At 51.3% G+C, this 139,200-nt stretch overlaps 4 protein-coding genes across 5 annotated transcripts; 2 read left to right on the top strand and 2 right to left on the bottom strand.

Annotated features, from left to right (window-relative positions):
• Positions 1 to 29,066: 29,066 nt before the first annotated feature.
• RAB11FIP1 (RAB11 family interacting protein 1) lies at positions 29,067 to 61,852 on the top strand. Of its 2 annotated transcripts, XM_027529842.1 has the most exons (6): positions 29,067 to 29,524; positions 46,737 to 47,176; positions 48,372 to 49,161; positions 50,441 to 52,168; positions 52,751 to 52,859; positions 60,795 to 61,852. In XM_027529842.1, the coding sequence occupies exons 1-6, from the start codon at positions 29,148 to 29,150 to the stop codon at positions 61,011 to 61,013; spliced, it is 3,663 nt and encodes a 1,220-aa protein (XP_027385643.1). In that variant the 5' UTR covers positions 29,067 to 29,147; the 3' UTR covers positions 61,014 to 61,852. The 2 variants fall into 2 exon arrangements, with proteins under 2 accessions (XP_027385643.1, XP_027385644.1); XM_027529843.1 differs by lacking the exon at positions 50,441 to 52,168 and having other exon boundaries at positions 29,070 to 29,524.
• Positions 61,853 to 69,231: 7,379 nt separating this feature from the next.
• On the top strand, positions 69,232 to 74,232 carry BRF2 (BRF2, RNA polymerase III transcription initiation factor subunit). The gene is made up of 4 exons (XM_027530258.1): positions 69,232 to 69,945; positions 70,663 to 70,722; positions 71,642 to 71,963; positions 72,772 to 74,232. Exons 1-4 carry the CDS (start codon positions 69,792 to 69,794, stop codon positions 73,499 to 73,501), a joined length of 1,266 nt encoding a protein of 421 aa, XP_027386059.1. The 5' UTR covers positions 69,232 to 69,791; the 3' UTR covers positions 73,502 to 74,232.
• Positions 73,987 to 110,764, bottom strand: ADGRA2 (adhesion G protein-coupled receptor A2). The gene is made up of 20 exons (XM_027530257.1): positions 110,499 to 110,764; positions 98,248 to 98,319; positions 86,530 to 86,601; positions 86,210 to 86,281; positions 85,986 to 86,057; positions 85,568 to 85,731; positions 85,014 to 85,227; positions 84,050 to 84,214; positions 83,238 to 83,436; positions 82,607 to 82,756; positions 82,326 to 82,487; positions 81,139 to 81,363; positions 80,741 to 80,957; positions 79,946 to 80,154; positions 78,824 to 78,951; positions 78,431 to 78,554; positions 77,858 to 78,003; positions 77,122 to 77,211; positions 75,674 to 76,935; positions 73,987 to 74,442 (listed from the first exon to the last, which is right to left on the bottom strand). Exons 1-19 carry the CDS (start codon positions 110,762 to 110,764, stop codon positions 75,675 to 75,677), a joined length of 4,008 nt encoding a protein of 1,335 aa, XP_027386058.1. The 3' UTR covers positions 73,987 to 74,442; position 75,674.
• Positions 110,765 to 129,040: 18,276 nt separating this feature from the next.
• Positions 129,041 to 138,457, bottom strand: PLPBP (pyridoxal phosphate binding protein). Its single transcript, XM_027529977.1, has 8 exons — positions 138,295 to 138,457; positions 136,228 to 136,335; positions 136,102 to 136,137; positions 135,543 to 135,618; positions 134,880 to 135,014; positions 132,500 to 132,642; positions 131,975 to 132,073; positions 129,041 to 130,393 (listed from the first exon to the last, which is right to left on the bottom strand). The coding sequence occupies exons 1-8, from the start codon at positions 138,391 to 138,393 to the stop codon at positions 130,268 to 130,270; spliced, it is 822 nt and encodes a 273-aa protein (XP_027385778.1). The 5' UTR covers positions 138,394 to 138,457; the 3' UTR covers positions 129,041 to 130,267.
• Positions 138,458 to 139,200: the final 743 nt, after the last annotated feature.

Here is a 139,200-nt window from a genome sequence, read left to right as displayed (position 1 = left end):
ACCTGGCATACCATATATTGGGCTTCCCTTGTAGCTCAGTTGGTAAAGAATCTGCAATGCTGGAGACCTGGGTTCAATCCCTGGATTGGGAAGCTCCTCTGGAGAAGGGAAATACCCACTCCAGTACTCTGGTCTGGAGAATTCCAAGGACATGTATAGTCCATGGGGTTGCAAAGAGTTGGACATGACTGAGTGACTTTCACATACCATACTGAGGCCTGATCTGGTGTCTTAGTCCATTTGGGCTGCTGCAACAAAATATCATAGACTGGGTGTCTTATTAACAACAGAAATTCATTAAGATTCTTAGATTTCTGGAAGCTGAGAAGTCCGGGATCAAGTTATACCAACAGATTTGGTGCCTACTGAAAGCCTATCTCCTGGTTCATAAGCAGCTCTGGCTGCAGCCTCACATGGTGGGAGGAGTGAGGGATCCCAGGGGCCTCTTTTATGAGGGCACTAACCCTGTTCACGAGGGCCCCACCTTCATGACCTAATGACATCCCAATGCCATCACGTCTGAGATTAGGTTCCAACATTTTTATTTATGCTTTTTATTTATTTGTTTATTTTGGCTGCACATGGGCTTTCTCTAGTTGCAGTGAGCAGGGGCTGTTCTCTAGTTGTGGTCCCCAGGCTTCTCATTGCAATGGCTTCTCTTGTGGAGCACAGACTCTAGAACACAGCTCAGTAGCTGTGGCACATGGGCTTAATTGCTCTGAGGCATGTGGAATCTTCCTGGACCAGGAATCAAACCTTTGTCCCGTACATTGGCCCGCAGACTCTTAACCACTGGCCCACCAGAGAAGTCCCAGCATATGCATTTTGAGGGGATACAAATATGCAGACCATAGCATACAGGCATCAAAAGCTATGTAAAAAGCAGACAGTCCAGTTCATTTCCTCTGGAAGTTTACAATCTAGTTGGAGAATCAGCCTTGCATGTAGGCATGCGAAGTCGCTTCTGTCGTGTCCGACTCTTTGCCACCCTATGGACTATGGCCACTAACGTGACTATTGGGAGTCTGTTAATACATAGAACTCTGCAAACCCCCAGCATGTATGACACCCTCCACCCCAGCTGGGGAAAAACAACTCACTCGGTAAAAATGGAGCTAATCGTAAAAGGTGGCATGTAAACAAGTAAGTCTCAGGGAAAGGTTAACCCAGCAGGACTTAAGTGCCCAAACTTCATATATTCTAAGGGACTTCGGAAATGGCCCTTGACCAGTGGCTGAGAAATGAAGTCTGAGCTCTTAGAGTTTCCTGCCTGACAAGAGTAGCTTTATGTGATGAAGCCCTTGGGTCATTCTGTGCCAGTTGGGTGTCTGGGGCTGGAGACTAAGGAGTTCAGTTATACAGACCCTGCATGCCCACGTGATTGAGCCCCCCATAAAAACTTGGGATACCAAAATCTTGGTGTGCCTCACTGGCAACACCTCACACATACTGTCACATGTTGGTGCTGGGAGAATTGAGCACTGTCTGTACAACGGGAACAGGACAGCTGGACAGGAAACTGGAAGCTTCTGCCTGGTATCTCCCAGATTCCATCCTTTCTACCCTTTGCCTTTGCTAATTTCAGCCTGTATCCTTTCACTATAATAAACTGTAACTATGAGTGTAACAGCACAAGGATTTCAGCAAGTCCATTTTTAGCTTCTTTGAATTCCCTGAAGATTGTTCTCACAGGGAGTGCAGACAAAGTGAACAGCCTCATGGGGTTGGGCTTAAGATCCCCAAAGCTATCTGTAAAGGCTGGGGGGCTCCTGCCTGGAAAATAAATAGTTCCTTTCCCCTAAATTGTAAGTCTTGTGAGAGGAAGCAGAGATTCTGTCTAGATATCTCATAAGTGAGCAGGATTGCAAGCAAGTTCATAGAGCAAGTGGGGTCATCTCCTTTGGTTTCCTGGTGCTTAAAGATGAATTTTTCTTGAGTCGGTGTTTATCCACAGATGAAGATTATTCTCTCAGGTCTTTTGAAGATTCCTATGTCCCAGGTTCTAAGGGCTTCTAACCTGAATGCCAGAAGATCTCTAGAAAAACCCTTAGTGCCTGTGGATCGCGTTTTTAACCATCCTCAAAGCATAAAGATAGAATTTATTCAGCCAGGCTCTCCCCAACCTCCTGAGCCTAATAAAATAATCCTAGTGACTTTCAGGTTATATATCGATATATATTTATATTCAAAAAAGTTTGGAAGGATATGCTTCTAAGGCATCTCTGACTGATGGGATTACAAATAACGTTCATATTTGTGTATTTTAACTTTTATATGAAAAACTACTTTTATATATATATATATATATATATGAGGTGAGTCTTGGTGATTGGATTTGCATGGCTTTTGGAGAAATAAACTTTAAAATATTAAAATAATAATAATTATTACTTTTGGCTGCTCCACCTGGTTTTCAGGACCTCAATTTCCCCTACCAGGGATTGAACCTGGGCCATGTCAGTGAAAGCCTGGAATCCTAACCACTAGCCCACCAGTGCGTAGAGTGTGGGCATGCATGCTTGGTCATGTCTGACTCTTTGCAACCCCATGGACTTTAGCCCGTCAGGCTCCTCTGTCCATGGGATTTCCCAGACAAGAATACTGGAGTGGGTTGCTATTTCCTACTCCAGGGGATCTTCCCAACCCAGGTATCGAAGCTGTGTCTCCTGCATCTCCTGCGTTGGTAGTCAGATTTTTTTTATCACTGAGCCAGCCACCTGGGAAGCCCTACTAGCCTACCAGGGAACTCCCTAAAATAAGTTAAACTTTTACTTTAAAAGTTTTATTAACAAAGATTACATAGCAGCATTACTAATGAAAGTTTGTGAACATCTTAAGAGATGAACAATAAGGATATAGTGTAGCAACCATATCAACTTAGTGGAATATTATGCATTCATTAAAATGATCATTATTAATACCAGGCAGTACACTTACATGCAACCAGGGAAATACTTATATAATAAGTAACAAGAATACAAAATTCCATGCATATAAGCCAGGAGTAATATGAAAGACTGAAAATAACGATTTGTTAGGAACAGTAGGAGGTGGGTGATTTTTCCATTTGGATTTCTTCATACTGGGGTGGTGATAACATGGGAAGAAATATTTTTTCGCTTTTTATTCTTGGGAGCCAGTCTTTCTTTGAAACACAGCGTAGGACACTGGAGACATGGGAGCTTGGGTTGAGTAAACTGTCAGTGAAATGCATCTGATTCTTCCAAGGAGTCCAGACTGTAACAATGACCTTTACTATCATAGCTGATGGTTGTGGAATGCTACCTGGAGCTGCATTATTTAAGCACTTTAGGTCCATCTTCTCAATTTTCATTACATTTCAAGCAGGTTAATATTATTATTATCATCCTTGTTTGCAGTGTTAGTGAGCACCAGTAACCTGTCCAGATTGGGTCACACAGCTGACAAGAGCTGCAGACCAGCCTTGGTGCCTTGACCCCCCTGCTTTGGGGTGCTGCCTTCCCCCAGGCAGGCTGCTTCCATCACCCTTTCATTCTTGCCCCCCAACCCCCAGGAGGTAATAAGCACCCAGAGTAGAGCCTGGAGGGAGACTGCTAGGGCCTAGAGGAGCCTCCAGGGTCCACGAGCCCAGAGCCAGGTGTACCGCCTGCCTTGCAGAGAATTAAGAGCTGCAGAACTACTTTCCCCCCAAGCCCCCACCCTCCCCTCCCCTGCCTTCCCTGCCCAGCAGATACAGCCCTCTAAGCAGAGGGCTGATCAGGACAAGGAGATGAAGGAACCGTAAGAGGGAGGGATGGGGTCCACAGGCTTTCTTAGGACCGGAAAACCCTGCTGGAGAAGGTGGCCACCACCAACCGCTCTAGGGTAGCGGGTTGGAACTTCTCTGACTGCCCAGTGGTTAGGGCTCCAGGTTCCCAACGCAGGAGGCACGGGTTTGATCCTTGGTGGGAGAACTAAGATCCCACATGCTGCACTGCACATAAAATAAAATGAACAGTCTGTGGCTGGCAAGACTGCAGGGAGGCCAAGTTTCAGGCTCTGGGTCTGGCGATTCTGCACCGACACTGCGGTTCCGCTTTTCCTGGTGCCAGGCAGGTTCCTCCCGGGGACACCACTGGCCCAGGCATCTTCAATTGTCTGATGTGTGAGTATTGGGGAGCAGGGCGCCAGGGAGGAAGTATTCCATGGTGGACTCATCTTTTCCCCCTACATCTCCCGTCGGGAGGGTCTTGGTCTTCAAGTGAATCCACCTCTGTCAGTGCCCTGAGACTCCAAGGTTATCCCCGCCAGGGTGTGCCAGGATTCCAGAAGATTCCAAAGGATCCAGGGACGAGTGTCCCCCAGGCTCTACTCACGCTTGCAGGCGCCGAGTCCAGCAGTTTGTGATTGCGTGCCCTAAGCTTTCCCAGCATTTCTGGGGCTGCCTTCTCCCTTTTTCCATCGGCTGTAGGCCCCAGCAAGACCTTCCACCGAAAGAAAACCTGAGGTTGTTCCTAATTTTCATTGGTCGGCGAGTGGCTGCAAATGTACCAGGAGAAGCCTGAACAGGGTGCTGCTTCTAGGAAACCCAGTTCTCTGTAGGTAGAGATGGCCCCAGGCTCGCCTCCAAATCCCGGATGTCTGTGTGTGTGTTGGAGGGAGGCAGGGTTGGGAGGATGCCCGACTTGGGCTGAGGAAAGTGGAGGATGGGGTTCTGTGATGGGGCAAGCAAGGAGGCCCCAGGACAGAGAGGACCCTGGAAGAACTGGAAGGTACCCCGGGGCAGAGCATCCGACTGCAGGTGGCAGGGTTACCGGGCCAACCACCCGCTGGCGAGTAGAAGGGAGCCAAGGGCTGGGAGAAAGGCGTTTTCTACTTAGGAATAGGTCTGGGACCCTGTTCGAAGGCTGGGGCTCGTGTCTCCGGACGAGGCTGAAGGGCTGATCAGCGGTGCTGTGGGGGTAGGTGCCCTGGTGGAGGACGGGCTCAGGACTGCTCGTGAGTGCCCCCAGCAGGCTTCGCCTTCACTTGCGGTTCTCCTCCTGCCTGGGCACTAGGGTCTTCCCGGGCAGCCTACTCCTCTCTCGTGGACGTGGACATGTTAACAACGACCCTCATCCAATCCCGTGATTTGAGATCTAACCGCCATTCTCTAGCTTTCTCACCACTGTCCAGCCACACCAGTCTTTTTCCATTTCCTCCAGTATAAACAAGCCTTCCTTTCTCAGGGCCTTGGCACAGTCTCTCCTGCTTTCTCTTTTTGAAAGGTCTGTTCTTTCTCATCATATGGGCTCCAGCTCTCAGCTTAAATGTTGCCCCCCCCCCACTCCTCTCCCTCAACACACTCAAGGGTTTTTATGTAACCAGCCTATAAAGTATGGGTTTCCTTGGTGTCTCAGATGGTAAAGATCAGCCTGCAATGCTGGGGACCAGGGTTCCATCCCTGGTTCAAGAAGATCCCCTGGAGACGGGAATGTCAACCCACTCCAGTATTCTTGCCTGGAGAAGCCCACGGACAGAGGAGCCTGACGGGCTACAATCTATGGGGTAGCAAAAAGTCAGACAGGGCGGAGCGACTAACACTCACAACCTACAGAGCAAGGTCTCCCCTCCTCTGCAGACACCTCATTTCCTTTCCTTCTTGCTGCCTTTATACTTCTTGCTGCAGTTTGTATTTATTTTGCTTTATTCTCTGACTTTGCCAATTTAATGTATCATAACGCAAGGAACATATTTGTGCTGTCAAGCCTGTGACTGGCACATAAGATTGTCTTTCCAGTACTTGTGATAGCATTTTTATTAACTAATGGCCTCCTTGCTCCCTAGAACATTAGGACTAGAAGATGCCTCCTGGGATAGGGCTGCTGCTGCTACTAATAAGTCACTTCAGTCGTGTCCGACTCTGTGTGACCCCATAGACGGAAGCCCACCAGCCTTTCCTGTCCCTGGGATTCTCCAGGCAAGAACACTGGAGTGGGTTGCCATGTCCTTCTCCAATGCAGGAAAGTGAAAAGTGAAAATGAAGTCGTTCAGTCGTGTCTGACTCTTTGCGACCCCATGGAATGCAGCCCACCAGGCTCCTCCATCCATGGGATTTTCCAGGCAAGAGTACTGGAGTGGGGTGCCATTGCCTTCTCCTTGAGATAGGGCAGTTCTGCAGAAACCTGTGCTGTCTGCAGCAGCTCCAATCTACTGGGGTATTGGGTTGGTACCTAAGTGTGGTCTTTATTTCCTGAATCCTCCCTTAGAGACAAAGTCAGCTACCTCTGAGGGGCAGGATTCCTGGGCCCTTGCATGGGGATTCATAGCATCAATTTAAAAAAAAAATGTGGGGACTTCCCTGGGGGTCCAGTGGCTAGTACACTGCCAAAGCAGGGGGCCTGGTTCAATCTCTAATCACGGAACTAGATCCCACGTGCAGCAGCAAAGACCCGGGGCAGCCAAATAAATGAATAAACAATATTTAAAAAATCTGAAGATCATATATTTTTTTTCAGAATCAAGAGGAACTTGAGCTATGAGACAGGGAATAGAGGTTAGACCTAGAAGGAGAATGATATTAAAAATGATACCAGGGTAGAGATGTAAAAGAGTTCTGGAGTCTGGTTGCACAAGAATGTGAATGTCCTTAACACTACTGGACTTGCTTGCTGGTACTCAGTTGTGCCTGCTTCTTTGTGATCTCATGGACTGTAGCTCCCCAGGCTCCCCTGTCCGTGGAATTTTCCAGGGAAGAATACTGGAATGGGCTGCCATTTCCTCCTCCAGGGAATCTTCCTGATTCAGGGATTGAACTGGAGTCTCCTGCATTGGCAGAAGGATTCTTTACCACTACTCCACTTGGGAAGTACAACTTAAAACATGTGAATTTTATACTGTATATAGCACAGTGAACTCTTCTCCATACTCTGTAATGGCCTATATGGGAAAAGAATCTAAAAACTAGTGGATATATATAGATGCATAGCTGATTCACCTTTCTGTACAGCAGAAACTAACACAGCATTGTAAATCAACTATACTCCAATAAAATTTTTTTAAAAAAATGTAAATTTAGTATTATGAGTGTTTTACGACTACCGAAAAAAAAAAGTTACTGGGCAACAACACATCTTCCATGAGAACTTTTAGGCGGTCTACCCTACGAGTCCCTTCGCTGCTAACCACCCCTTCCAACCAGGAAGTGCAGAAGTTCAATGACAGAATTTGGGTTTAGGACCTGTCTTATCAACAGTATATCGGGTATCGCTGATGTGGTTGGTGTGGGGATGGGGTGAGCATTCAGTTCAGTTCAGTTCAGTCACTCAGTTGTGTCCAACCCTTTGTGACCCCACAGACTGCAGCATGCCAGGCTTCCTTGTCCATTGCCAACTCCCAGAGTTTACTCAAACTCATGTCCATTGAGTCGATGATGCCATCCAACCATCTCATCCTCTGTCATCCCCTTCTCCTCCTGCCTTCAATCTTTCCCAGCATCAGGGTCTTTTCAGATGAGTCAGCTCTTCACATCAGGTGGCCAAAACTTGGAGTTTCAGCTTCAGCATCAGTCCTTCCAATGAATATTCAGGACTGATCTCCTTTAGGATGGACTGATCGGATCTCCTTGCAGTCCAAGGGATTCTCAAGAGTCTTCTCCAACAGTACAGTTGAGGTGAGCATCAAGCCTTGAGAAATGAGTGGGTTTTGATGGAGGAGGGGTTGGAGTGGAGTAGGCAGGGGACACAAAGCTATCTCCATGGCCTGTCCGGTTGTCCTGCTCAATCTTAGCTTCTTCCAAGAGGCTCATGGGTGCAGTGGGAGGGAAACTCATTCCTCTCTAAACGGGACTCTTCCAGGCTCACACACATCGGCTCTCTCCCATTTCCTGACTTTTGAGACAGTAGGTGGTGCTGTTTAGCAAACTTAGGAACCGGGAAGAAGAACCCTGAATTCTCAACTTGAGAAGTGGGGGAGCTCTAGCCTCTCTCCTTCCACCGGCCAGGCAGAGGGTGGGGGAGACAGGAACCTCCTTCCTCTTCAACCTCTAAACAACTCCTTAGCTGGCCCCAGGGAGGGGGAGGACTGGATCTGCTCTCAGGTGTCCTTCCCACGTGTGTTGGCATCTCTGATGTCTTTGGAATGCAGTTCAGGTGAAGTCCTGGGTGGTGGCCACCTGCAGCTTGTTTAGGAGGGGTCAGGAAATTTGGAGGTGTTTTCTCACCGCCCTCCACCTGCCAGGCTGACTCATTCTCCATCCAGCTTGGAGGTGGCCTCAATGACTTTGCCTGCTTCCCCTGGTGCTAGGAGTCTCCCTTCTCGCCGAAAGCTCAAACTGCTCTGAGGCATCTTCGATGCCACAGTAAAACACCTGAAAGCTATCTCCTCAAGCTTATTTTAAAAAATTATTTATTTGTGTTTGGCTGTACTGGGTCTTTGTTGCTGCATGCAGGCTTTCTCTATTGCATTGAGCGGGGGCTACTATTTATTGCGGTGCGTGGTCTTCGCGTTGCGATGGCTTCTCTTGTTGCAGCGCACAGGCTCTAGGGTGCTGGTACACTCTGTAGCTGTGGCTCAGCAGCTTAGTTGTCCCCTCTGTTGGCAGGCGGATTCTTAACCAGTGGACCACCAGGGAAGTCCCTCCTTAAACGTATTTTTAATTTTTAGGCTTCAGTCCAGTGATTGCAGGTTCCGGAAAGCCTGTGCAGGGACTGGTCGGTGAACTTGGCTGTGCTCTCCCCATGGGTTAGGGCACCGGGTTAGGTAGGAGGTCTGCTTCTGTCCTGGGAATCTGGATTTGATTGTTTCACTGGGCTTTGTCCCCAACAATGACAGGATTCTGGGGAATGAAAACAACACTGGTTTGACAGCTTCAGCAAGTTTTTAAGAGCCCAGAGCCCAGCGTGACTTTGGGGCTCCATGGGCTGTTGTTCACTCTTAGCACAGTTTCACGCCCCTACTCGTGTTTTCTCTCTGCTTCGCCTTTCTCTAGTACTGATCTAATTTATGTGCTTTAACTTCGTTATGTGGTTTTGTAAGCAGCCTTAAGTCCTTTTTGAAACAGGACAGGGTAAATAAATAGACAGAAAAACAGGGCTCTGAAAGGTTAGATGCTCTGATATTGGCTGAACTTTGTGCTAATATAAGAAAATGACTCCATTCCTCAGCTATCATGACATCCAGAATCTTCCATGGCTGACGACAGAGAGAGGATCTGCTTATGGGAAAAGGTGACAGAACAGCACAGCCTTGACTTTGACCTCCACCCTGGCACTTCTGGGGCTTCCCCCAGCATCTTTCTAAGCTTGCTGCTGTTACCACCAAACCTTAGGGTGGGGTGGGGGGGCCAGGGATGCTGTGTCCCTTTAACTGTTTTGCTGTGGTGGACTGGTGACCTTTCCTTTAAAACTCCCTGCAGAGCTTCTCAAGCTCTAAACCCAGAAGGTCAGAACATGTGAAATGATTTCTAAAGAGATAAGCCAAATGGAGGCAGAACAGGGAACTAGGTCATCCAAGTGACAGTTTAGGAATTTTTATTTCATTTTCCATTAGAGGGGTGCCTCTTCCCTAGTCTTTAGCCCACCTTAAGACAGTGCTACCATCTTAGGATACATGCACACATCTCTTCCAAATCTAGAGAGCTGGCGAGCAAGGCCTAGACAGAAAGAGGGAATGTCCTTATCTGCCAATCCTTTCCTGGTTTCATTTTCTATCTGTGCATCTGCCTCTCTTTACACTTGGAATGACGCCTTTCAGGGCTGTTCCTGTCAAAACAATGCACTGCACGATGACTTCAACTTTCACCCAAAATTTGATCAGGGCAGTGGTCATTTTCTTAATACTAGTTACAAACAATAACCTCAGATATGCAGATGACACCACCCTTATGGCAGAAAGCAAAGAAGAACTAAAAAGCCTCTTGATGAAAGTGAAAGAGGAGAGTGAAAAAGTTGGCTTAAAACTCAACATTCAGAAAACTAAGATCATGGCATCTGGTCCCATCACTTCATGGCAAATAGATGGGGAAACAATGGAAACTGAAAAACTTTATATTTTGGGGCTCCAAAATCACTGCAGATGGTGAGTGCAGCCATGAAATTAAAAGGCGCTTGCTCCTTGGGAAGAAAAGCTATGACCAACCTAGACAGCATATTAAAAAGCAGAGACATTCAGTTCAGTTCAGTTCAGTAGTTCAGTCGTGTCCGACTCTTTGCGACCCATGGACTGTAGCATGCCAGGCCTCCCTGTCCATCACCAACTCCTGGAATTTACTCAAACTCATGTCCATTGAGTCGGTGGTGCAATCCAAGCATCTCATCCTCTGTCATCCCCTTCTCCTCCTGCCTTCAATCTTTCCCAGAGTCAGGATCTTTTCCAATGAGTCAGTTCTTCACATCAGGTGGACAAAGTATTAGAGTTTCAACTTCAGCATTAGTTCTTCCAATGAATATTCAGGACTGATTTCCTTTGGGATTGACTAGTTGGCTTTCCTTGCAGTCCAAGGGACTCTCAAGAGTCTTTTCCAACACCACAGTTCAAAAGCATCAATTCTTCGGTGCTCAGTTTTCTTTATAGTCCAACTTTCACATCCTTACATGACTACTGGAAAAACCATAGCTTTGACTAGATGGACCTTTGTCGGCAAAGTAATGTCTCTGCTTTTTAATGTGCTATCTAGGTTGGTTATAACTTTTCTTCCAAGGAGCAAGAGCCTTTTAATTTCATGGTTGCAGTCACCATCTGCAGTGATTTTGGAGCCCAAGAAAATAAAGTCTGTCACTGTTTCCACTGTTTCCTCATCTGTTTGCCATGAAGTGATGGGACCAGATGCCATGATCTTAGTTTTCTGAATTGTGAGTTTTAAGCCAACTTTTTCACTTTCCTCTTTCACTTTCATCAAGAGGCTCTTTAGTTCTTCTTCACTTTTTGCCATAAGCGTGGTGTCATCTGCATATCTGAGGTTACTGATATTTCTCCCAGCAATCTTGATTCCAGCTTGTGCTTCATCCAGCCCAGCATTTCACATGATGTACTCTGCATATAAGTTAAATAAGCAGGGCGACAATATATAGCCTTGACGTACTCCTTTTCCTATTTGGAACCAGTCTGTTCCATGTCCAGTTGTAACTGCTGCTTCCTAACCTTCATACAGATTTCTCAAGAGGCAAGTCAGGTGGTCTGGTATTCCCATCATTTAAAAAATTTTCCACAGTTTGTTGTGATCCGCACAGTCAAAGGCTTTGGCATAGTGAATAAAGCAGAAATAGGTATTTTTTCTGGAACACTCTTGCTTTTTCTATGATCCAGTGGATGTTGGCAATTTGATCTCTGGTTCCTCTGCCTTTTCTAAACCCAGCTTGAACATCTGGAAGTTCACAGTTCATGTACTGTTGAAGTCTGGCTTGGAGAATTTTGAGCATTACTTTGCTAGCGTGTGAGATGAGTGCAACTGTGCGTTAGTTTGAGCATTCTTTAGCATTGCCTTTCTTAGGGATTGGAATGAAAACTGACCTTTTCCAGTCCCGTGGCCACTGCTGAGTTTTCCAAATTTGCTGGCATATTGAGTGCAGCACTTTCACAGCATCATCTTTCAGGATTTGAAACAGCTCAACTGGAATTCCATCACCTCCACTAACTTTGTTCATCGTGATGCTTCCTAAGGTCCACTTGAATTCCCATTCCAGGATGTCTGGCTCTAGGTCAATGATCACACCATCGTGATTATCTGGGTCATGAAGATGTTTTTTGTATAGTTCTTTAGTGTATTCTTGCCATCTCTTGTTAGTATCTTCTGCTTCTGTTAGGTCCCTACCATTTCTGTCTTTTATTGAGTCCATCTTTGCATGAAATGTTCCCTTGGTATCTCTAATTTTCTTGAAGAGATCTCTGCTGCTGCTGCTGCTAAGTCGCTTCAGTCATGTCCGACTCTGTGTGACCCCAGAGATGGCAGCCCACCAGGCTCCCCCGTCCCTGGGATTCTCCAGGCAAGAATACTGGAGTGGGTTGCCATAGAGATCTCTAGTCATTCCCATTCTATTATTTTCCTCTATTTCCTTGCACTGATCTCTGAGGAAGTCTTTCTTATCTCTCCTTGCTATTCTTTGGTACTCTGCATTCAAATGGGTATATTGTTCCTTTTCTCCTTTGCTTTTCTCTTCTCTTCTTTTCTCAGCTATTTGTAAGGCCTCCTCAGACAGCCATTTTGCTTTTTTGCATTTCTTTTTCTTGGGGATGGTCTTGATCCCTGTCTCTTGTACAATGTCACGAACCTCTGTCTATAGTTCATCAGGCACTCTGTCTGTCAGATCTAGTCCCTTAAATCTATTTCTCACTGCCACTGTATAATCATAAGGGATTTGATTTAGGTCATACCTGAATGGTCTAGTGGTTTTCCCTACTTTCCTCAATTTAAATCTGAATTTGGCAATAAGGAGTTCATGATCTGAGCCACAGTCAGCTCCCAGCTGACTGTTTTTGTTTTTGCTGACTGTATAGAGCTTCTCCATCTTTGGAGAAGATTGAATATAATAAATATATATCAGATTGAATGTAATCAATCTGATTTCAGTATTGACCATCTGGTGATGTCCACGTGTAGAGTCTTCTCTTGTGTTGTTGGAAGAGGGTGTTTGCTATGACCAGTGCATTCTCTTGGCAAAACTCTATTAGCCTTTGCCCTGCTTCATTCTGTACTCCAAGGCCAAATTTGCCTGTTGCTTTAGGTGTTTCTTGACTTCCTACTTTTGCATTCCAGTCCCCTATAATGAAAAGGACATCTTTTTTGGGGTGTTATTTCTAGAAGGTCTTGTAGTCTTCATAGAACTGTTCAATTTCAGCTTCTTCAGCATTACTGGTCGGGGCATAGACTTGGATTACTGTGATATTGAATGATTTGCCTTGGAAACGAACAGATATCATTTTGTTGTTTCTGAGATTGCATCCAAGTACTGCATTTCGGACTCTTTTGTTGACTATGATGGTTACTCCATTTCCTCTAAGTGATTCTTGCCCACAGTATTAGATATAATGGTCAGCTGAGTTAAATTCACCCATTCCAGTCCATTTTAGTCAGCTGATTCCTAGAATGTCAACGTTCACTCTTGCCATCTCCTGTTTGACCACTTCCAATTTGCCTTGATTCATGGACCTAACATTCCAGGTTCCTATGCAATATTGTTCTTTACAGCATTGGACTTTGTTTCTATCACCAGTCACATCCACAACTGGGTGTTGTTTTTGCTTTGGCTCCATCTCTTCATTCTTTCTGGAGTTATTTCTTCACTGATCTCCAGTAGCGTATTGGGCACCTACCGACCTGGGGAGTTCATCTTTCAGTGTTCTACCTTTTTGCCTTTTCATACTGTTCATGGAAAGAAAGCTGAGCACTGAAGAATTGATGCTTTTGAATTGTGGTATTGGAAAAGACTCTTGAGAGTCCCTTGGACTGCAAGGAGATCTAACAAGTCCATCCTAAAGGAAATCATTTCTGAATATTCATTGGAAGGCCTGATGTTGAAGCTGAAACTCCAATACTGTGGCCAACTGTTGTGAAGAACTGACTCATTGGGAAAGACCTTGATGCTGGGAAAGATTGAAGGCAGGAGGAGAAGGGGACGACAGAGGATGAGATGGTTGCATCACTGACTCAATGGACATGAGTTTGAGTAAACTCCAGGAGTTGGTGATGGACAGGGAGGCCTGGCATGCTGCAGTCCATGGGGTCACAAAGAGTCAGACATGACTGAGCGACTGAACTGAACTGATATGAACAAACCTGCTGCTGCTGCTGCTAAATCACTTCAGTCATGTCCGACTCTGTGCGACCCAATGGACGGCAGCCCACGAGGCTCCCCCGTCCCTGGGATTCTCCAGGCAAGAACACTGGAGTGGGTTGCCATTTCCTTCTCCAATGCATGAAAGTGAAGTCGCTCAGTCGTGTCTGACTCTTTGCGACCCCATGGACTGCAGCCCACCAGGCTCCTCCGTCCATGGGATTTTCCAGGCAAGAGTACTGGAGTGGGGTGCCATTGCCTTCTCTGGAACAAACCTGAGCTATTCTCAAACTGTAAGACCACCCATCCCCTTCCCCCACAGGTGGTCTTTCCTTTCCTAGAATCACTTTCAAACCAGATGATGCTTCACAGCCTCCAGCACCAGCCCTGGTTTTCAGTTTTAACTCACAATTTTCCCTTCCAGTCTTTTTTTTTATTCTTCACAAGAGATTTTTCTTCATTCATTCAAGCACCTTCTTTTCCATGTGGTCCAAATGGTAGAGGTTATAATCTATTACTACTAGTACAAAATGGAATCAATCAACATTCTTATGATATTGAAAGACTAGGATCATTCCTAACACTACTTTGCTTTACTTCTGACTCCTAAATTTTAAGTCATCCATTCCTTCAATATGCAATATCTCAGCATTATTGAAACAATGTTTTATATCTAGAGATTTTCTAAACTTTGTAGGGAACTAGATCTGTAAACTCATTCCAAATAGGAAAAGGAGTACGTCAAGGCTGTATATTGTCACCCTGCTTATTTAACTTATATGCAGAGTACATCATGAGAAATGCTGGACTGGAAGAAACACAAGCTGGAATTAAGATTGCTGGGAGAAATATCAATAACCTCAGATATGCAGATGACACCACCCTTATGGCAGAAAGTGAAGAGGAACTAAAAAGCCTCTTGATGAAAGTGAAAGTGGAGAGTGAAAAAGTTGGCTTAAAGCTCAACATTCAGAAAATGAAGATCATGGCATCTGGTCCCATCACTTCATGGCAAATAGATGGGGAAACAGTGTCAGACTTTATTTTTGGGGGCTCCAAAATCACTGCAGATGGTGACTGCAGCCATGAAATTAAAAGACGCTTACTCCTTGGAAGGAAAGTTATGACCAACCTAGATAGCATATTCAAAAGCAGAGACATTACTTTGCCAACAAAGGTCTGTCTAGTCAAGGCTATGGTTTTTCCAGTGGTCATGTACGGATGTGAGAGTTGGACTGTGAAGAAGGCTGAGCGCCGAAGAATTGATGCTTTTGAACTGTGGTGTTGGAGAAGACTCTTGAGAGTCCCTTGGACTGCAAGGAGATTCAACCAGTCCATTCTGAAGGAGATCAGCCCTGGGATTTCTTTGGAAGGAATGATGCTAAAGCTGAAACTCCAGTACTTTGGCCACCTCATGTGAAGAGTTGACTCATTGGAAAAGACTCTGATGCTGGGAGGGATTGGGGGCAGGAGGAGAAGGGGATGACAGAGGATGAGATGGCTGGATGGCATCACTGACTTGATGGACGTGAGTCTGAGTGAACTCCGGGAGTTGGTGATGGACAGGGAGGCCTGGAATGCTGCGATTCATGGGGTTGCAAAGAGTCGGACACGACTGAGTGACTGAACTGAACTGAACTGAGATCTATAAACTGGAAGATTTTTTTGTTGTTGTTTATTAATATGAAAAAACGATTATTTATGAGGTTTACAAGTTAATTATTGTCTGCAAAACTGAGTATTCTTCCTCTATACAAAGGTAACCAACTTAACTTCTCATTAGAAAAGAAAATAACCAAACAACAAACACAAAATAAGAAATTAGCCAGAAAGCTATGGCTTGTTTCCCACTCAGAAAAAATTTTAACTGGTGACAAATAGGTACAATTTCCATAAGTGGATATTTTTTTTAAACTTGTAAGGTTTCCATTTCTTTTTTTTTTTTTTTTGGTTTCCATTTCTAAAACAAGAGTTGAGACACTTTTCTAAGCAGCTTAATCTGTCAGAAGATTTCATATCAATCTTTACACCCTCAGTACTTTCTATTTTGCTTTTCCAGTCTTAAAAGATGAATAGCCATATCAAATACTTAGAAGTAATTCCCTGCCTTCAGTGAGGTACTTCAACCAAAGACCTGTGGTCAGAGACATCTCAATGTTGAAAAGTCATTTTTGCCATACAACTGGATTTCAAAGAATTTTTGAGACTACGATCATAGAGGGGCTTCCCAGGTGGCTTTAGTGGTAAAGAACCTGCCTACAAATGCAGGAGACATAAGAGACGAAGATTTGATCCCTGGGTCTGGGAAGATCCCCTGGAGGTGGGTATGGCAACCCACTCCAGTATTCTTGCCTGGAGAATCCCACGGACAGAGGAATCTGGCGGGCTGCAGTCTATAGGGTTGTAGTAGTCGGACATGACTGAGCGACTGAGCACGCACAGACTCAAGATCATAGAGATCTTTGGATACCATCCTTGCAGAATATTGAGGCTGGAAACAATTAAAGGGCCTGCTGAAGTTTCCAGAGCTAAAGTGTCTACATTAAGATTGATGGCTGTTGATTCACAGGCCACTCCTTTTCTCACCTCACTGCCCATATTGGTTTCTTTAACGCCTAAATAGAAGTGTATCTGCGCCTGGAATTTTCTTTACAGAAGTAGATGATATATATACACAAACACTTAATACATAACATATATATACACACATGCAAGATAATAGAATTAGGAATTAAAGTATTCAAGGAATGACTCTGTGTTATGTACACAATTTTAACTGCTTGTCTCAGGTGTCTTAAGATATGCACAGAAGCAAATCCGGACCACTAACAGATGGAATGAATGAATGTGTCTGAGGGAGAAGAAAACTAAATGCAGAATTAGGGAAAACAATGAAATTTAGATGTGGTCCTACCCTTTATTTATCTTTTCTTTGGCCATGCCCGAAGGCTTGTGGGATCTTTGTTCCCCACCCAGGGATCAAACCCTGGCCCCTGGCAGAGAGAGAGCAGCATCCTGACCATTGGGCCATCAGAGAATCCTTGGTCCTTTTATAAGTTCATGAAGGATAGACATGCTTAAATAATTCTAACATAATGCAGATTTTGATGAACATTGTTACTGCTGACAAAGGGGTTCAGGACCCCTGGATGTGAAAAAACAATAGCAACACAAACAGGGAAAGTTATCAGTAAATACAAACAATGACATGTGTGTGAGTATGTAGTGGCTGTGTCGTTACATGTGTAGAGATAAGCAGTAGCTGACCATTCATATATATTGAATTTTTTCACTGCATTCCAAGTATCCAGTAGGCAAGGATGGTGTCATCTGAGATGAATCCTTGTGTCACTTTCAGCTTTTATATATATTATATATATATATATGTATATACTGCAAACAAATGGAGATTATTCCAGTGATGTAGGGCTTGATCAATATTTGAAAATTCATTGAAGATAATCTGTCATATTAACAGAGTAAAAAAAACCACATTGTATTAATTGTATCAATTGTTATGTATTTCAGGTAGAATTTCAAGGAGATACAGAGGGTTCATGACAGCATTTGTGTGTGTGTGTGGGCGCTCAGTTGCTCAGTGGTGTCTCATTCTTTGTGACCTCATGGCCTGTAGTCCACCAGGCTCCTCTGTCCATGGAATTTTCCAGGGAAAATTACTGGAGGGGATTGCCATTTCCTCCTCCAGCCATTTCCTCCTTCAGGGGATCTTCCAGATCCAGGGATTGAACTCAAGTCTCCTGCAGCTTCTGCATTGCAGGGAGATGCTTTACTGCTGAGCCCCTGGAGAAACCCTATGACAATGTTTACAGATAGCAAAGGGTTCAAAGAGTTATAAAGGGCCTGTGCTGTGCGTAGTTGCTCATTTGTGTCTGACTCTGCAACCCCATGAACTGTAACCTGCCAGGCTCCTCTGTCCATGGGGATTCTCCAGGCCAGAATACTGGAGTAGGTAGCCTTTCCATTCTCCAGGGAGTCTTCCCAACCCAGGGATCGAACCCAGGTCTCCCACATTGCAGGTGGTTTCTTCACCATCTGAGCCACTAGGGAAGCCCAGTATAAAGGGCTTGCTGCTGCTGCTGCTGCTGCTAAGTCGCTTCAGTCGTGTCCGACTCTGTGTGACCCCATAGATGGCAGCCCACCAGGCTCCGCTGTCCCTGGGATTCTCCAGGCAAGAACACTGGAGTGGGTTGCCATTTCCTTCTCCAATGCGTGAAAGTGAAGTTAGTCATGTCTGACTCTTTGCGACCCCATGGACTGCAGCCCACCAGGCCCCTCCATCCATGGGATTTTCCAGGCAACAGTACTGGAGAGGGGTGCCATTGCCTTCTTTGATATAAAGGGCTTAGGGGAGGGAAAATCAATTATATGGTGCTGTCACGAAAATGTGGCCTCAGGGTAAAGATGGAGCCAACTTTCACCCTTTCTGCGAAAAAGCCAGGCTTATAAAAACTTTAAAGTCAGTTTTTTAACAGTAACCTCATAAGGAATATTTGGTTTTATTCTATTTACATCTGATGAAGGAAATGCATTTCTAGTCCAGACCTCTCCTCTCCACCAGTCTGTTTACCATCCTCTTGGATGTCTCAAAGGTACCCAAAACTCAACGTGTCCAAAATGGAAACTGGTTCCTCTTCCCGTGTTCCCTAGCTTAGTAATGGCACCGTCGCCCACACAGTTATGCAAGCCAGCAGCCTGGAGCCAGATTATAACCTCCTGGAGGGTGGGGACCTGGGCCTGTCTTATTTTCTGCTGTTTTTTCAAGACCTAAAACAGTGCACGGAACAGAGTGGGTTTTAATTACTGCCTGCAGTCTGTAGATTGCATTCACTTCCCTCCTTCTCCACCATTGCTACTCAATCCACCTCCCACAACTTCTTACTGGACCTGTTGCAGTAGCCTCCTAACTCACCTCCCTTGACCTCTGTCTTCCACTCTAGCCAGTGACCTTTTCAAAACACAAATCTGATCCTAAGACAAGTATTCTTGCCATGGCCTCTGAGCACTCTTCCAGCCTCCTTGCAGGCTACGATTGTTCTTGTTCTTTAGATCCAGTCAATTAGCCCCTTTTTACAATGCCTCCTGTCGCTGCTCTCTCCTGCCACGGGGCCTTTGCACATATTGCTTTCTCTGCTTGGACCATTCTTCATCCGTTTAACTTCTATTCATCCTCTGGATGTTACTTTCAGAGAAGTTTACAGTACTAAGTCCTATAGGTCCTGAGGAGACTGTATTTTATAGAAGTGCTAGTCAAAACATCTTGAAAGATGCTGACAAGAGATATCTCATAGAACTTATTGTGGTTTCATTTTAACGTTTGTGTGTAAATTATTTTCTGCCTAAAGTTTTTTCAACTTGTAAATTTTTGTTTGTCTTCCTACATGAGACCAAAGATCTAATCAAGGACCATCGATGCTGTAACCATTTCTCCCTTTCTTTATGAAATTTTGGAAAGTATCATCAAATATGTTTCCCTCTGTTTTTTTTTTTTTTTTCTATTAGACATAAATTCTGAGAAGAATTTACTCTTACTCTGTTTTTGGATTAACCCTTATAAAGATCATTCCCCGTACAATATGAATGTTTAATGATGCTTAATTAAAATATCTCAAGATGGTAGACTGTGAGGTCCTCCTTCCTTTATGTTTATTTATTTGTTTATTTTTGTCTGTGCTGGGTCTTCGTTGCTGCATGTGGGCTTTTCTCTGGTTGCAGAAAGTGGGGGCTACTCTTAGTTGCATGGGCTTAGTGGCTTCCTGGCGTGTTGCTCCGTGGCATGTGGGATCATCCTGGACCAGGGATCGAACCTGTGTTTCCTGCGTTGGCAGGTGGATTCTTTACCACCGAGCCACCAGAGAAGCCCTGTCCTCACTTTATAAATGCTCTATAGGATGGTTTAAGTATAGTTCAACCTGTTCATTATTTGGAAGATTCAATATTGTAAACATGTCAAATTTCCCCAAAATGAATCTATCAACTCAATGCAACTTCAATAAAAATTTTTTTCAAAGAATTGAAACATGGATTCCAAAATGTATATGAAAATGCAAATGGCCAAGAATAACCAAGAAATCTAACCAAAGGAAGGACAAAGCTGAAGATTTTATGTGACTAGATACCTAGATATCTAGGTATCTATACATCTAGATGTATTAAAAAAAGCTATGATAATTAAGACAGTGTGGCATTGGTTCAAGAGTAGACTAATAATGCCCTCCAAGTCCATCCATGTTGGTGCAAATGGCATTATGCTGAGTGAAATAGGTCAGACAGAGAGAGATAAACACCATAAGATATCATTTATATACGGAATCTAAAATTTTCAACAAATTAGTCAATACAACAAAAAAGAAGCAGACTCAAAGAGAGTGAACCAGTAGTTACTAGTCCAGAGAGGGAAGCACAGAGGGGCCATATAAGGGTAGAGCTTTTGTGTTTTGTGCCCTTAGTCGCTCAGTCTTGTCCGACTCTTTCGATCCCACAGACGGAGGCCTGCCAGGCTCCTCTGTCCATTGGATTTTCCAGGCAAGAATACCAGAGTAGGTTGTCATTTCTTTCTCCAGGGAATCTTCCCAACCCAGGGATCGAACCCAGGTCTCCTGCATTGCAGTCAGTCTCTTTACCGACTGAGCTACAAGATAGAGGGTTAAAAAAAGGTTTATCGTGGGACTATATGAAATCATGTGTGTGAAACTTTTAAAAATTATAAAGCACTATAGAATTTAAATAATCTTTCATTCAATAAAATAAATAAATATATAAAAATACCTCCCCCCACCAATAGACTAATAGACCAATGGAAGATTGACCTCTATCTGATACAATCTGGTAGGGAAAATTTTGTGCTTCAGGGAAAACTGCATTTTCTGTAACATCTTCTCTGGGTTATCTGATTTTGATTTTATGGTGGCTGTTTTAGAACTCTGAGGGAGTTCTTTGGTGATCTAGTGGTTAAGACTGGACAATTCCTCTCCATGGGAACTGGCTTGATCCTTGGCTGGGGAACTAAGATCCTGCATGCTGTGTTGCTTGGCCAAGTAAAAACCCTCTTCAAACAAACAGAAACTCTGCAACTTGTAGATTACTGATAGAAATACAAAACTCGTGAAAATGAATTCTGTCTGATGGAGGGACACACCCTCAATCTTAAAAAAACTGGTTTTGCTTCAGTTTTGCACATTTATTAAAGTATTCCTGATGTGTGCACGTGTCTATTCTTGATTCACCTCGGAACACGCTGAAATACCTTGCCACTTTTCCTTCTTAATTCATTAAGTAAACCTTTAACATTTGTTCATTTTTATATCTGTATGAGTCATTTTTTATTTTGAAAAATTATGTTTACAATAAAGTTAATCTCAGACGGACTGCTAACTTAAAAGTGAAAGTAAAGCAATAAAGCTTCTAGAGGACTATAAAGGAGCTGATATTTCTGACTCTGAGGCAGCAAAGATTTCTTAAATAGGATACAAAAGCACCAACTATAAAAGATTGATAACTCAGATTTCATTAAATGTAAGAATCGCTTTTCACCAAAAACACCACTAGGAGAATGAAAAGGGAAACCGTTGAGTGGGAGGGAATATTTGCACTAGATTTTTTTTTTACAAAAGTATAATATACACATATATATTATATATATTCTACAAATCAATAAGACAGACAACTGAAAAGAAAAATGGACGAAAGAAATAAACAGGCAGGGCTTCCTTGGTGGCTCAGTGGTAAAGAATCCGCCTGCCAATGCAGGAGACATGGGTTCGATCCCTGATCTGGGAAGATCCCACATGCCACAGAGTAACTAAGCTCGTGTGCCACAACTATTGAGCCTCTGCTCTAGAGCCTGCGAGCCACAACTACTGAGCCCGCATTCCAGAGCCCCTGCCCTGCAACAAGAGAAGCCACTGCCGTGAGAAGCCAGCACACCACATCGAGAGAGTAGCCCCCCTTGCTGCAACTAGAGAAAAGCCCAAGCAGCAACTAAGACCCAGCACAGCCAAAAATGAATAAAATTAAAAAAATTTACACACACACACACATATATATATATATAAAGAAATCAACAGGCATATCACAAAAGACCATATCCAAATGGTCAATAAACAAGCTCACAACCCTCTTAGTCATCAGGAAAGTACAAATGAAAACCACTTCACACCCACCAGAATGACAAAGTAGGAAAGACTGACGGTACAAAGGTTGACAAAGAGGCAGGGAAACTGGGTCTCTCAGACATTGTGGCTGGGAGTATACACTGGTATCACTACTTTGGAAAATGATTTGGCAATCTCTCTTAGCGCTAAACATACATCCACCCTGTGACCCAGCAATTTCATTCTTAGGTGTGTGGGTGTGTTTACGCATATGTACCAAAAGACATACAAGAATGTCCAGCGAATTTATTCCTACTAGAGGTGGTGACTCAGTGGTAAAGAATCTACCTGACCAGGCAGGAGCTGCAGGTTTGATGCCTGGGTTGGGAAGATCCCCTGGAGAAGGAAATGACAGCTTGCTCCAGTACTCTTGCCTGGAGAATCCCAGGGACAGGAGAGCCTGGTGGGCTATAGCCCATGGGGTTGCATAGTGCTGGACATGACTAAACAACGGCAACAAAGCCTGTGTTAGTTTCCAGTGGCTGCACCCTTGGTGGCTTAAAGCACTAGTAATTTATTCTCTGGCTGTCAGTTCTGGAAGCCAGACGTTCAACTGTAGAATGAAAAACTGTGCTATAGTCGCACCGTGGAATACTACAAAACGATAAAGATGAACCCATGACGGCTATATGAACGCCGTTGGCGAATTTCTTAAACATAGTACTGACTGAAAGAAGCCAGGCCCCAAATAAATACCTAATGTATGACTCATTTACGTCATGTTCAGAAAATAACAAGACTGATCTGTGGGACAGAAGTCTGGGTAATGCTTACATTTGGAAGAAGGACACCAACTGACTGGGGGTGAGCCAAGAGGACATTCCACAGGGGCTGACCCTGTTCTGCATCTTGAGCTGGGTGGTGAAATTCACCAGGCTGGACACCTTTTTTGTATGTTTCTCCATATAACATTTACAGTACATTTCCCTCTTCACAGTACATTTCTCTCTTCTTTCCTTGATTATAGCTTGGTTGTAATGTTATAATAAAGTTTATTTTCAAAAATCTGTTCCTAGGACTTACCTGGCAGTTCAGTGGTTAAGAGTTTACTTCCAATGCAGGGGGCCCAGGTTCAATCCCTGGGTGAGGAATTAAGATCCCAGGTGTGGCTAAAATAAAATAAATCTGTTCTTGCCTGGATGGGAGGAGAAGAACGCATTCAGGTATATGTATGGCTGAGTCTCTTCACTGTTCCCCTGGAATTATCACAACATTGTTTGTTAACTGGCTATACCCCAATACAAAATAAAAAGTTAAAAAAAAAAAAAGAAAACAAGCAAGCAAAAAAAAAAAAAAATCTGTTCTTATGTTATATAAGCATCTTTCTTTCATTTCCTGAATATTGTTGTTGAAAGTCGCTTAGTTGTGTCCAACTCTTTGCGACCCCATGGACTAGCCATGGAATTCTCCAGGCCAGAATACTGGAGTGGGTAGCCTTTCCTTTCTCCAGGGGAATCTTTCCAACCCAGGAATTGAACCGGGGTCTCCTGCATTGCAGGCAAATTCTTTACTGACTGAGTTATCAGGGAAGCCCTTCCTGAATATATTAGATTTCAATACATATGTGTATTAAAATTATGAATGATTATGACAATATTTTCATTCTCATTATGGGTTTAGGTGGTACCCTCTCTCAGGAATGTCTGTTTAAGGGACATGTGTATGTATTTCTGGTCCAAAAGGTTTTGAAGAAAACTTGAAGTGGAGGACCTGATTGTGCCATGGAACAGACTCTTGTAATTTGTTTCCCCAACTGTTCTCTAAGAGTTTAGTGTCACTATGCTTCCTGGCTAAAGGCATTCCCAAACCTGGAGTGTGGATAGTTGGGGTAGGAAGGCTACTCCAGAGTGAATGATTCAGACTTAGGAGTGGTGTTACGCATTTTAGGATGGGTAAGGAATAGGATTTCCCAAAGAGGCTCAGAGCTTCGTAAGAGGTATGACGAAGGCCAGGAAGCAGGGGGCTTTTAAGGAAAGAAACTCATTGGAACCTGGTGCTGTACTCAGAGGGAAGCCTGGAAGTAAGCTAGAGAGAATTCCCTGGTGATCCAGTAGTTAAGACTCCACGCCTTCACTGCAGGGGGCATGGGTTCAATCCCTGGTTGGGAACCAAGATCCTGCACGCCTTCCTGTGGCCAGAAAAGGCAGGAGGAAAAGCTTTGTGCAGAAAGGGGGAGGGGGAGGGCTGCACATTCCTTGTAGCCTTTCAGCGGTGGGATCTGGGGGCCTTTTCTGACCTGAGTTGGAAAGGCTATACGTTTGCTTTATCGGTGAGGCAAGCTTTGTTAAACCAAGTACCACTGTTGTGGAGACTGGAGGGAAGTGGTACTTTGGCCGTGGTTTCAACCTCCTCCCAGCCCCCTGGGCACAGCAAAAAGAGCCTGAGTGTGGTGCTCACTGACTCCAGGAAGGGTGCTTGCTTCTCTGAAGGAAACTCTGTCCACCGAGTGGGCAGGAGAAGCCAGAGGCTGTTTGGGCTGCGCCCAATGCATGAGTCATGTGTGTGGATGGCTGTCGCCACACCCCAGAGACTGAGGCGAAGGAGAAAGACACACAGCCCTGCCAGCCCCTGTCTCATCCTCCGTGGGGGGCAAGCACCTTGGCACATCCAGGGTCCCCAGGACGACTCCTGAGGTCATGCTCCTGCTGCTGGGGGATGCCGAGGGGACAGGAGTTGGGGGGTGAGGGTGAGGCCGAAGTTAACAGGGCAGTGATGACTGTGGTTCCCAAGCCCTGCCTCCCACCTGGCCCGGACCTGCACAATGTCTTACAAAGGGAGAGCTTTCCAGCCGAGCGGAAGAGCAGATCCGTGCTGGAGACCCATTGCAAAGCCTGGCGCTGCCCAGGGAGAGGCCCCAGGCCTCTGCTCTGCTCTGCTGCTCTGGGAACACAGGCGGCTGACCCGGCCAGTTCAACCTGCCAGGCACCTTGTCTGCTGAACCGCCTTCCTCTCCCCGTCAGAGCGCCCGGCAGGGCGGGGTGAGAGGGAAGAGCAGCCAACCCTTCTCTGCACCCGGGGCGGGCATGGGAGGTGTTTACAAACACTCGGGGAATCCAGTGAGCTGGCCAGGGGTCAGCAGGCCTGGGGATTGGGGGAGCACAGGCCTGACACTGGCCTTGCTCTTGTCGCTGGGGCCCTCGCCTCCACACCTGGACTCTGGGTCTATAAAGCTGGAGGAAGACAGCCTTTTGGACTCCGGGCGGCCTTGATCGACAAATGTACTCAGCCTGGAGGAGGGGAGTAAGTCACCCAGAGGCGCGTGGAGGGCAGGAAGCCAGCTCCCAAGCACACCCTGGGCTGGACCTCTTGACATCTCTCCTCTGACGGGTTTCCAACTCCAGCCTCCCTTGAGGCCCCCTTCTCTGAGTTAACCCCTGCCCGTGTCCGGCGTCTAGAGAGAAGGATCTGGAGGGGAGTTTTAGGGGGTGGTGAGGCTGCCCTCTTCTCCCCCAGCCTCCTGCTTCTGTTTAACCACAGAGACTATTTGTGTCTGACAGAAACCCAAACACATGAGGTCACCAGGTTTCTCCTCCCCTCCCCCATCTCCCTCTCTCTGTCCTCGACTCTTTTCCCTGAAGGGAAGTGATGCTTCCGAGTCCTATTCAGCCTGTGGGGCTGTCCTGCTGGGTTTCATTCCAAATCTGTCTCCTGTGGGGGCGGCTGTAACCGCCTGAGGGTGGAGGGGGAGGGGAGGCCGGAGATGAAAACCTTGACTCCCAGGGTCAGTTTTGAGTTCAAATCTCTTTGTCCAGCTGCGGTGTAGGGGAGCAGGGGATAGGCAGGGCAACCAGAGGGGAGTGTGGTATGAGTTATTTAATCAGTACAACCAGCTTCCCAGGTAGCTCAGTGGTAAAGAATCCATCTGCCAATGCAGGAAACAGGGGTTCGATCCCTGAGTCGGCAAGAGCTCCCGGAGGAGGAAATGGCAGCCCACTCCAATAGTCTTGCCATGGAAAATCCCATGGACAGAGGAGCCTCGTGGGCTGCAGTCCATGGGGTTGCAGAGTAGACACGTCTCTGTGACTGAGCATGCGCCCACAACTTAGAATCGTCACCATGGATGGATCAGAGGTGGGGTGGAATAGAGCCAGAGGCAGGCAGTCCCCAGGTGAAACTGAAGGCAGGTATCTGGCTGTGACCTGCTCTGCTATTGGCTGCTGGGCTGCTTCTGCTCAAATAACTGCCTTACGGGCTGATCACGCCACTGCTCAAAGTCCCCTGGAGGCCAGCTCACCTGGTCTGGCACTCTGTGCACACTCCTTAGCCTGGTGTCCACGGTCTGCACGATCTGGGCTGGTCTACCAGGGCTGTCTTATCTCCCCCACCCACCCCCAGGGTGCTCCTAAAGTATCCCACAGTCCAGCCCCACTGGGGTACCCTGGCCCCCACACTTTTGCTTTGACTGTCTGTTCTCTCCTGAAAAGCCCTCCTCCACACTCCCTTCTCTGCCGTCTCCTTTAGGGCCCAGCTCAATGTCACTTCCTTCATAAAAATCCACTGACTATATACATGTTAGCTATTATATCTAGAATGGTTAAACAACAAGGTCCTGCTGTGTAGCATGAGGAACTATGTTCAATATTCTATGATAAACCATAACAGAAAGAATATTTAGAAAGAATGTGTGTATAACTGAATTACTTCCCAGTACAATAGAACTTAACACATTGTAAAAAACTATGATTTTTAAAAAATGCACTAGCTTAGAGAAATCACGATCTTCTCAAAATACCCTAAGCATTTTATGGATACGGGACTCCCTTTACAGCATTTCTCAGGGTGTGCCGAGGGACCAGGACTCATTCAAAGGACTATGCGCTCTCAAGTCTGTAGCACCCAGTACGTGTTGGGCGCCAAGTAAGTTCTCAATAAATCTTTAAAAGTAATGAATGGAGCCACGAGGTTGAATGAGGTTAACAGGTTGTCAAACAGGGGAAATGGCACTAAAACAACAGAGTTCTGCTACGTTTTCCTGCCTCTTAGATGGCTGGCACCTCCTTTCCTTTCCCCTTCCGATCACTGTTAAACATTTACAATGTACTAAATAGGTCTTTCCCACACTGTAGCACCTCTCAGGAGGAAACCTGAGGCAAAATGTCTGTCTTCTAATTTCTCTCTCTCTTTTTTTTTAAATTTTATTTATTTGGCTGCACCAGGTCTTAGTTGCAGCAAGCAGGATCTTTGATCTTTAGTTGTGGCATGCAGGATTTAGTTCCCTGACCGGGGATCAAACCCAGGCCACCAGCCTTTGCAGCAAGAGCCTTAGCCCCTGGACCACCAGGGAAGTCCTCATCTTTTAATTTCTTACATGGTTAAAAGCAAGCACACATGGTTGACTGGCATAACTTGCCAACTCTTCAATTCTGTAGCACTTCCTGAATACCTACTGTGTGTCCAGGTTTCTGCTGGAGGAGACAAGTCACCACCTGGTCCTGCCCTGAAGAGGACTGTTGGAAGCCAAAGCTTGGAGAAATCTGAGTGAAGCCTTGCAGTGGATAGGATGTAGGTTGGCCAGAGAGAGAGGTGGGCAGGGCAGCCACGGGCCAGCCTAGCGATTAAATGGCTGAAGTGGGAAGTTTATCTGGGCTACAGTTTGTTCAAGAGATAGAGGAGAGGGAATCAGGGTGGGGCCCACATAGGAATGCCTTGGAAGCTCTGTTAAGTCTCAGGTTAATGCAGTTGATGGAGAGGTAATGTTGCAGAATTCCCAGCAGGCAATGTGCAGTGTGGCTCAAGAGGAAGGGAGCCTACAGACCAGGTGGGAAACTAACAGCAATCCAAGATCCGGGTTCTGAGGATCTGGGAGAAGCAAGGGATGCAGCAGACACACTGGATGAGAGTCAGACACCCTGGGCTGGCGCTCTAGTCAGACACCCTGGCCTTGAACAAATCACTTCTCTGCTCCTCTGGGCCTTTCCTTAACTCTAAAATCTAAAAACCTTCCTCGACCTCTGCAATCTGATGCTCAATAGATACTTGAGCCCCCAGGATATTGGAAATGAAGGGAATCGCCAGTCTAAAGGAAACTGCGAACCAGGAAGTGCCTGATGGAGAGCCCAGAGTTAAAGAGGGAGGAGAGATTGCAGAGGGTCCAGCGAGGAGAAATGGGGAACTCCGAGGGTGGGGGTGGGGGGAGGGCCTCTGCTCCCGAGGAGGTCCGTTTGGCAATCCCATTTCCAGTTCCTCCTTTAGTCCCCTTCCCTGACTTAGCCTCTCAGCCTCACCTTATTTGGTGAGGGTGGGGCAAAGTAGAAAGCTCCCAAGCCACCACAGGTGCCCCCTGCTTGTGCCTTCACCTTTTCTGGCCTTCAAAACATCCTCTTCAATTGCCACCTACCTGGCACCTTCCCCGAACCGACTTTCCTCCGGAGTAACGGCCCCAGCGGCCAAAGTAGGAAGAGCAACGAATTTGGGATCGCCTTCGCAGTCACTCGCATTGTTTTTGTTCTTTAGTCGCTAAGTCGTGTCCGACTCTTTTGCGACCCCTTGGACTGTATGTAGCCCACCAGTCTCCTCTGTCCATAGGATTTCCCAGGCAGGAATACTGAGTGGGTTGCCATTTCCTTCTCCAGGGGATCTTCCCTACCCAGGGATCGAACCTGGTCTCCTGCATTGCACGCGGATACTTTACCACTCATCCTCATAGCTACCATTTATTGAGAACGCACCCTGTGCCAGGTAACATGACATTTTTTTTTTTACAGCAGTCTCTGAGGTGGTTGCTCTCTCATTTTACATATAAAGAAACTGAGACCTAAAGGTAACTAAGGAATCTGTACAAAGCCAAACACCTGCCAGAGGGCAAGACCAGTCTGGAAATGAGGTCTGACTCCCCTAATCGCTGCTCCGGCCAGATCCGGTTGGGCTGGGCGACCTTTGGCCGTTGGGGACATCTTCCACCATTTAGCATCACCTCTTGGCATCACCGACTGCATGGACATGAGTTGAGCAAGCTCCGGGAGTTGGTGATAGACAGGGAAGCCCGGGCTGCTGCAGTCCATGGGGTCGCAGAATCGGACACGACTGAGAGAGTGAACTGAACAGAACTGACCACCCCTTAGGGTAGAAGTCTCCAAGGCCCGCCCCCTAAGGGGCGGAGTCGGACAGGTCCTGCAGGTGGGGGCGGTGGGCGGGGACTGTCTGGGGGCGGGGCACAGAGGGGCGTGACCGGAAGCCTTAAAGAGGCTGCGGAGACTGGGGCGGGCGGTAGGGGCCGCCGGTCGCGGCGATCACCTCTACTTTTCGTTTGGGTAGTAGAACCGCCACCATGTCCCTGGCAGCCTCGGCGGGCCGGGGCCCCGGGGCCGTGTGGTCCCCGACGCACGTGCAGGTGACGGTACTGCAGGCGCGAGGCTTGAGGGCCAAGGGTCCCGGGGGCACGAGCGACGCGTATGCGGTGATCCAGGTGGGCAAGGAGAAGTACGCCACCTCGGTGTCGGAGCGCAGCCTGGGCGCGCCCGTGTGGCGCGAAGAGGCCACCTTCGAGCTGCCGCCGCTGCTGTCGGCCGAGGCCGCGCCCGCCGCCGCCGCCACCCTGCAGCTCACCGTGCTGCACCGCGCGCTGCTCGGCCTCGACAAGTTCCTCGGCCGCGCGGAGGTGGACCTGCGGGGGCTGCACCAGAATCAGGGCCGCCGGAGGACCCAGTGAGTGTGCGGACGGGTGGCGAGCGCGGGGAGACGGGCGGTGCGAGCACGAAGCCTGGCAGGAGCGCCGAGACCCTTGGAGAATGTGTCTCTCCAAGGGGACGGCCGGGGCCACGCCTTTGCGGAGGGGGACCCTCCTCAATCCCCCCCTCGCTCGGCCGGTTCTAGTATTCTCGCCTAGCTTCTCCTTGGGCTGTACCGCCCCGGCTCTCCCAGTAGGTGGGTTCCGGTACCTGGGGATTTTTTTTTTTTTTTAATCTACGGGACGGCGCTCAGCGCCTGGCATTTAGTAATCACTTCATGAATTTTTGATGAATTGAAACTATGTGTGGGCTGATGAATTCCTCTTATTCGCTGAGTAGCTGTGTATATTTGATGTAGGGTTCAGCTTACGTGTAAAGCCTCCTGGGTATTTCATTGTACTGGACATCGAGCTGTGAATGGCTGGGCCGGAGCGCTGGGAAAACCAACTGGAGCAGTTAGATCCACTGACACCAAAGCCCTAGAGGCTCGCTCAGGGGCCGAGCTAGGGGTGGGTGTGGGTGTGGGGTGGGGAAAGGGGAACGCGGGCTGCTCAGCGAGGGCTATCCCCTACCCCCATCTCACCAACGCCTTAGGGGTTGATCGGGAGAATTTGCCCCTCCCTCCTTCCTTTCCTCCTCTAGGAATGCTAGAACAGTTTGGTCTTAACTTTCAGACCAAAATACCCTAACCATGTTTGCCCTCGGCCCCAAATTACTGAGGATTTCCCAGTGATGGCTGGAACCAGGGCCTGCGGTTAGCCAGGCTAAACTGAAAAGTAGGCCCTGTTTCGCTCTGGAGTTTGCAAAGTTCTCTCTGGTCCTACTGAGTCGGGGGTTGGGAGGGGCAGGATGGCTGCCCACCTGTAGCTCCCCTCCCTCCTTAAGATGTTTCTCTTAGGGTAACACACTCCTGCAGGGAAAGCAAAGCAAACTCCTGTGCATTCTGAAGTGTTACCGGTTTGTTTTCTCTCAGTGTTTGGAATGGAACATTTGATTATGCTCATCTGTTATACCCAGAGCTAGCCTCCTTTAGGGCTTCCTCTCTGGTTCAGCAGTAAAGAATTCACCTGCCAATGCAGGAGACGCAGGTTCCATCCCTGGGTGGGGAAGATCCCTAGAGAAGGAAATGGTAACCCACTCCAGTATTCTTGCCCAGAAATCCATGGACAGAGGAGCCTGGTGGGCTACAGTCCGTGGGGTCCCACAAGAGTTGGACATGACTGAGCAGGTACACACACACAGCCTCGCTTAGCTTAATTGGTTACTTTGCTGGACGTTAAATATGCTAGTCATGTTATCACCTAACTCCTGTGGTTTATGAAGCACTCTGATTCACGCTGTATGTTTTAGATATACATGGTATTTTAACTTTCCCTTGGGAAGGAAGCAGGAAGAGCCAGAGGATTTGATGTTACCAGACTCTCTTTTCTGTAGGTTCTTGCAAATGTTATAACTGCTTCCTTTATCCAGCCAAAGATGAACAGGCATTTCTGAGCTCGAATCAGATAAAAAGGGAGAGCCTAGAGGTGAGGATGGATGGGGTATCTTTGTGGCATCAGCTTACAAGCTGTAAGGTGAGCAGCAGCATCTTTGCTGACCAGGGGCTGGAGCAGTCCTAACTTTCTGCTTGATTAAATGACATTTGGGGCCTTGGATGTACTGTCCTTTGCCTTGTCCCGTCCAAGATGTGTGGATATCATGTCTGACTCTACCATCTGTTTCTTCTTATTCCCTTGAAAAGTAGATTGGATCTCCCTGCTAGAGATAGGGATTCCAGATCTCTGGGTCTGGTGCCCACTCTGGCCCTGGCTCACTGTTGGGCTTCAGGATGCTCCGTCTCTAAATACCCAAGTTTCCCCATGTACCGATGGAGCTTGTGGCCAGATTTGGCTGATATTTATAAGATGTTTCCGGGTTCCTGGATTAATGGAGCCCCATGTATTGATTCAAAAGGTCCTGTTACTGGTTTGGGAGGAACAAAAACCTCCTCAAGTTCCCCTATTTCAGGAAAGGTTCAGTCTCTGCACCTTCATTTTTCCCATCCTCTCTGATGTAATTCTAAACCTTGGTAATTACTCCTGTCTCTATTATATAAGCTTGTGACCACTTAGTTACAATATCAGCTTGTAGGAAAACCATGCTTAGTTGATTTTTTAATAACTACAAAGGAAGCCTTCTTCACTCCTCCAGCAGTAGGCAAAATCTCAAGCTTTCCATCTGTCACTTCCTGGGACTTTCCAAGATGCTAGGGGAACTCAGTTAAACCAGGCCTGTCTGATGTCCTGGTACTTCACTTGGGTGCCCAAGATAGCTGTAATTTGCAGCATGAGACATACACTTTTAGGTGGAAGTTTAACAGAAAGAATCTGGTTGGGCTAGGAGGATCATTTGAACTGGTTATTAAGGGTTTGACTCCACCTTAGACATTAAAACCAAAATCAAAAGAAAAGCTCACATCTTGGCCTATAGTTTAATGTGTGTGTGCGTGCATGTATGTTAATCTTTACAGAAAATAGTTGTGGTCCAGAAGTTAAAACTCAAAGTGTTAAGAGATAAATTTGCTGATATTTTCATTTGTTCTCTTAATAAGACCCCACATATCAAACATTTGGAATCAAGAGAATATGCTTTTTGTAAGGACTCAGATTTTGCCGACCTTAGATTAGGGTGATGATCAGTTCAGTTCAGTTCAGTCTCTCAGTTGTGTCTGACTCTTTGCGACCCCATGGACTGCAGCACGCCAGGCTTCCCTGACTGTCACCAACTCCCAGAGCTTACTCAAACTCATGTCCACAGAGTCGGTGATGCCATCCAACCATCTCATCCTCTGTCATCCCCTTCTCCTCCTGCCTTCAATCTTTCCCAGCATCAGGGTCTTTCCATTGAGTCAGTTCTTCGCATGAGGTGGCCAAAGTATTGGAGTTTCAGCTTCAGCATCAGTCCTTCCAATGAATATTTAGGACTGATTTCCTTTAGGATGGACTGGTTGGATCTCCTTGCAGTCCAAGGGACTCTCAAGAGTCTTCTCCAACACCACAGTTTAAAAACATCAATTCTTTGGCGCTCAGCTTTTTTATAGTCCAGCTCTCACATCCATACATGACTACTGGAAAAACCATAGCTTTGACTAGACGGATCTTTGTTGACAAAATAATGTCTCTGCTTTTTAATATGCTGTCTAGGTTGGTCATAGCTTTTCTTCCAAGGAGCAAGTGTCTTTTAATTTCATGGCTGCAGTGTGGTGATACATATCTTTAAAACACTAAACAGAGACGGACGTATAGATAGGATCCATTTAATAGGGAAGAGTGTGTGGCCCCTTTAGGTAAGAAGAAATTGAAAGGACCTGATTTTGCACTGATATTAATGCAATTGTCCCTCATATCCAAGGGTGATTGGTTCCAGCTTCCCTCCCCCCTCAATGCCACAATCTGCGGATGCTGAAGCCCCTTATATAAAATGGCTTCATCTTTGTGTATAACCTTTGTACATCCTTGGAGAAGGAAATGGCACCCCACTCCAGTATCCTTGCCTGGAAAATCTCATGGACAGAGGAGTCTGGTGGGCTGCAGTCCATGGGGTCGCAAAGAGTCGGGCACGACTGAGTGACTAACACTTTTTGTACATCCTCCTGTATACTTTAAATCATCTCTAGATTACTTATAATACCTAATATGATATATATGCCACATTGTTGTTCTGTGGCTCAGTTGTGTCTAACTCTTTACGAACCTATGGACTGCAGCATGCCAGGCTTCTTGTAAGTAGTTGTAAATACCATGGAAATGCTATATAAATAGTTGCCCGTGCATGAATCCAAGTTTTGCTTTTTGGAGTTTTCTGGAGGTTTTTTTTTTTCTTGAATATTTTTGAGATATTTATATTTTGGTTGAATCTGAGGACCTGTGGATACAGAGGGCAGACTCATCCATACTTCTCTGTGGTCTCAGCTGAGCTTTGGTTAAATGGAAGTCAGTTAAGTCCCGTGATCATGAAACAGACGTGAATCTGAGAGGCAGAGTAAGGGGACCAACATGCGGGCTTCTCTGCTGTCTAGTCTTGAGTAGCTAGGGGTCCTAGATTGGACAAAAAAAACCAAACTCAAAACCAAGCATCTTTTAAGAATACCAACAGCAATAAAAATGGGGGCAGTAATTGCTTAAAGACAGATTAAAATAAATATTCAGGCTGGTGACTGGAAGGCCATTGTGTAACCAGATAGGATGAAATTTGATACAATAGCCTTTCAGATATGGAGAGAGAGTGAATGATGGAGGGTCATTTTCTCATCTTTCTTGAAGATTCAAGAGAGCATTTGGCTGCATAGAAAGGATTTGGATGCTGGTAAAGGTTAGACATTTTGAAGAACTGTAAGTGTAGTAAGATGGTGTAATATGTTGCCAAAGGAAATTCAGGTGATTAAGAAGAAGGGTGAGACCATTGTTTTTCTGGGAGAGTGGGAGGCAGAGAAGTCACAGATGAGCACAGAGATCTCAACTTCACAAATCTGAGCCGTCGGCATTTGCGCTTGTAGAACACCTCTGGGTTTCCTAAGCACTTCTCGGCTTTTTGTAACGGACTGGAAAATTTGAGCAATGCTGTTACTGGTTAAGTATTTGTGTTTTTTTGAGATTCCTCTTAAAGATGACATTGAGGCTTTACTGGAAACCCTCCCATCTCCAAACTGGCAGAGGCCCCCTCCACCCAGTATAGGAAACTGATGGCTCAGTGTCCAGGATTGGTGATCTATGGGCTCTGGAAGAAGTAACCCCAGCCTGTTCACAGTCGGGGAATGGAGTGATTCAGAGGGGAGGGTGCATCAAAGTCACGGTTCCTGTGATGTGAAAGGTGTGCTTTATGTGATATGATTTGATGGTGATTTCATTTACAAGGCATTCAGTTAGCAATGCAGAAAGTTCTCACTGCCTTTCCCCCCGCTTGTTTTTAAAGTTCATCCATACTTTTAGTAATTATTTTTTAACACCTACTATTTTTGAGGCACTGGGTAGACAGCATAAACAATGATCCCTGCTTTCAGGAAGCCCAGAGCCTTGTGGGGAGATAGACAGTAAACACCATGAATATTCATTGGAAGGACTGATGCTGAAGCTGAAGCTTTAATACTTTGGCCACCTGATGCGACAAGCTGACTCATTGGAAAAGACCCTGATGCAGGGAAAGATTGAGAGCAAGAAGGTAGGGGGTGACAGAGGATGAGATGGTTGGATGGCATCACCGATTCAATGGACATGAATCGGAGCAAACTCTGGGAGATAGTGAAAGACAGAGGAGTCTGGTGTGCTGCAGTCCACAGGGTCTCAAAGAGTCGGACACAGCTTAGCGACTGAACACAGATGAACACAAAGATGAGTAATCTTGTGCTGCGATGAGTGTGGTGGAGGAAGAGAACAGGGTATCATAAGAGAAAGAGCAAAGATTGCAGATGGCCTCTCTGAGGCAGAGGCCTGGAAGATAAAGAGGAATTTTTCCAGTGAAAAGTAGAGGAAGGGGAGCAGCCTGTGCAAGGCCCTGAGGCAGGAAGACCTGGGAAGCTGGAGAGGTTGCCTAGATTGAGGCTGAAGAGGAAGGCCGGGCTTCCTTCAAGAGCAATGGAAACTGCTGAGTGTTGAAAGCAGAGGGGTGACGTGATCCAGTTTGTGAAAGTCTGGCTGTCTGATGGAGAGCAGATTTGGAGCAGGTTTAGCCTGGAACCCGACAGGTGGGCTGGGAGGCTCTGGCAGGAGGAGGGTGACAGGCGTGGGCATGGACAGTGGTGGGTGGGTTTCAGAAATATTTCCAAGGTTCATTTGGCCTTACTGGTGGTGGATTGGGTGTGGGTGGGGGAGAGCGAGAGGAAGTGATAAGAATGAACAAATAAAATAAGGAGAACTTGCTGTTGAATGTGAACCAGGAAACGGTGATGGCTTGCTTTCCCCAGCAGTCACTGTGATACAAGAGTGAGGTCAACATGTCTTGGCAAAGACAACATGGGCCATGATGCCTGTGTGTCGAGTCTTCTGTTGGAGCAAATGAGTAGGAAACACCATCGAAACCAGGGCGTGTACCTGTGCGTCCCCAAGTGTTTGCACTTTTAGCACAGGCCAAGTCTTTGTTCTGTAATAGCGTAACTGATGTGACCTCACCGGTTGCGCCAACACGGCAGGTGGAGTCACTGCCACAAGGAACACAGGACCGAGAAAAGGAAAAATGATACACAACACGAGGGGAAGTAAACCCGTCAGTGAAAAACACAACTCTGGAGGCAAGTCAGTCAACCATTCCAACCATGTAAAGGTTTTTCGCATCAGGGGAAGGTGAACGTACAAAAGAGCCTTGTTTGGCTCAACTTCCCTTTGGTTACAAAGACCTCTGTTGTATTTCTACAACCACCATCAGAGGAAGGCTTTTATAAATAGTATCTCTGTCATTTTAATTGTAGTTATTAATTTAAAAATGTTATGATTGCATTAAAAACAATACATGTGCTTATTAAACTGTCATTAGCTCTAACCTGTATTTGCTGACATCATCCTTCCGTCCCCCTGGACAATAATCTTTGGTCTCCTTTTCCCTGCTCTGGTTTTTAATTGCTCTATGTCTGAGGAAGCTGCTTCTCACCCTGTACATTGGGAAGGATGCTGGCCGTGGTTTAGCTCTAGAGGGTTCGGATGTCCTCCGTGAACGGAGGGAGTGATTCGAAGGCATTTAAGGCCTTATTTCATCTCACAGCCAGGCCCTGGGTGGCCTTTGGTTCACAGCCTACTTGGATCTCTAAGCCTCAGAGCCTTTGAATTCCAACAGAATTAACAACCAGAACCTTGATCAGCCTTTGAAGAAAACCGGCATCGGTGTGGAAAGACTCGGTGAGCGGGTTGTGCTTCCCTGAAGGTGTCCTAGGTCGGACCTTGTGCCGCAGCTGGAGACCAGGCCAGCTGACACTCTTTCCCCTTGTCCAGGGCCCACTTCCGTCTCTTCATTTGCTGTGTGACCTAGCCCAGGTGTTCCAACATCTCTGAATGGGCAAGTAAGTGGTTACAGTCCCTGGAGACATAGGGCAGGCGGTCATTTGCCAGTGGGATGTGGAGAACTGTTTAATCTTTGTTAAACACTTCTACCCCACAGACTGGAGCCCCGCCAGGCTCCTCCGTCCATGGGATTCTCCAGGCAAGAATACTGGAGTGGGTTGCCATTCCCTTCTCCAGGGGATCTTCCCGACCCAGGGATTGAACCTGGGTCTCCCGCATTGCAGGCAGAATCTTTACTGTCTGAGCCACCAGGGAAGACTCTGCTTCTTGGTGGGGAAGCAGAGCATCTGACTCATCTGGTTATCAAGGTGAGTCCCAAGGAGGAAAAAAGAAAACCCACATACCGAGAGCATTTCAAAATCCTATTCTAACAACAAACTTCAGTAAGAATGAAGAGTTCCTTTCATGTAAGAGGAAACCCCACAGCCTGATGCTGTGGGAGGCGGCACTCTTGAAGAAACGGCCTGTCCCTCACACAGAACACGGTACTCTGGATCACAAGAGGCCTTTTCAGACCAGGCCTTCTGGAGGCCGTGGTGGTTCTCCCTGGGGTAGCCACGTCTCTTTTCATAAACAAGAAGTTTAAAATTAGTGTTCTAATTTCAAAAATTTGTTGTTGTTGTTCAGTCACTCAGTCATGCCTGACTCGTTGCAACCCCATGGACTGCAGCACCCTGGGCCTCCCTGTCCATCGTCAACTCCCGGACTTTGCTCAGTTGCATGTCCATTCAGTTGGTGATGCCATCCAACCATCTCATCCTCTGTCTCCTTCTCCTCCCGCCTTCAATCTTTCCCAGCATCAGGGTCTTTTCCAATGAGTCAGCTCTTCACATCAGATGGCCAGAGTATTGGAGTTTCACCTTTAGCATCAATCCTTTCAATGAATATTCAGGGTTGATTTCCTTTAGGATTGACAAGTTTGATCTCCTTGCAGTTCAAAGGGACTCTCAAGAGTCTTCTCCAACACCACAGTTTGAAAGCATCAATTCTTTGGCCCTCATCCTTCTTTATGGTCCAACTCTCATGTCCATCCATACATGACTACTGGAAAATCCATAGCTTTAGCTATTCGGACCTTTGTTGGCAAAGTGATATCTCTGCTTTGTAATATGCTGTCTGGGTTTCTCATAACTTTTCTTCCAGGGAGCAAGCATCTTTTAATTTCATGGCTGCAGTCACCATCTGCAGTGATTCTGGAACCCAAGAAAATAAAATCTGTCACTGTTTCCACTTTTTCCCCTTCTGTTTTGCCATGAAGTGATGGAACCAGATGCCATGATCTTAGGTTTTTGAAAGTTGAGTTTTAAGCCATCTTACATTTAGCCGAGTGGATTAGAGAGGAAGGGTGGCCTCGGTGTGAACTTGGGGTCTGGCTTGCCCATCAGCACTGCTGCTCAGCACCGGAGAAGCAGGTCACCTGCCGCTCGGGGGCTCGCTGTTGCCTTTGGCAAAGGAGCCGCTTTTAGGCACTAATGAGATGAGAAATTCCTTTCCTGCAGAGAGAGGCGTGTAGATAATCTGTTAGAGAGAAATCAAGGGCTTTCATCTCCAGGGTGTCCCTGAGGGACACATTTAGGAATGTGCCCATGGGGAGAAAAAGGGCAGCTGGAATTAAGTGTCTTTTCCTGAATGCTGCCCTCCCTAGTGGAGCCAAAGGAAAACGTTTTATAAGAAATGCCAGAAAAACTTTATAGAGGTGCGACGGCTGCACGCTTCATTTTTAAACTTCTTGTTTATTAAAAGAGATGTGGCTAGCCCAGGGAGAGCCACCACAGCCTCCAGAAGGCCTGGTCTGAAAAGGCCTCTTGTGATCTGGAGTACCATGTCCTGTGTGAGGGACAGGCGGGCCCCAGGGCTGTTTCTTCAAGGGTACCGCCTCCCACAGCACTGGGCTGTGGGGTCTCTTCTTATACCAAAGGAGCTCTTCATTCTTACTAAAGTTTGTTGTTAGAACAGGATTTTGAAATGCTCTCAGTCTGTGGTTTTTTTTTTCCCTCTTCCTTGGGACTCACCTTGATAACCAGATGAGTCAGATGCTCTGCTTCCCCACCAAGAAGCAGTCTTCCCTGGTGGCTCAGACGGTAAAGATTCTGCCTGCAATGTGGGAGACCCAGGTTCAATCCCTGGGTCGGGAAGATCCCCTGGAGAAGGGAATGGCAACCCACTCCAGTATTCTTGCCTGGAGAATCCCGTGGACGGAGGGGCCTGGAAAGGCCCCAGTCCGTGGGGTCACAAAGAGTCGTTGGACACAACTGAGTGACTAACACACACCCCCCACCAGGGGTTCCCGAAGAAAGAAGTGTGAGTCTGTCTGGGGGGCTGAGAGAGGACCGAAAGCGCTGTGATGTCTACCGGGCTGGTTTGTTTCCTTTGTCCTGGCCAGGAGGTGGTGAACCAGACCATCTCATTTCCTTTCTCCATCCTTAAGATCTCTGTGCCTGAGTGACAAAGGACCCCACGGAGACCCTTCTTTGGCAGATCACATAAAATACATTACCTTGAGGCAAAAGGCAAGATACCGGATCTGGTGTTAGAATATTAATTTTTGTGGCTTTTTGAGATATGGTCAAATAAAACATTGGTAACTAGATGATAGGAAGAGTGGCAGACTTCCATGTTTATAAATGTGTTAATATTTCTAATTCTTAGCAAATCTTAAAATACTGATGCTTGGTTATTTCCTGTAGTCTTTACCTACACGGAGTTGAGTATTGCTTTCAACTTAGAAAATATGCCTTGATCCTTACACTTCAGCCAGTTATGTCATCTTGGCGTGTGCCTGAAATCATTTGGGGACCCTCTGTTTCTTGTCTCTCCCACCTCTGTAGAAGTTCTGAAGAGTTCTGAGGGTCATTACATCTCATGATAAATTACAGAATTACATACTGATCACTTCACTTCACGAAGGACAGGGAAGCCTGGCATGCTGCAGAGTCCATGGGCTTGCAAAGAGTAGAACCCGACTGAGCGACTGAACAACAACATGATATTTCAAAATATCGTATCTGCTTTTTAATTTTGGAAATTGTATCATACAAACTAATTTTATAATTGAGTTTTTTCCCCACTCCCTTCAAATGCAAATCATTGTTATTTGTGTTTGATGGTGTCAGTTTGGATCCCTAGGAATACCGTCAGTCTGAACTGTTGGTATCTTACATTCCCTTCTGAGAACGACATGCATGGCTGAACAATGGTATAAATGCACTCACTGAATATCATGCAGCCATTAAAAATAGTGGATATGGGGACTGTACGACAGCTATATTTAACACACTACAAAGAGAATTGCATGTGTTCTCTGGTTATTACCAAGTCATGATCAGAGCTAACACCAAGTGTTTATTAAGTGCCAGGCACTGTTCTAAGCTCTCTACATATATTAAGCCATTTAAGCTCAGGTGGTAAAGAATCCACCTGCAATGTGGGAGACCTGGGTTCGATCCCTGGGTTGGGAAGATCCCCTGGAGGAGGGCATGGCAACCCACTCCAGTATTATTCCCTGGAGAATCCCCATGGCCCGAGGAGCCTGGTGGGCTACAGTCCCTGGGGTTGCAAGCAACTTCTGAGTGGTTCTGAGCGACTAAGCACGCACAATCTTTGTAACATCCTTTGTAAGCACCTTATCATAGGTGCTTTTAACCTTGTTTCAGAGGAGGAGCCAGAGAAGTCAAGTAACTTGTCTGAAGTCTCTCAGTTAAAACATGCAGGAAAAATACTTCAAGAAAATACATCAAAAGGGAGTGGTTGAATTAGCATTAGAGAGAGTCAGTTAAAACTTTTTTCCTATAACCTGCTTTAATTACTTTCTAAGGGACTTTCTATAGAGCAAATAGTATGGGAAGATCAAAAGCATTTTCAACCTGCTTTTTATACGATCTTTCCTTTCCCGTATCATTTTCTAACTTTTTAGGATTGAATTTGATGGCTACAGACAGCCTTTCAGTGGTGCAGAATGGCTGTTTCAGGGATTAGGGTCAAAAAGGAACCATTTGCAATCTTCATAATTTACCACCAAGTAGCTGGTGATGGGCAGATGGGAAAGTCCACCTGGGGAGGGGAGTGGGGCGGCAAGAATGGCTGATCGGTGACTCTGTATTCAGAGTTAGGTAACGAGGACCAGTTACCTTGGTCAGTAACAAAACCTGTTAAACCACTTAGCTTCTGCCGGGTATACCCCACAAGCGTTTTATAGGTCTTAAACGTCTTTGTCCCTGTTTGCTATGCATTGCCTCTATACTGCCAAGAAAAGAATCTAGACACTTCACCCACGTGGAGTCACTCCTTCTCACAACCCCTTTTAGATAGCCTCCTCTGCTGACCCTGTGAGATTCTCAGCCTTATTTTTCTTCCCCGGGGAAGACAGTGAAGGAACTGATTTTTAAAATTTTTCCATCAAGCGCATCCTCATCTCAAACACATGAAACTCAGGTGCTGTTCTGTCCTTCCTGCTTCTCCCCTCACCGGAGGCCATGATCCCCTGTGTCTTGAAGTTCAGTTCCCATGGGGATAACTCACGCTACAAGTCAGGGTGGAGACTTTGCACCGGAAGGGAACTAGGCAGTCCGTCCTTGACCCTGGAGCCCATGTAGACAGCATCCCTTGAAATGAACACTAACACATTAAAACAAGGAGCTAGTGGTCGTCCTTACCTTTGTGTTTCCTGGAGCTTCGTGTGTCTGATGGGAGGGTAGAGCCTTAATTCATTTTTCTGGGTCCTCAAGTAGGTGGTTCTTATAGCCCCATGGGATTTCACTTAGCTGAGAAACTTTTTTGTGTATAAGTAAGTGTAAGTGTTAGTCGCCCAGCCATGCCCGACTCTTTGCGACCCCATGGACTGCAGCCCACCAGGCTCTTCTGTCCATGAGATTTTCCAGGCAAGGATACTGGAGTGGATTGCCATTTCCTTCTCTTTGTGTATGACAGTCCTTACTTGTGGGATTCCCTGGTAGTTCAAAGGGTCAAGAGTCTGCCGGCAATGCAGGAGACCCGGGTTCAAACCCTGGGCCAGGAAGATTCCCTGGAGAAGGAAATGGCACCCCACTCCAGTATTCTTGCCTGGAAAATCCCATGGACAGAGGAGTCTGGCAGGCTACAGTCCATGGGGTCACAAAGAGTCAGACACAACTGAGTGATTTCACACATGTCCTTATCTGTGATGAAATTGTATATGCTAGCAGGAATTTCTTTTCGTGTTAAATTATTTTCTCATGCTTCATAATCAGAAAGAAAAAACAGCCGTTGATTCAGTGTAACAGACACTCCGTGATCGTTGGGTGAGCCGGTCCCGTCTCCCACTGTCTGGCCTCTTGGTTCTGTGTTTCCAGCGCCCGCTGTGCCAGAGCGGGCACGGACCACATCTTTGTAGCCATTATTTCCCTGTCTCCGCCTTGAATCTCTGAAGCTGTCATTTTTTTTTTTCTTCGTCTACCCTGTGGAATGTTTTAAAGGAAAAAACATGTCTGCTTCAGCTACAGACAGATTATTTTGGAGGCGTACCGGCCTGTCCTTTACACAACCGTAAGCCCGCACGTCTGCTGGGATGCACTGCGAGACCTTTCATTTCCCCAGAGCAGGAACCACACTGCCCACATTCCGATGGAGGGCCCCTGGGATCAGCTTTCCTTGTCCTGAGAAACCTACATGCTGAGGGAAACCAGCCCTGGGAATTGCGCGTGGTTGGGTTGTTTTAGCTGTTTCAAAACTTGAGTGTTTAAAAACCCAGGAGATTTGACAATGTGTATCTGGACTCTAGTCCCCCAGTCAGGCCCCTCGGGAGGCAGACCCTGTGTCCTGCATTCTGTACCCTGTTCATTCTCTTCTTTTACATTCCCTTGTTGCTTTCTTCATAAGACATCTTTTTGAAAGGGTAAAAGCCTTAAATGAACTTTTCTGTATTTTTAGCTGTTTAGCTTTGTCTTATGTTTGACCAAGAAGACCCCAAACCAAAAAATCCCCAAACAGTTGGGCAGCCTGTTTGGATAATAGGCATTTTTTGCTTGAATGTTTATTCCCAAAACCCTCGCCTGACTGAGGGACATGGAGATTAAAGTTTTCATTTTAGACCATTTTGTATGATTGGAATTTTTACCCTATGCCTGTTATTATTTTTTCATTTGTTTGTTTACAGAGGTATACTTTTTCGATTTGTTGTAGGTCATAGCATAGGAGAAAAGGTTTTTCTGCGAAACAAAGATTAAAGTTAGTATAGTTTCCACAAAGTCATAAAGTTGTAAACCACACTCATCAGTTCGTTCAGTTCCATGTAATTGATTCCTATTGATCTGGATGAAGTAAACAGGTTTTTCAGTTGAGTTTTGTCATTTATTGGGCTTCCCAGGTGGTACAGTGATAAAAAATCTGCCTGCCAATGTAGGAGACGAGAATTTGATCCCTAGGTCAGGAAGATCCCCTGGAGTAGGAAATGGCAACCCATTCCAGTATTCTTGCCTGGAAAATTCCAGGGACAGAGGAGCCTGGAGGGCCACAGTCTGTGGTGTTGCAAAGAGTCAGACATGACTGAGCACAGCACAGCAAAATTTTTGTCATTTGTTATTTGGTTTAGTGGTATTATCTAAAGGCTATCAGAAACTTACATTTGTTAAGAAAAGTTCTTTTTACGAGTCTTCTTGAAAATCTTCATTTTGTAAAAGCATCATTGTAAAATAACAGTTGCTGTTATTACTTTACAATATAGTTTATGTACGTGTCCTGTCTCTTGCTGTATATTCAAAGATCCTCTTAACTTTGGAAGAACTAAATTTTAATTATAAGTAAAGATGACTGTTTATAGAGGGGATCCTTTTACTTTTCACTTTTTTGATGGGTTGCAGGATTTTTTTAAGAATAGAGGCTTAAAAATAAACCTTCTGCATTAGAATTATGGCTTTCTGTCTGTACTCTGCCCTTTGTACTGGGAAAACCCAGCCCTAATTTCTGAGATAACTCAAACTTTCTGGGCTGATGTGAAGGGTGGTGCTGGGTCCTACCCAGGCTGACATCACATGCTGTGTGGCCACGCTGGGACCTGATTATTTATGAACTACTTCCGTGACATGCTGGAATTAAGTACACTGGACATCAAACTCACAGAAACACTGAAAAACTGAACCAATGCTTCAGTGTTGAAACCCACAAATATGTCCTGGTTTGAAATTTTTTAGGGTGAGACATTTCTGGATCATGGTTTTCATGAACTATCAAATTATGCTTGTGTCAAAGCTCCCTTGCTTCAGCTGTGTGGATTTAATGATCAGGGTAATGTTGCTGAAACAGTTCCTGTCTTCCCTTCCAGCTTTGATGAATCCAGCACAGACTGAGAGGGGGCTGCCTCCCTGCCTGGGATTCAGCCTGCCTTTCCCATCCTTAAATATCCCAGTGGTTGTTCTTGGCTACCTGGCCTTTGGTTTGGGGTTTGCTGGTGAAAATAAGCGACAGGAACAGTCGGAGTGCATGTTCACACCTCCTGGTGGCGTTGGAAATTTCCAAAACAAATCCCACTCTTGTGCCCAGGGACTGAACCCATGCATCAGGTGGTAATAGGCCCTCGGGGAGGATCCTGGGGTTGGCTGCAGCTTCACTCAGAATAAACAGGCTTTGATGTTGATACTTTGGGGAAGGCAGCCCCATCCGGGGGAAAGGGCAAGTGGTATTCTTTGAAGGTCAGGAGTCTTTGCATCCCCTGGGAGGGTGAGCAGAGAGGCTGTGAAAGAGCTGGGAGGAGGCCCTGGTGGAGAGGTGAGGTCTCCCCTTGTGGTCTGTGTTGTCATTTGAGCCTCCAAGTTCAGCTCTCAGCAACTTCCCCTTTTCAGGTGCCTACCCTTGGTATTTACTAAGGCTAGCCACTCCTCATCACCAAGGCTACCACGTCAGCACATGACTGTCAGGAGAGAAAGATACAAATAATCCTCTCAACATCTAAATGACAGATATGCAAACTGTTCTCCGTGAGGCCCTGGAGGTGTAATGGAAAGATACCAGGCTGGCAGGCGAGGCTGTCTGTAAAGACCATGCATCTCCCTTCTCCTCCAGCTGTGAACTATAGTTTTGAAGATCCTAAATGCTTTCTTCTAAAGATCCAAAACTGCAGCTCCCACCATGTTCTCAGGCCTTGGTTGTATTTTGCCAACCCAGTGTAAGTCTGGACTTTCCGTACAGCCTTGAGACTTAAGGCTGAGGTCAGCGATAGGGGCTTTCCCCCTTCTCGTCTTTTGACTTAGAACATTTAAATTGGAAGCTTAAGCCTCCTTCATAAAGAATGTTAATTCCAGCCCTTTTTTTCCTGTATATCATAAGAGATGGCCCATCCAGGATGAGTTCAGAAAGAGAGTGCTAAGTTGGAATCTTGGTGTAGAGAAAGGAGCTTTAGGGAAACTGCAGAGCTGGTTCAGAGTCCTGGCTGTGCCTTTTAACAATTGCAAGACCTTGTACAAGTTACCTAACTTGTGAGCCTCAATTTTCCTTATCTGTAAAGTGGGTATACTGTCTACTTCATGCCATTCTCATGAGACTTAGAGGACATTTCTCAGTATGTTTCTGCTTCCCTCTGCCCCTTTAAGTGCAGAATGAGCTAAGACAGTGGGGGCAGCAATACGCCGGGTGAGTAAGACAAGCTGAAGGTGAAAGAGGAAATTGTGTTTATTTGGGCAAAACCATCATTTCCTTAAAGTCCATAGCCCTCAGCTCTTAAATAGGTCACCGAGAAGAACATGAGAGTGTGGTTCTCAGTATGTGAACGTGACCCCGGGGGTGGCTGTGGGGAGGCCCTGTATTTGGAGTTGTTTGTTCAGTGGAAGTCGTGCCACTCACCGGGCTCACATTTTTGCAATTCACCCGATGGAACATGCCAAGGAGAGGTTTCCTTTCTCTGCAGTTTGTCTTTCCTGGGCTGATAGGATGTCATTTGCCGTATCGTGAGGTTGTTTGCAAAGGACCAAGTGAAATACTTGAATCATGCTTGAAACATTCCTTTTTCTGATCGTTAAGCTGGAGATGGGCGTCTCCTCTCAGTTTCTTGTTTTTCCCCTTGTGGTAAAATACATGTAACAGAAGTGACCATTTTAACTGTGTTTCTTGTTCTGTGGCATTACTTACTTTTACACTGTTGTGCAACTGTCCCCACCACCCAGGTCCCAAACTTTTTATCCTCCAGCTGATGCTCTGTACCCGTTAAACGCTAACTCCTCATTCACCCCCACCCCCAGCGCCTGGCACCCACCATTCTCTTTCCTGTCTCTGAATTTGACTCGTCTAGGGGCCTTAAGCTACCCTGGTGTCTCAGACGGTAAAGAATCTGCTTGTAATGCAGGAGACCCGGGTTCGATCCCTGGGTTGGGAAGATCCCCTGGAGAAGGGAATGGCAACCCACTCCAGTATTCTTGCCTGGAGAATCCCATGGACAGAGGAGCCTGACAGGGTGTAGACCACGGAATCGCAAAGAGTCAGACACAACGGAGCGAGGAACACTTTCATGCAGGGAAAGCCTCACATCCCTGGAATCATACAGTATTTGTCACTTTGTTTCTGGCTTATTTCACTCTTTTTTTTTTTTTAAATAGATATTTTTTACTCTGTTTTGCAGTTTCCATTACTCCCTGGAAGGGACTGTTCTACAAACCCTTGCTTTTCTCTGAGATACTCTTGTAAATTTGCACTTTATCTTTGTAGCTGTTTTACCCCTTTGAAGGAAAAAACCAGTCAGAGCCAGTCATAGGAAATGATTTGATGGAATGTGTATATTATTCTTAAAAATAACTCTCTACTGAATCAGGATTTTAGGTGACTATACACTAAGTACCGCTGGAGAAGGAAATGGCAGCCCTCTCCAGTATTCTTGCCTGGAGAATTCCGTGGACAAAGGAGCCTGGCAGGCTACAGTCTGTGGGGTTGTAAAGAGTCGGACGTGACTGAGTGACTATGACTTGTACACTAAGCACAGAATCAGATCCTGTACTGCCTAGTGGGTGTCTTCCCAGAAATAAAACTATGAGTTCTGCCCTCCCCTCCCCTCCCCTCCCCTCTCCCCACGTTCCCCAAAGAAGGGAGCATAGGATGTGTTTCTATATGAGGCTGGCAGTAGCAGAGAGGAGGCGCCAGATAAAGGACTGTGAGCATTGTTTTAGGCTCTTAAATTCAAAGTTAACCTCTCAGCCTTTCTCCTCCTAGGTGGTACACCTTGAAATCCAAACCCGGGAAGAAGGATAAAGAGCGAGGAGAAATTGAGGTTGACATCCAGTTTATGAGAAACAACATGACTGCGAGCATGTTTGACCTTTCCATGAAAGACAAGTCTCGGAACCCGTTTGGGAAACTGAAGGACAAGATCAAGGGCAAGAATAAGGACAGCGCGTCCGATACGGTGTCAGCCATCGTCCCCCACGTGACGCCCTCGGCTGACAGCGATGACGAAGCTCCTTCCAAAGACAAGAAGAAGAAGTCAAAGATCAAGACCTTGTTTTCCAAGTCCAACCTGCAGAGAACGCCGCTTTCCCAGTCCATGTCCGTCCTGCCAACCTCAAAGTCAGACAAAGTGATGCTTCGTCCTGGAGACTTCGAGTCCCGGTGGGAGGATGATGACGAGGACGAGTCCTCCTCTGCCTCGGATGGTGAGTCTCCTCCTCCTTCTCACTTGGCTTCTCCCCCTCCTTTGCTTTGGAAGAGAAGAAACGAACAAATCTTGGTGGTGGGGGTGGGGATGGTGTAGATGGTGGTGGTTACAGTAATGGTGATGGGGATGGTGTTGGGGGATGGTGTTGATGGCAGTGGTTACTGTAGTGGTGATGATGGTGGGGATGGTGTAGATGGTGGTGGTTATAGTAGTAGTGATGATGATGATGGTGGTGGTGCTTTTACTGATGGTGCTGGAAATGCTGGTGCCAGTGGTCATCGTAATGGTGATGACGGTGGGTACTTAAGAGTACTAACTAAGGTTAGGAAGTCTTCTCTATTTCTAAGTCCTCTAGTTTCTGCTGCTGCTGCTGCTAAGTCACTTCAGTCGTGTCCAACTCTGTGCTACCCCATAGTCAGCAGCCCACCAGGCTCCCCTGTCCCTGGGATTCTCCAGGCAAGAACACTGGAGTGGGTTGCCATTTCCTTCTCCAGTGGATGAAAGTGAAAAGCGAAAGTGAATTCACTCAGTCGTGTCCGACTCTTAGCGACCCCATGGACTGCAGCCTACCAGCCTCCTTCATCTATGGGATTCTCCTGGCAAGAGTACTGGAGTGGGTTGCCATTGCCTTCTCCCCTCTAGTTTCTAGGAATGTGTAAATTCCTTTCTCATAATGTCTGGCTCTAAAACTGATGAGCATTCGTACAAGCTTTTGGGGCTAGCATGCAAGGTTTTTGTTTGCTTTTTTGTTTTTAGATTAAGGATAAAACCATAGAACCTTACAATAATTCTGATAGTTCATTAATTCATCAGGTATTATATTGAGTTCCCTTGAAATACGTTCCTAATGAAAGCTGAGGAATCCAATTCCCTTAACTCTGAATTAACTGGGTATTTTGAAATTCAGTGACCAGTTCCCTACCACTGGCCAGATTCTGCAACCCAGCCAAGAGCACTGCCCTTCTCCCTGGTCCTTGCAGAGTTTCTTGACCTCGACACCATTGACATTTGGGGTGGGTAGCTCTTTGTTACGGGAGCCTTCCTGTATTCTGTGGCATCTCTAGCAACATCCTGGCCTCCGCCTGCTGGATGCCAGTAAACACCCCGCTCAGCTGTGACAACCAAAATAAGGACTCAGATGCTGCTTTCTCTTAATTTCTAACCCCCTTGGTTCTTGGGTCTTCTCCCCGCAGTCTTGTCTCACAAGAGGACAGCAAGCGCAGATCCTAAGCAGCTGAACCAGGTCAACTTCAGTCTCCCCAAGAAGGAAGGCCTCTCCTTCCTGGGCGGCCTCCGGTCTAAGAACGATGCCCTCTCCCGCTCAAACGTCTGTATCAATGGGAACCACGTCTACGTGGAGCCGCCCGAGGCCAAGACCGAGACCAAGGATGTCTCCCCGTCCCCCTCCCCATCCCCCCAAGACCTCAGGAAGAAGCGGTGGTTCTCATCTACGGAAAACCTGGCCTCTCGGCCTTGGAGGGAGCCTGGGGAAGCAGGCGCGGTGCCTCCCGAGTCTTCCACAAAGGACGCCCTCAAGTCTATGTCCCTGCCGTCCTACCAGCCGCAGGTCAGCAGGGACCTTCGGGAGAACGCGGCCCCGGCGACCTTGGAGGCTGCAAAGGAAACCAAAGAGAGCAAGAAACAGGAGAACAAGAAGCCAGCTCTGCCCTTCTTAGTGCCGGGAAAGAAGGACACGGCCAAGGGCAGCGAGGGTGAAAGCCCTCCTGCTGCCGCCTCAGGGAAGGAGAGGGAGGGAGCGCCCACCGCGCTCAGGGCCGGGGAGCACCAGCCGGGGCCTGCCGACGACCTTGTGAAGAAATCGGACAAAGAGGCTGCGCCTGTTGCCGCTGGACCGGGCCGAGCACTGAACCCCTTTGAAGATGAGCAGCTCCCAGAACCAGAAGCTGACCCAGAGCCCAAGGCTGCGCCTGTCCCACCTGTTTTCTCGCCCAGGGCTCCCCAGACCAGAGCCGTGAAACCCCGGTGAGTCTCGGCCCTCCCTGCGGGGACCCTGGCAGTCAGGCCTACTGTAGAGCGGGCCTTGCTTGTTGGTCTATGATGGTCCCTGTAGCAGCCGGGGTTTACTAGTCTAAGTCGCTCTTAGCCAGCCCCTCCGTGTCCCAGCCCAGGGCCTCTGCCAGCAGGCGTGGTCTGTCCCTTGTCCGGCATATCCCCAGTAAGTATCTTTGCCCCAGATATCTTAGCCACAAATGTTTCCCCTGCAAATATTTTTTGCTTCTGGCAAAAGTAGGCAGGACTGGTCTGTCCATCTCAGTGAGATAAGCAGAGCATAGTGGAGCGCCCAGGTTTTGTAGCAGATTCTGAGTGTCAGGGTCTGGGAAAAACAACAGGTTTGCATGGTGGTGGTACGTGCAGAACTGGGGATCAGTCTGTTCTTCCTGCGTATTTCGTTGGAGGCAGATGTATTCTCTCCTTGCACTTTGGTGTGGGTTTGCTGACACAAGAGCCCCTTGGTCCCCTGTTGAGTGTGCCTGGGCGGTCCTCTGTGTGTTCACTCTGCACCTTGTTGCAAGAGCCTCGGGGGTTCTGCTTTTTGGCATGACTCATATTCACCGTCATGGTATTCCTACTGGCTGGGGTGGGAGAGACTTTTTTTTGAGATTCTGCCTATTTTGATTTCACAGACACAGACACACACAGACAGAGACACACACACACACAGAGTTCCGCTTCAAAATCTGCCTCTTGCCCTGTGGTGTGCCTTGAATGGCTCTGAGTTTTTTCAGATGGTTTTTTTATCACCAGAAGAGACTGCAGGCTGTTGCTTTCCCGGGACCTTTCTGTTTCTATTGCAACAGACCTTTCTGTAGCAGATGTGCTTGATGATAAAAGCATGCCTTTTATGGGTTAAGTATTGGTGTTCCTTCTTTAACTTCTGAAGGTACTGCCCCAATATATAGTTAAAAAAATATATTGGTGTTGCTTCTTTAACTTCTGAAGGTACTGCCCCAATATATATTAAAAAAAATATATTGGTGTTCCTTCTTTAACTTCTGAAGGTACTGCCCCAATATATATTAAAAAAATATATTGGTGTTCCTTCTTTAACTTCTGAAGGTACTGCCCCAATATATATTAAAAAAAATATATTGGTGTAACTTCTGAAGGTACTGCCCCAATATATATTTAAAAAAAAAAAAAAAGAGTTCTCATCTTTGGAAAGACTATAGTTTTACATATCTCTTGCCTCTCATGTTGCATCTGCAACTGACCTGCAGGTTTTATTTTGTCCTTTTTGCAGGCCGGAAGTGTCTCCAGAGGCTCGGCCCGCACCCAGGCCCCCTCCTTCCACTAACTCCCCCCTCTTTCTTTCCACTCTCGCTTCCGGCTCTGGGCAGGTACCTGTCTCTTCTAAAACGGGGCATGACTCAGAGACACCATCCTCTGAGTCCCCTTCGGGCTCCTCCTCTATCTCCTCTCCCATAGCGGCCCCCATCTCCACATCCACCCCAATTAAGAACTGGCCCTCTGCAGACCCGGGCCAAGCCAGCTCCGAAGAACCGCCTTCGCTCCTGGAACTAGAGTTGGAAAAGGAGACTCAGACCCGAGTTCCAAATATTGATCTCCACGCTGTGGGCTTGCTTTCCAAGCAGACACCCGTTCCGCTGACTGGAGGGAGGGAAGACTATTCACCAGAGAAGACCAGTACTAACGACCTGGCACAGTCTCTCCGGACACAGCCTGAAGAGGGACAAGAAGGAGGGCTTCTGGGGTCTCCCTGGCAGGAACAACAAAGTGATATCGCTTCATCGGACGAGGCCCGAGAAGTAGCATCTGCCCTTGCGCCCGGGAGAGGCAGGAGGGGCAGCCCCGCTGGAAAGCCCCCAAGCAGGGAGGACCCAGACTCTGCGAAGGATGCAGGTGGGGGTGGCAGGCTGAGTCCTGCAGTTAAAGAAATGGCGCCCCGCCTCCACACGGGGGAGTCGGCCCCCACACCCGACTCCGCGATGACGCAGGGACATGAAGAGATGGATCCGGATGCCCGTGGTGGCGGAAAGGATACCAAGAAGCAGGCGCTGTTTTCCAAGAAGCTCTCCACAGAAGAGGCTGGGGAGGAGAACCCCAGGCTGGTTCATGGGGACAGAGGGGTCCCACAGGAGCCAACGCCACCAGAGGCCACTCCCAGAAACGCGATGGACATGGGAGACTCCCAGGAGGGGGCGGCCGTGACCGGACCGCGGCTCCCGGCCCTGGCGACTCACACTCCCTGCCCCTCCTCCAAGGGGAGCTTCTCAGGGGGTCCCCAGCCGACGATCGGCTCAGGGAGGGTTGGTCCCCTCTTCAGGAGTCAGGGAGACAACACCCGGATGGCATGGAACCAGAGCAAAGCCAGTGACCATGAAGGTCTGCTGTCCGACCCCCTGCGGGGCCTCCAGGCCCCCTGTGAGGCCAAGCCCCCAGGCGTGGCCCATCTGGACCTGACCCTGCCCTCCATCCCAGAGGTTGAGTCGGAGGACGAGAGAGGCGATCAGCCTGAAGGTGGCGGAGGGGCGGCCCTGGTGGCAGGCTGGGGAGGAGGGGCTCTGTCCTCCAGCACGGGGCCTGTCCAGCTTGAGGGGGAGAGGACGCCCAGTGAGGAGGCTGGCGGGTCAGCAGCAGGAAGCCTGCATGACCCCACGCCGGGAGCAACCGCCCCGGCTTCTGTAGAACAGACCCCAGGACCCGGCAGCAATGGCGGGAAGGCAGGACCAGCCGGAGATGGGAGCCCGCCTCGGCCTCCAGCCGCTGCCCTGGGGTCCCCTGTGTCCAGCTCCCCCACCCCTCCCCCGCTTCCTGCCACACACTCCTTTACCCCCTCTGCACACTCTGACACCCCCCATACCAATACAGCAGAATCTCAAAAAAAAGCAACAGCCGAGGGCTCCGCGGGTAACGTGGAAAATCCCGGCAAGAGGAAGCCGCTTCTTCAGGCCCGGGTCTCCCCCTCAGAGACACAGCCGAGCACTGGAAGCAGGCCGGCCAAGCACAGGTGAGAGCCGGTGTGGACCGGGGGGAACTGTCCTCGGGAGTGTAAGCCAGCCCCCCTGCCCCGACTCCCCACCCCTGCTTCTGTCTCCAGGCGTGAGGGCCTGCTCATGCACAGCTGTCCTGGCAGTGCGTGTCCCCCTGGTGTTGACAGCAGAGCGTCTTTGGCAAGGCCGTCCCCTGGGCTGGGAGCCCCCCAGAGACGACACCCCTGTGTCTTGGAGCAAGAACGTCGCAGCAGCGGCCATCCTGAGACAGAGTGGGGATTGTCCTGCCCTGTCTGATATGGAGCTCTCCTTGCAGAGAAGCATCAGGAGCCGAGTTTTCTTTCCTGGTCTCAGAGGCCAGCTGAGACTTGAGTGGGAAAAACCAGCCGGGTGGACAGCTTACTCTATGAAAACCCCACCCGGTGGGAAGCTGGCTTGTCTGTTGGAGCTCTGCAGGGCTCCAGGGCTCTGCGCGTGTCTCCAGGCTCCCCTGCTGCCTGCCTCGCTGGTTGCCACCCACCCCCCCGCCCCCGAGAGAGGTGGTCCCTCGGTGTTGTGGTTCCCGCAGGTCTAAGGGTCCTTTCCCCCTTCTCTTCCAGACTTCATCCCGTGAAGCCGATGAACACGACAGCCCCCAAGGTCTCTAACTCCACCTCGGGAACTACCGCGATCGTGAGTGAGAACTTGATCAACGAAGCCGGGATGAAGGTATGTCTTTTCTGGGAGCAGGCAGGTTAGTCTGAGTCTCCACGGCAGACAGCTCCCGGGGGTGGTGGGGAACCCCGGGATGACTCAACCACACATCTCTGTCTTTGGATGATCTTTGGAAGCCCCTACATCTCCCATGGCATACTCAATTTTTCCCCTCATAGTCATTTGGCTGTTGTTGGATTTGTGTGTGTGTGTGTGTGTGTGTGTGTGTGTGAAGCAACACGATTGGCAACCAGTACTTCTTTTTAATGAGAAGAATATGTCACCTCCCACCCCCCCACCCCGGGTCATGCAAACAGACATTCTCCTTTTCCCCATGCGTCCTTTCGTATCTTTTGGCAAGAAGGTAAAATTCTTGTAGTTGTAACTGTGGCACAGATAGCCTTTTCTTGTAACTTTATTCTGAAGTGATTTCAAACTTGAGAAAAGTTGCAAGCGTAGCACAAAGAACTCCTGTACGCCTTTCACCCCAATCCACCAGCTTATTGGCATTTCACCAGATTTGCTTTATCACGCTCACCCTCTCCTTCTCCATTCTCTTTGTATGTACATACACTTTTCCCCCCTGAATTATTTGAGAGTAACTTGCCCACGTCATGCTCCTTTTACCCCTAAATACTTAAGTGTGTAATTCCTAAGAATAAGGGTACTTATCAAAATGAAGAAATTTAACAGGCATATCACACTGTTTTCTCATCCGTTGTCCGTATTTCAATGTCACCAGTTTGTCCCAGTGGTGGCCTTTCTTCTTTGTTTCCCAGTCCAGGGTCACCAAGAGACCCTGATATCTTGTCTCGAGGATCTCCTTTACTCTGGAACGGTTCCTCACCTTTTTTTGTCTTTGGAGACGTTGACCTTTTTCAAGAGTTTAGAACAGTTGTTTGGTAGAATTTTCCCATTTGGCTTTGCCTGACGTCTACTCGTGGTTTGGTGGAGGCTGGGTCTTCTCGGCAGGTATTAACTACAGGAAAAACACGCCCTTCCCAGTGTGTCGTGTAAAGGGCCCATGGCACCCTGTCCTCTTAGTGGGGTGTTAACTTGGTGACTTAGGTTAGGTGGTGTCCACTGGGTTCTTCAGTGCAGAGTAGCTGTTTTTTCCCCTTCACAGTTAGTAGGAAATATGTGAGGAATTCATTTCAGGCCATGCAACCTCCTGCTCTTTATCAACTTCTGGTTCATAGGCCTCAATGTCCACTGATGAATGTAAGATAGTAGCAGAAGGATGGGTCTCCAGCCCCATTGCCTGTGTGGAAACTCTCTGAAATCGTCTTGTTGGCTTAGTTTTTATCATGCACACTTCTGCACGTTGCTACTTAATTATTCTTTGAAATGGTTATGCTCGTCTGTACTTGCCCACTCCCCAGTTGGGTAATTGGCTATTTAGCTTGTTCTCTGTTTTTCGATATGAATAACACTGTAGTCCATAGTTTCTTGCATAGGACTTTCCCCTTCTTGTAGTTGATTTCCTTAAGCTGAATTTCCAGGAAGACTATTGCTTGATGAGAGGATCTCTGCCCTGTAAAAAGCTTGAGTGGCTACCACTGAAAAAAGCAGCTCCTCCCCCCAAAACCAAAACCACCCCCCACCTCTCACCCCCATGAGTTCTGCTGGGGAGAGTGTCTCCATCCTGCCCTTTCCGGTTCTAGAACCAGAGGGATTGAGTCCTGCCTTGCTACCAACCTCTTTGTCTTTGGCTCATTGTCACAGGGACGGAGGAGAATGATCTACTGAGTGACAGGGGACTGTTAATGAGAGGAGATGTGTTGTGTTTCAGGCACGTGGAAACACGTTGTGTTTCCTAACCGACCCTGCAGACTACAGTTGGGAGACATAAACTTCATTTCTGTTTTACTGCAGATGTCTAGAAGTTTCACTTAATCATAGATTGTACAGTCCCACGGACTCCAGGATGTCAAATAGTTTTTGTGGGGTTTTTTTTCTGTTTTTGGGGGCAATTCGGGGGCACACCGCTTAGCATACAGGATCTAAGTTCCCTGATTAGGGATCGAACCTATGCCCCTTGCAGTGGAAGCACGGACTCTAAACCACTGGACCACCAGGGAAGTCCCAGTTTTTGTGTTTTTTAAAAACAAAACTTTTGCTCACATCTCCTTCACTCCTGCAGGTATTTTTAAGTGCGGGGTGATGGCTGATGCCTCTGGCTCTGTTGCACCTTTGCCTCTAGCAACTGGGCTGAAGGTTGTCCACTGAAAGCCAGAGATCTGAGTTCTGGGTCAAGAGGCAGAGTGGTGATAAGAAACTGTTGCTGAAAACCACTTAGCATTTTCCAGCCATCTTGCCATCTCCTCCCTGTAGTCCGTGCTAACAGGGCATCAGCCTGAAAATGATCGGCTGTATCCAGAATTGTGTACCTATGGTCTTTCAGCCCGAGCCTAAAGATGGACTGGCTGTAACTTCCCCAGCCCGGCTTGGCTGGCTTCTTTGGCTGTGTTAGGAGAAGCAGCCCTTGTCTTCCTGGCATGCATGATATTTACCAGGAAATGGGGCAAAAGAACAGGACGAAAGGGACGATAATGAAAACCAGGGTCATTTCGCAGCTCCCCACCCCTCTTCCTTTAACAGTGGAATGCAGCTTGGCTCCAAAGAGAAACAAACACCTAGCTTTCGGGAAGTCAGCAAGACCCTTGGTCCCCTGCTCTGTTTACTCGTCCAAGCTCACTTAATCAGGGGCTTATCTCCGGGCCCCGACTGACAGTAACTTGCCTTAAAACCAAGGCAACCGTTACTTATGTTGCTCCTGATCTGTAAGCCCCACTGCTGCCCCTCTGCCTGGCTGTAACAGAGCTGTTGGTCCCGGACCAGACCTGGTAACTCCTCTGAGTAAATATGGAAAGGTTCCTGGAGACTGCCATTGGCCGGCCATAGAATAGGTGCTTTGTACCAAGGCATAAACAGTACTTACGAAAATAACTACTCTTTGGAATGTTGCAAAGTGAGAGAGAGGTTAGGGAAAGAAACTGCATGGCTAAAGTTATGAAAACCTAGCTGAATCGTTACTATAATGGCTTTTTTCTTTTCTTTTTTGGTTATTGTGTTAGGGCCACCATCTTTTATAGATGATTAATAACTAGGAATGTATTATTTATTCAGGTGGCTTTCACACTTCCATTTAAAAATAACACAGCCAACTAGAGCCAAAAAGTCTTCTGTCAAATTATATGGGGAGAGTGGGAGACCAGCGTGAATATACGTCATTCTTGGTAAAACGATGGGGGAAAAGTCCAATGTGAAAGTCCTGGAAGGAAACATGTGCCAATGGAACTATCGTTTCCTGAGTTGATGGGTGTTTTCTTTGCACCTCTTCCTCTCCATGGCCCTTGCTTACTTTCTGTGACTGCTGGATTGCTTTTTAATTTTTTTAGTCGTCACATAAATAGGAATTTCTGATGATTTCAAAGTCCTGCATCATTTCTTCTTCAGATTACAGAATCCAAATGGAAGACCTGTTTGACATTTTGTAGGAGGTCCCGCTAGTCTTCCCTGGCGGCTTAGATGGAAGAGAGTCTGCCTGCAGAGGAGGAGACCTGGGTTTGATCCTTGGGTCAGGAAGATCCCTTGGAGAAGGGAATGGCAACCCTCTCCAATATTCTTGCCTCGAAAATCCCATGGACAGAAGAGCCTAGTGGGCTATAGTCCATGGGGTCACAAAGAGTCGGACACGACTAAGCGACTAACACTCAGGAGTTATCTTAAGTGTGCATGCCACTTCAGTTCTGTGCCTTGGTCTTAGGGAAGTGTGTAGGGATATGACCAAAGATTTATGTTCACGCCTTTAAATGTGTTCTTATATAATTGTGAAAACTGAAACCAACTTAAATGACCAGCAACAGAGATATGGTTAAAATACAATTAAGTTTAAAACATCCATTTAAAAAGCAATTTTTCTAAAATTTAATGATGGGAAAATGCTCACAAAATACCCAATTTTCAAAAGCCATAAAACTTGATTCTGTATGAGGCTAAAGTTATCACAAAGAACGCCCATTACCAATGAGACCCAAGTGTTAAGTGTTGGAGTTATGGGTGATAATTTTTTCCCTTCTTCTGGATTTGAGATTTTCTATGATAAATAAATATATTTTTTTTCACAGTTCAAAACACGATTCTGTTATTGCGGGCAAAATTAATTTTTTAAAAAATTAATTTTTAATCGAAGGATAATTGCCTCACAGAACTTTGTTGTTTTCTGTCAAACATGAACAGAAAATTAATGTTAATTCATCTTCAGAGTCTGGGGCAGAGGTTACTACTCCATCTTTGAAGCTTGCCCCCATCACCCAGGCAGCCACGGCCTCTGGTTTGTCCAGCTCCTGGAGCACGTCCTGTCCCCCTGGACCCTGACGCCCTGCACCTCAGGTGAAGCCCCGGGTGTGTCAGACCCTGTGGGGACCTGGCGCCTCCTCTCGAGGAGCACTCTCCCTCCAGGTGTCAGCCTCTGCTTCTATCTCCCAGATGCTCCTGCGAACGTCTTCTGTAATCAGTATGTTTTTTTTTTTTTTAAGAGGAGGTTACTTATTTATTTTCGGCTGCCCTGGGTCTTCGTTGCTGCCCGAGGGCTCTCTCTAGTTGCCGCGAGCAGGGGCTGCTCTTCCCCGTGGCTTCTCACTGCCGGGGCTTCTCCAGTGGGAGCACAGGTCTGGGGCGTGTGGGCTCCGGTGGTCGTGCCTGGCGGGGCCTAGGCCACGGGCTCAGCAGTTGCGGTATGCAGGTTCAGTCGCTCCACGGCATGTGGGATCTTCCCCGACCAGGGGTGGGACCCATGTCTCTGCATTGCCTTTCTATCCACCGCGCCACCCAGGAAGTCCTGTAATCAATATTGTTGAACAGATAAAATCTTTCTGTGACAGAAGTATAATCTAAAACTCCTTGAGGATATATTCTTGGCTATTGTTTTTACAAAGACTACTTGTTTTCTTGGTAGGATATGTAAACAGACATGCCACTTTGAAAAAAAAATTGTGATAAAATAAACATAAAATTTACCCCCTCAACTGTATTTAAAGTGTCCATTTTCAGCAGTGTTAAGGGCATTCCTATTGTTGCACAACCAATCTCCAGAGTTCTTTCCCAGAAATGCAACTTTTTTGAAAGGGTTGTTTTGAAAGTCACAAATAGGATGATGGAGGTCCAGAGAGGGGGACCCTGTGAGTGTCTGCCTTCAACAAGCTAAAAAAAAAAAAAAAAAAAAAGATTAAAAATGAGACACAGTTTTTGACAAGTATCTCAGGGGCTTCCCTAGTGGCTCAGTGGTAAAGAACCCACCTGCAATGCAGAAGACATAGGTTGATCCCTGGGTCAGAAAGATCCCCTGGAGGAGGAAATGGCAACCCACTCCGGTATTCTTGCCTGGGAAATTCCATGGACAGAAGAGCCTGGCGGGCTACAGTCCATGGGGTCGCAAAAGAGTAAGACGCGACTTAGCAACTAAACAAACACCACCATCTCACCTATTTCTAGGCCTCCTGCTGCATGTATGGAAGCATCAGGAGTTTCTAAGTTAGTAGCCATCATTGTGCTGTAGCCAGGACAAGAGGGACAGAATTTCTCTGGGACTCTGGCTGGCGTGCGGGCAGTTTGCATCACTGAACCGAACAGGGCCTTCTCTCATGCTGTGTCGAGGTTCGCCTGCTCCTGCCGTGACTGCTTCTTGGAGCAGGTAGTTCTAGGCCTTTCTCAGTAAAACTGTTTGACCCGCACGGTGGTGAAACCATGATTACCTCGGAGTTCCGCAGGCAAAACTGTCTTGAGGTTGCCCCACAACCTCGTCTCTTTCAACTTTCGAACCTGAGTCACAGACTTCAGGAAAAGTTAGTTTTTTTTTTTTATTTCCTCCATCTCTCTGGAGACTTGGTACCACGTGTTAGTTTACATAACGCTCATCTTGTGTCTCCTTGTGGTTGGGGCCTGAGCAGTGTGCAGTCAGACTCCAGGCCTCCCAGGTGATGATCGCAATCCCTGGGGCTCCTACTCTGGTCAGGAGTGGGGCGGCCGCTCAGCCCCGGCTGCAGCCACTGGACCCCCAGGGGGCGCCACCAGTGGCTGTGTGGTGGCCCTTGGCTTTGACTCTGCATAGGTTTTGAGAGTGAGATGACTTAGACTGGGGTCTCCCAGGCCGTCCTCCTAATTGCAGGTCTCTTGAGCCTAGTGGAGGCAGTAGCAGTCTGTCTGGGATAAATGTTCACGTATTGTACTGGGAGGAGAGTGTTTCCTAGCGTCGTCTGCCACTAGCGTTTCTTCACGGGTCCCCTCAGCCTGGGGCTCGGGTCCGCTTGGATACCTGGTTGTGCCAGTTCTGGTGTTCACAGACCTCCAGTCGTGACATCTCTAAACCCCAGGCCTAGAGGCTGGTCCAGGGGTCTGCAGCCTGTGACTCAAGTATGATTTTCACACTTTAAATCGGTCGTTCCCCAGCGGTCCAGTGGTTAGGACTCTGCACTTTCACTGCCAAGGGCCCGGGTTCAATCCCTGGTGGGGAAATAAGATCCCACCAACCACAGTTCAGTTCAGTTCAGTTGCTCAGTCGTGTCCAACTCTTTGCGACGGCATGGACTGCAGCATGCCAGGCCTCCCTGTCCATCACCAACTCCTGGAGTTTACCCAAACTCATGTCCATTGAGTCAGTGATGCCATCCAACTATCTCATCCTCTGTCACCCCCTTCTGCCTTCAATCTTTCCCAGCATTGGGGTCTTTTCCAATGAATCCGTTCTTCATATCAGGTAGCCAAAGTATCAGAGCTTCAGCTTCAGCATCAGTCCTTCCAATGAATTTTCAGGACTGATTTCCTTTAGGATGGACTGGTTGGATCTTGCAGTCCAAGGGACTCTCAAGAATCTTCTCCAACACCACAGTTCAAAGGCATCAATTCTTCTGCGCTCAGCTTTCTTTATAGTCCAACTTTCACATCCATACATGACTACTGGAAAAACCGTAGCTTTGACTAGACGGACTTTGTTGGCAAAATAATGTCTCTGCTTTTTAATATGCTATCTAGGTTGGTCATAACTTTTCTAACAAGGAGCAAGCGTCTTTTAATTTCATGGCTGCAGTCACCATCTGCAGTGATTTTGGAGCCCAAGAAAATAAAGTCTGTCACTGTTTCCATTGTTTCCCCATCTATTTGCCATGAAGTGATGGGACTGGATGCCATGATCTTAATTCTCTGAATGTTGAGTTTTAAGCCAACTTTTTCACTCTCCTCTTTCACTTTCATCAGGAGGCTCTTTAGTTCTTCACTTTCTGCCATAAGAGTGGTGTCATCTGCATATCTGAGGTTATTGATATTTCTCCCAGCAATCTTGATTCCAGCTTCTGCTTCATCCAGCCCAGCATTTCTCATGATGTACTCTGCATATAAGTGAAATATAAATTAAATATACCAACCTCATGGTAGGACCAAAAGGGAAAAAAAAGAAAAAGAAAAAGTAATGAAACAAAAAACCAAAACCAAACCAAAAGACGAACGTGCAGCAAAGGCCATCTGTGGCCTGTGCAGCCTGAGATACTGACTCTCTGGCCCTTTACAGAAAGCTTCATTGGTCATAGGTTTCCACGGAAATTGAAAACGAATTCCCAGGAGACTCAGATCACAGACTCAATCACTAAAAGCTGCCTCTTCTGTATTTCTTTTATTTACGTATAAATAGTTATTTGTTCATAAATATCTATTTATTTGGCTATGCCAGGTTTTAGCTGTGCCACACAGGATCTTAGTTGTGGCATGCGAACTCTTAGTTGCAGATGTGGGCTCTAGTTCCTTGGCTGGGGACTGAACCTGGGTCCCCTGCACTGGGAACGTGGAGTCTTAGCTACTGGATCACCAAGGGAGTCCCGGTATTTCTCTGAGATGTTTGACCTCTTGGCTGACTTTGTCAATTTTCTTGTCGTCCCCGCTTCCCGCCCCCCACCAAAGAAATACAAGCCCTCGGACCCCGCATTTGCCTACGCGCAGCTGACCCACGACGAGCTCATTCAGCTGGTCCTCAAACAGAAGGAAACGATCAGCAAGAAGGAATGTCAGGTGCGCCAACTGGAAGACTACATCGACAACCTGCTGGTCAGGGTCATGGAGGAGACGCCGAACATCCTCCGGGTTCCCTCTCAGGTTGGCAAAAAAGCAGGAAAGATGTGATCCGCCAGCCTCCAGCATCGAGACTCTGCCGTGGGTCTGTCTCCACCAGCTCCCGAGGCCGAGGACTCGCTGTGCCCGAGAGCCGGGCACAGATTGCCATCTTCCTTCCAGGTTATCTGGCAGGAGTCCCTCCCACCCACGGAAGCCAGGTCAATGACTACAACGGATCTTTTCACTGTCCATTCCCAGGGTTTTATTTTTAAATGCCACTGTGCCTTTAACCACGTTGTAAATATTTTATGGCCTGACCGGAGACATGGTCATAAGATCTGATGCTGGCCCAGAGGTTCAGATGGCACTGGGGGGTATTAATTAATGTATTTTAAACATTGGGATTTTCTTTCTTTGATTTTGAGATTTTTAAAGTACGTCTCCCCCCGGTCTTTAAAGCTGCAGGTGAGATAACAAGGACCAGGCGATCGGGGCTGTGTTGCACATACCTTCTTGGCATTTGAATAGCTCAGGCGTGGCATTTTGGCTGCAGATGCTAAATTTTTGATACCATGTAAACCTACTTGACTCCTCGGACTTAGTCCTTTGTTTCGACTGGAGCAGAGGAGTGCAGTGTGCCTTTGAGATTTATAACAAGCCGCCTTTTCCAGACATCAGCCTCTACACCACAGTAGCCTTTAAAATATGCTCTTTATCAATGGAGAGTGTGTGTCTATGGAGGGAAGCAGACCAGGGGACTTAGAGTCACTTTGCACTCAAGGGAATTGGTCAAAACCCCTCCTCTGGTGATCGCAGGATCCCTGTGACTGGAGTGGCCAAGGCAGTGCCTTGATTAGCATCAAGTGCCCCAGGTGCTTGCTAAAATGGTTGTACCAGGGGAGGGGGTGGGGGGGGGTGGGGGTGGGGGGGGTGTGGAGCCACAGCAGGGGGTCCCTTGGCCCTCTCCCCCCATGCCTTCGCTTGGCTCCCTGGTTTCCTTGGCAGCGCTTCCTGGCATTTTCCCCCCTTAGTATAACATTGTGAAGAGCAAGATGATATCTATTTTTAGATGGCTGTGTTTTTAAAACTAGATTAACACACTTTTTTTTTTTTTTAAACTAGGACCCCTTTTTAACTAATATCACCGGTTCAGATTCTTCGGGGCTTCCCTGGTGGTTCAGCGGCAAAGAATCCTGCCAATGCAGGAGATGGGGGTTCAATCCCTGGGTTGGGAAGATCCCCTGGAGAAGGAAATGGCAGCCCACTCCAGTGTTCTTGCCTAGAGAATCCCATGGACAGAGGAGCCTGATGAGCTACAGTCCACGGGGTCACAAAGAGTCGGACATGACTTAGCAACTAAACAACTCAGACTCTAAAGGTAATTTCATTGTTAGTAACCCGATATGAGAATGTTTTCTATATTACTCATTTTTTGTTGTTGTTCCAGTTGAGACAGAATCTCATCAAATCCCGACATCTCTCCTCGGGAGAGAATGTCATAGGCCAAGGGCGTGGGTAGGGCTTGAGGAGAGAGCAGTTATAAACACAGATCTCTCTGTGTTCATTCTTGTGTTGAAGTTAAGAGGCAAGATGACTGGCAGTGGGATTCCTTCTCAGGATCACATCTGCTGCCACATTAGTTAATACCAGAGCACTTTAATCTGAAGGATGATACTGTAACTTGATTGAACTGATTCACTTTTAATTATCGATAGCTGTTTTATTTAATACCCTCCTACATACTGGGGACCACTGTAAACCTCTCAGACGACTTGTATTTTTGTAGCGCTACGAGATTTATTTACATCCCTATAAAGAGAACTGGATGTTCGCTTGAACTCTGGAGATATATGTGTATGTATTTGATATGCAATGTTTTGTACTTGATGTCAGTGTACTTGGACTGTGATTACCCCCGTGTACTGGGTGGCAGGGGCGCTGAGTGGTTTCTCCTGAGAAGAGCTCACGTGGAGACCCGAGTTCTTCCCGAAAGCTTTTCGTTGTGGGAGATCTGCTGCTAGGACCTCGGGAATGGGTCCCGGTCCGTGTTTAAGAGAGTGAATTCCTCTGCTCTGAGATGCCACTCGAGAACTCTGGAGAATGAAGGACAATCAACTTCAAGAGTGTCTGGTTTCTACCAGCTGCTGGAACAGAATTCCATGGGTAGCATCCCTGCGCCTCTCAAGGATGCCGGTTAACACCTGTCCTTGAGGACTCTACTGTGAGGGAGCACTCAGTTGGGAAAGCTGGAGTCAGCTCTGGGCTGTTCACAGGGGCAGGTGGACTGGAGGGCTGGAGCTTCTGCAGCCGGTATGGGTCTGAGGGCTTACACCCAGCTGTGTGCACCAGGAGAGTCTGGTTTAGCCTCTGGCTGCTGAGAATGCTCACTGAACTGATGGGTCCTTGGAGGAGGCCATGCCCTGCAGAAGCAGGAGCAGCTCTTTCTTGGCCCTGCCTGGCTGCCCACCCCCCACCCCCAGAAGACCAGTCAGTACTTCAGGGAAGCATCCAGTGAAATACCAAACACCTTGTGATGAACTTCCATTAGAGGTCAGCATCTGGGGAAAAAAAGTCAATCCTTTGCCCAGTTGTTTCATACCATCTCTGTCGTTGGGCTTTGACAGATGTCCTGCCCACCTCTTTTATTTCCTGTGGGTCAGCCTCCCCGGGTAGTGGGATGGAAGAGCAAGAAAGTCTGCCCTTCGCCACACGAACAGCCATTGACCCAGAGTGGAGGGTGTGTGGGCAGTGACTGGCATACGTGTGTGGTTTCCAGCTCAGCTGACAGTGGGGGCTCAGAAGGGCACGGAGTGGGGAGGGTCCACGACCGTTAGCCACCTGCCAGACTGAAGGCCAGAGGCAACTTGTAAAATTAGGTGTGATCTTCACTCCTCATGCCCTTTCTCTTTTAGACCCATTCACTGGTGAATGGTCCCTCAAGGCTGAAGGATCTGTTGCCGTTGCGGGGAGGGCAGAGAGCTTACCCTCTAGTTTCTACACCAATCTCAACCCTGTGGTTTTCTCAGTATCTATTGTGTGAGCTACTGACGTGACCTCTTCCTCCCTCTGATTGAAAGCTCATCCAGCATTTCTGGATTGTAGAATTCTTATTTCCTGCCTTGTTGTTTTGGGAATTTTTAATTTCTTTGCTTTTGTTTTTGAGAAGTTACCTAAAAACTTCCTACAACACTAAATAAAATGGTACTGGTACTACCTTTCAAAGTTTTGTGTCTGTGGTTTTGTATGGGTGTGATAAGAATTTCTGGCTTCCTGCAGAATCTCTCTTAGGGGGTGACCAATGTTTCTCAGCCCATGAGGGTCTCTCGCCTGGGTTCCTGCTGCTGCCACTCTATCTGGTGCCCAGGGGACCCAGTGCCCTTTCTCCTGTGGGGGTTGGGACACCTCTGATGACCTCCTTATGACACAACCCATATTTTGGGCTGAAAGGGACTCTGGCGTTTATCAGCTGAACATCGTTTGAATTTCCTATCCCTAGTGATACAAGCTGCCACCTTTTCCTTAAGCTGAGCAGAGGAACAAGACACTTTCTTGATTTGCTTCCACCCTGCACCACCTCCCCCACCCCCCACCACACACACACACACCTCTTCACCCCTGCCCCACTGATTTCCCAGAGAGTGAAAGCCTGCCTTTTGGAGCTTCATTTGAATTCACCTGCATTCAGGACTGCCCAGATCTAGGAGCCAGGTCTCTGGTTCCACAAATGTAGCTCATTCATTTCTGAGTAGAGGGGATTATGGCTGTAAAAGACTCCTCCTGAGCTCATTCTACTAATCTCCAACCCTTCCCCAAAGAAGTGAGAGGTCTGCCTGCCTCAACCAAGGGTCCCAAGCTCTCCGGATGGCGGAGATGCTCTTAGGGATGAAAGTCACACTGTAGAGGGACAGACGCAGGTGGACCCAGGTCGCTCCCAGGTGGGGTGGGGGAAGCTTCCCGAGGGCCTCCCCGGTTTGGGTGGAGGGGTCTGGTTATCCAACCGGATGTAGATGGTGGAACCACCGTGTAAAGTGATACAAAGGCGGTTTCTCTTAAAACATACAACCTTCCAGGTTTGGTCCAAACAACCAAAAAGCTCTCTGGAAAGGGTCTCCAAGGAAGGAATGTTTGTACAAATGACCCCCAACTCTCCCCTGAGATTCATCTCCCTTGCTTTTTTTGTGGGGGGGCACCCTGCCCACCTCCCCATGGAAAACATCACAGGGTACCGTTCCCACTCTGACTACAGCCAAAGCATCAGCACCATGCACATTCCCAGCCCTCAGACCCTGCCTCTAAGCCGATCGGGGGTGCCATCTTTTGGATTCTGCAGTCTCCCCGTCCTGAGAAGGTGGGAACAATCTCTTTGCATTCAAGTTCAAAGCTCTAAGCTAAGCTCTGTGGGGCCAGCGGTTCCCAAAGCCACAAAACCTTCCGAGGGAAGATGTCCTCATGTGGCCTTGTGATATGATGTCTGACTATCTTACACACACCTGTATCCTGAGCCCTAGAAACAGTCACGCTGGTGACACCGGCAGGCCCTGGGAACTGAGAGGAAGCTGCTCCATCCTTGCACATCAAGTGCTCACTTCAGGCTGAAACTTGACCACAAAAGGAAGGCCTGTTTATTGAGTTCCTGCATTTCACTCAGCACTGCTGAGTGCTGTTTCCAGTTCTCATCAAGGTAGATAATATCTCCATTATGCAGATGAGGAAACGGAGACTTTCAGAGGCATCAGAACTGGAGTTTGCCTGGGGTCCCACAGCAGGTAGTTAAGAAAGGATTTGAAATCACCTATCCAACCTGGGGTTCTAGAACAGGTGTCAGACTATGGCTTCACTCTTGTTCTTGTGGCCCTCAAACCAAGGGTGATTTTTCCTGGCGGTGCTCTAGTAGTCCAGGGGAAGAACACTGCACTTTTACTCCTATGGTCCTGGATTTAATCCCTCATCAAGGAACTAAGATCCCATAAGCCATGCCGTGCAGGAAAAAAAAAAAAAAACACACACAACCCCAACAACAACAAAGAAACAAGGATGATTTCTCCTCTTTTTTTTTTTCTTAATGTGGGATGAACAAGTCTAGAGATCAAATGGCCAGAATGACCATAGTCAACAGCATTGCACTGAATACTGGAGATTTTTACATTTTTTTAAACAATCAAAATAACAATAATTCATGACATTCAAATTTCAGTGTCTACCCAATTTTATTGGGATACAGCTGAGTTCATCGTCTATGTCTGAGTAATTGTCTATGGCTGTGTCCATGCTGCAAAAGCAGACTTGAGCGGTTAAAACAAAAACTTTCACATCCACCAAACCTAAATATTTGCTTTCGGGCCCTTTTCAGAAAATGTCTGTGGACACCCAGTCTAGGATTAATTTGGGGGGGCAAAGGGATAATATTCTGAGTGACCTGGAATACTGGAGGATGGGAGCAGGCAGGGAAAGTGGAGCCCACGTAACTCAGCCCCACTCAAGACAAGGCCCTATAAGCCATGGCTCCCGAGGAGGGATGTTCCGGCTATGATTGAGCTCTAGGCCTGTGGCCACCTCCTCAGAGTTGCCAGGTGCCTTTCTTCCTGGGAGATCAAGAAACCCAACACAGTGATCCTCAGCCAGGGGGAGGGACAGAATAAACAACAGGAAAGGGGAAAGTGAATATGAGCGAGGGCCCTGGTGGTGCCCTGGACTGAGGCCGTCACCACTGCTGTCAGAGGAGAATCAGCATCTGCTGAAAAGCTGAGATGAAGGGGACCCAGGCAGAAAAGCTCCAAGGCCCAGGGTGGTGAGGAGAGTGGGTCCTCCAGGCTCAGAGTGAAACTGGGTTAGAGAGTCTTCTGAGTTGGAAGAAGCCTGGGGTTAGGCCTTGAGAGAAGCCCAACTCCACCTCCCCCCAGTTACTCACTCCAGATTAGAAATGATCCTGCCGCTGAGGAATTCCATCTATGTGTGGCCTCTGACAGGCCTACCCAGGATGGGTGTCCACAGGAGCTAACAGCCTTGTGGTGTAACAGGCGCTCCTGGGACACAGGAATGAGACAGCCAGGTCATTCCCAGGGAGACTTGCAACAAAGACAGGCAGACCACCGATGAATACACACATGTAACCAGAGATGACTGGCCAGGGGCCGTCCATGGGGACATCTTCCATCGGCCTTTCTGTCTGGCCTCCTCTAGAGAAAGAACTCTGGCCTCGAGGTCAGAATTTCACATCTGGACCACGTCTGAGGCATCTTTTCTAATGGCCTTCCTTCCTCAGTAGCTTTCTGCTCTAATCCAGCCCATCTGGGCACTCAGCATTCCAAAAGCCGATGTGCCAAGTACCCCGTGGGCTCTGGCCTTAGGGACAAGAAACATGGCTCCAGCTTCACAGGCTTGGGGAGGAGCTGGGGAGAGGGCTTTGAGAAGCATCTGTTAAACAGATCATCACTGTCACTGAAGGACACTTAGTTCTTAACCCGGGTCGCCTGCATTGCAGGCAGAGTCTTTACTGTTTGAGCCACCAGGGAAGCCCTAAATCTTCGTAGAGTTTGTATCGGAAGGAAAGGCACCAAGGATGATGTGTATGTCCTGATTTCCCAGAGGAAGACAAATGAATTTCCTAAATAAATGGTTTTCTTCGTGAGAACGTGAGCCTTAGTCTTGCATGTCTTAGGAGAGCACGCCATCTTCTGGCCTGGGTCCTGACTACCTCCCTGCCTGTTTGCGTCTGAGGATGAGGCTCTCTGAGACCATCACACACTTGTGGCTGGAGGAGAATTACCTCTCCACCCCTGGAGTTGCTAGCTGTGTGTGTGCTCAATCATGACTGACTCTTTAAGATCCCATGGACTATAAACCCACCAGGCGCCTCTGTCCATGGGATTTTCCAGGCAAGAATACTGGAGTGGGTTGCCATTTCCTCCTCCAGGGGATCTTCCTACCCAGGGATTGAACTCGAGTCTCCTGTGTCTCCTGCATTGCAGGTAGATCCTTTACCACTGTGCCACCTGGGAAGCCCCAGCGTTGCTGGATCATAAAACTGCTCTTCCACTTTACTATGAGAAATGTCAGGGAAAGCAGAATTTCAAGGCTTCTGTCATGGGTAGATGACTCTGAAGTGAAATCCCACTTAAAAAAATAATGCTGTTAGGTTCATGATCTGCACAAAATTGGGATGACTGGCGTCGGATACTGTTCTTTTGGGGAATGTAAAGACATGCTCCCAGGGCCAGTTATGTTCCTTTTGCTGCTGCTGCTAAGTCACTTCAGTCGTGTCCGACCCTGTGCGACCCCATAGACGGCAGCCCACCAGGCTCCCCTGTCCCTGGGATTCTCCAGGCAAGAACGCTGGAGTGGGTTGCCATTTCCTTCTCCAATGCGTGAAAGTGAAAAGTGAAGGTGAAGTCGCTTAGTCGTGTCTGACCTTTAGCGACCCCATGGACTGCAGCCTACCAGGCTCCTCCATCCATGGGATTTTCCAGTACAAGAGTACTGGAGTGGGGTGCCATTGCCTTCTCCATGTTCCTTTTAGGGACCTGTTTACCCTCCCAGTGAGGATGTTGATTGCACAGTCTGAAACTAACATCTTCTAAAATCAGCTAATGCCAGAGACTGCCTGAAATTCTCCAAGATCAAACTGAGAAGCAGAAATTCCCCACATACTTTCAGCACTGGCTGTGATAACTTCCGTCTGTTTTCTTGGAGTCAGAGGGACTGGCCATGGTTCTTTGTAACTTTAACTCAATTGTCTTATTTTTCAAACACAATTGATTCTAAAACTTTCAAGTGTTAAAAAACATTTATTTATTTATGTATTTATGCCACACTGCATGGCTTGTGGAATCTTAGTTCCCTGACCAGGGATTGAACCTGGGCCCACAGCAGTGAAGGCACAAAGTCCTAACTACTGGGCTACCAGGGAATTCCTGAAAACCTTTATTCTTGATGAGTGCAATTGGGATTTACTTATGAGAAAACACATCCTCTTTGCTGACACTTAAGTTATATTCAAACATGACAAACAAAATCTCTCGTCTGTGAGCTTGGTTTCTGGAACATTACTAGAGGCACACGTTTGCTCGCTTTTTTCATCTGTACTATACCACGCCAGGACCTTCGGAGCTAGACTCTTGGAGCATCTTAAAGCTTAAGGTTTTAAAACATCCCAATCTGCTTAAATTCTTCAGACTGCCAAGGGCCTCACTAACCTCCGTAGTCTTTCTCTCCAACTCCCTTAGACATTTCTTGCCTAGTCTCTGGAAGCCTCCCAGGTTGTCACTCTGGATTTTAATTCAACTTCCTCATTCTACAGGGGAGAAAAACAGACTGCAAAGAGAGGAAACAACGTGCTTGTAGGGAAGCTGCTCTGGAAAGAACACAATTTCCTGCTCTCTCAATACACTACCCTCCCTTTTAGGCCACAAATTTTATACTATGGCCAGAATCAACATTTATTACCGAAGAGAAAAAGGAGAGTCTGAGATACCCTTGGCGCTTTAGAAAGAAGAATTGTTTGTGCCTGGCAACAAATTTTAGTTTGTTACGCGCGTCCACGGCGGTAGAAAGCTCACTCAAGAGTAACCCCCCGAGCCTAGACAGCCAACCTCAAACTAAGTACAGATCGCGGGGAATTCGAAGATACAGTCCACATCAGGAACCTCCTTTCCTCGATCACGTTTCTACCCGAGTCCGCAGAGGAACGGACCGGAAGCCGCGGAGGCGGTACCTACAGTACGGCTGTTACTCTAGCCGGAAGAGGAAGGTGCAACCCTACAAGACTTCGCTCCTACTTCCTGTTTCGGCATAGTTGCTGTTGTGGGAGGTGGGGGCGGTTAGCTGCTTGGGCTCTGGACCGCTTGTGCGATGCCGGGTAGAGGCCGCTGTCCCGATTGCGGCTCCGCTGAGCTCGTGGAAGACTCGCACTATTCCCAGAACCAGCTGGTGTGCTCCGACTGCGGCTGCGTGGTCACCGAGGGCATTCTTACGACCACCTTCAGTGACGAGGGCAACCTCCGAGGTACCTGTGAGGGCTTTTCCAGGGCCATGGATACAGCCTGGGGCGATGGAGGGATTGACGTCAGATGCTTCTTATCTCTTGCCCTCTCCCTGTCTAGAGCACACTTAGATATGGGAGAAAACATGAAAGTGAACTAGTGAACTGCTGATCGGGGGCTGCCATTATCTGTTTTTTTTAGCACCATATCTGTTACATGTAGGTGTTAACGAATAAATTCAGTTCAGTTGAATAAATGAAACAGAGAGAAACAAAGTTCCACTCAATTTACCTAGTCTGCCTGTTTGGAAGCATTATATCAATAGGTCAGTGTTGTGCGAATGCGGGAAATATTACTACCCCGAAGCAGTTTTGAAAACTAATTGGCAAAAACTTATTTTTTTTTTTTCCATTTGTGTTCCAAGTCCCTGACCAGTGCAGCCCTCAAAATCTACAGGCAGGAAAATTGCCTGAATTGAATGTACAGGAGGGGTGGCTGGAAATTTGGAACACTTGGAACTGCTTTAGTGCTAGTCCTAATCTTGTAAAGCCTTCTGTGTATTTGGTACTGCTTGTGGTCATAGAAAACCAGATGGACCTTTTACCTGCAAAGATGAGCACCTTCTGTGAGACGGGTAGTGGGTACCTGATGATTTGGATTCTGCTCCCTGGTTTTGTGTGGTAGGAGGGCAGGGGTCTGTGAATAGAGACTAAACAAGCTATTTGTTCATTATCTTACAGAAGTAACATATTCTCGAAGCACCGGGGAAAACGAACAAGTTAGTCGAAGCCAGCAACGAGGTGAGAATCAACCTTTGATGACACAGTGGCTTTAAAGAAAATTCTCTATATGGTCCAGCTCGTCTCTTGTCTTTTCTGTTTTCAGCATTACTATGTAAAGGTAGAGAAGAAGAGAATGGTAATTAGAAATAAAAGATGGAGGTGGTTCTAAGAGAGGAATAAATTAGGTGGAAGGTTTATGTCTGCTTGGGTATGTTTGAGGTAGATTCAAGGAACCCAGGTCAAAGCTTGGTCACAAATCAAACCAACCTCCAAAAGATGAGGCACTGAAGTGTTGACTTCTTTCCACAAATGTCTTTGTGCTTTTCAAATGGCCTTAACAAGTGTCACTCATCATTGTAGAAAGGTCCATTATTTGTGCATGTGGTATCTGAGGCGAGTTTAACAGAACTTGCTGGGAGCTCCTTTGACTCCTTCACGTATAATATCACGTCATCTGCAAACAGTGATGTTTTTACTTCCTTTATAATTTAGATTCCTTTTAGTTTTCCTCTCTGTTTGCTATGGCTAGACCTTCCAAAGCTATGTTGAATAAAAGTGACAAGCGTGGGCATCTTTGTCTTGTTCTTAATCTTACAGGAAATGCTTTCAGCTTTTCACCATTGAGTATAATGCTAGTGTGAGTTTGTCATATATGACCTTTATTATGTTGTTCCCTCTAGACCCACATTCTGGAGAGATTTTTTTTATTATTATTATCTTAAATGGATGTTGCATTTTATCAAAAGCTTTTCCTGCATCTATTGAAATGATCATATGGTTTTTATTCTGAGTTTATTCATGTGGTGTATCACACTGATTGAGTTATGGATATTGAAAAATCTTTTCATCCCTGGGATAAATCCCACTCAATCAAGTTGTCTGATCCTGTTAACGTATTGTTGGGAACCCCTACAACTCCTGCCATGGGTTTTCCTAGGTCTTCGTCGAGTGAGAGACCTCTGTCGAGTGCTGCAGCTGCCGCCAACATTTGAGGACACGGCAGTTGCCTACTACCAACAGGCGCACCAGCTCGCTGGCATCCGCACGGCCAGGCTGCAGAAGAAGGAGGTGCTGGCTGGTTGCTGCGTCCTAATCACCTGCCGGCAGCGTAACTGGCCCCTGACCATGGGGACCATCTGCACCCTGCTGTATGCAGATTTGGATGTGTTTTCTGGAACCTACATGCAGATAGTGAAGCTCCTGGGGCTGGATGTGCCATCTCTGTGCTTGGTGGACCTGGTGAAGACCTACTGTAGCAGGTACCTGCCTGGTGGGAGACACGGGGGTGGGATGGCTTTAGACCCGAATCCTTTTACTTCGAGCTGTCTCTTTTTGACCAAGTCCATTCTATGAGGATGGACTTCTCCTTCTCCTATGCCTGGTGCTGGTCGGGTGAATCCCAGTTTACGTTTCTAGAATGTTGTATCATTTTCAAACCTCTTCGCTGTCACAGCAGCTTGATGCTGTAGGAAGGTTAAGTATCAGCTTTGGCACGGGGCTTCTGGGTTCTGCCACTCAGGCCTGCTTGACTAAATGCCACAGCCCTGCCTCAGCAGAATCACGTTGTGTGTGACTAGAGCTGAAAGAGTATGAGCAAACTGACAGAGCTGGAGTTAGAAGCTAATTTTTCTCTTTTAATAAGTAGCTGTGTTCTTTTCTTTTTTTTCTGACAAATACGGTAGAAAGCAAAGGCTGTCGGTGTTGAATGACCTTGAGTTTGAAGCTTGGTCACTTCTAAGCTGGATGACTGTGGGCAAGTTTTTAGACTCTTAAATGCACATAACAGGGTGTTGAGTAGATTAAAGAACATTTTGTAAAGCACTCAGAATGATGGCTGATGGTGGGGGCGGCAGGATTGTCAATAGATGTTAGCGCCCTTCTGCACTCTCTTGCCCTTCACCTCTCCTGCAGGAGACTCGCCCTGATTTCTCTTGGTACCTGAATAAAGTTGCTACGCAGCAGGCTTGTGTGTTCCCGAAAGGATAGCATAGCTTGCCTATCTTCTGTGCTTTGGAAGAGCTGTCTCCCGGAGGTACCGAGACCAGACCCTTATTTTGGTTATTTCAGCTTCAAGCTGTTTGAAGCCTCCCCATCTGTGCCAGCCAAGTACGTGGAAGACAAGGAGAAGATGCTGTCGCGAACGCTGCAGTTGGTGGAGCTGGCCGATGAAACGTGGCTGGTGACCGGGCGGCACCCCTTGCCCGTCATCACCGCCGCCACTTTCCTGGCGTGGCAGTCCCTGCGGCCTTCAGATCGGCTGACCTGTTCCCTTGCCCGATTTTGTAAATTGGCGAACGTGGACCTGCCCTACCCCGCTTCCTCCCGCCTGCAGGAGCTGCTGGCTGTGCTGCTGCGGATGGCTGAGCAGCTGGCCTGGTTGCAGGTTCTGAAGCTTGACAAACGGTCTGTGGTCAAGCACATCGGCGACCTTCTCCAGCACCGCCACATGCTGGTCCGCAAGGCCTTTCGGGATGGAACAGCCGAGATAGATGCCGGGGAGAAGGAGCTGCAGGGCCAGGGGCAGGGGCAAGCACTGGGAGACGAGGATGTGGGGAGTAGCTCTTTAGAGCTGCCTGCGGGCAAGCGGCCCTCCAGCCCCGCTCTCCTCCTCCCACCCTGCATGTTGAAGCCCCCAAAACGAGTCTGTCCCGCCCCCCCTGTCTCCATGGTCACTGGAGACGAGGACATTTCTGATAGTGAAATCGAGCAGTATTTGCGTACCCCTCAGGAAGTTAGGGACTTCCAGAAGGCCCAGGCAGCTAGACAGGCCGCCCAGGGTACTCCGAACCCTCCCTGATGCACACTGGGCGTTGAGGGCGCTTCCCCTCATCTGATGACTTGCTAACTGGCCTGACACAGCCAGAGGAATCACTGTCCACAAGCCCTCAGGTGTTTCCATTCTCGTTTAAGGGACCCAAGAGGGGTTGTGTAGTCCCAGAGGCGAAGTCAGAAGGAGCGTGGGGACGCCCAGGTTGGAGAGAGTCCCATCCCTTGGTCCAAGAGAGCGGCTTGCCTCCCTCCGGATTCTGTAGGCTTGCTTTCTCTCGGGCTGCTGGGGCAGTGTCAGGGGCTCTCCGGCTCCCAGGTGGGATTGGATACACGGCTGCCACGGGGCTGGTGGGGCCTCTCCTGGTGTGGATCATGGGTATTCCCAGCGTTACCAGCTCTCAAAGGATGGGAACTGAGCAACCCTCGGCCCTGTGTTTGTTCACAGACCCTGTGGGCTCGTGTGTACAGTGTTAGAGATCCTCTTTCATCACAAAAGGACTGTGGGTGGAGGAGTAAGGTCATAGCTCAAAGGGCTTTGCAAAATTTTAATATATTAAAACACGAGGCATCTGCTAGAAAACCTTCTATTGTATAAAACCCGAGCTTTTAAAAACATGTTTTCTTTGGCACTTTTCATCCCCTCCCTCCCCTTTCCCCAGCGTATTGCAAAAAGCTCTCCAGTGCGAAGGCATTGGCGGGGTATGTAAACAGCAGCCAGCATACGTGGAAGAATAATATGAAGCTTTTTTTTTTGCCTTTTTTTTTTTTTCTGTCTAATATTGTCTGTGCAGCAAGCATAAATAACAGGATCCATCTCGGCGTGTGGGTTTTCTCCCTTTCCCCTGTCTGTCTGCTCTTGCCGTGGCGATCAGGCTGGAGTGATGATCAGGCTGGAGTGATACGGAGACTGGGCTGAGTTTCCCTGTTGCTTTTCATGAGGCCCAAGGTTCCTTCCACTTTGATCGAGTGCTGTAATCAAAGGCTGGTGGTTGCTCTTTAGGTTGGGAAATATGAGTGCTGGTGTTTAGAAGTAGTGAAGGCACAGGTCCCAGGTGATTCACAGGGCCCCTACCCTTTGCCTTGGGGATTTGGTTTGGGCTTCGGTGGGGCAGGAAGCTGGTTTCATTTTTTTTGGAGGTTTCTAATATGGACCTAGACATAAGATCATCGATAAGATTCTCCTGTCTGGCCTCATGGAGGTGGGGAGGCCTCTTAGTCCCTGGGCGGTGGAAGGTTGAGACTGGGGATATGGGCTGTGCCATTAACAGTGTTTTTCCAGCACCACGTGAAGCCTGGCAGTGGCGCCCCTCTTCAGAGCGTTTTCTTTCAGTAGGACTAGGTTTGAGGCAGGACTACCTTCAGCCCCAAATTGAAGTACTACCTCTGCTATCTTCCCATCCTCCCCAGGTACCTGGCAGTCAGCGTCTTAGATGTAGGACCTTAGCTTTGTCCTGAAGTGCCCCCTCTGAGCCCTGCCATGTGGGTCTTGTCCCAGTCCCATGGGAATGGCCTCCAGCCCTAATCCTGCACCCCTCCTTCCACCTCCCTCCCTCCCTCCCTTCCAGAGAGCTGGTTGATCCCAGCTGCCTTTCACGCGGCCCCCATTCTCCTCTTGCATAGTTAATTTCAAAAAGCAACACCTTGTTTCCTCCGGCTTGTCCTGGTCACCTGGCTCATCTGCTAGGCTCCCTAGTTAGCCAGAATCAGGTGAGAGAGAGGCTCTGGGGTGTGGGCACAGAGGGGAGACTTCAGAGGGCGGCTAGGCGAGAACGCCTCACTCAGACTCCATCACCAGTGTTCCCAGTAACGCGGATGCCGCCAGTGAGGCAGGTGTACCTTAGAAGGGGCCCGCCCGAGCTATCCCCGCCACTCTAGGTCGCACCGCAGACCGGCAGGACTTTAGGCCGCAAGCCTGGACGGCAGGTGCTGCCTGGGCCGGGACGGAAACCTACCCCTCCCGCGGTCCAGGGATTGTCTGTCGCTACCCCGGGGAGACGGCCCGCTCTGCAGGGGCGGGTCTGCGCCTTTCCCTCTCCCGGCCTCCAGGACTACAGCTGGAGAGCCCAGGTGCAGCGAGGCACCTCCACTCCAACCTGGGGGCGTACCGATCGACGTCTCTGAGGCGCCCCCCGCCCCTCCGCGAGAAGCGGGGTCAAGACCCTGCACGGCCAGCTCGTGCCGAAGCGGCGCCCGCACCCACCCTAGACGGTGGTCTCACTTTTCCAGAGGCCGGTCTTCATGCAGCCGCCGCCGGCCGCCTCGGCGCCGCTCGAGGGAACGTCATCGTACTTGCCGCCCTTGGGGGCGCCGTTGAGGCTGGCCGAGTTGAGCGGGTAGGAGCGGCGCTTGCTCTCCTTCTCCAGCACGCCGCCCCGGAGGTTGTCGCGGCTGGCGCTGCGGCGCTGGCTCGGCCGGCCGGCCTCGGGGGGCGGTGCGGCGCTCGTGTCGCTGCCCTCAGACGGCGTGAGAGCGGCCTCGCCCTCGAGCCGGGGACCGACGCCCGGGCTGTGGCGGCTGCTGCCCAGGTAGCTTTCGGAAGGGCTGTGGTGCGGGCTGCCACTCTCGCTTGACTGCAGCTCGGCCGTCCCGGCCGCGCCCCCTCGCAGCGCCCGGAGCCGGTTCTTGCCACCGGCCTCCCCCGCGCGGTGCCCCTTGGCGCGGCTCTTGTGGCCCCGACGGCCGTGGTGCAGGTTGTTGGGATGGCGCGGGCCGAGGCCGGCCCGGGGACCCGGGAGCTCAGGCTCCCCGTCCCCGCGGGCGGCCGCCCCCGCCTCGCACGCCTGGCTCTGCGCCAGCTGCAGGTTGGTGAGCTTGCAGGGCCCCGGGGGCTGCGCGTGGCCGCTGCTGCCGCTCGGGGACGACTTGAGAGACGGGGGTCCCTCTCCGAACACCGGGGACCCGTCTTCGGGGCCGGCAGGCGCGGCCCGCGGGGAGGCGCGGGATCCCGAGGCCGGGGGCCGGCAGGCGCGCCAGGAGGCCCTGACGTCCCTGCGCCTGGCACAGTGGTGGGTGAAGACGAAGAGACCCAGGGCAGAGGCCGCCACCCCGTACAGACAGCTGCACACCACTCGGGGCAGCCAGCGCTGCGACACCGTCAGCGCCCCGCAGGCCCACGTGGCCAGGTAGAGGAAATGCGTGGTCACCAGCGCCCCCAGCTGGACTCCCGGAGAATAGAGGCCGTCGCCGTCCTCCGGGGGCCCGGGCGTCACCACCCCTGTGCTTCCAGCCGCCAGGAGGGAACCCGAGTCACTCAGGAGGGGGCCGCTGCTCCTGAGCCTGGTGGAACCCCTCAGCTCCTCCCCCGGCTCCAGGGAGACCCGGCCGGTGCCCCCCTTTGGGCTCTGTGCCAGGGGACCCCGTAAGCGCAGCCCTGCGCACAGGAAATAGATCCAGGTGATGAGCAGAATCAAAGCCACGGGGATGTAGAAGGCGCCTAGGCTCGGGCGCCACACCAGCCAGCAGCTGCGGGGAGATACGGGTGGCGTGTATGAGGTGGGGCCCCGAGGCCGGGTGGGTGGGGAGGTGGCTCGGGCCACATGCAGGGGTTGGGGCTGGGTGACTGGCTGGGCGAGTGGGTGGTGCCCCCCGTGGTGAGGAGGAGGAGGCACCCGCCAAGCCAGGAGGTCAGGGCGGGGGCAAGGCGCTCACTAGGGGCTGTGGTCCAGGTAGTTGTGGATGTTGACAGCGGCCGTGATGCCACAGATAATGAGTGGGATCCCTCCCGCGATCAGATAGAACCTGGAGAGAGGGGGTTTAGGGGTCAGAGAGATGGGGAGCAAGGAGGGGACCTGGTGCTCGGAACCCTCACCGAGGGGTCTCCGCCCCATCCTCCTTGCCCGGGAAATCGTGTGCGAGTTTTGTTTTGTTTTTTTTCTAGGGATGTAAGGCCCCTCTAGGGCAGGTCATAGGTCCCTAGGGGATTTGGCCAAGACTGCTCTAAGGGACAGAAGCCAGAATTGCTTTCTGTCCCCCTAAACAGCGCGGAACTCAGTGCCGCTCTGGTTCCCAGGATCCCTGCCCAGTGCCCTGCAAAGTTGCTCACTTCCTTGCCGAGGTATGCCTGAAAACCCCAAGGAGGCACCCCCTCCATGGCACTGGGCAAACTTGGTGCCACCTAGGCCCTTGCCTCTTCTGTCTTTTTTTTTTTTAATGGCCACAAGGTCTTAGTTCCCCCATCAGCAACCTCAGGGCACGGTAGTCAAAGCACCAAGTCCTAACTACTGGACCCCCAGGGAAGCCCCCCGCCTCCTCTTGTGTCTTGGGAGTGTGATCTCCCAGGACCCTGGACCCACCCTGCATCCACCCTGGGAGAACAGCCTTTGATGTCTTTCCCCCACCCCCGGAGCCCTTCCCTACTGCAAAGCTGACAGATGGAAGTGCCTACCGCAGCATGGGTCGCGGGGCAGGCGGGGCAGCGTCCCCTTCTGGTGGAGGGGGCGCCCTCCAGGTGAGCTCCTTGTGGAGGACGCGGGCCTTCACACCCATCCAGAGGAGTGTAGACAGTGAAGAGTAGTGCAGGGTGATGCCCACCTGTGGGGTCAAGGGGTGAGGGCTGGGGGGCGGGCCACCCTGAAGCCTCCGCCCACAGTGTTCTCCCCTGCCTCCCACGTGCCCCGCCCCCAGCTCCACCCAGACCCTCCCCAGGGTCGTGTCCCTGCTGATACCCTCTCTACTTCCAGCCCAGGGCTCTCCTCCACATGCCAGGGTGGCTCCATGACCCTGTCGTTGCTGCCGGCCTCGTCCCCGACTGCTCTTCCATTGCAGGCCCCCCACCCTTCACTTCACCCTGGCTCCTAGTGTCTCTGCTTCTCACCACCCCCCACCCCCAACAAGGCTGGGCCCAGAACCATGGAGCTGGAGCCCATGACCCGCTCCCACTTCCGGCCTGTGTGCCTCCCTCCTCTGTGCCCAGGCTGCTGGCACCCATCCTGGAGACCCCAGCCCTTCCCCTGCTTACCGCCTGGCAGACCATCTGGTAGTTGGTGAGCGTGATGCCTCCCGCAAATACGGCGGAGGTCATGGCCATGTGGAAGCACAGGTTCAGCAGCATGTGCCAGCCCTTCCGGGACACGTGGATGGAGCTGCCATAGAAACAGTGTCTAGTTAGTGGACCGTGCACCCCAAGGTCGGGCCTTTGGGCTCTCAAGACCACCGGGAGAGTCGAAGAGAAGAAGGCAGACATCGGTGTGCGTGCGTGAAATGGGACAGGCACCTTAAGCCCCAGACGTGTTTTTCAACCTCAGAATGCTCGCAGGAAATGCTGGGCAGGAGCCTGGGGAAGGGACACTCGCCAGGGCTGAGCGATCTCCTTGGCCTTTCCTGCACACCCACTCCCCCTGCAGGAGCTCACCTGTGGTTGAGGATGTAGGTGATGATGGTGGAGAAGAGGCAGAGCAGCAGCAAGGCCGTGCAGGGGTACACGACGGGGTGCAGCCCTGCCCCAGAGCCCCCCGCCTCCCTGGGGAAGGCGCTCAGCTCCTGGAAAGACAGGACAGGGAGTGAGCAACAGGAAGCCAGGGGCCGAGAGGACCCCCTGTGGGGTCTGGGCTGGTCCCCCAGGCCGGTTCTCCCCTCCCAAGCCCAGTCAGCCTTGGGCCCCAACTTTGGCCCTTTGCTGTCCAGGTAGCAAAGATGGAAGCACCACCACATTTACGCTTAGAAAGTTGGTCTAGGTGGCATTTCTGACCTGGCTTTCTGGGAACTTTGCAGGTTCTCAGCCTGAAAATCGGAGATGAGGAAAGAGGAAGAAGGTACTATCTATGGTAGAGCCGAACACCTGCTCAGGATCTGGGAGTGCGGGCTATGACGTGTGGTGCAGGAGGTGAGGGGCTGGACAGTCCTGGGTGGGGAGGGGGACAGAGGGCAGACATGCCCAGGTTCATTTTTCACTTTAACAACCCGGGTGTCAGAGCGAAGGATGTGGAGACCTGGCCTGGTGGTTCCTTAGCCATCTCTCTCGACATGGGAATAGAGGACCTCCGTGTCTGTCTTTTTTTCCTTTTTTTCCCCCAAAAGCCTGTGGGGCTTTTTTCCTTCCCCCCTCCCCCCACCCCCAAAAGGGTCTGGGGCTTCCCTTGTGGCTCAGACAGTAAAGAATCCACCCACAATGCAGGAGACCCTGGGTTTGATCCCTGGGTGGGGAAGATCCCCTGGAGAAGGGAATGATGACCCACTCCAGTATTCTTGCCTGGAGAATCCCCATGGACAGGGGAGTCTGGCAGGCTACAATCCACAGGGTGGCAAAGAATCAAACACGAATTATCAATTAACACGTTCACTTTCCTGATAGAGGGCCTGAGGACCTCCCTGTCTCCTGCAAGATGGAGAGGTGTGGGGCAGACCAGAGGGCCAGGTCCCTGTGAGTCCTCCCCACTGCGAGGCCCAATCAGGCACCATTCTTTCCGTATTTCCCTGTGGCCCCAGGTGGTCAGGGGCTCTGCCGCCCTCCACACCCGGCGCCCACTCGGCTCACCATGAGCACGGCCACGTTGCCCAGGTGCTGGCAGTGCAGGGAGCTGACGTTGGGCTGGCTGGAGCGCAGCTGGCAGCCCTCGGAGCGCCAGCCCCCGGGCCCTCCTGGCCCCTCCTGGCTCCACCAGGCTGCCATGGGCTCGGCCCCCTCAGCCCAGTGCCGCAGTGAGACGGCCACCGGCTCGGTCAGGTTCCCCACGCCGCAGCCACCTAGGGTGGGAAAGGGAGGGGGGTCCACTCAGGCCCAGGCGGGTGTGCGGGGGCTTGGGGGGGCCTGGGGGATAGAGTTAGATGCCACATGCAGGCCCGCCCCCCACCCCAGAGCCTCAGCCTAACTGGGGAGCTGCAAGGATGAATCAAAACAAAGGCATGGCGAGCTGGTGGCAAAGGGGTCACAGTGACGTGGCCAGGAAGGGAGGACTTGGGGGTTGAGGACAAGAAGGTGGAAGGTGACACCGAGGGAGCAAAAGCCGGAGTGAAGGGAGGATACAGGAGGGCAGGCACCCCGGGCGGGGAGCTGGCACACCCCGGGGAGGAGAGGCAGGCCCACGTGGGTCTGTGCTTGGAGCCCTTCGGAAATGTGAGGAGTCTGGGATGTGAAACCCCAGGTCCGCGGAGCCTTTTCTCCACCCGTCCCTTCCTTCACGGGACGCCCCTGTCCAGCATCATCCTCGGAAACAGGGCGGGGGGCCACCGTCCCCTGCCTCCAGGGGTGAGGGCAGGGCCAGGCAGGGCGGGGCAGAGCGGGGTCCCGGGCCGCCCCCAGAGTGGGGTAGGGCAGGGCGCAGGCCCTTACTGGTCCCCGCAAAGATGACAGGCGTGGCCACGCCGCGCCTCCTGCCAGGTCCTGTGGCTCCGGGGCGGGAGGTGTTGCCGAGAGTGCGGAAGAGGCGCCCATTGCGGAAGACGAGCAGCTGCAGGGTGCAGTCTGGGGGCGCCGGGGGGGCCAGGGCCGCCGGGGGCGTCGAGAACAGACTGGGCGGCAGCTGGATGGAGGCCAGGGCCACGCTGTTCTGGGGGGGACACGGGAGTTCCTCAGAGACGCCCGGGGTCCCTGGGACTCTGCTGGCCCCCAGGGCCACCTCCACATGTCTCCTCCCCTGCCTGCGTCCCCTCACGCCCCCGGCCCCGCCCAGGCGCCTTGCCTCCCCCCCGCCCCCCACCTGCTCAGCACCCTGCCTCCCCGGCGCCCACCTTGATGTGGAAGGCCGACAGAGACACGTTGGGCCTGCCGGTGGTGCAGCGGAAGCGCAGCTGTTGGTCGGCCAGGGGCTCCGTCTCGGGCGACGGGCTCTGGCCGGGGCCCGCGTGCCGCGTGCCGGGCATGCCCGCCTCCCGCCTCTGGAAGGCCGTGCAGGTCAGGCCCACGTAGCTGTGTGGCTTGATGAGGTAGGCCTCCAAGGCCACGTTCCTCGAGTTCTAGGGACAGGGACCCTGTCACCCTCTCCTGGCCTGCTCCTGCTTGAGACCACAGACCTGCTCCGACTGACCCCTGGTCCCTTGCCTGTCGCCCAGGGCCCGGGAGCCCCGAGTCGGCTGTGGAGTCCCCCCAGTGCTGTTCCGCCCTCCCTCCCGCTCACTCACCCCCGACCTTGCAGCCAGCTCAGCTCCCCACACACCCTGGTCCTCCTGCCCCAGCTAAGCCGGAGAGCAGGGTCCATGTGCCCCCTCCTCATATCTCCACCTGTGCCCGGAGGAGATGCGGTGGTCTCCTTGTTGACTGTTAGTATTTCACCACCCTTCACTGGAAATGTCCCCTCTTATTGGGGATCTGAAGTCTCCATCAGCCCCCACTCCATCCCAGTGCTGCCCTCTGCTTCCAAACCCTCCTCCTGTCCTTCTCCTCCTCCCTGCCCCTTCTTGTATTTCCGTCTGCCTAGCCCTTCAACTCAGGGCTTTCCCAGGTGGCTCAGTGGTAAAGAATCCTCCTGCCAGGCAGGAGAGGTGGGTTCAACCCCTGGGCAGGGAAGAGCCCCTGGAGAAGGAAATGGCAACCCCCTCCAGTGTTCTTGCCTGGAGAATCCCATGGACAGAGGAGCCCAGCGGGCTACGGTCCATGTGGTTGCAAAGAGTCAGACACACCTTAGTGACTAAACAACGACACAGCCTTTCAACTTGGTTCCTGGCACGAAGCCTTGGGTAACTTCTGTGGTGTCACTGGCCTCCCTGTGCTCTGCACTGCCCCTGACAAGCTGGAATTTGATGCCACATGACCGGGATGGGACCCTAGTCATGTTCGGGTTCTTGATAAATCGGGCACACGGCTGGCCCACACTTGGACTTGCTCCTGGATGATGAGGGCTGGGGCTGACCCTTGTCACCTCTAAGGCCCCTCCCTGTGCCTCCCTGGTTGGGGCAGCCTCCCAGCTGGCCCATGGTACCACAGAGATGTGCTGGGCGTGGGGGCTCAGGGCAGCTCCCCCAATGCGCTCCAGGGCGCCCACGATGCCGCTGCAGGCCTTGTCCTCGCGCTGGGCCAGCCACAGAAGGTGCTCGTCCACCAGCATCAGGTTGCTGGCCATGTCCACCATCACCTCCACCAGCTGGGGGCGGGAGGGGAGAGAGTCACAGCAGGCAGGAGCAGGGCCGGGGTGAGAGAGGCTTGAGTGGTTGAGGGGAGCGGGTGATTTCCAAGGGACCCAGAGACCTGACTGAATCTCACCTCTTTGATCTGGTCGACATAACCCAGAAACTTCTGGATCATCTGAGCCACATAGACGACGTCCATCATGTCAGAGAAGCTGGCGGCCTCGGCTGTGTACACTCGAAGTTGGTGGGCCAGGGTCAGCGCGTTGGAGGCGTTGATGGGCATCTAGGTTGGAGACGGGAGGAAAGGGCACCATCCAATCTGGCTCCTTCTCCCCCAAAATGCCCCCCAGGAGCCCCCTTCTCTGTGCTGACACTCGGCGATGGGGCCTGGGGAGCAGGGTCCTGCCCACGCCTGAGTCTGATCCTGATGGGAGAGGCAGATGTAAAGAGCGAGGTCTGCACGACTCAGGCGCCCTCCGGCTGCGCCACCCCTAAGGACAACGGGACGACCTCACACTTTCCTCTTAAGACGGACCTTGCTGTACTGGGGGACAAAGATGATCGGGGTGGCCCTCCCGTCCCAAGTGTGGCCCTGGGGAGTCTGAAACCCCTGGAAGAGGAGACGAGCATGAGACACGGTGCTGGCCCCATGGCTCCTCGCCGTGCCTCCCAAGGACGCAGGGGCCCCCAGCCCCGTGGGGCCAGCCAGCTTCTCCCCTTCCCCTTCCCCTTCCCCATGGCCTCCACCCCCGCTCCGGCCTCACCAGCACGAAGGTGTAGAGCACCCGGGTGATGTCGTTGGTGTACAGGCAGTGGGAGTAGTCCCCCGGCTCCCAGCGGCCGGCGCGGTCGCACCGGCGGGAGGCTCGGGTGCCAGGGGCTCCCCCGCTCAGGGGCACCGAGGTGAAGGGGTACTGCAGGCAGGACTGGTAGGCTGTGATGCCAGCCAGAGTTCGTGGCCACCTGGGGGCAGAGGCAGAGAGTTGCCGATGACCCAGGCTCCTCAGGACCAGGGTCCGTCCCTTCTCTGCCCTGAGAACTGTGAGGCCAGATCCCTTGGGAGCTGGAGGCAGGGTCCAGAAGAGGCTGTGTGGACTGGAGTTCAAGGGCTTCCCAAGCTCCCCCTGAGTTCTTAAGCTGTGTTTGTTGGGACAGTGCTGTCATTGCTACGGGGCTGGCCTTGGAGTTCTGAGTTCAGGTCACTTATACTTTCTGGGCCTCAGTCTTCTCAGCTGTAGGATGGGAGAATAACACCTTCCCTGACTAAGGGAGAGGCCCCTGGGATATTAGAATGTGACATCTGTCATGGGAGAGTTTTGTCAACTATGCATATAGGGAAGCGACTGCACCCCCCCCCCCCCAAGAAAAACCCCAAACCCCTGTTTGTTCTGCACAGCACATCTTGAAGGGTGATTTTATACAAAAGGATATATGGTCTCTCTAAACACACCAACGAGACTTGGAGCTGAATGACAAGAGAAAGTGTTTTCTCCATCTTAGAGCAGGTCGGGGGACTGTTCACCCGCGTCTCAGAGGCTGGCTGTGGGGGCAGGGGATGGCCAGGGGTGTCCCAAACCTGAAGTCCCCGCGGTTGTTGGCGACACGCTCAGCGGGGCAGTAGGAAGCCGAGGTCTCCAGCACCACAATCTCCACCTTCTTGCTGGCGTTTCCCTGGACCGTGGACACGGAGCACTCCCATTCGCCTGAGGCCCACACGCCGATGTGAGACAGGGTCAGCTCGCTGCGGGCGGGCGGGCAGGCAGGCGAGGGCTGGCTGGAGGTGCTCCTGGCGGCCACGCCACCCTCCCCGAGCGCCCGGGTGCCGGCTTCAGGCTCTTTTCTTTTTTTTTTCGGTTGAGTCATGCAAGATCTTAGTTTCCCCACCAGAGATGGAACCTGGGCCCCCGGCAGTGGGCCACCAAGGAAGTCCCCCAGGCTCTGGGGAAAGGGTACAGGCTCATACTCCTGTAACGCTGGCCTTACGACAGTGTTTTTCTGGGCTTCAATCTCCCCACCCTCATCATGGAGGTAATAAAACCTCTCTTGCAAGACGTTTGCAGAGAGCAAGTCCAATAATACAGGTGAGACCCTCTGTATCCTTGTAAAGGTACTGAAGAAATGTCAGATTTAATCAGTTTTTTCCTATCAGGCAATCTGTAGGGCTTCCCAGGTGGCTCAGTGGTAAAGAATCCACTTGCCAATGTAGGAGACTCTGATTTGATCCCTGGGTCAGGAAGATCCCCTGGAGAAGAAAATGGTAACCCACTCCAGTATTCTTGTCTGGGAAATCCCATGGACAGAGCAGCCTGGCTGCTACAGTTTCTGTGAGGTTGCAGAAGAGTTGGACATGACTTAGTGACTAAAACAACAATTCAATCTGTATCCCTCACGCAGACCATTTCTGACTTAGTTCTGGATCTGCATAAACGTGCCCACAGATATTCCCAGGAGCAGACCAGCTCCTGTCGGGGGTGGGTGGGTGAGGGTTCTGGCTTCCCCCGCCCATGCTCTGGGCTGAGAAGGGGCTGCGGGGCCTGTACCTGGTGATGAAGGTGCAGTCGTGGACCAGGCTGTCGGCCAGCAGGACGCCCGCCTGCTCGTCGCCCTCCACGGGGGCCCGGTTGTGGTACCAGCGGATGCGGGTGTCGTTGCCCAGGTAGCTGGCCGAGCACTGGAAGGGCAGCCGGTCGCCCTGGAAGACCACTTGGCGGAGGGATGGGATGAGGTGGTGTGTGTGGAGCTCCAGGGCCCCCTCTGCGGGTGGGGACACGGGGAGTGAGCCTGAGTGTCAGGTGAGGACCAGGCCCCTCTGTCTGGAGCCCACTCTAGTTCAGAAGGAGGGGAGGGAGTGTTTCCAGAGATTAAAGCAGAGGAAAGGAGCAGGTGGGTTTTGAACAGTAAAAGTGCTTCTTTCCACAGCATGCTTTATCACCCCAAGAGGTGGGACCAGATGAAAAACATAAACCAAGCAGCACTCCCCAAGGAAGTTTAGAAAATTGGATGGAGGATGGGTCCCCAGTGGGGTCTAAGGGAGAGGATGCCCTGGAGACCAAGCCCACCGCCTCAGGAGCCTTGAGGGCTCGGGTCTGCTCACCGCAGCGCAGCTGGGCCTCTTGGAGGCCGGCCAGGGCCTGGGCGTGCAGGGCGCTGGGGTAAGCACAGAGCGTGCGCTCCGACAGCTGCAGGGAGCGGTTGCGGGCCCAGGGAAGCAGCCAGCGCAGGTGGCAATCGCAGGTCAGGAACTCGGTGCCGAAGTCCCTGCAGAGGGTGGAGGGACCCAGGGTAGAGCAGAGGGGTTCCCTGGGCTCCCGGGGTGGGGATGGAGCCCCAGGGAGAGACTGAGGCCGGAGAGGGCAAACTCCGGTGTGTGGGAGCACCCTGCGGTGCTCTGCGGCTTTGCCCAGCCCAGCGTCCGCCCCGCCTCCTCAGAAGGCTGGCCACGTGGTCGCAGTGCTTATGTGTCCCCCTCCTGGCCGAGGAAGGAAGCAGGGGCCTGGGGAAAGGGTACTCACACCGCCTTAAGGGCTGGCAGCTCATCAAAGACCCCAGGTTGCAGACTGGAGAAGATGTTTCCAGATATGTTTCTGCAGGGGAACAGGGAGACGGGATCTTAGGTTCTCCCTGGGCTGGGGGTGAGCCGTGAGAATGCAGAGCCCATGAGGGTCTGGGGAGCCTTCCCTCAAACCGCTCCCCCTGCCCCCCGCCTCCCGCCCCACCTTCCTCGCCCCGCACTCACAGTCGGAGGAGCCTGGGGAGGCCCTGGAAGGTTCCGGAGGTGAGACAGCCGATCCGGTTGTTGGAGAGGTCCCTGGAGAGACACGCAGACCCTCAGCATGTCGGCCACGTGGCCGCACACGGGTCCACGCGTGAGGGACACATGTGTGAGGCTGGGGCTTGTGTAGGGAGCGGAGAAAAAGGGGATGGGGTTGGGGCATGAAGTGTCAGCCCCCCGACCCCGTATGTGCGGTGAAGAGGGACGGTGGGTGACTGGGATCAATGGGACCTCCTCCAGGGATGTGGGGCCAGGGCAGGGGGTGGTCAGGACACGCCACTCACAAGCGCTTCAGCTCCCCCAGACCCAGGAAGGCGCCGGGCTGCACCGTGCTGATGACATTGTTTCTCAGGTCCCTGCAGGAGACAAGCGGGGGCCCTGACACCTCACCCACTCGGGGGCCACACGGCCCACCTGGGTGGGCAGCTCCTGCCCTAGTCTGGGCTGGGGTCTCTGTTGCCCTCTAAATCTCTGCTTTTTTCAGTGCCAGCCAGGAGGCCTCATGAAGGACCTGGCTCCTCAGACGGGTGCCCGCGGCCTCCCCGGCTCCCTGGTTAGACCTGCGCAGGGAGGGTGCAGAAGGGCCTCGGACGGACAGACGAATGAGGTGGCAAACCCGGTGGAAATGGGAGGGGAGGGCCCAGACCCTGGTGTCAGGAGGCTCCAGCTGCCACGAGCTGCCCCGAGTTTCTCCATCTCTCAGAGCTGCCATGGCATCGTTTGAAAACGGGTGTGACGGTCCTCTGCGGACTGCCGTGCCACGCTCAGTCCCCCAGCCGTGTCCGACTCTCTGTGACCCCACGGACCGTAGCCCGCCGGGCTCCTCCTCTGACCACGGGGATTTGCCACACAAAGGTACAGTCTCCTCGAGCCTGGCTACGGGAGGTATTCTGGAGTTAATCCTGTGGCCCTCCCCTCCTGGCAGGTGAGGAAGAGTCCCCGGCTGGCTGGCTGTTGCGGGATGCTGCCTGGTATCCATCACCTGGCTGCACCCCTCAGCCCTCAGATGGGGAAGCTGAGGCCATGGGGGCCACCAGCCACCTTCCGCCAGGTCTCCTCGGAGCCCCCAGTGCAGACAGAGGATGGCAGGGGAACTGTCACCTCAGGTTGGCCTCCAGCAGGTCACAGATTGGACTGAAGGAAAGATGGTGACTGCCCCCTGGGCTTCCCAGGGCCAAGGAGCACCCCCCAGGAGTGACCTGCAGGGTGGCCGAGTCTGTGGCTCAGATTCAACCGCACAGCCAGAGTGTCACCCTCCCTCCCCTCTGTCACGTCCCAGAGGGGCGGCAGAGACTGAAGAGACCGTCCCTGGGGACCAGCCAGTGCCCACCTGGCCCCAGCACCCCCACCAGACCCGGCAGCCCTCTGGGACCACCAAGGTGAGGGCCGGACCCCGGCTTGCATCAGCGCCCCATCCTCTGTGTGGTCACAGCAGCAGGAGAGGGGCTGGCCGGACCAGCCTCTCGCCCATACTCCCCGGGGCCCACCTGGGTCTTTCCTGAACCAAACCAGCACAGGCTCAGCGCTCACAGAGACCCCACCAGGAGGCCTCACTGCCCACTGGGAGGGGGCTGCAGGCTCTCCACTCTGCTTCCTGCTTTCCAGCATCCTCTCAGGCCCCCCGGAGCGCCCAGGAGAGAGGCGAGCACGGCTGGGGGTGGGGGGTGCGGTGGTGTTCCTGGAGTAACCCAGCTAGCTCGCTGGTGGGGCCCACCTGCTTTCCAAGGCCTGGCCATCCCCAGCCCCAGCCCCAGAAAGGGGCTCTTGGCTTTGCAGGCCAAAGCCTCGGGGGCACCTCTGGATTCTGGGCAGGAGGGGGTTAACTGACCAGCTCCCTGCTGGGGGAGAGGAAATGGGTGTCCAGGATGGGGAGGCGCCTTCCCACCAAGGGGCCTGTTTTCACACGGGCCAGCCCAGCTGGGGACAAAAACACCCAGAGAGACACAGAGAGACAGAGAGAGAAACAGAGACAGACAATAACAGAGAGAGAGAGAGACAGAGAGATGGAGAGATGGAGTCAGACAGAGAGACAGAGACAGGCAATAACAGAGGGACAGACAGACAGATGGAGAGATGGAGTCAGACAGACACAGAAAGAGACAGAGAGATGGAGACAGGCAATAACAGAGAGATCGAGAGACGGAGAGACAGACATAAACAGAAAGAGACAGAGACAGACAAACATAGAGAGATGGACCATGTCCCCTGCCCAGCCCTGCCCCTGGGCCGGGGTCCTCACACCTCAGCGCCCTCTCCCACCGAGGAACTGGCCTCCATAACCCTGCGCCCCTTGAGAAAGAAGAGGAAGCCATCAGGGTGTGTCCCACGGGGTGACTTCCACCCCCAGGGTGCAGGCAGGGAATGTGCGAGAACGCAGCGCCCAGAAGGCTCCTTCAAGGGTGGAGTCTGGAGATGGGGACGGCCCCCACCCCGAGCTGCCCTTCCTGCCCGCTCCCCGCCCCCACTTGCTGCCCAGAGCCCCACCCGCGCAGCCCCCGCCTCCGATGCCTCTCCGGCCTGTGCCCCCTGGCCCCTCTGGGGGTCTGGCCGTTCTCAGGGCTCTGCCTCCCACCCCGCGCGGGGGAAACACATTCCTCATTGTGTCACTTCCCTTCATGGCCTGCCAAGGGGCCCGGGCTGCAGCCCCCCGCCCCTTCCCTCTCTGCTCACTGTATATTCTCATTTCCTCCCCGCCCCCCCGCCGCAAGAACCCCCACCCAGCTGCCCCACTGATGCTCCACAGATGGGAGCAAGGCAGGCGGCTTGGGCCCAGCCCCTTCCTGCCCCGGGTTTCCTGCAGCCCCCGCTGGCCACCGGGGCCTTTGGAGAGGGGAGCTTCCAGCGAGTGTCTGCAGTCCTGACCCCCTAGTCTCACACCCGCAGAGCAGCTTCCGGGGTGGGCAAGGCAGCCCTTGGACAGAGTGTCCTCACAGTTGGCCCAGATCTACCAGTCCCTGGTCCTCTCCAGGGGGAGAGGGGCACAGGCCAGGGGCAGCTCCCTGTGCTGAACTGATAGCCCGATGGGGGCTGCTCCCCCCCACCGCCCCCAGCAGCTCAGGCCTCCTGGTCCCCAAGGTGGGGGCGCAGGTCTGGGGCTGTACCCTCCCTTGTGGTAGGAGGAGATGCTCACACAGAACCATGGGCCTCTGAGGCCCCTACCGGTTGGTTGGTGGTTCAGCACCTTCCTGGCTGAGCGGAATCCTTTTTTGAGTATCTGCTGCGGGCTATGGAGTCCCGCCCCAGAAGAATGCACTACCCCCCAGTACTATGCACCTGATTTCAGAGGCCCGTGGAACGCAGGTTACAAACCCCTGCTCTGGTCTTTCTCATCCGATCCCTTCATCTCTTAGGTGAGGTCACAAGGACGCACGGATGCGTCCATGATGTGCGTCCTTCTGCAATCTCCCGCCCCCTGTCTGCTTCCACAGGGCCCTCCCTGGTCCTGGAACCTGGCGAAAAGGCAGCTTATGCGCGGAACCTCCCTCCCCACCCCCACCACGCCTAATCCAGACCAGGCTCCCCGACTCCAGACATATCCCTCTCCCTGTATCTGTGCCCACACGGAGGAGTAGGATCCCCCTATGGCAGAAGTTGGGGGGCAGGGGACTCCTGGGAGCAAATCTCACCCTATACCCTTCTTGGGAAAAAGGAGCTCAAGGAGCTGAGTGTGTAAGACTGAGTGTGTGAGTGCAAGGAGCTGAGTGTGTAAGACTGTGTGAGCACAAGCAATAAAATAGCAGATTGATTGATAGGTTGGACTTGAAAATTTTAAACCTTTGCTCTTGAAAGAATATCACCCAAGAAAGGGCAACCCATGGGATGAGAGAAGATATTTGCAAATCATATATCTGATAAGGGACTTTTATCTAGATTATATAAAGAACTTACAACTCAATGATAAAAAGACAAATTGTCCAGCTGAAAAAATGAGCAGGGGATGTGAACAGACATTTCTCCAAAGAGAATATACCAATGACCAATGAATGCATGAAGAGGTGCTCAACACCATTAGGGAAATACTTGTCCACTAAGATGGTTATAATTTAAAAAACAGAGACTGGAATCCTTATATGTTATTGATGGGAGCGTAAAATGGCGCAGCCACTTTGGAAAACAGCTTGGCAGTTAAAGCTACCATTGTTTGTTGTTGTTTTGTTGTTTAGATGCTAAGTTGTGTCTGACTCTTGTGTGACCCCATGGACTGGAACCTGCCAGAGTCCCCTCTGTCCATGGATTTCCCAGGCAAGAATACTGGAGTGGGTTGCACTTCCTTCTCCAGGGGATCTTCCCGACCCAGGGATTGAACCTGTGTCTCTTGCATTAACAGGCGAATTCTTGACCACTAAGCCACCAGGGAAGCCCTACATGACCCAGCAATTCCACTCCTTGGTACATATCCAAGAGAAGTGAACACACACGCACACAAGAACGTACACAGGAATATCCATAGCAGCACTGTTCATAAGCCCCAAGTGGAAACACCCCAAATGCCTATCAACTTATGAATGAAGAAATAAAATATGCTCTCTTCATACGATGGAATAGTATTTGGCCATAAAAAAAGAATGATGTAGAGACTTCCCTGGTGGTCCAGTGGTTAAGAACCTGCCTGCCAATGCATGGGACACAGGTTCAATCCTTGGTCAGGGAACTAAAATCCCACATGCCGTGGGTTAACTAAGCCCACGCACCACAGCAAAGATCCTGTGTGCCACAACTAAGAAACAATGCAGCCAAAAATAATAATTAAAGAAATAAACAGGAAATGACGTGCTAATACATAGTATATGGACGAACTTGGAAAACACTGTGCTTCATGAAAGAATGCAGTTACCAAAGATCACATACAGCGTGGTCCTCTGTGTATCTGTCTCTGTAGATTGGCCAGGTGAATCTACAGAGACAGAAAGTAGCTTAGTGGTTACTTGTGGTTGCTGTTTGAGTCACTAAGTTGTGTCTGACTCTTATGGGACCCCATGGACTGTAGCCCTCCAGGCTCCTCTGTCCATGGGATTTCCCAGGCAAGAATACTGGAGTGGGTTGCCATTTCCTTCTCCGGGGGATCTTCCTGACCCAGAGATCGAACCAGAGACTCTCCTGCATTAGCAGGCGGATTCTTTACCACTGAGCCACCTGGGAAGCCCAGCATTTGCTCAGGGCTGGGAAATACAGAGGGTGGAGGATGGGGGGAGTGATTGGTAAGGATTCAAGGTTGCTTTAGGGGATGATGAAAATGTTCTAAAATTAGATGATGATGATGAATGCACAGCTGTAAGTGTACTCAAAAACCACTGGATCCTACCCTTTAAACGGGTGAACTTTATGGTATGTAAATTAGGTCTCACTAAACTATTGAGTGTGTGAGCTTGTATGACAGTACGTATTTAAGTGTGTGTGTGTGTATGTGTGTGAGTGTGTACCCACACTCGGACAGGGTGGGGCAGCACGAAGCTGGCTCCCTCTGGCCCCCACAGACCTCCCTGCTTGTGGGTTTGAAAACCAAATTATAGGTTTGGAGGCCGCAGAGCAGCTCCCTTGGGCCCTCCAGGACTTTCAGGGTTCCTTAGAAAGTGGGGGGGAGGGCTGGCTGCGGAGTGGGCACGACACCCCCGCAGGTACAGAGGTTGTTTAGGGGAGGCGGGAAAGGGAGAGGTCTTGGGGGCCAGGAGGAAAACCCAGACGGTCCGAGGCTCCCTCCCACCCGCATGCCCCGGGCCCCTCTTGTCTCTGACCTCATCCAATAGGTATTTATGGAGCACATACCCCGTGCCAGGCCTTGGGCCTACAGCAGCGAGCAGGAGGGCTGTCCCTGGACCCATTAGCCTCCCTACCCGGGCCTTCGGGCAGCCTCTGCTCCGCGTTCCTCTCCGGCGGCGCGGGCCGGGAGGGCAGTGGGGGCGGGGGTGGGGTACGCCAGAGCCCGGCCCCCGGCCCCGCCCACAGATTAATGGAAGCCACCTGGCTGGGGAGCCTCAGTCCCCCGCCCGCCCCCCACCGTTCCCGTGAGCATCCGCGTCTAATGAGAGCCCCAGCGCCGCCGCATACCAGCCCCCGGGGCTCATTAATCTCATTAGGCAACGACAAATCATCCCGGGCCTCGGCTCCAGGCTCCCACCCCGGGCCCTCGGCTCCAGGCGTGCTCAGGCCACTGGGGGCTGCGCGCGTCCACGCGGACCCACAAGCAGGCCCGCACGCCCAGTCCGGGGCTCCCTCGGCCTTCACCCCACCCCCCGAGGGGGCTGTCTGCGCCGTGGCCCGCTCGGGTCTGCGGGGAAAGTCCGGTGGCCGGGTCCCTGCTGAACGCACGGAGATGCGCGGGACCCGAGAGACGATCCGATCGCCGGCGAGGCCTTTCCGCGCAGACACTTCGTCTCCACCACCGCATGCCCGGGGCTGGGGCCTGCGGATGAATCAAGCGATCAGGGGTGGCTGGTATGACATCTTGCCACTTAGAACTCTTCTGAGGAGCAGGGGACCGCCTGTACTGAGAGCCCGAAGTGTCCCCCTGCTGTCGTCCTGGGTGAGAGCCTCTTACCCCGGTGATCGCCCATCAGGGAGCCGCGCCTTGCCCTTTGATCCAGGCGAGAAGCCTGCAGCTTGCACAGGCACCCAGAAGGTGAAGGATGGAGGGGCAATTACATCCCAGTCTCTTTTCACTCCAGGGCGAAGTCCTGTGCCTTTTCATCACCAGTCCCTTCACCCAAAGGTCCTTCCCCTGGACAACAGGCTAGTCTGCGCTGAGGGGCGGTGGGCCACGGGGCTCAGAGGCAGGGGGTCGCAAGTCTGGGCTCTTCAGCCACAGGCCTGGACTATCCTTGAACCTTGCCAGGCTATTTCAGGTTCTCCTGTCCAGCCTGCCTAGCTGATAAAGGTGTGTCTCCCCACCCCACCCCACCCTACCCCTCCCGGGGCCACGGGTCCACCCATGGGATTGTCTCAGGCACGTTCCCTCGGGGGGCCCTTTTTGTGTCCTCTCCCCTATACCTCGGGGCTCTGCACTGCAAAACAGGGGCCCCTTACACCCCACCCATCTGCAGAGGCCAGAGGGGCACTCGGCATGGGCAGGCAATTCTGGCAGTTCCTGGAGCAGCCCAGACTGAGTTACGGGCGGGCTGATAACTCCCGCGGGACTTGCTGCCTGGCCGTGGGATGTGAAGCTGCCACTGGCTCCACCGAGGCAGCCTGGACAGCCCAGTCCAAGAGGACAGAGAGATCAGTGTTTCCTGGCACCAACTGCACACCAGGCCATGGCGTCTCATTCGCGATGAATAGGCCCACAGTGTAGGGGTCATCTGGTCCGCTGGTTCCCAACCCCGACGGGCATGAGAATCGCCTGCCTACCTTGTCAGCGATTCCCAGGCCCTTGCTGACCTGATCATTAGCATCTCCAGGACCAGAGCCCAGGGCCTCTCTCCACCTCTGGGGAGTGACTGAGATGATCACTCTGTGTGTCAGACTATAGCCGCGGTCCCTAACCCCGGGGCCACAGACTGGTACCGATCCGTAGCCCATAGGAACCAGGCTGCATAGGAGGAGGTGAGCAGCAGGTGAGCAACTGAGGCTCAATCTGTGTTTACGGCCGCTCTCCATCACCTGCATTACTGCCTGAGCTCCGCTTCCTGTCGGATCAGCGGTGGCAGCATTAGATTCTCATAGGAGCACAAACCCTCACCCTAGAATCAAGGCAGAATATCATGAGATTGCCACTACATAGAAATAAAGTGCGCAATAAATGTAATGCACTAGAATCATACAGAAACCACCCCCCACCCTGTCCGTGGAAAATTTGTCTTCCACAAAACTGGTACCCAAAAAAGTTGGGGACTGCTGGACTGTAGCACCCAGTGACTTAATCAGTCACTAATCTGGGTGCTGCTGTGGAGGTATTTTGAAGATGTGGTTTTAACATCTACCGATGAATCTATCAGTTGACTTTAAATAAAGGAGATGACTTTGCTAACATTGGTGGGCCTTGTCCAACCATTTGAAGGGCCTGAGAGTAAAAACCGAGGTTTTCCAGAGTAGTTCTGCCTTCAGACTGCAGCATCCATTCCTGCCTGACTCTCCAACCTGCTGACCGGTCCTACAGATTTTGGATTTTCCAGTCCCCACAATTCACACTACAGTCCATGGGATCACAAATAGTCAGACACAGCTGAACGCATGCACACACACACACACACACACACACACAATTACATGAGACATTTTCTTAAAATAAATTTATGTTGTTGTTTAGTCACGAAGTTGCGTCCAACTCTGAGATCCCATGGACTGTAGCCCGCCAGGATTCTCTGTCCCTGGGATTTTCCAGGCAAGAATACTGGAGTGAGTTGCCATTTCCTTCTCTAGGGGCTCTTCCTGACCAAGGGATCAAATCCACTTTGACAGAAGTCTCCTGCATTAGCAGGTGGATAAAGAAATAATTTCTTAGAATTCCCCTGCAGTCCAGTGGTTAGGACTTGGCACTTTTACTACCATGGGGCTGAGTTCAATCCCTGGTCAGGGAGCTAAGATCTAGAAAGCTTTGCTGTGTAGCTAAAATATTTAACTACTAACTAAATGTATGTTTATGTAAGGCTCAGACATATCTGACTCCTTGCAACCTCAGGGACTGCAGCCTGCCAGGCTCCTCTGTCCACGGAATTTTTCAGGCAAGAATACTGGAGTGGGTTGCAATTTCTTTCTCCAGGGAGTCTTTGCAATCCAGGAATTGAGCCTGTGGCTCTTGCATCTCCTACATTGGCAGGTGAATTCTTTACCACTAGTGCCACCTGGGAAGCCCAACTGACTGACTAATTTCTTTGCCTATTTATATAAGGACACACACATTCATCTCCTTTCGGTGCTGTCTCCCTCTGCAGAAGGCTGACTGATATAGCGGTGCTCAGCCAGGCTCGAGGCCCTGGGCTCCTCCAGCCCCGCACTGCCTCTCCATCCTGGGGAAGTGCGGGCGCCTGCTGAACCCAGCATCCCCTTCTGCTTCCCCTCCTCTGAAAGCCCAGGTGGCCGTGTCACTGGGCTCTTTGATATTTTTTCCTTCTCCTGAAACACCGTGGGTATCGCCCACACCCAAGGATCATAGAGTTTAAAATCCAGAAGGCACTTTACAAACCACCCTGTCTCTCCACTTTTAACCAATGAGCAAACCTAAGGCTCCATCTGACCCCACCTCGCACCACTCCCCAGTCACGCTGCCCTCTTTGGGCGCCTCAAACTTACCAGCCAGACTGGACCCCAGGGCTTTCCAACCTGCTGCTGCCTCTGCCTCCAGAAGGCTACCTGCCGGTCAGCTTCCTCCCTCCCAAGGGCTCGGGCTCCATCAACTCCAGCAAGGCCTTAACCTCACTACATCAAATAGCATCTCCACTCCAGAGCTTTCTGTCCCCCTTTCCCTGCTGGCTGTTTTTCTCTGCAGCATTCAGGGTCTCCTGATTTATTGTTCAGTTCTTGGCTATTGTCTGGGTCCTGTCCGTGGCAGGTGAGTTCCATGGGGCAGACACCTGGCCTGCTGTGTTCATTCTTGACGCCCAGCGTGCAGCCTGGCACACAGAGGGGGCTCAAGAAACATCTCGAGAGCGGACAACTAGGTGATTCCTAACATGGCAGGGGCATTTAGTCATTACCCCAACTCCCGTCCCACTGTTCTCTGCCTGCCTCCATGGTTTGACAGGGGCCCCTAGTGGCTCAAACGGTAAAGATTCTGCCTGCAGTGTGGGAGACCTGGGTTTGATCCCTGTGTCGGGAAGATCCCCTGGAGAAGGAAATGGCAACCAACTCCAGTATTCTTGCCTGGAGAATCCCACGGACAGAGGAGCCTGGCGGGCTACAGTCCATGGGGTCGCAAAGAGTCAGACACGACTGAGCGACTTCACTTTCACTTTCAGCGTGGTTTGAATGCACCTGCAGTGCAGTGATTCAGGTCCCCGTGGGTACTGTAGGTTTGCGTGGGGTGGCGGGGAGAGGGCCATCTTCTCATCTTCATCAGAAAATCTACCCTCCTGGGACTGAAGGATGACCCAGGAGACGCAGCAAGCGGGCAGACCCAGCATGTCTGGGGCTGATGAGGCAAGACGGAAAAGCTGGAAGCATGTCCTAGAGGCTTCCAGAGGCTTCTGCGGTTAGTCTTTCTCCAAAAGATCCCTGGAGGGAGCATCTGGTTTCTGGCATTTCAGCCCTCTAAGACCTGGGCTGAGTGCAGGAATTATAGCTCTCGAGTGCTTAGCTGCTCCTGAGAGAGAAAATCTTTCCCTTTTTGTTGGTACCTAACAAGTGTTTTTTTTTTTTTGCTTTTATACAAAGGTTTTTTTTTTTTTTAATTAATAAAACATTTTGTTTAAAAAAAATACTCTGTGAGAAAAAAATAACTATAAAATGCAAACTTGTTGTTATCTTTTAGTTGTTAAGTCATATCCAACTCTTTGAGACTCCCATGGACTCTATCTTGCCAGGCTCTTCTGTCCATGAGATTTCCCAGGCAAGAACAGGGGGATGGCTTTCCATTTTCATCTCCACGAGTGTTTTTTTAAACTTATTTTAAATTTTTGGCTGTGTCACTTGGCATTCGGGATCTTACTTCCCTGATCAGGGATCATATCTGTGCCCCCTGCAGTGGACACTCAGAGTCTCAACCACTTGGACTGCCAGGGAAGTCCCTAATGAGTCTTTTAAAAAGGAATTTGGTGGCAGCCCTTCCTCCCTGTTGGAGCAGACTGGTCATGGCTGTGTGTGTTCACGGCCAGCATCCCGGGACCCCTCCCAACTCCAAGATGCCCAGATCACACGGAACACACTCTGCCTTGCCACCCCCACGAACCCAGCCAGGCCACTAAGCTTTCCCCGAGCCCCAAGGGAACTGGGAGAGGGGCTTGCCCTTCTCTTGGGAAGTGGGCATCATGGAGACAACCTCATGAGATTATTGTCCCGGTTAAAGATCTCACATAGATACTGCTTCTCTCCTACCCTTGAACTTTCTAGCCTTCCCTGAGCCCTCCTTTGGACTTCACAGAAACTCCGACCTGCTTCATTTTTCTATATATGGCATGGTCTGTGGGCTCACGAGACGGTAATCTCTTTGGCTCTTTGAAAGGAGGCGTCCGCCTTATCCTTGAGTAGCCTCCATCACTCTGATCTAAGCATTTTAGGCAAAATGGTACTGGAGGGGACAGGGCCCTGCTGGAGGTCTTGGGAATGCCCAGGGGGTGGAAGCAGAGATGGGAGATGGCGGTGGGGGGCTTGGAGGTCGGGGAGCTAGAGAGGGTCCGGCTCCAGCAGGGACAGGAGGCCCAGGTGTCCCGTGGAGAAGACAGGACCCAAAGCTGTCGTACAGGCTGTGGATCAGAAGCTGCCAACTGAACGGGGAACTGAGAGAGGGCTCAATTCAATCCTCTCCTTTGGTACGGACTTTGCCCGTGATAGAGGCAGGTCCCCAACTCGGGGAAGGAGCTTCTCTCGGGCTAGCAGGACCCTTGCCAAGCGAAGGCCCCACCACCAGCTCCAGCCCCACAGGGCAGCTGATGCAACAGTAATCAGGGTGGTGGGGGAACAGTGAGCGGGAGAATTGGTCGTGACCCGCTGTCCCCACCCTTGGCCAGGACTCTGGCCCCTGGGAGCTTTGTTTATTGCTTGTGTTTAGGGAAGCAGGAAAGAGGCCCCAGTCACACTAAACCCTCCCTCTGCCCGGTCTGCTGGGCCCCCAGCTGGGAGGGGGCGGTGGCTTCTGGCCAGTTAAGGGGTTTGGCCCTTGGAGCTAATTGCTCATTAAAGAGCGTTAATGAGCTTCCCACAGCCCCACCCCTGCCTGGACCAGCGAGGTGTCCCCAGGCCTCTCTGCTGTCCCCGGGGAGGGAGCGGGTCTCTCTTTCCCAGACCAGCCCCTCCGCCCTCCGCTTGGTGGTCAAGTCCAACTGTGGGCCCTGCTCCGCCAGCAGGTTCTGGGTTGCGTGGCCCCTTGGCAGTTAGCACCCCTCACCCTCCCTGGCCCACCCCGCCTGAGCACTTACAGTTTCTCTAGCAGGGACAGTCCCAGGAAGGCTCCGCTCCGGAGGCCGGTGATCTTGTTGTTGCTCAAGAGCCTGGAGAACCGGGGAGAACACAGATGGGAGAAGAACACTTGCCTTCTGCGTAAGTGGCGCCCCCTGAGGTTGTGCAAGGAGCAGCCCCACCCTGGGCTCTAGGAAACCACGGGGAGGAGCCAGCCAATAGCTCGGGCAGAATACAGTCAGCCCACTGAGCCCCAGCTCCGCCATGTCAACCTGCCTGGGATCCCGCAGCCTGGATCTGACTTGGGCTCCATATAAGCAGGCACGCTACTCTGTTTCCACCTGGGAATCACAGGCCCAAGCCCACAGCCCCACCTTTCTCCCCCACCCCGATAGCTCTGTCTTGCTCAAGCCGTCAGCCTTGACCTGAGGACAGTGATGGGCAGAAAGGTCTAGCAAGTAGAACAAGAAGCCCAGTAGGTGTGGGGGCAAGTGGAAGGGATTGCCCTTCCTTGGGGTCTCCATCACTCTGGGAGCTCAGGGCCTCACCAGAAGGGGACCCCTCCCTCCCTGCCCTCAAAGGCCCCCAACTCAGAGGAACAGAGTGCCTGTGCGTCCCTAAGCCTGTCTACAACCTTGACAAGAAACTGATGGAGTCCTGGGCGCCCCCCGCTCCAGGGAGCCCAAGCCTCAGGCTCTGCCTCTGAGTCTTTGTTTATTTATTTGTTTGTACTGGTGGGAGGCGGAAAGGGGGCCCCAAGTTCCTGACGGAACCCACTCTGCCCACCCACTCAGTCTTTCTCTGCCAGGCTCCCCGCTGGGAGGAGAGCGATCCAGACCAGTCAAAGGGCTCATCCCTTGAGTTAATTGCTTATTAAAAAGCTTTAATGAGGGACTTCCCTGGTGGTCCAGAATTTAAGACTCATGCTTCCACTATAGGGGGCGTGGGTTCGATCCCTGGTTGGGGAACTAAGATCCTACATGCCATGTGAGACCAAAAAAAAAGGCTTTAATGAGCCTCTCAGCCCAAGCTCTTGCAAAGGGTTTCCCATCTTTGCTCTGAGCAGTGGAGAGCAGACCTGGGAAGGCCAGAGGGGCAGGCCTCCGGCCTCCTCTCCAGTGGGCAGCCTCGGGGCTGGACAGTAAAAGAGAGGGCAGGGGGCAGGGACTGGGCATGACAGGGGTTGTCCGAGCTCTGTGCAAAGCCTCCTGGAAGTGGGTGGGTGCACATACCAGCCCAACAGTGAAAGGACCCCAGACATCTGCGCTACTCCAAGTTCAAGGAGCATGTGGAGGGCAGACCGTGGCCGGATGGAGGCACGGGCGGGAAGGGCTTTGTGGGTGAAGGGAAAGAGGTGCAGCTCATCTCCTTCCCTGCTTTCTCCGCTCTGCAGAGAGGCCCCCTCCTCCCCTCCTGGACCCCGCCTCACTGTCTCTCCACCTCATCATCCACAGTGACCATGTGGACGGGTTCCGGGGAAGTGCTATGTTTCCAAAGTGCTTCACACACACACACACACCTTGATATTTCAAAAAGCACATCACAGTAGTCATCATATGAATACTTAGAACTTTCTTGAACCCCTTTATTCTCATTTTATGCGTTTTGTTCTTGTTCCATTTAGTCGCCAAGTCGTGTCCGACTCTGCGATTCCATGGACTGTAGCCCGCCAGGCTCCTCTGTCCATGGGATTTCCCAGGCAAGAATACTGGAGTGGGTTGCCATTTCCTCCTCCAGGCGATCTTCCCAAGGATGGTTTTGTTTCCCATTACCTGTGGTGGCTGATTGTAAATAATATTGTCAGTTCTTACAGCTCTAAGGGTCTGGTGGGGCTGGGGTTGCCCCCTTGGTGGTGACAGGCTCCTGATGGTGTGAGTTTTAAATCCAAACCTGCCCCTCGTCATCTGCACCTCATTTCTTCATATAGCCTCAGGGCCTGAGGCTCAGAGGCTGCATTAACTGTCAAAAAAAGGCGAGAGGACCCCTCAGTATCCTTATGTGGGGGAGAGATCCTGAAATACCAGAAGGAAGGGTGAGAAAGGGCATCTGTTTCAGCCTCCCCCACCCCAAGGTCTCTCCAGGGATGACTCCTGCCTGGGTCTTGGGAGGAAGACAGATTAGGATGCTGATGGGGGTGGGGAGCACAGGGAAGGGTCAGGGGTATGGAAGGACAGAGGAATGGGGGAGCCAGGTTATCACAGCCCAGAGCACCAAGGGGGAAGCCTGAGAACACTGCCAAACCTGAATGGCGTACGGGCCTGTTAAAGGGAGCGGAAAGCTGTTTTATTTCCTGCAAATATATCTGTGGATCCCAGTTTGAGAAACATTGACCTTAGGAATGAAAATAAATACCTTCTAAGAAAAAATTATCTCAAAATTATCAGCAAAAGATTTTTGTTTACAGATCGCTGAATTAAAAACAGAAAATTAAAAAAGTCTCCAATTCCCAAATCCCTAATATTAAAACTCAGGATTGTAACTGGAGAACCCCATCCAGACACGTCTAGAGGTAGTGCTGGGGAGTAGGTACCCCACATTCCCCAGACGCTTCAGCCTTTAACCCTTGAACACCTTTCACATACCCCAAATTTAACCCAGAGTCGGTCAACAGAGGTAGAACGCCAGCTGCACATGTAATTCAGAACGTTCTAGCAGCCACACTTTTTAAAAGTTAAAAATTAAGTTAATCTTAATAATAGACTTTATCTCAGTGCATCCAAAATGTTATCATTTTAACATGTAAAACATATGTTATTATGTATTATAAATATATAATTATATTATAAATAGAAAACATTACATATATATTATATATACTTATATATTATAAATACACAATATAAATTATATACATAACAAAAATTATGAATGAGCTATTTTCCTTCTTTTTGTACTGTCTTGGAATCTGGTGTGCAGTGTCCTCTTCAGCACAACTTAATTTAGACCAGCCACATTGCAAGTACTCGGAGGCCACATGGGGCTGGTGACCTTAACCCTCATCCCTGATCTAGTCTGCTTGTAGCCAGCACCGCCCCCCCACGAGGAAGTCTGGGCTGCCGGGGAGATCTCGAGGCAGCCGGGGTGCTGTGTGCGTAGGTGTGTGTGTGTCTGTGTGTGTCTGTGTGCGTGTGGCCTGGGAGCAGAGCAAAGGATGGGGCCCAGCACCCGAGGCAGGTGAGGCTGAGCCTCTGGTCCAGGAGAGCTCCCTCCTGGCTCCCGCCCCCTCTGAAGTGGGCTCTGTGGGCCGGGGAGGAGAGGGCACAGCAGCGTGGGAGCAGGGTTGGCTGCAGCCCATGCAGCTGGCTGGGCCAGCCCAGTGCAAACTCCCAGCCTGGAGAGTCTTGAAATGAGATTTTTTTTTTCTTGTGTTCGAGAACATGCTCTCCCAATCCCCTACCCTCTAAGCCACTCACAGAAGTGGGGACCCCAGGCCGGCATCACTGCATCTTCCCCCTCCAATGGACCCTCTCTTGCCACATCTCCAGTTCTTGGAAAGACATCACTGATACCATTATGGTTTAGCCCCCAAGTAGCCAAAATTGGATCTTTTGGTCTTAACAACCTAGATCAGGCTGAGGAGATTTTATTTTCGTCCCAGAGTGTGGGGACTGAAATAATGGTGTCGGCGGGTTCAGTTCTTCGGAGGTGCCCCTTGTGTGTCTGGCCAGGAATTTGGGACCGCGTTTGGGGGAGGTAGGAAGCTGGCAGTCACAAGGCTGCTCATGGGGGTAAATGAAACACACACACACACACAGCCTCATCCATTAGGAAGCAAAATGTTCCCACCACACACGGCTCCCATGGGAGGCAAACAGGCAGGGCGGCCCCAAGCTTCTGTCCAGAGTCACAGACACGGTGCAGTCTTGACCCCTTCTTCCTAATACTCTCAGCCACCTCTCTCTCCCAACAACCTCAGCAGCAGCAGCCTTCCCAGCCCAAGTACAGTGTGCCCGCCAGGAGGGTTTTCTTCCCAACCACGCCACTTGCCTCTCCGGCTGGCCCAGCCCAGCATCCTCAACATCTTCCTCCCTCCCCCCGCCCCCGACTACCACCCAGGGTCACATTTTCACAGGAAGGGGGGCCAGTCCCTGGAGGCCTCTGTTCACTACCCCAGAATCTGAAACCCGGCCAAAGAGAGGGGACACACGGCGTCCATTCCAGAACTCTGTCCGCGCCCGGGTCCTATTTTAGGGAAGAGGAGCAAGCAGCGTTACTGCTAACGACGAGGCTGGAGGCCACAGGAGCGAGTGGCTGGCGTCAGCTGGGGCCCTGTGGCCTCCAGGCAGCCGCAAGAACTCGCCAGATCCCGGCCTGACATCCAAGATGACCCTTGTAGGGGTCCCGCAGGCCCCACTCAGTGGGGCGTGGGGCCAGCACATGCCTGCACCGAAGGGGTCTCACACGTGCTGGAAGAGTCGCACGTGTCACCCTCCCAGCCCCCACCTGGCCCAGCACACACACACATGTCAGGGCCCCACGCTCTCCAGGAATTCTGAGCCTGGAATGCAGGCTGCTGCCAGGGTCCTCTGGGCTGGGAGGGCCCCGTCGCCAACACCTGCTGCTGGCACCTTGGCCGTGTCTTTGGGAGACTGTCAGTGTGGGGAGCAGGGTGGTCTGCTTGCTGATGCAAGAAGAGCCCCAGGCTCATAACCATCAGTGTGAGACCGTTCTCCCCTAACCCCCCTCCCGTGGGCACAGTACCCAGGGCCTTGGAGCATTTCCAGGCCCATTAGGGCATCTGAAACCTAAAAAAAAAAAAAAAAAATCACTACTGAATATAGGTGCTGCAAGTGTAAATTAATGAAGGTTTAACTACAGAACTACTAAATGTCATATTATTGCCAATTAGCAATCATCGTTCAGTTTCATGAAGGATGTGGGTGCAGTTTAGCATGACTGATGGGACAATGGGGCCTCCAAATGTGAGGCTGCCTCTGGTCCACGGGCCTGGTTCTGACACATACCTTTGCCTAAAGGCTGTGCCCATTCCACTGAGCCTGACTGCGGGGCACAGAAATGCTGGAGAGGACACACGGCACTCCCAGACCTCCTGCCATCTTTCCCTTGGCTGGAAGACTGTCCGGTCAGCCCTGAACACCTACTGGTTAGGAGGTCACCCTGGTGGGGCCTCTTCTCCCCAGGCTTTAGAGGGCCATGTCCTGCGACATGGAGAAGGAGAAGGCAATGGCACCCCACTCCAGTACTCTTGCCTGGAGAATCCCATGGATGGAGGAGCCTGGTAGGCTGTGGTCCATGGGGTCGCAAAGAGTCTGACACGACTGAGCGACTTCGCTTTCACTTTTCACTTTCACGCATTGGAGAAGGAAATGGCAACCCACTCCAGTGTTCTTGCTTGGAGAATCCCAGGGGCGGGAGAGCCTAGTGGGCTGCCATCTATGGGGTCGCACAGAGTCGGACACGACTGAAGTGACTTAGCAGTAGCAGCAGTCCTGCGACAGCCTCTGACCTCAGCCTTGAAACTGAGCTGTCCAGGCAGGGCCTGAGGTCAAGGTAAAGACAAAAATTGTCTTGCAGTGGCTCCTACACACAGGACCTTCCCTCGGTCCTCTTCTCTAACCTGCCCTCTCTGCAGGGGCACTGCATCTGGGCGATCAGCAGGCAGAAACCAAGAAACTGGAGAAGGCGAACCTACAGCTGTTCATGGTGGGTAGTTGATATGCCTTGACTGGGATGTGGGAGCCCCCGGCACTGGAATTGAGTCTGTTGTGAGCATTCACCCCTGGGCGTCCACTCACTCATTATTCAATCCTACAAGAACACTTATGGTGCGCTTGGCCCTGGGGAACACACCAATCCTACCTGAACACCTGCTGTGTGCTGGGCCCTGGGGAACACACCAGCACTGCAAACACAAATGAGACCGGGTGTCTACCATTTCCCACTCAGGGAAGGTGGAAGAACGTGTGTCGGATAGGGTGGACTATTTGTATAGCTGTGTCCACCCGGTTTCAGGAAGCTGGGAACTTACTCCCAATCACACTTCCTGCAGACACGGCCTAAAATCTCACCACGGGGGACTCAGACTTTTAGGCAAAGAAAGTGGGTTTTTAAAAAAATACAAATAAACCTGAAAGGATCTGTTATCAATCTTTTACACCTAAGCATAAATTAGCCCTTTACTCCTTCCATTCAAGAGATTTTCCTTGGGAACTTGGAGGCTCCACTTCTATCCTTTGTGAGCCTGTATCCAGCCTCCACCTTGAGCCTGCAAGGCCCCTGAGGGCAGAGACCAGCTCTCTATGGCCTCCTGGCAGCAGAGGCCAGACACACAACACAGGCAACTGGCGGACTGGGTGGGTGGGCGGGAGTCTGGTGGGGTACAGCTCCAGGGGAAGTGGGGGTGGTCCATGAACCCCCAGTTTTCCCAAGCCAGGAGGCAGTTTCCTCTTTGCCTCCACTTCCCCACTAAGTCTTCTGGGCAGTGATGTTGCACAGTGGTCCCCTAAGCACACGTGTATCAGTGCGGGTGGACGCCTCTCTTCCTGGCTCACTATCCACGTGGAGGAAGCAGATTGGTTATCTCCCTGCCCCCAGGGAGGATGGCTCTGATTGGTCAGTGTGGGAACAGGGTTGACCAGGAGCTGGAGTCAAGGGATCTGGCTGGGAGTTGGGTGACCTTGGGCAGGTCAGCCGCAATTGGGGTGCCTTCTTAGGAAAAGAAGGGTCTGAACTGGAAACGCCCACTCCTTAGTGTGATGGCTTTTCCCACCCTGAGTCTCCTGAAATCTAGAGTTTCTGCTCCAACTCACAGCTCCCAGCAGGCGAAGCGCCCTGGGGGCGGAGGGCGGAGCGGGAGGGAGAGAAGCGGGAGGTGGGGGCTCTCGACCTCCTCTTTGCTTTCCAGCTGGGAGACGTCTGGGCCCTCGAGCTCAGGCTGGAACTCCCTCCCGGGCTGCTCCCTCCAGCCGGTTCCCTGCTCCTCCGTGACAGACTGTCCCGTGCCCCTCACCTGGCCCCATCCATCTTGCACACCCGTCTCCCCCAGCCGGCCTCTCCCGACTCCCAGGGCTGGGAAAGCGGGGTCCTGGGAGGCCGCCGGGCGTTAGCTACACTCCGCAGCGTCTCTGCTCCCCCACCCCCATCACCCAGTCCTAAAAGCAAAGGAATGTTCTGGAGTTTGGGAAGGATGGGGGCCCCCCGGAGGAGGAGGAGGGAGGAAGGGGAGGAGGCAGCTTTGTCCTGTCAGTGTCTAAGCTCTAAATAGAACAGAGTGGCTGGGCTGGGGGAATGAAAATAAACAGCCCCTCTGAACAGCCCCGTCTTAGCCGTCAACCGGATTTTCCTTCTGGTTCCCCAGCCCAGGGCCATTTCCCTCCCCTCCCCTCCCCTGCTCTCCGTCTGGGCCCCTGGAGGCCAAGGCTCTACCTCGGGGGTGGGGGGGAGGGGTGGAATGGGGGCGTGAAGGGGGGGTCTCAGTCCAGGCTGTGTGGCCTTGGGGAACTCGCCTCCCCTCTCTGGGCTTTGGAGATGACATGCTTGCCGGAATGGAAGGATGGAGATCAACTCAGAGGTGGCTGGAACTTTTTCTCCTTCAGGAAAGAGTTCTTACCCCAATGACTCCCATGTGGCATAAACTTAGGAACACTTGCTCCCTTTAAACACATGACCCCAAATTTAAGGGTCAATTTATGGTGAGGTTCAAATTACACTGGTTTGCCTGTGCCTTTGGGGGAAATTCTCAGACTCACCAGGACTAAGGATTGCTTCCCAGCCCACCTCCCCACACCCCCGAAAGCCCAGCCCAGAGGGGTGAGCTGTAGTAGCAAAAACAGACTTCCTTGGGGGGTCAGGAGTGGCTGGGTTCTTGCATGGGTTCTGAATAATTCTGCAAATAACCCATTCTGGGTCCTGGCCCCACTCGGGATGAATGGGGGTTGAATTTTAGGTCCACTGTCTCAGGTGCAGGAAGGACTCAACCCAGGGAAGCATGGAGGGCTCTGCTGTCTGCCTGGTGCTTCTGAGATGAGACCCTGGGCCCTGTACCTATGGGCAGGGTTCCTAACACCTCCGGGAATGGCTGATGAGTCCTGGAACCTGGGCTCTGGTGGCCATCAGCAACTCCAGGAGGTGGTCGGGGGAGAGTCAGGGAGGCACATGGATTTCTTCAGGGCTCCTCACTTCAGACAAGCGGGGGGTCCCAGAGCCCCCCTAAAGGGAGAGTGTGTTGGAGTCCTGGGCCTCTTCCCTCTCCTTCCTTCCCTCTTTTCTCCTCGCTCCCTCCCCCACCCCCCTCCTCTCCCGCACAAAAGCTCTCTGTACACAGCCACTTCCTCTGGCTGCTGTCTCTGAGCCCAGACCTTATGAGAACCATATGGGGGAAAGAGGGTGGAAGGGAAGGGGGTGGGGAGGCCGCGTGGGCCCGCCCCTTCAGTCAGCATCTCTCCCCTCCCCTCGGGGCTCCTTGCAGGCCATTGGCACACTTTGCCCCCAGCTCCCCCAACTGGACCCCATGGCTGGGATGAGGGGTGCTTAAGGGAGGGCACAAGGGGGCTGTGGGGAGGGCTGGGAAGGGGCCTCCCTCCCCCACGGTGCTCTGAAGACCACCAAACTCACAGCAAAGGGGCCTAGCCACCGTCAGGCACATCTGCAGGGCCCAAGCTCCTTCTCTCCTGTGGGATCAACCTATGTGGTGGGCAACCCCCCAGACTGAGTGGATGAGGATTCCTCAACTGTCCCATGCCTGCCTCCCATCCCCACCCAGCCTTGGAATGTTCCCAGGTCAAAGGGGCCTGGGTCCTGCTGGGAAGGAACCGGGTTTTCTAAATCAGCCTTTGTGTCCATTGGCTCCCAAGTCCAGCCAGGTGAACACTGACTCTCTTACCTGAAAGGAACACGAGGGGAACCCCACCAGCTAATCCTGACGCTGGCATCAGCCAGCTAAACTGTGCGGCTCTGGGGCAAGATGTGGCCTTCTCCCCACCTGGCCTCAGTTTGCTCAGCTGTCAGATGTTCATGTAGGGGCTGGACCTGCTGGTCTCTTAGGTCTGTTTTGGCCCAGGGCGCCCAGAAACTTATGACACTGCCCAGTATCCTCTGAGGGCCTGCTCAGAGGTCCTGGGAGGTCCTCAGGAGAGATTTCCTTCTAGAGTTATCCATTATCAGTCTCTTCGTGGAATCCCTGAATATCCCCTCTCCACTTTCCCCATCTCCGTAACTCCCAGAGCCCAGAATCAGAGGACAGGCCCATCAGCTGCTGCCTAGGGGTGAGCAGGGGGCTCACAGTGGTCTGTGTCTGCATCCCCTGCCTGTGATAAGCCACTCTCCCCCATGAGAACTTGCCCCTCAAGGGAGGCCGGTAAAGGCTCCTGCTCTGGGCTGGGGGTGGGGTTGGCGGGGACATGCCCACAGCTGCCCCCTGGACCAGCTGTGAGACTAGGGGGTGGGGTGGGCAGACGGATCAGGAAGAAAGCCAAGAGTTCTACTTTCCTGGAAAAACTGCGAATGAAAATCCATTAGAGGAAAGAAAAAAAAAAAAAAAGCCAAGGGTGGAGAGAGGGGCCTGCAAAACAGAAGGCAGGACGCAGATAACGGGGTGGGGGCGGAAGGGTTTTCCCTGAGGTGAGCGGCTCTGTTGACAGGGTTGCCCCTGATCAGCCTGCAGGCTGGCTGCAGACGGGCACCTTATCTAGCACTTTCTCTGCCTGGAGAGTCTGCCAGGCTTCCCAAAGTGAAGGCCCCACTTTCCCCTGCCCGCCCAGGACCCACATGGGCAGGGCGGTGCGTGGAGGGGACTGAGAGCTGGCGGCCCATTCTGGAGGAAAACGGGAGGAGAGAGGGGAAAGCTATAATGCAAAGGTTACTGGCCCAAGTCCATTGTTTGCCCTAGGTCATGGGCAGAAAGGGGAAAGGAGAAATTTTGGGGGAAAAAAATAATAAAGGAGGGAAGGGTTTGGGAGGGTGTGAAGGTTTCCGCGCTCTCCGCCTCCATTTGCAGCCAGACTGGAGTGGCTGAAGCCCCTTCCCAGCCCTTCTTCCCTTGAGATGCATGCTGGCTAGGGATGGGTTTACTGGGGGCACTGAACCCCCAGAAAAGAATCCTTGCCCAACTTCTGCTGAAGGAGAATGTGGGCTCTTTTCCTTTAAAAGCCAGCTTAGGGGACGGGTTGCAGTCTGGATCCGGGTTAGGTGGAGTCCGTGGGGTGGTCTCTGAAGCAAATGTCCGTGGTGGGTCCCAGTCTCACCCCAGGGCAGGCTGACGGGCCAGCGGGCTCTCATGGGGTGCTCCAGCTTGGCCTGCCCTGTCCGTTGTCCCTGCGGAGATGTCTAGCCAGGCTGAGGGGTGGGGGGCTGTTCTTTGGAAGGTATCTTGGCCCAGGTAGGTCAGTGGCCTGGGACAAAAGGGGGGCGGCCCTTCCTCTGGGGATGGTTAAGGATGGGAAGGTGAGCTAGGAGTCCTGTTGGCTGCCACCCTATCCCCATATCTTTTCACCCAGCGTCTCTCTTGCTGAGAACGTATCTTCTCACCCCACGCTGTCTCCTTGGAGTGGCATCCATGGGAATTAGCCGTGGCTGGAAAGCATTAGTTGCCCAATCATTCTAAGATGTGCTGCAAAACCACCTTTAATGTTTTTCCCCTTCTTTCTGCCGTCAGTACGTTAGGATGCCCTAATGGCAGCACATGTGTGTGAGCAGGGCTGAAAGATCCAGGGCACACATGCACACACACCCCTCTCGGAGCTCAATTCTCATCGCCCAGCAGGGACTCACACAGACACACTGGCCCAATCATTCCACACAGCAAGCATTTTTCTCCTCCAGAAGTGAGTGGGCTGGGGAATGCCCAGGCCTGTCTGGACACTTCCACACCAGTGGACTCTCAGGGGGACGGGAATCAGCTGCCACAGCTGTCTTCCCAGGCCATGGCCCTATCCCCTGAGTGGCGGGAACCCGGGAGAGAGCAGAGGGACACGGCTTCCACCCCGCTAATACACACAGGCACACACCCACCCCAGGCTGGGGAGAATGCAGGCCAGGCGGCCAACGTCAGAGGCTGACCAGTCGTGTCCTGTCAGGAAGCGCACAGCCTCTGAACTCACCCAACCAGAGTCGTTACTGTATTGTTCTGGACACAATCGGATAGACCCTGAGCCAGCTCCAACTCCAGGGCAAGGGGTGGTGGGGAAACGGTCGCCACCAGGGTCAGGAGGACAGGGAAGGGGAAGCGGCTTGGAGGCTGGGTCTAGGACAGGACAGGAAGGGGCCGCCGCCAGGGCCGGACCCCCCACTCCACGGCATGCGTGGAGCTCCGAGCACGTGGTCCGCGCAGGAAATCGCTGCGGTGGGGAGCGGTCGCTAATTCTCCTGCGGGCTGGCGGGATCTCGGACCCTCGTTGGGGAGGCTGGGGGTCGGGTTGTGGCGCAGCGGGCAGAGCCGGTTGCCAATGAGGGCTTAATAAGGCCCGGGCTGAGAAGGGAACGACGGGATGACGGAGAGAGTTTGGGAGGCAGCCTCCTTCCCCTCCGCCAGGTTTCTTTCTCTGCAATCTGCGCGAAGAAGTCAATCGCGAAACGGCCAAAGTTCGTCTTCACATCCGAGAAGGGAGGGAGGAGGAAGGGATGCAGGACTAGGAGCACAGGTCAATTCACAGATGCGCGCGGCGGGACAGGGGCCCAAGAGGAATCGGGACGCCGGGGGTTCTCGTTCACATTAGAAGCGCCTGCACCCCAAGGATAGACATTTTTCCGAACCCACCCTCCTGCCTGAGCTAGAGAGACGGGCTGCAAGCCGGGCTGGCAGGCCCCGGGGTCGGATGGGGCGCCCCCATCTGGAGGATCCAGGCCCGCGGGCTGAACCCGGGAAACTCCCCCAGTGCGTCCAGGGACGCGTCCGCGGTGGTGACGACCACAGGCACCTACTGGGCCGCAGGCGTCGATCTCCGCTGAGCCTTCCTCCCATCCCACCCACCTTAGGTCCCCGAAGTCCGCAACACCAGCCCCGGCTAGAAAGCCAAGGGGTCTGGGCGTCCCGCCAGCGCGCGTTCCCCTTCACCTGTACAGGTGAGTGGGCGCCCCGCGGTGCCTCTCTTTGGGGCGCATCCGTCCCCAGTGCTCCTTCCTCCCTCCTTCCACGCCTGGAGCCCTAATCTTTCCCCTGCTTCTCCCAAGCCTCCTTTCTCGGCTTCTGGACTCAGGCCCGAAGTCTCTGAAGTGGTGGAATCGTCTCTGTCCCCCATTCCCCAGCCCTCCCGTCTAGTCTCCTGTCGTGCCTTCGTCGGGACTGGGGCCCGGCCGGACCCAGTAGGGTACTCACAGGGTAACGGTGCTGTTCGGCAGAAGGCCGGGATCGGGAGGCTCCGGGAGGTCCCCGCCGCCGCACACCACCCTCCTGCGCGCCGGGTTGGGGGCGCCGCCGCTGAGCCCCTTCGGCCGCTCCCCCGAGCACTTGCAGCTGCGGATGGGGACCGGGCAGCCGGGTGCGCCCCGAGTCTCGGGCGTCAAAAGCAGCAGCCAAGGCAGCAGCAGCGGCAGCAGCAGGCGCGCGGGCGCCCCCCGCATCCTGCGTCCCGCGGCGCCCATCAGCCCATCGCCCCGCGGGGACCCACAGCGCCAGGGCTAGTCTGCGCGCCGGCCGGAGGGATCCGGGCGGGCGGGAGGCGTGCTCAGCGGGGGCCCGGGGCGCCCGAGGGCGGGGCGGGGGGCCCTGGGCGGAGGCGAGCCCCGGGGTCCCCGCCGCCGCGCCCCGGGGACATGTCCGGCGAGCGCCCCGGCGGGGAGGACGCGGGCGCGGCTGTCAGCGCGGCGCTGACGGCCCCCGGCGGCGCGGCCCGACTCTCGGCGCCGTGCGCCCGGGCCGGATGAGGCCGGGCCCCTCTGCGTCGCCTGCTCGCTCTGCGCGGGGCTGGGACCTAGCGGATCGCGCCGGGCTCCTGCCGCCGCCGCCGCCGCCGCCGCCGCTCCGTGCCATGGATGGAGGCAGCTCGGCGCGGCGCCGTTGCCGCCGCCTCCAGCCCCCGCCCGCCCTCCCGAGAGGGCGCCCTCCCCTCGCCAGCTCGTCCGTCCGCGAGGCCCTAGCGCCTCCCGATGCGCGGTCAGGCCGCTGTCCTCCTCCTAGTCGCCGCCGGCCCGCCGGGGAGAGGCCCCGCGCGTCCCCCACGCCCGCCCTGACCCTGGACGTCTGCCGGCCGCCCCTCTCCCCGGAGCTGAGGTTCTTCCTCTCCACAACCACAGCCAACCGCTAGCACTTCCCACGGAATCCTGCCTCACTCTTGCCCGTCCAGCCTGCACCCCGATGCTTCTGGGGCTTTCATCGACCCGCGGGCTTGACCAGAGATGTCCCTGGGTGGGAATGAACTTTGTACCCCGCTCCAGGGTTGCTGAGACTCGGCTTCCCCTGACCCCTGACCTGGTGGGCCAGGCTGGAAGCCAGGCGCTCACTCTCGCAGCCCTGCTCCAGTCAGCGCAGGATATATACAAGCTGGAGACGAAGGAGGCTCTCGGATCCTCCGGGTGACCTCGCCCAGCGGGGTTGCATGTCACTGGGCCAGGAGGGGTCAAAGGCCGAGACAGGTCAGATCTAGGGGCCTAGCTTTTCCACAACCCTGTGCGTGCGCAGGCGCGCGCGTGTGTGGAGGGCGGGGGGCGTGGGTGGGTGGGAATGAGCAGAACTGAGAAGGCAAAAGCAGGGATTCCCACTGGCTGTGGTAAGAGCACTGCAGTGAGTCAGGAGGGCCCGGTCTGGGCGGCTCTGACTAAGAACACAGTCCCTAACATCGTGGGGTGTCAAATCTCCGCAGTCCAAAGGGGCCCTTCCGCCCCCTGGTTTGTGACTGCAAGTTTTGGCCTGAGAATGAGTGAGTGGGCGGGGGCCACTCAGGTGGCTATGAAAACTCTCAGTGAGTCTTAGAGGGGCTGGAATGCAGGCTGGGAACCCGGCTGGGGACAGAGGGTAGCGTGAGGTGTGGCCCAGTGAGCCTACGTCCTCAGTTTCCCCACGAAGGCGGCCTTTTCTGCCACTTAATAGCACCTTTGCGGTGGAGATGCAGGCTGCTGGGGTTTGGGGGACCCCTGAGGCGAGCCCCCTTTCCCCCTCCTCCGTTGGGCCACCAAAGTGGTCTCTCTGATGACTGCCGCCTTCTCTGGTGCCGTGGGTGTGTGTGGCACCTTTTCCAGCACGGTGGCCTGTCAGCGGGGTTCCCCCCACCCACCCCCTTTCCTGGGAAGGGTTTCTTTCCCTTGTGTGGGCGGCAGACGCTGAGCCCAGACACGGACTTCTTCTGGCTCCACAAGCCTCTCCCAGTTGCAGGCTCTGGTTCCTTCAACTTCCAAAGATAAATAAATAGTGATTGCAAATGGAGCAAGGGAGAAGGGGACGGCCCCCCTCCCCCCAGCAGGAGCCCTCCTCAGGGCGGGCGCAGGAGCCAGGCCTGCATTCCTAGGAAGGGTCGTCACAGAGCCACGGCCCACAGGCAGGTCTGCCACCGGCCCTCCTGTTCCCAGGCCGGGGAACTTCTCAGAGAAGAGCAGGGGAGGCCTCGGTCCGGGGTCACACAGCCCTCCTGTCATTTCTTCTTCTTCTTTTTTTTTTTTTGCTCAGCGGAGACACTCTAAGTCCGGAAAGGAATTCCACTGCAACAGCCGCTCTCTGAGGCTGAATCGAGGCCAAATGACATTTAATGAGGCAGTGATTCCTCACAGGTGGGAATGAGGCGCGGGGTGGAAACAGTTGCAAAATGCTGTCCTGTCCTGCTGGTCATCCCTTTTGATCTCTCTTCCCGTCCAGAAAGGTGATGGATGAGCGGTAGAGACAGGGTTGGGGACTTATCCTCCGCTTCCTTTTTTTGCATGCTGTTTTCTCTGAGCCACTCAAAGCTTTCCCCATGAGAAACCTTCCTGGTTATCTGTTCTCAGAGGTACAGGCTGGAATGAATGAGTTGCCTGCATGTGCTGAAGTTTGTTTGGGATAGAAAGATGACTCAAGCTGAGCTCCCACCCTCATGACATCTGGTTAGGAAGCTGGGCCCTGGCCCTGATCGTGTGGGATAACCTCTTCATTGAACTCGGGATAAGGTAGCGTGATACAGGGAGAAGGCTGAATTAATCCTGCCTGAAACAAAATGGGGGGTGAGGAGGCCTGATCAAAAATGTTAGTCCAATCTGGGGCAGAAATGTAACTCACCACAACTCACCAGACCATTGTTGTCCCCTTAAGGGCCCTGGGGCTCGCACCCTCTAAGCCCTCTCGCAAGAAGCTTTCCTTGGGACTTTCTGGCCTGATCCCTGGTAGGGGAACTAGAATCCAACGTGCTTCGGAGCAACTAAATCTGAGTGCTGCAAATAAAGAGTCTGTGAGGCGCCACAAAGATTCTTCGTGCTGCCATGAAGACCCGACTCAACCAAATAAACAAATAGAGGAAAAAATGTCCAAAAAAAAAAAAAAGACAGAGTTTGCCTTTGCTGGGTGCTAGCTGCTGGCTAGCTTCTCTCTTGCCTCCACCCGCAATGCTGATCCATTCCCCTTCGTCAGGCAGTGGCTGGGGGGCTCTTCTCCCATGATTGACCAGACCCTCCATTGGGGGCAGCTGAGAGTGGAAGATGGGGGGTCACGATCCGTGTCCCCTTCCTCCAAGCCCAGAGCAGACCAGAGCTAGCACAGGGCAGCCAGCGTTTACTGAGGGCTTGTTATGTGCCGGGCACCTGCAACTACATTTTAGGAGAATTAGCTCATTTTGTCCTCATACCAGGGTGAAGATGGCTGTTTTAGTGGACGAAGGGGAAGAGGCACCCTGAATAGTAAACTTGCCCAAGGATATACAGCCCGGAAGTGATGGAAATCAGGATTTTTAAATATAAATGTATTTATTTGTTTTGGCTGTGCTGGTCTTCACTGCCATGTGGGCTTTTCTCTCTTTTTTTTTAATTAATTTTATTTTATTTTTAAACTTTACATAATTGTATTAGTTTTGACAAATATCAAACTGAATTCGCCACAGGTATACATGTGTTCCCCATCCTGAACCCTCCTCCCTCCTCCCTGGGCTTTTCTCTAGTCACAGCAGGTGGGGACCACTCTCTAGTTCTCTCTGCGGTGGCTTCTCTTGTTGTGGAGGACGGGCTTTTGGCGCTTCAGTAGTTATGTTTCCAAGGCTCTAGAGCATGGGCTCAGTAGTTGTGGCACAGGGGTTTAGTTGCTCCGTGGCATGTGGAATCGTCCCAGACCAGGGATCAAATCCATGCCCCCAGCATTGGCAGATGGATTCCTTTTTTTTTTTTTAACTATTTTTAATTAAAAAAATTTTTTTTATTTTATTTATTTGGCTGCACCAGGTCTTAGTTGTAGCTTGTTCCCTGACCAGGGGTTGAACTCGGGTCCCCTGCATTGGGAGCTCAGAGTCTTAGCCACTAGACCATGAGAGAAGTCCCGGCAGGTGGATTCTTAACCACTGGACCACCAGGGAAGTCCCAGAGTCCAGTTTTAACCACTGAGCTTTATAATTTCTGGGGTAGGAAGGTGCCCTCAGTAATCACTCCAAGAAATCCCCTTACTTCTGCTTAAGGTTGTCTCATTTTGATTTTCTGGCCCTCTCTGAGCTGAACCTTTACAGACATCCACCCCCCAAACCATAGCTAGTGGTGGAATGGGGATACCCAGTCCTTATTCTTCTAGCAGAGTCAAGGGAGACAGAAACTTTCCCAAGGAGCTCCACACCTCGGCTAGAAGAGAATAGTCTCTAAAGACTATGAGAGAGACTTCCCTGGTAGTCCAGTGGTTAAGACTCTGAGTTGCCCATGCAGGGGTCTTGGGTTTGATCTCTGATCAGGGAATCAAGATCCCACATGCCTCGTAGCCTGTCCAAAAGATAAAAATATATACATTTTAAAAAATAAAATAAAGGCTATGAGAGATTATAAACACATATAGAATCAGAGCTCACAATATCCAACACCTCCCAGTTCCAGGCCCTGGTCTCTTCTCCTGGCCGTTAGAGGCCCCACTCAGGATGTCTGAATTTAATTGTTAGTTTTTCCAGTTCCCTCTGTGCCTTCTCATGCCAGAGGCAGGATCCTAACAGAGACCCAGGATAACAGTGGATAAGGTCATGGCCCATAATTGGATCGATAATGCCAGCATGACTTTTCTCCAGGGCGCCATTAATTTAGAAAGACATGGAGGCTCAGAGCCTGTGAACACCACCCCTTTATCCCACCTCCCCACCAGGAAGGCTCTCTGGGGTGGTCCTCTGAGCTCTGTCCTCTCTTCCTTGTCCTGAACTTCCCCGTGGGGACTCTGCTAAGCCGCCCGTCCTGTTGAACTCTGACACTGAGGGTTCATGGCAGAGTGCTCATGCCTCAACCAGAAGGAATGAATAGGAACTATGGGAAGCTACCCAGATAAGTATTTGGACCTCTAAGGACTTCCCTTCAGAGATCGACATCGCCCCCTACGAGGTGCCTGTGTATACTTTAGACCCTCCCACCGAGGGACTCATAATCTCTGTCTCCATGAAAATCTGACTCACCCTTTAAGTGAAATGATGGATGACTTTCTGCACCATGACTGTGTCATGCTTAAGAGCATGAGACTGAAGCTAGATGCAAATCCCAGGCTCTCCATTTTATTGGTCTTGTGACTTTGGGCAACTCACTTAATCTGCCTTGGCCTCAGTTTTCTCATCTGTGCAATGGGGTGAAAAAATATTTACTTCAGAGGGCCGTGTTGATGATGTCAGTTACTTGTCAAAGGTGCCTGTGTGATATACTATAACAATAGGTTTGGTCTTTTAAACAATGAATGAATGGATTTTCTTTTCTTGCCTGTGTGGGGTCTTTGTTGCCGAGTGAGGGCTTTCTCTAGGTGCGGGGTCTACTCTCCAGTTGTGGTTCATGGGTTTCTCACGGCAGTGGCTTCTCTTGATGCAGAGCACAGGCTCTAGAGCGTGGACTCAGTTGTTGAGGCTCACGGGCCCGCTCCACCGGACGTGGGATCTTCCCAGACCAGCGATGGAACCCGTGTCCCCTGCGTTGGCAGGTGGATTCTTAACCACTGGACCACCAGTGAAGTACTGTATTTGGTCTTCATGTCCACCCATTCCTGACCCCCAGCTCCTAAAACCCTTGGCATTTACTGAGGGACAGGAGTATCTTCTGTTACTCGTCTGGGTTTATGCTCAGCTGAGTTTATGCTAATGAGGGTTGTACTCTTAGCCTCAGGATGGGGGCTGGTCAAGACATCTTGAACAATAAGATTCAGAGAGCGTCTGGGTTGGTGAACAGTCACGGTGGCGGGAGGGAGCCCACCCAGGATGGGCATGGAAGCTCCATGCCCCACCCCCCTGCCCACACCCTGCCCTACGAATTGCTTCCACCTGGCTGGAAGTGGAAGCGATGAGTTGTATCCTTTTTTTATATATAATTAAATTTATTTATTTTTAATTGAGGGATAATTGCTCTATAATATTGTGTTGGTTTCTGCCATACATAAACATGAATCAGCCATAGGTATACTTATGAGTGATATCCTTTATAATAGACCAGCAAATGTGAATAAAGTGTTTTCTTGAGTTCCATGAGCTGTTCTAGCAAACTATAGACTTGAAGAGGGGGTCACAAGAATCTCTGATTTATAGTCAGTCAGTCAGAAGTATGGGCGCCCCAGGACATCTGAAGTAGAGGCAGTCTTGGGGAACTGAGCCCTTAGCTTGTGTGGTCTATGTAAGGTAGTCAGTGTCAAAGTTGAATGAAATTATAGAACTCCCAGTAGGAGCTGAAGAATTGGAGAGTCGACTGGAGTCAGAAAACACCCCACGGACTTCCCTGGTGGTCCAGTGGCTAAGACTCCGTACTCCCAGTGCAGGGGACCTGGGTTCAATCCCTGGTCAGGGAACCAGATCCACAGGCCACAATTAAGAGTTTGCATGCTGTAACTAAAGATTCCACGTGCCACAAGGAAGGTTGAGGATCTCATGTGCTGCAACTAAGACCCAGTGCAGCCAAATAAATAATAGTAAATTAAAAATAAAACAAAACACCAAGCCTGACACATTCACATGCTCAGTCAATGTCAATAGGCCGGCTGCTGTGTTTCTTATTGGAACCTGCCTGGTTTTGTCCTGTTATAGTTCACTGTTTACCTATTTCACTCTCCCACTAGAACAGAAGGTCTAAGAGGAGGCTATTATTTTCTTTATTTCTAGGATTTCCAGCCTGTTTTAGTGACCAACGAATAGAAGAGACATTTAATTAACTTGCTCAGCAAAGTGTTCCTGAGTTTTTAGTTATTTAAACAACAGTTACTGGGCATTTACCATGTGCCAGACACTGTTTCGAGCACTGAATATACAGCAGTCAGTGCATAGACGATAAAGTCCATGGTTTCGTGGAGGTAATGTTATAGCAGAGGGAGCCAGATAATATGTAAGTAAACCAATGAATATGTTCATCTAGTGGGTGAGGAGAAGATCAATGAAGCAAAATTAAACAGGGTAAGGAAATGGGGGAATGGAAGCAACCTAAGTGTCCATCAAACGATGAGTATATAAAGAAGATGTATATATACAATGGAATACTACTCAGTCGTGAAAAAGAAGGAAGTTTTGCCACTTGTAACCGCAGAGTGAACTTGGAGAGAAGTACACTAAGTGAAATAAATCAGACTGAGAAAGACAAATACCATACAATAGCACACTTATATGTGGAATCTAAAAAATGTAACAGACTAGTGAATATAACAGAAAAGGTGCAGACTCACAGATAGAGAGAACAAACCAAGGGTTATCAGTAGTAGGGAGAGGGAAGGGAGGAGGGTCAATATAGGGGCAGAAGAGTAAGAGGTACAAACAGCTACATATAAAAGAAACTCTGAGGATATATTATGCAATGTAGGGAATATAGCTAATATTTGGTAATAACTATAAATGGAATATGGGCTTCCCTGGTGGCTCAGCAGTAAAGAATCTACCTGTAATGCAGAAGACGCAGGAGACCCAGGTTCGATCCCTGGATCAGGAAGATCCCCCTTCCCCCGAAGGAGGGCATGGCAACCCACTCCAGTATCCTCGCCTGGAGAATCCCACGGACAGAGGAGGTAGGCCACAGTCCATAGGGTGGCAAAGAGTCAGACATGACTGAAGTGACTGAGCATGCGTGCATAAATGGAATAGAACCTTTAAAATTGTGAATCACTATATTGTACACCTGTAACTTATATACTATTGTACATTAATTATACTTCAATTAAAAAAAAAGAGGTGAGGAAGACCTCTCTGACAAGGTGATCTTAGAGCAGAATTCTGAAGGAATGAGGGAAGAGGCCCAGGGATTTGGGGGGACAGGGCAGCACGGTGGGAGGTCCCCAGCTGTGACCCATCAAGGAAGAGTCAGCGACAAGTGTGGCTGCCCTGCGGGCAGTGAGAGGGAGGGAAAGAGGGTGGTGGACACGGTATCCTTGACCTCAGGTCTGGATCTCATAGGGCGTTGAAGGTCACAGGAAGAATGTTGGATTTTATTCTGAACGAGAAGAGAAGTCTAGAGAGTTTGAAAGGAGGAATGACCTGATCTGAGCTGGGCTTTCACATCTCCTCTCTGCCTCCTGTGTGGAGGATGACTCTGCTGGGAGGACCACGGGGCCCGGAGACTGGCTCGGAGGTCGGGGTGACAATTCAGTGGGTGAAGGAGGTGGTGAGGGAGGTGGGGTGTGGGTGGAAAGTGCGTCCAGTGGGATCCCTGACACAGTGAGTGGAGTGAGAAAAATCTGTCCAGGAGGGCTTAGGCTGTGAGAATGGAATCCCGTTTATGAAGCTGGAGAAGACTCAGGAAGGGTCAGATTTAGGGAGAAAAATCAAGCGTTGGGTCCATCACTCTTTGGACCTGGGGGAGTCCAGCTTGGTGCCCTCATGGAGTCGATGGGCCAGTTAGGAGAGGCCGGGATGGACACGAATGGGTGTCCAATCACACACCGTGATGAGTGCTGGGAAGGGAAGGGGACCTTCAGGAGCCCCACGGGGGCGGAGGACCCTGAGGGGGTCAGCATAGGCCTCTGAGGAGGTGACAGTTCAGCGGCCTGGAGGATGATCAGGCCTGGGGCAGGGAGGAGCTTGGCGCCATGGGCTCAGGACAGATGCCTGTCCCTGTGGGGAGCAGGGGCAGGGAGGGTGGATGAGGGCCCCCTCCTGCTCCTGCCTCTCTCCGGCCAGCCCTCGAGCCCCCCGTGAGCTCATGGGCGCCCCAGAGCTCGGGGACACTGTGTCTCTCTTGCCCGGGATCTCCCAGGGGGCCTCTCGTCAGGTCAAGGTTCGGGGGGCTTTCCTGGTGCCCATGACGCCTCACTTCCTGCCTGGTGCTGGGGCTCCTTGGGGCCCGTGATGGTTGTTTAGATCCTTCTCCCCCACCCCCCAGCCAGGGGCTGCTCCAGCCACAGCCTTTCTGCTCAGAAGCGCCGAGAGGATGGGGCCGGGGCCTAGGCCCAGGCCGGCAATCCCTCCCGGAGCCCTACCAGGGTCAGAGTATTCAGGGTCTAGAGGGGTGGAAGCAGCTCTGGCCAGAAGAGTGTGTGTGAGTGTGTACGTGTGTGAGTGTATGTGTGTATGAGTGTATTGTGTGTGTGAATGTGAATGTGTATGTGTGTGTGAGTGTATGTGTGTGTGTGAGTATATGTGCGTGTGTGAGTGTATGTGTGTATGAATGTATTGTGTGTGTGTGTATGTGTGTGTGAGTGTGAGTATATGTGTGTGTGAGTGTACATGTGTGTGAGTGTATGTCTATGTATGAGTACGTGTGAGTGTATGTGTGTGTGCGAGTGTGCATGCGTGAGTGTGTGTGTGTATGTGTGTGTCTGAGAGAGAGAGTGTGTGTGTGTGTGTATGTGTGTGTGTATGTGTGTGAGTATGTAAATGTATGTGTCCGTATGTGAGTGTGTGTGTATGTATGAGTGTGTGTATGAGTGTGTGTTTGTGTGTGAATGTATGTGTGTGTGTGTACGTGAGTGCGAGTGTATGTGATGTGTGAGTGTATGTGTATGTGTTAGTGTGTATGTGTGTGAGTACATGTGAGTATGTGTGTGCAAGTGTGTTTGTGTGAGTGTGTGAGTGTATGTGTCTGTGTGTATGAGTGTGTGTGAGTATGTGTGTGTGTGCATGTGTGACTGGGTGTATGTGAGTGTGTATGTGTGAGTGTATGTGTCTGTGTGTATGAGTGTGTGTGAGTATATGTGTGTGCGTGTGTGACTGGGTGCGTGTGAGTGTGTATGTGTGAGCGAGTGAGTGTGTGTGTGAGCGTGCGTGTGTGGTGGGGAGGGCTCACTGGCCACCCGCCTCTCCGTGCTGGGCGGGGGCGCTCCGTGGCGCCCCTGGGTGGGCCCGGCTCTCGGGACATCCCCCCCACGGCGGCCGCCCCGTGCCCTGTGGTGGGCAGTGTCAGTCCCCGGTCAGTCTCCGCACCCCAGGGCCGAGGGGGCCGAGGCTCGCATGTCCGCCCCCGTTGTACCCCAGGGAGGCTGAGGCAAACAGAAGAGGAGCAGACAGCTGGTGGTGGAGGATGCGGTGTTATTCTGGGCAGGCGGGGAGGTGGAGGACGACCCAGGCTGGCCTGGCAATGTCTGGGGTCACCCCCCGGGGCTCCGGGCTGGGTGGGGGGTGATTCTTCCCCTTCAAAGCCTGTGGCAGGGAGGCCCAGGTTGAGGCAAACCTCAAACATTTGTCTAGAGCCGAGCCTGCTTCCAGCCCTCACCACTATTTACAAGAATTATTTTTATCAAAGGAATACACACATATGGTGAAGAAGTGGAACAGCGCGCAAGAGCTTGTAAAGAGAAGTAAGGCAGGGCAGGGCCTCTTTCCAGTCCTCCTGCTAGCGGCGGCTGTGACCTGGTCCTCCTTAGACCTCTCTGCTCTTTGTGGACGCAGCCTGGGAAGGAGGCCTCGCGGGTGGGGTGGCTTTCTGGAGCGGCCCCTCCCAGAGGCGGTCCTTAGATTCCCAAGCCCAATCCTCTGGGTCACTGTCACCCTCTCCCAGCGCCACCGCCCCCTGCCCGTAGGTCACTTCCCGCCGCCTGCAGCGCGTGGGAAGCCCCTCCAGTCACAAGGGATCTCAGAGAAACGTCCTTACTCACACAGCCTGGCAGAGTGGACTTCTTTTTCTTTTTTTAACTTCCCTGACCAGGGATTGAACCCGGGGGCCCTTGGCTGTGTTAACCACTGGACCTCCAGGGAATTCCCTAGATGTCTAACTGGCTGGAAAAGTTGGGTTTCGCCTGGAACCTCGATTCCCGGCAGCAGCTGTCCTCTTGGTGCCTGGTGGGCCCGTGGGGCTGGGGCTGGGGGGGCTCTGGAACTGGCCCTTTGGTGTTTGTCTTGTCACCTCCCTCTGCTTCTTTGTTCCTCTCTGTACTCTTCTTCCTTCCTTCCTTCCTTTCTTCTTCTTCTTTTTTTTTTTTTAGTATTTATTTGGCTGCCCTGGGTCTTAGCTGCAGCGCACGAGATCTGAGATCTTCGTTGCAGTCTGTGGGACATTTGGCATGTGGGATCTTCATTCCCTGACCAGGGATTGAACCCGGGGCCCCCTGCCTTGGGACCCAGGGGTCCTAGACACTGAGCCACCAGGGAGGCCCCCTTCTGTGTGCTTTTCTCTCTCCTTTCCTCTCCTGTGAGACGGTGTGGAGTTTTGATTTCACTCTGGGCAGCTTTTGCTGTTTTTGCGCCCCAGTCTCCAGCCGGCTCTTTCATTTCAAGCTAGGGGAACAGGAAGGGGAGGCTTGGGTGTCTATCCTGGGCTGGCTTCAGAAGGGGAACCTGGCCTTACCATGGCCGCCATGACCCTCCCAGTGTCAGACCCCTGAGGGGAGCCTGTCGGGCTCTCAGGGCTTTAATTGCCTCTTGGAGGGTCCCCTTCCTCAGCCTCAGAGGCTCCTGTTTCATTTCTGAAGGAAGGTGGCAGTTTCCCCCGCCTCGATTCCCCTCCACTTCCACAGTTATCTGCTCCGTCCATCAGCGCTCCGCTCACCCCATTGCTCTGCAGAGATTCTAGCAGACTGCAAAGCCGAGCCAGGCTGGGTCCCCTGCCGGTCCCTGATGCTTAATGAGCACTTACTATGTGCAGAGCACGTGACGGGCTTTATCACATTTAAACGTCACAAGGACACCATGAGGCCCGATTTACAGGTTGGGGGGACGGAGGCACCACAGGGGCTTAGTCTCTGGCTCGAGGGAATGTGGCTGGCAAGGAGCAGATTGGGAATTTGGACCCAGACAGACGGGTGTCAGAGTCTTGGAATGAGCTTCATGGGCATGAGTGCGCCTGTGTGTGTGTGAGTACGTGTGCACGCACACAGCTCCCCTCCCCCAGTGCAGTCCCTTTACACCTACGCCTGCAGCTCCTCTCCCTGGGAGCTGGTTCCCAAGCTCACTCCATAAAACCCTTTTGATGCCCTGTGTTCCTCGCAGTGGACACAGTGAGAGGCCTGTTCCCTGCTCCCCACCTCCTGCTCTAGGGAGGCTCCGGGCCTCAGCTCAGAGCGCCAAACAGCACGGAGGCTGCCAAAAAGGGCCCGGGCGTCCCAGGTGAGCAGAGCGCTCCGGGAGTGGGCTGGGGGGGGAACGAGGCGGGCAGGGACCCATCACACAGACACAGAGACGCTGTGAGCCTTGGGAGGGTGGGGTAAAGGTGGCTCTCTGTGGACCTCCTGGCCCCCAACCTGGACTGGGAAGAGGGCCATACCAGGGCAGAGGCTCTTTCCTCGCAGAGGGCTGCCCTCCACCATCAGCACACATCCCAAAATCCTGGCACCCCTAGAAGCAAGCTCCCCTCCGTGGAGGGATCAATCTGCAAAGACACTTAGAGCCCTCCGTTTCGGGGCCCCTCCTGTCACCTGTGGTTTGCAGGGGGAAGGGTGATGAGGGAGAGTCCCAGGGAAAGCCAGCTGTCAGGTGCAGAGAGGGTAAAAGGTGAGCTGGGTGGGCTCACCCAGAGGCCTCCAAATGGAGGTGCACCCCGCTCTTTCTCCAGGGGAGGAGATGCCCTTTTGGGAATCCAGAGAAAGGCAGGAAGCCTGGGCCCAAGGGTAGATTGGGCAGGCCGGGGCTCCAGCCCCCAAACAGCTGCTGTCTGGGCAGGAAGGTGTCTGTGGGGAGCCCGGGGAGGGGGCGGGGGTCGGCAGCAGCCCCTGGAGCCTATGGCCCAGCTGGGCACCCCCCTCCCCAGAGCCCGCTGGCCCAGCTGAGGAGGGCCATGGGCAGGGCCTGCCTTTGCAGATCTGGCTTTATCTTCCACACACATTGAAACCATCAGGCCTGGCCCTCCGAGCAGCCCGCCTAGCCCCGTCAGCTAGAGACACTGAGCTTTCATCCAAACCAGACCTTCCCTCCTCCAGGTCCCTGCTCGGGGGAAGGGGGGCAGAGAGCTCAGCCCTGGAGCCAATTCCTGAATTTTTTAATTGTTTGTCCCTTCTTCTACTTTCCTCTCTGAAATATCCACGAGGCCACCTCCCACTCTGGGCCCCCTCGCTCCCCGCCTCATCCTCCAAGGGGCATTTAGAGGATGCTAAGGAAAACAGGGAGTCCGGGGGCCCCCAAAGGACAGAGCTGCACCATCAAAGCAGCGAGGGCGCTTCTGTCCTTCCAGGTTTGGGGAAACCAATTCAAAGGCAAACCCCGAATGCCTCTTGCTTGGGGCCAATAAAAATCTTGCTTCAGTGCCGGCTTCCTCCGCTGAAATCAGATATCCTAGCAATAAACAAGTTTGAAAGGCAGGGAAAAGCTCTTACTTTCTTCTTCTGATTAGTTTTTCTTCCAATACCCTCTCCTTTCACAGGATCCCTGCCCCAGAAACTTGAGTGCAGAACTGCACCCTGACTCCAAAGTCCTAACCTCCCCCCCAGGCTCCTGCAGGCACGGAGCTGGCTTTGCTCAAAGGCAGGTCGAAGGGGGCTGGGGGAACAGGCCTTGCAGCTTGGGGAGCTGGCTGCCAGCTTATAGTTCTCAGCCTTTGGCTGCTGGCGGCAGTCAGAAACAAGAAGTGGAGTTAGGACAAACTGGGAGCACTTTTTTCTCAGGTAATCCTTCTGAAGTCCCCTCCATGCACTGCGGGCTGTGAAAAGCCCAGCACCATGGGGTTTTGTGTTGAGCGCACAGTTGGGAAAGCCAGCCAAGGTAGGTTTTGAGGCGTCAGAGAGGCTGGGAGGGCAGAGGATTTGGGGTTTTGCTTCCTTGCCTGGCCCACCAGCCCTCTCTCGGGGGTACCCCTCCTTGTGTCTGTCCCAGGGGAGAGGTCCTCCACGGGCAGCCTGCTGTGAGGAGCACCCTCTAGGACCTGACTCCTACCGCCCTCCCCTACCGTCTCCACTCCCCCGGATAGCTTTTTAAGTGACTTTACTGTCCGAGATGCCATTCTGTTTGTTTTTCCTTCTGACACTATCTCTCCGGAGAGTTTCTGGTCAAGAGAATTATGTCGAGGCTGCAGATTGCAAGAGAATCGAGCCTAATGGGGAACAGACAGACAAGACACCTTTCATGTCCAGCCAAGTTTTCCTCTCCCCCAACCCCCGTTCTTTCTCTCTCTCTCTCGCAACTTCTCATCTTCCCTTTTTGGCTTCAAAGTTGGCCCTGGTTTGCACTAGTTTCTTCAGTACAGCTGGTGAATAAGGTCACACATTGATTTTATTTTGGAGATTGGCAGCTGGGTCAAGCCTAGCTCTGAAGCTGGGGAGCTCCAGGCAGGAGCGCAGCCAGCCAGCTCGCGGAGAGAACCTTCCAGAAGGCCATCGGCACTCGGAGGGTGGCTTCTGCTCCTTTGGGGTCTCAAAGCTCAGGAGCTGGACAGTGTATTGATTTTTAAATACAAAAAATGGTGCCTAGAGTAACCCCGTCCACCGTTGCCCCGTACCCTCTCTCCGTCCCCACCGTGTGCCATGTCAGCCCCCTGTGTTGGAGCTGACAGAAGACAGTGTCAGCTCTGAGGTCCCTTTTGGGACCCTGAAATGATTTTTTTTTCAGAGAGGGACTTGACCTTGCGAATGAAGACTCAGCCACAGGCGGCCTGAGATACCTACAAACCGGTATAAAGCCGGGCGCGACTGGGTGTGGTTGAGGCAAAGTGGGTAGAAAAAAAAAGAGAGAGACCCTTTCCCTACCTACGTGCTGCTTGAGGGGAGGGCAGATTAGCAAAAACTGTCTCGTGGACGGTTGGATGCTTTCGCCCTTAGTCACGAGGCTGATGTAATAGCATTCAACTGATTTCATGGTAAAGACAGCCACGGCTCCCAGCGCAGATCAGCTCAATTGCACCGCTGCACTTCTAGTCTCATCGAAGCCCTCTAGGAACAGGGGGGTGAGGCATCCACCCTCGGTGCTTTGGGGCCACTTCTCGTCTCAAGGACAAGGATGTCCTGGACTTTCCGAATGCCCCGTTTGACCTCCTTCCTCCTGGCCCAGCCTTGGGGAACAGAATTCAGCGCCTGTCTGGCCATGGGGGCTAAAGGGCACTATGCACACACTCTGAGCCCTGCAGCCTGTGACACAGTTTGCATCTACGTGAGGGAAACAGGGTAAAAGAAAGCAAAGGGTGAGTCCAGTCAGGCTGGGTTTAATTCTCTCCCTCCCTCCCATCCCCTCTACTTGGGGTTCCAAAGTTTGTTCTGCATTAAGACTTGTCAGTTCTCAACAATGACTGCAGGCTGGAAAACATCTATGTCTTTCATGGTAAGAATTTTCTTTTATATGACGTTTATAGGGAGGCCCTTGTGGTTAGGACTCAGAGCTTTCATTGCCGTAGGCATCGGTTCGATCCCTGGTTGGGGAACTAAGATCCCACAAGCTGAGCAGTGCAGCCAAAGAAATCAAAACAATAATAAACTAAATGAAGCTTATAAATCTAAGGATATGCCGCTCACTAATTATTAAAGGCTGAGACAGCAGAGCAGGCCAGGGTGGTATGGTGATCAAGCTCTGGACAGGAATCAAAGGTCTTGAGTTTCTTTCTTGTCCTGCCACCAACCCACTCTGACCTCAGGGAAGGAGCACACAGAACCTCCTCTGGGTCTTGGTGCCCCATGCACAGAGGGACATCGCCCAGCAGCCTAAATCACCCTGCTGGCTGCCGTGAGGGCAGAATCAGACGATGTAGTCATGGTAATTTGTGTGTCATAAACGATTATAAAAGGGGATGGAGGAGGACCATTTGAATATTAAGAGGTTGCTTTGTTAAGAGATGCGGTGAATCTGTGAGGAACTTCCCCAAGACAAAACCTTGAAGGATTCACTGGGGAATTTCTTCGTGTCCAGACTTTCTGGGGCTGGGTACCAGGCCCACCAGGGTCCAGGGCCTGGACAGCATCGTCAGAGACAGGCTGCACAGGTGGGTGGGATCCAGGATGGCGTGCGGTTGTCACTCAGGAAACTTGCCGTGGACGCTGTCAGGGTTTTGGCGGAAATCTGAATACTCATGCTTGGCCCACGTAACAAGACAAAGTCACAACTGGCTCTCTCTGCGAAAGGTCCTAGCCTGTGGTGGGCATATTGGACTTTGGTTTCCTTTAGTGATCTGGGTTTGAGTCAGCCTCCCAGAGTTCCCCGCCCAGATCCCCTCCTTAGTTCTTCTTGATCTGCAGACACGCACAAGCTTGAGGGGTCTCTTGTTCCAACTACGTCTCTCCCAAAGTTTCCACGGAACCCTCAGAACCCTCAGCCGAGTTTGCAGAGAAGTGAGGTATCTGAAAGAACCTTGTGACTCTGCAGAAGTCAGCCACGTCGCTTGGGAAAACCGTGTCTTTCCTGGCTTCTGTTTTGACTTAAAAAGAATGGGTGAGGGGTGACTGGAGAACGCCGGAGGGCAGCCAGGGGGAGGTGGCAGATGCTGTGAAGCTGGTGGGCGGGGTGCCCTCCCTGATCCCGGCCCCTCTCTCAGATCTGTACCCTCTCAGATGAAGTTGAAAAAGAGAAGGGGTGGGACTTTCTCTGGTGGTCCAGTGGCTGAGACTCCACACTCCTAATTTAGGGGGACCAGGTTCAATCCCTGGTCAAAGAACTAAATCCCCCATGCCACGCAGCCAAATAAGTAAACAATCTCCATTAGAAACCATTCTCCTGATAGATAAATACATTTATTAAAAACAGGGTGATGCTAGATGACAGTCTCTCCCAGGGTAATTTGCCGACAGTGGCACGCCAATGCTTGCCCCTCAGGTAGGCCAATGTCGCCACCTAGAGGTAGCTCTGAGTCTCTTAACAGCAAGAGGCCACATCTTTTCATAATTCCTGAAATGCAAACATTTAACTTTCTGGCCTTTAGAATTTACAGTAATCAGTTCAGTTCAGTCGCTCAGTCATGTCCAACTCTTTGTGACCCCATGAACCGCAGCACGCCAGGCCTCCCTGTCCATCACCAACTCCCGGAGTCCACCTAAACCCATGTCCATCGAGTTGGTGATGCCATCCAACCATCTCATCCTCTGTCATCCCCTTCTCCTCCTGCCCTCAATCTTTCCCAGCATCAGGGTCTTTTCAAATGAGTCAGCTCTTCGTATCAGGTGGCCAAAGTATTGGAGTTTCAGCTTCATCAGTCCTTCCAATGAACACCCAGGACTGATCTTCTTTAGGATGGACTGGTTGGATCTCCTTGCAGTCCAAGGGACTCTCAAGAGTCTTCTCCAACACCACAGTTCAAAAGCATCAATTCTTCAGCACTCAGCTTTCTTTATAGTCCAACTCTCACATCCATACATGACCACTGGAAAAACCATAGCCTTGACTAGATGGACCTTTGTTGACAAAGTAATGTCTCTGCTTTTTAATATGCTGTCTAGGTTGGTCATAACTTTCCTTCCAAGGAGTAAGCATCTTTTAATTTCATGGCTGCAATCACTATCGGCAGTGATTTTGGAACCCAGAAAAATAAAGTCAGCCACTGTTTCCACTGCTTCCCCTTCTGTTTGCCATGAAGTGATGGGACCAGATGCCATGATCTTAGTTTTCTGAATGTTGAGCTTTAAGCCAACTTTTTCACTCTCCTCTTTCACTTTCATCAAGAGGCTTTTTAGTTCCTCTTCACTTATTGCTTCACTAAGGGTGGTAGGTATCATGTGCATATCTGAGGTTATTGATATTTCTCCCTGCAATCTTGATTCCAGCTTGTGCTTCTTCCAGCCCAGTGTTTCTCATGATGTACTCTGCATATAAGTTAAATAAGCAGGGTGACAATATACAGCCTTGACGTACTCCTTTTCCTATTTGGAACCAGTCTGTTGTTCCATGTCCAGTTCTAACTGTTGCTTCCTGACCTGCATACAGGTTTCTCAAGAGGCAGGTCAGGTGGTCTGGTATTCCCAGCTCTTTCAGAATTTTCCAGTTTATTGTGATCCACACAGTCAAAGGCTTTGAACTTCAGAATCCCTCCTTTTATCTGCAGTGTGGCTTTGGCTGCATCTGACTCTAGAGAGTCCCTTGGACTTCAAGGAGATCCAACCAGTCAATCCTAAAGGAAATTAGTCCTGAATATTTATTGGAAAGACTGACGCTGAAGCTGAAGCTCCAATACTTTGGCCACCTGAGGAGAAGAACCGACTCATTGGAAAAGACCCTGATGCTGGGAAAGATTGAGGGCAGGAGGAGAAGGGGACAACAAAGGATGAGATGGTTGGATGGTATCACCAACTCAATAAACTTGAGTTTGAGCAAGCTCTGCGAGTTGGTGATGGACAGGGAAGCCTGGTGTGCTGCAGTCCATGGGGTTGCAGAGAGTCAGACACGACTGAGTGACTGAACTGTGGCCTAAGGCGCACCATTCTCGTAAGCTGTGCAATGCCAGGATGGGTGTGGTGGCTTCCAGTTGGGTCCAATGCCCTCTCCTGTTAGACTCACTCACTACACCAGATCGTAGAAAATAAATCTTTTAATTGCTTTGTAATTAGCACAGAAGGTGTAATTCAAACTCACATTTTTATTTAATAGACGCTGAATTATCACACGAGAGCTTTGATTGAAACAGTATAGGAATCGTAATGGTTTAAGTTTTACAAAACTGCATTCAGCAGCATTATCATGGGAGTTGTTTTCATACAATTAAAAGACTGGGGTTTGAATAAATAAGAAAAATCCACCTAGAAACAAACGATGACCCAGACCACAGCCGTCTGTCGTGACTGCCTGAGAATTGTGCTTTCTGGGTTTTGAAGAGCTAGCTACACTATTGACAATCTAGAGTTGCAAAATCCTGGCTTATAAATACAGTCGGGAGGGGAAGCTATAAATGCGCCTAAAAAGAACTCCCAGGAATAGGGCCCTCAAAGCCAAGTCTTGTTGAAACTGTGAGCCTGAACTGGCTTTGGGGGAAATCTTTAATTTCTGGGGAGCTACTGGAGATCCACTGGTGTTTGATATGAAATTACCACAGCGAGGACTGCGGTGGGGGGAAAAATTGTATCACTGGACTCTCATCACCACAGAGCCCTGGGTAAAAGCTCAAAGTCCTGTGTTTGGAAGGGATGGGAGGAAGGCCCGAGGCCTGCTCATGGTAGTCACCCTGTAATTTTCAGGGTCATAGGGTGGTTGATGGATGATACAACTCTCATCGGCCACAATATGGGCGTGCAGGATTAACTCGAGCTGGGTCCTGAAGTTACCCAAACTGCCATCTGGAGTGGAGACCGATGCTAACTGGGTGGGATGGAAAGTGGGGGGGACAGAGACCATGCTGCTCCAGCGTGGCAGAGGCGACTGCTCTGTGGGGTCTGTACGGAGCTGGCAACAGGGATTTTCTATCCAAGTGGATGACGAGTAGGAATCCCTCCAACTGTGGCAATTGCAGGCAACACCTGGGAAACGCATTCCTGGGCAAAGTTCAAGCCTGAACTCAACTCCCGGCCCTGGCCTAGGCATCTGATCTGCAGAAACGTCTGGATTCCTCAAATCCAGTCCAAAGCCACTGCTTGCAGTGAGCTTCCTGTGTCAGACACTAGGTAAGACGCTTCCCAACCACACACATCGCCCCGGGCATGCTTTTGTCAGGTCCCAGGAGGGCGTGGTGGTGCGGTGACTGGGGGCCCCTGGAAGGCGGAGGCCCAGGTGAGCGCACGGTGAGTCTTCTGGATCCGGCTTCGGGTCAGTGTGCCTGGGCCACCTCCTCCGGGGCCTGCAGCTCTGCTGTGGGCTTGTCCGTTTTCTTGGAGTAATCTCGCTCTCCAAAAATGGTGCTTCCGACGCGGACGTTGGTAGATCCCACTTCAATCTGTGGGGAAGAAGAAGGGGCTAAGTTTAAAAAAATGAGGTGCAGCAGATGCAGCTGAAGGACTGTGGGGCAGTGGTGGTAAACACCAAAGGGGTGTTTACGAAGTACATAAGGCGAGACTGCAGAGACTGGGGAAGGCGACTGGCACTTACTGGGGTGGGCAACAGGGGTGGCAGCCGTGCGGGACACAGCAGCATGACAGAGAGCCGTCTTGTGGCCCACACGCCCTTCTCATATGCTGGGGTTTCAGAGGTGAGCAGCCCTCCCTCTGAGTGAGTGAGCACAGGATCGAATTCCATTTTATGTAGAAATACCAACCTTATGGCAGAGAGTGAAGAGGAACTAAAAAGCCTCTTGATGAAAGTGAAAGTGGAGTGAAAAAGTTGGCTTAAAGCTCAACATTCAGAAAACGAAGATCATGGCATCCGGTCCCATCAGTTCATGGGAAATAGATGGGGAAACAATGGAATCAGTGTCAGACTTTATTTTTTGGGTCTCCAAAATCACTGTAGATGGTGACTGCAGCCATGAAATTAAAAGACGCTTACTCCTTGGAAGGAAAGTTATGACCAACCTAGATAGCATACTGAAAAGCAGAGCTATTACTTTGCCAACAACGGTCCATCTAGTCAAGGCTATGGTTCTTCCTATGGTCATGTATGGATGTGAGAGTTGGACTGTGAAGAAGGCTGCGTGCCAAAGAATTGATGCTTTTGAACTGTGGTGTTGGAGAAGGCTCTTCAGAGTCCCTTGGACTGCAAGGAGATCCAACCAGTTCATTCTGAAGGAGATCAGCCCTGGGATTTCTTTGGAAGGAATGATGCTAAAGCTGAAATTCCAGTACTTTGGCCACCTCATGCGAAGAGTTGACTCATTGGAAAAGACTCTGCTGCTGGGAGGGATTGGGGGCAGGAGGAGAAGGGGCCAACAGAGGATGAGATGGCTGGATGGCATCACCGACTCGATGGATGTGAGTCTGGGTGAACTCCAGGAGTTGATGGAGGACAGGGAGGCCTGGTGTGCTGCGATTCATGGGGTCGCAGAGAGTTGGACATGACTGAGCGACTGAACTGAACTGAATATACTCTTATCTTCCAATCCTGCAACTACTGTAGATCCAGAGGAAAGTTTTACAGTGTGGTTCTTGGAACTTGATCAAATTAGCCTCCGCTCTGGAAGATCGTGTATGTGAGTTGCTAACACAGCACATCTATCAGTGTGTGCTCAGAGCCGCTGCATCCTGGGGCATCTCTGCGTACGATCAGACACTTCGTCAGGACTCAGTGTCATATGACCACGCCCAAGCATGAACACAGGGAAACGCCTTTTTAAAAAGCTGCAGTGTAAATTCTTTCGATTTTCCTTTAGATCCCACTTAGGGAATTAAACTGAGTTGTTGTAATTTTTTTTTTTAATGAGGTGTCAAGCTATAATTTCTATACAGTTCATTTGAAAAAAAAGAAGGGGCCGGGGACATCAGCGTAGGTGAGAGACACTGCCGCGTGGCGCCTCGATGCGACGGCGAGGCGCTGCCTTTGGACCCGTCCTGCAGGCACCCGAGGGCGCCCGGGAGATACTCACCGCGTGCTGGAAGTCCACGGACATGCCCATGCTCAGCTCCACTTGCTCGGGGGGGGCGCCCAGCTTCCTGCACAGCTCCTCCCGGAGGGACAGCAACACCTGACGGGGAGACAAGTGTGACGCCATCTTACCCCGGCCTTCTCCGAGGGTGGCTGAGAGGGGCCGAATCTTAACACCTCTGACAGAAACTACTTCTTTATTCCTCATGGCTTCAAGGCCTGTCAAAATCACCACAAATCACTGGAAGGAACTCTCCTACTTTCAAGAAAACTGTCACTCATTGGAGAAGAAGCCGGAGCTCCTTTTCTCTGAAGACCATGTGTCAGGCAGGTTCAGACTGAGTGGAGAAGGGTCTGTGGGGGTTTGGGGGACCTGTTCCCGTTTTCCGTATGAGGAGAGTTTAAGAGGTGGGTTATCAAGTAACATGACAAGAGATGTGTGGAAAGTCTGTGAAGCTGACGGCAGCAGCCAGCCCCGGATACCCTCAGCGGATGTGAGCAGCGCCCTCACCCCAGGCCCGAGTACCTGGAAGTCTGGGTTCGGTCCTTGACTAAGATCGTGCCCGAAGCTCCCAATGGTCATCAGCCCCACGAACTCCAGGCTGGGGCACTTGGCATTGATGTGTTCCACCAGGGCTGCCATCTCTGCAGGGGGCAGGCCGTGTTTGCCTTCACAAAAGAGACAGAAGACCCACAGGTTCTAGGAAGCCAGAGGAACACCGTTCCCTAGGACAGGGGAGGCGACTCTCAGGCAAGAGGACTTCTTGGGAGAACTTGTCCTCAAGACTGAACTGGTGACTGAAATGGTGAGGTGTCTGTTTGTGTTGCTCCCCTTCTGACCTGGTCCTGAGTATCTCAAGGAAAGAGCTATAAACTGGATTCTCTTTATTCTGCCTCAGCATCTGAGGACAGCTAGAGTAGAAGGAAAAGGAAAAAAATACCCAAAACACTGCTTTTCTTCAAATAGAAAAAAAAAATTAATCTAAAAAAAAAAAATTATCTGAACTTTCCTGGCGGTTCAGTGGTTAAGATTATGGGCTTCCTGTGTGAGGGTGAGGGGGAAGCCATCGGGTTTGATATCCCAGGTCAGGGAACTAAGATCCTGCGTGTTGGGTGTGCAGTGGAGCCAAAACATTTAAAAAGAAAAACAAAAAAACACCAAGAAGACGCACATTGCCCAAACGCCAGATTAACCAGAGAATTATTTTTCCAAATCTGGTACTTTCACAGTTTCATTAATTTATTAGTGGAATTGTAAAAACAAATAAAAATGAAGTATATATCATACAGTTTTGACTAGAACTTCGCAAAATTTACCCGATCTTGCTCATTAAAAACCAGAGAAGGAATCTGTGGGAAAACATTACTTGTTATGCAGGTATGAGGACAGATTCTGTCCTTCCCTCATTTAACAAAGAGAGATGCTAGTAACACTCCAATCTTTAAGGCATTTTAGGGCAAATGATAGCCATTGATCAAGAAATGCTGTAATGGACTCCATCTGGAATCCGTTTCAGGTTTACCTATCAGGATAAAGTAACATATAATCTTGGAGAAGGCAATGGCAACCCACTCCAGTACTCTTGCCTGGAAAATCCCATGGACAGAGGAGCCTGGTAGGCTGCAGTCCATGGGGTCGCTAAGAGTCAGACACGACTGACTGACTTCACTTTCACTTTTCACTTTCATGCATTGGAGGAGGAAATGGCAACCCACTCCAGTGTTCTTGCCTGGAGAATCCCAGGGATGACAGGGCCTGGTGGGCTGCCATCTATGGGGTTGCACAGAGTCAGACACGACTGTAGCGACTTAGCAGCAGCAGCAGCAACGTATAATCTAGGTGCACGTACAGACAATGCTGATTGTTAAGCAACCCACTCCAGTGTTCTTGCCTGGAGAATCCCAGGGATGGGGGAGCCTGGTGGCTGCCATTTGTGGGGTCACACAGAGTCGGACACGACTGAAGTGACTTAGCAAAGCATAGCATATTAAATGCTTACGTACCAGGCACACATGCCAAGTCCCTACGGTTTTTTATTTAATGCAGGAGCTCTGTGAAGTAAGTGTTCTCACTCTCTCCATTCTAAAAAAAGAGGAGACTGAAGCTCTGGGAGGCTAAGGGCCTTTCTCAAGGCCACAGGGCCAGGAAGTGTGGAACTGGGACGTGGATCCTGGCAGCCTGACTCCGGCCCCAGGCTTGTTACTTCAACCTAAGCTCTATCAGCAAACGACTGGTCTGTAAACACGGATTCTTAGCAAACAGCTAACAAGTAAGATGCATAGGGTCCTGCACCAACAGCTTTACCTCCATCTCCACACTCAAGCCTCGCAGCACCCTCGGAACTACCGCTCTGCTATCGCTGGCAGGTAAGGAAAATGAAGGGTTGGAAGGTCAGGCACGTCACTCAAGGTTCCAGTGCTGGAGCGTGGCAGAGCTCAAACCCCAGGTCTGCCTGTTCCAGGCCCAGGCGCTGACTTCTGTGCTATACTGCTAACCCAAGCCTTGTCAAGATATTCCCTGACTGGTGCCCACAGTGTGTTTTGTTCGATTTTCTCCCAATAATGGAAACATGATTTGTTAAGGTTTGAGAAGTATTACACATGTAAATTCGCAATCTCTTTTGGGAGGGAGGGTGACCTCCGGGAATTTTCAGGATCAAAGTCACACAAGCCCCTTCTTGAGTCTCCTTGCTGGCCTCTTCAGAAACTAAGAACGCATTAAAGAATTAGACGTGGACTGGTTTGGAGGTCCTTGTGCCACCGAGACCCTACACACGACAGCTTATTTAACGGCCCCGCGAGCTCCTTCTGTGACCTACTGCATCGGGTGTTCAGGCCTGCCATCTGTCCTGCGCTCCACCATATCCTAAGGGGAAAAAGTCTGCCACCCCCGTCTGCTCACTTACTCGCCTCTCCGCTGGTGTTTATCTGGACCATAACCTTTAACCTTTCGGGGGAACCTTTTTTCTGCCACGCACTGTTCACTTTGTCCGCCAGCTTCACAGAATCGACCGTCTCCAGCATGGAGAGGTTGGGGACAGCTGTAACGAGAGGGAGGTGAGGTTATAGTAGCTACAACTGCTGAGCCTGTACGCCACACCAGGAGAAGCCACTGCAGCGAGAAGCCCATACAACAGAATGAAGAGTGGCCTCCACCTGCAGTGACGAAGGCCCAGCACAGCCAAGATAAAAAGAAAATTATGTTCATTACACAATAAAATGAACCTCAAACAAAAAAAAGGAAAAGGGCAAAAGTGTTTCCTGTGCTAGCCAAAAAATTTTTACGGGCTTCAATTCCTTCTCATTTATTTCAAAAACCGCCCCAAAAATACATAATGTGTGCTAGGGTAGGTTTCCAAGTATATAATACCCAGCCAACTGTGAGTTCATTTTGTTCTTATCATGATGTTTCCCTTTAATCAAGAAATAAGATTTCTTTCCCAAAAGAATCCCTGAAGCATAAATGATGACTGAGGGATAATCTAAAATATTTCCTCTTCCACAGAACGGACTGTATGTGATACAATGACGAAAAAAACTGTGTCTTCATATTTAGAGTTTTATCTTACCCATCAGTTTGTTGACATTCTGTTTCTGTAGATGGCCAATGAAGTGCCATTTGATCTCAGGACACGAAGACAGAATCTGAAGAGAAAGAGGTGGTTGCGTTTAACTCAGAGTCTGTGGAGGGCTTGCCAGCTCACACACTTCGCACATTCCCGTCTCACCTTTCCGGTCTAAGCGATAAACCACTATTGCATCTTCAGTCAGGCCCTTAAAGACACTTAGAGAAAAACTGAAGGCTTCTATTTCTCTTCCTTGTTCCTGTCAACTCTCCCCTTCTTTCAGATACTTCCCCTTGAGAAGAAACTGATTAAAGCTTTTAAATCTCAAAAGGATTCAAGGTTACAGCAAGCTTCTAAAATCACCATCTTCAAAAAAGCCACAAAGAAGAAAATGACGGTGTTGAGAGAGAAAATCTAGATGAGAAATATTTGGGGCTCACGGCGAACGCAGGCACTTCTACCATCAGCCTGACCTCCTGCTCTGAAACTCAACTACCAAGGTGGGTCTAATTTCCAACTGAACAGTCAAGATTTAGATACAAAGAATTCAGATTCCACTTACTTGAGGATTTGATGCTTTTTCAAGCAGTTCCTGAACCTACAGGGTAAAAAACAGAGTAAGTCAGAAGCCTGGCACATTCGACTCTTCTGAGAGCAGCTTATGGGCGGGAAAAGGGCCCTCACGTACATAGTTCTCCCCAAAAGTGCGTTGCCCGTGACTGTAGGCCTCTATCACCATGTCCGCAGGTTTCGTTTTGCTGACTGCTACTAGCCGGGGCTGGATGGCTGGGAGATCCTGCCAAGAGGAAAAGAGCCAGATGAGTCAATGTTTGGACTTATTATCCTGATAAGTCCTGTAGGACATCCTGTAGGATGGATCGGCAGAGATCTTTACTTGGCATTTGATAAGATCCACTTTTCCAAGACAGCAGGGCTATCAGTATCAAATAATGTTGATGAAATGTCTTTTGTATGCATGGCATCTAAATCTAATATGTTAGCCACCTTAATATCTAGCAGAGCAGAAGGGACTACCCTGGTGGTCCAGGGGTTAAGAGTCTGTGCTTTCAGGGGGCATGGGTTTGATCCCTGGTTGGGGAACTTAGATCTCACATGCTGCATTGCATGGCCAAAAAATAAATACATGTAAAAACTAAATTAAAAAAAAATCTAGCAGAACACCTTTCTCTCTCAGGAGAGCTGGGCAGGTAAGTAAAAAACTTTATTTGCTAGGAGTGTGGTCTTTAACCAATATTACCAGTATCACCTGGGTCCCCTCCTGACCCACTGGGTGTGAATCTCAGACTGGAGTCTGAGAATCTGCTTTAAAACAAACTCTTCAGCTGACTCTCTTGCATGGCAAGGTTGGAGGTTTAAGAATCACTTAGTTAAGAAAAGGCATCAATCTCTGACTAGAAGGGAGGCCACTTCCAGTTCCTAAAACCCCAAGGTCAACAGTTTTGGAAACTCATTGTGATCCTGGGGTAGTTATCAATACTGCCTACAATACCGCCTCTCAGAAGCAGCCTTAGGGTAACTGTAATTTACGTGGCAGAACCAGTGGCAGAAGGGTGTCCCTGGTGATCCAGTGGTTAAGAATCCGCCTTCCAATGAAGTTCCATCTCTGATCAGGGAACTAAGATCCCACATGCCTTGGGGCAATTAAGCCCACCTCACAACTAGAGACAAGGGGGCGTGCCACAATGAAGATCCTGGGTGGTGCAACTCAGACCTGATACAGCCAAATAAAATATTGAAAAAGAAAAGAAACAGTGGCAAAACTGAAGCTTCCCTCCCTTAGTCGGTAAAGAATCCGCTTACAATGAAGGAGACCCGGGTTCGATTCCTGGGTTGGGAAGATCCCTTGGAGAAGGAAATGCCAACCCACTCCAGTATTCTTGCCTGGAAAATCCCATAGACAGAGGAGTCTGGCGGGCTACAGTCCGTGGAGTCACAGAGACTCAGACCGGTCTTAGCGACTTCACTTTCTTTCAAGGTTAACATCTATTTAACAGCCAAGCAAAGGCTATGCTAATGCAGGTCTCTGAGCTCTGATAACCATATACCATAAATGCTTGAACTAAGAACTTTGACTTCTCTCCATTCAAGCCTGGCTCACTCCACACCATTCAAAATAAAACTTGCACTTGAGGGAGGCAGGTACTGACCTTCAGTCTAAATAAATTCCAAGAGAAGACTAAATATAAACAAGGGAGGGAAAAACTCCCCCATAAACTGCTTGGGACTGGATGTCAGTTCCCTGCTGCCTCAAACGTGCAAAAGCAGCTCCGGGTGCTCCTCAAGTCGGGTCAATTCACCCTCTCCTTCGCTGGCGGAGGCGCTGACATTTACTTTATGAGCAATCTACTGGCTGAGACGCTGCCACACACGTGACCCCCGGCAGACCTGGCCTCCTTTGGGTGCACCTGTAGTGGGCGTCTTCTCCTGCAGTCTCTGGATACAGGCCTAGCCCCTCTCCCCTCCGCCAAGGCTGCTGACCCCTACCACGAAGCAGGCTGGACAATGGTCGCGCTGCCTAGAGACTGGTCATTTTCCTGGGATCGCTAACCTTCAGAAAATCTGACAGGAGCTGGGGAACCCCCTTAGCCTTCGCTAGCTTTTCAGTGCCAAGGCAGCGGGCAGGTCCCGCCCCTCCAGGAGACCCCTCTGCGTCACTGTGACGACCCGTTCCCACGCAGGTGTCCCCCTTGCTCGGCGCGGCCGCCCACAGTCCCCGCGCGGTCCCCTTCCTCACCCGCGGCCGCCGCGCCACCGCCTGCTGCACGCGTTCGTTCACGGCTCGCAGAGCGAAGCCGATCCCCAGCTCCGCCGACATGCTGCCAGCTTTCCACATCCCCCAGGGACCAACGTGGAGCCCCGGGCCCGCGCACCCCGGGCAGAGACCCCTTCCGGTCCCGCCCAGCGCGGGTTTCCGTGAGGCCCAATCACCACTAAGCACCGAGTCGTTTTAGCCAATCGCCAGCGCAGGGTGGGACGGAGGCGGTGTGGCGGACAGCCCCGCCCCCCGGCGACGCCATCTTGGGGAGGTCGCCTCGGAGGCCCTGTGAGGCTCTTGGGTGCCGCTGGCGTCCTTCCGGGTGCCGCTGCAGCCGCTGCCCCCGCCGCCCCGCCGCCCCCGCGGAAGCCGAGAGGTGCAGAGAACCTAGTGTGCTACCGAGGTCTTACTCCTCTAGCGGGGAGACGTGACTTTTATCTCAGATATTCTTGGGAGGAACCGTTAAGAGAGAGAAAGCTGTTACTAAAGAACTTGCAGGATTTACATGCGTGGCTGTTTTCCTTTCGTTATCCTTCAACTCAGTGCTGCCCACTGTAAGCCACATACGTAATTTAAATTTTTCGAATAGGCACACAAAAAATACATTTGTCCTCTAACGATGTACAAGTTGAGAGTTGCATATTTATTTGGGGCAAGATGAGGTGCCCAGGAGGCGGCAGCTCAGCTGAGCTGCTACTGCTACTGCTGCTGCTGCTAAGTCGCTTCAGTCGTGTCCGACTCTGCGACCCCATAGAGGGCAGCCCACCAGGCTCCCCGGTCCCTGGGATTCTCCAGGCAAGTACACAGGAGTGGGTTGCCATTGCCTTCTCTCCCATAGCTGAGGGACTGCTCCAAAGAGGTAGTGGGGGAAGGTCAATATATAAG

The sequence above is a fragment of the Bos indicus x Bos taurus genome, chromosome 27 (genome assembly GCF_003369695.1).
Source record: "Bos indicus x Bos taurus breed Angus x Brahman F1 hybrid chromosome 27, Bos_hybrid_MaternalHap_v2.0, whole genome shotgun sequence".
NCBI classification, from domain to species: Eukaryota; Metazoa; Chordata; class Mammalia; order Artiodactyla; family Bovidae; genus Bos; species Bos indicus x Bos taurus.
The sequence above is the reverse complement of the archived record's forward strand: the minus strand, read 5'-3'. Positions and strand labels throughout refer to the sequence as shown.

What these genes read in the sequence shown, in the direction of transcription:
- RAB11FIP1 (XM_027529842.1), top strand. Translation starts at nt 29,148, where the DNA reads ATGTCCCTGGCAGCCTCGGCGGGCCGGGGCCCCGGGGCCGTGTGGTCC. An exon ending in ACCAGAGCCGTGAAACCCCG is followed by an intron (nt 49,162 to 50,440) that starts GTGAGTCTCGGC and finishes TCCTTTTTGCAG; the next exon opens with GCCGGAAGTGTCTCCAGAGG. An exon ending in AGCAGGCCGGCCAAGCACAG is followed by an intron (nt 52,169 to 52,750) that starts GTGAGAGCCGGT and finishes CTTCTCTTCCAG; the next exon opens with ACTTCATCCCGTGAAGCCGA.
- BRF2 (XM_027530258.1), top strand. Translation starts at nt 69,792, where the DNA reads ATGCCGGGTAGAGGCCGCTGTCCCGATTGCGGCTCCGCTGAGCTCGTG. An exon ending in TGACGAGGGCAACCTCCGAG is followed by an intron (nt 69,946 to 70,662) that starts GTACCTGTGAGG and finishes ATTATCTTACAG; the next exon opens with AAGTAACATATTCTCGAAGC. An exon ending in GTGAAGACCTACTGTAGCAG is followed by an intron (nt 71,964 to 72,771) that starts GTACCTGCCTGG and finishes TGGTTATTTCAG; the next exon opens with CTTCAAGCTGTTTGAAGCCT.
- ADGRA2 (XM_027530257.1), bottom strand. Translation starts at nt 110,764, where the DNA reads ATGGGCGCCGCGGGACGCAGGATGCGGGGGGCGCCCGCGCGCCTGCTG. An exon ending in CTGTCCCTGCTAGAGAAACT is followed by an intron (nt 86,602 to 98,247) that starts GTAAGTGCTCAG and finishes TGTCTCCTGCAG; the next exon opens with GGACCTGAGAAACAATGTCA. An exon ending in GCAACGTGGCCGTGCTCATG is followed by an intron (nt 78,952 to 79,945) that starts GTGAGCCGAGTG and finishes CTGTCTTTCCAG; the next exon opens with GAGCTGAGCGCCTTCCCCAG.
- PLPBP (XM_027529977.1), bottom strand. Translation starts at nt 138,393, where the DNA reads ATGTGGAAAGCTGGCAGCATGTCGGCGGAGCTGGGGATCGGCTTCGCT. An exon ending in CGGTGGCGCGGCGGCCGCGG is followed by an intron (nt 136,336 to 138,294) that starts GTGAGGAAGGGG and finishes TCCTCTTGGCAG; the next exon opens with GATCTCCCAGCCATCCAGCC. An exon ending in GAATGTCAACAAACTGATGG is followed by an intron (nt 135,015 to 135,542) that starts GTAAGATAAAAC and finishes CTCTCGTTACAG; the next exon opens with CTGTCCCCAACCTCTCCATG.